Below are 128,044 nucleotides of genomic sequence, written 5' to 3' on the forward strand. Positions count from 1 at the left end.
AATGTGTATGGGTTCCAGTAACCACTTAACACCAGATGGACTGTGAGCTCGTCCACCCATCAAAGCAACAAAAACAAAAAATAAAGCCTGCTTGTAATTTCGGCATAATCATTACGTTCCTTATAATTTACGATTTAAAATTCAAATGAACATCAAAACGTTTACGATCCACCTCGAACGAAGCTTTTCAAAGGCATCTGGAAAAGAGGCTAAATACGATTGAGAAAAATGTGATTTTCCGTATACGTTTCCTTGCAATGCTACATTTGATTTCATCGGTCGCGGAACACGTATTCCCGCCATATATAGAGTGTTCGAGAACTATCCCCTCGATTGCTGATGCGAAAGTTCTAGCAAACGACAAACCTCGCGTGAACGGTAAACAATACTATTTTTAATTTGTACTGTTAGGCGGGTCAGAGTAACGCCATCTATCGTCGAATAGCAGAAACGAATATCAAAAGAACTAGTAAAACCGAGAACGTTCGACAAGTACAACGCCATCTATTGACTTGCCCAGAATCTTCTCGATAAATCTATGGATGTCGTATCGACTATAAAAGCGTTGCAGAGATGACACGGAGTTAGTAAACAGATCTACTCGAAACTAAACAGCGAAAGGATCACCTGAAGCCAAGCGGAAGAAGTGAATTACGAAGTGTAAAGTGTGTTCTATAAGTGTTTTAAGTGTTAAATATAGTTTTAATTTGTACTTCGGTGTAAGTTTTATTTATCCCTAGCCTCAGCGCGTAACAATACATAAAACTATAACTAGGTATAATCGACGTGGTCTATAAAATAAGACGCCCAGCTTACTCGTAGAAGTGATGCAATTGTGCCGGTAGCGGTCAAATTCGTCAGACAGGTAACAATTTTACTAAGGTTTAATTCATAGTCCAGTTAATTTGTGTGAGCACTGTAGATTCTGATTATTTTTACAATGAAGTCCTAATACGTTGTTGCTTAAAAGGAATAATAACGTAGACAATACAATTGAGATATCAACCTCATGCCTCTGCGACTCTGATTATCACTTAACACGAGATATGACGTGAAACCGTCCACTCGTCTTTTCCTTCTTCTTCCTAGCGTTTTTCCCAGTCAAGTACCTTACACATTATTCTACATGGTACATTTTCCTACTTAAGCTCCTCTGATTTGCCCGATCTTCGGCATCCTTCTGGATGAGGTTATTCTCCTCCATATCCGCCTCTACCACATTCAAACAGAGTTTCTTGGGTCTGCCGTAGAATCTTTGTCCTGGTAGGTAGAAGTTGAGGCATCTATTTCCGACTTAGTCTACCTTAAATGGCCGTACCATCGGAATTGACTTTCTACGTCACAAACCTCAACGCTGGTGTAGGAATGTAGTCGTAATGACTAAGTAAACAAAGCAGTGTTTTTATTAATATCACATTTTATTAACCTTCAATGTAATGCAACTGAAGATGTCAGATGTTGGTAGCATCTACTTGGGTTCGCGGATCCGGTGCGGTACTTCTGTTGTACTACCACTCCGACAATTGTCTTCGTTTTCAAGAACGATTCAAGCACACCCTGTATAATGTATAATATGTGAAGACGAGGAACAGCTTTATCCTTTCCTCGTCTGTTTATCAATCGATTTTCTATTATTTTAAAAGCTACTGATGTGCTTTGGGTTTTCAATAAGGAATTTTGTAAAGAAATTTGTAGGCAGCGGCTTGGCTCTGTCCCTGGTATTGCTGAAGTCCATGGGCGACGGTAACCACTCACCATCAGGTGGACCCAGGTATGCTCATCTCCCTAAAAGGGCAATAAAAAAAAATATAGAAAGACAGAAAACGCTAATGACAAAACAATATGATATTATACAAAACGAATCTAAGTTTATTTTCTGATTAATGGATTACTGTTGGCCCGGAGGCCTTTTCAGTTTGGATCTAAGTCTTGAGGTGTCAATAACTAAAGAATTAGTGAAATTAAATTAACTAGAGTGGTACCGTGTAATAAAAATAAAACCCGCAAAATTATAATTTTCGTAATTACTGGTAGCAAGCGTCTTCTGAGTTTGCACCGGTAGGTACCACCACCTTACCTATTTCTGCTGTGAAGCAGTAATGCGTTTCAGTTTGAAGAATGGGGCAGCTTCTGGCTTCAGCTGGGGGAGATCTTCCAACTCTTGTCTCAAGGTGGCATTTTCGTTATAGATTTCTATAGGCTCCGGTAATCACTTAAAACCAGGTGGGCCGAGAGCTCGTCCACCGATCTAACTAATAAATAAACAGTATCAATTGAGGTACGAATGATGACGTGTTAACATCGTGTACTTAAATCAAAATCAAACGAAAAAGTTATTTTGCCCGTATAGTCGTATCTGCGGCATGTCTGGGATAGGTAATATCATCCTAGCTATCTCTGCCGCGAAGCTATCATACTGAGAGTACAATTGAGAGCTTATGTTTCAAAATGCAAAACATTAAGATTATGATTTTTCTGCTCTGTGGAATCGCGTCGTACCAAAATAGCAGTCGTAATGTTTGTAAGAAGTAGTCGAAAAGCCATTATTATCACTATCCGAATGTGAAGGCAAGTCCACACGTCATTAATAAAAATCTCCTGCACAGACTCGAGACAGCTTCGGATGTAGATGAAAGAGCTTTTGTATGTCTTTAGAGAGAAGCTGAAAACAAAATATCGTCTCATTCTTTCGTTTCCAATTCAACGGTTTATCAGACCAGACAAACAAATATTTTTTTCTGTCCAATATTTAATCTCTCTTTTTCCAGCTATTTATCCCACATGGTAGTGGATCAGCTTTCCTCATTTTACTCCTCCGTTTCGCTCTGTCTTCGACATCCTCGTCAGTAATATTGCTTTCCCTTTAACCTTCAGCACTACATCAATATTTAATACAAGCGGCCCGCTCCGGCTCCGCCCGGGTCTTTAACAAAAATTGCAACGATAATTGACTTTGTTTTATTTTTTAAATAAAAGAACACTTATTGCGGCATAACTATAATAGTTAGACATGCTGTCGCGACACTTTTTGTAAATAATAATGTGTTCTACAAAGTCGTAGTACATTATTTTATTCTATCATCAATAGTTTTCGCAGAGCACGCGATGTAAAGAATATTTTAGGTAAGTTTTATACACTTTGGGTTAGATTATTGGAGTTTTAGTAAGGATACCTAATTTTTTCAAAAAAGATTATAGCCTGTCACTCGGGAATAGTGTAGCTTCCAAACAGTGAAAGAATTTTTCAAATCGGTTCAGTAGTTTCGAAGCTTCTTCAATACAAACAAACAAACAAATCTTTCCTCTTTATAATATTAAGTATAGATTTAATATTGATTATTAAATTCAATATTTAACACGTAGTGTAGTACATATAAGTCATGTAATTTGTAAGAATAAAGGAGTATTAAACCAACACTTGGACAAGACAGTTGTTTTCATTCGAAATAGAAACTCCCTTCATGCCGACCCAGCCTTGTTTGTATTGAGCAAAGCAGCGGGTCAAGTTTTGGCTTTAAAACTAATGCAGAAATACAATCAAAAAGAAAGTTACCGGCATATCTGCAAACATTCAACACTATTTCATTTAAGTTTTGCCACGTACCATCCGGCTTTGGAATGAAATATTTTCATCGACGTATCCTGAGCGCTATGACATGTCTTTCTTCAGACGAAGTTTGTGGGAGAGTACTTAGCTATAGGCAGTAGCTTGACTGGGTGCCTAGTATTGCAATATATATGAGCGGTAACCACGCATCATTAGCTCGTCTGCCCACGAGGGCAATGAGAAAAAGACGTCAGAGCAGATAGTAGTAGTTATTGCTATTTTAAGAACGATAATTAAATACCCTCTGTATTCGTACAGATGTAGACGCAATTTGCTGAGGAAACATCCCATATTAGTAATGTAACATTATTGAATAACGAACACATTGGAGTAACTTAACGCTAACTTAACAACTATATGGTAGTACTAAGAATGGCTAGATAGATCTAGTAATATAGATAATATATGTGAAAGCTTTATATATATATTTTTTTCAGTTGAATATTACATGTTTCTTTTTCAATTTAAAATGTATATAAGCTGAGACAAGACATAATTGTAGCTCTCAGATATCGACATATAAAATGGAATCTATAATAATTTTTTTATTGCCTCTGTAAGGAGACGAGCATACGACCCACTTGATCTTAAATGGTTATCGTCTTCATGGACGTCAGCAATGGGCATAGGCACAGCCGTGTCGCTGCCTTCCAATTTGAATCTGACGCAAACGAACCAATATTATTTTCATGCTAACTTTGATAGCTGCTGCTGACTTAGCGGTAGATTGAGCATCGTCAGCTTCAACTATCCTCTTTAAATCATCAATATTGCCTTTACTATGCGGGCTATTACGGAGCTCATTTTTTAAATCAAATTTTTCATGACAAGTCGTGCATTAGTTTGTAGGGTTCATTCCATAAGTGTCATTAATGTTGGGAGGTTTTTAATCGACATTACCACCGCAATGGAATTCGTATTTCATAATTACTCGTATTTTTCATCGTATCCGTAATGATGAATCTTTTTCATTCGCTTCATAAATATAGAAAAAATAAAACACGAATCAATACACAAAATATGATTGAATTTGAAAATATAGTACCATATTTTTAAAATATAATTCGTTTGAATTCAGAATTTATTGTCAGTCATAAATAAGTTACGTTTAAAATGGCCAGTATTGTAAAACCACAACTTTACATATTATTAATACAATTATTTCAAAAAAGTCATTAAAAATTAAAGAAAGCAAAATAGAAAAGGATTAAAGAAATTAGCTCCTCCAAATAGGACCTTCATGACTTATCAACGTAATATTTCGCCTCTCATTATTATTATACTTATTCAAATAGTAACAATTTAAACAAAAAAAAAAACAAAGGTTAAATAACATCTTGCACACAATATAAAACACATTTGACTTCTTCAATTCTTCAGACAGAAGCCCTATCTGTTTGTTACTACATCTGTGGTTAACTGAAAGCTATAAACTCTTAATGTATCCGGTAGCAAGCGAGGAGCCGCTCCAACGACCTGATAAAAATATATTAGAAACATTTACAGGAAAAAAATGTTAGTGTAAGCTAGTGTAGTACAATTCGGTAAATTAGGATTGATGTGACATTAATTTAATTAAGGTTCTTCATTTTTGGAGGATTTTTTTTTTCGCACTGTTATGGGAATTCTCTCTGAGGTCGTTTTAAAAAATGAAAATTCTTAGGATACAACTATTTATTGGATTTTGAACAATATGGATAATGACTCTCAGAGTAATCCCGGCAGCCGCACCCGTACTCTAACACAGTTCACTGACTACTGACCGTTCTCCGGTCTCCTATCAAGTCTCTACCTCGGACCGTCTAGTCAGCGGTTCGAGGGTGTCAGCAGTTTAGGGTTCGGTAGGGATATATAACAGCACGCAACATGAACCTCGTGGCCTAAAGGATAAGACGTCCGGTGCAATCGTGTTGAGCGATGCATCGGTGTTCGTCTCCCGCAGGCGGGTACCAATTTTTCTAATGAAATAGGTACTCAACAAACGTTCACGATTGACTTCCACGGTGAAGGACCCGTATAGGCCTAATACCACTTTAGCACCAGAAACTAATTTGGTTTTTTTTTATTGCTTATATGGGTGGAAGAGCTCACATCCCACCTGGTGTTAAGTGGTTACTGGGTCCCTTAGACACCTATAACGTAAATGCGCCACCCACCTTGAGATATAAGTTCTAAGGTCTCAGTATTGTTACAACGGCTGCCCCACCCTTCAAACCAAAACGCATTACGAGTGGATCCAAAAGGACATTTCTAGGGCAAATAAAGTCCAGTAGCGCCAGCCTTGTATTTAAAAATGAAACGCACGATTCTTTTAATTTTTATAACAACAAACAGAGCGTTGGTATCATACCCCAACGGTAAATGTAAGCTTTGTTCATATCGTAAGATCGGTTCGCGTGAAGCGGTCAATAGCAGGGCATATTTTCGTTAGTGGAGCTAACCTGGATAGTTATATCGAGTCCCTCGGGGCGACTGTGAACCCTGCTAACGTGATTATGATCTGTATTTGTGGTACAAATCATGAGAAAATATCGAAAACTCGTTTTGTGGGCTAACGTAAACGCGGTTCCGTATTGGGAGCTTTTTTTTGAAATAGAACGCCACTGATTAAATTGAATGAGTGAATCGAATTGAAGTCGTCGTGGCCTAAAGGATTAAACCGTCCGGTGCATTCGTATCTAGCGATGCAACGATGTTCGAATCTCGCAGGCGGGCACCAATTTTTCTAATGAAATACGTACTTAACAAATGATCACGATTGACTTCCACGGTGAAGGAATAACATCGTGTAATAAAAATCAAACCCGCAAAATTATAATTTGCGTAATTACTGGTGTAAGTTCTATTGGTCTTTGTCGTTTTCATCAATTTGGTGTAGCATTGGTACTGGTGTAACAACTACAGTACACTTAAACTATAAACGCGTCATCAATATCGATTTCTACTGCTCCGACATTCCTGCAGTTCAACATAAGCTATTACAATGCAGCATCGCAACCACAGGTCCAACGAAGTTGATTGACCATGCTTCCTAGTCATACATGTGTCAACATTACGTCATCACGGCACGCCATGAAACCAAGACCAAGGACGCATCATCAGTACTCACGGTCCTAAGCGACGGGCCCTGCTAATGATCCAGTCGTTGCATTCAAGGGATATTACCCATTGAAATCTTCGAGCAGTACTGACAAGCAAGCTAATTATGACCCCTAATCTCGGAGTAGCAGTAGTCCTTATAGAATAGAAGATATTAAAAAAAAATGCACTAAAGAGACATTGAAGATAAGTCTACACATGTACAAATTCTGACCAAACTTCGATCCTTCCATCCCAACCCCAATCGCTAGGTAGAAGATCTTCTCTTTATTGTCCCTTTAAGCTGGATATAATTTCTTATTCAATCAGTTGCTTGCCTAGCAGGTGTAATGGGCATTTCAGTTCATAGAAATAGTTAAAGAACTACCTTCTTTTTTTCTCTTCTTTTTCCCCACCTTATCCCACTAGGTGGGGTCGGCCCAGCGAGTTTTTCTATTGAATTCTCTTCTATCAGTCGTCATCTCAACACTTACTCCTCTTTCTCTCATATCGTCATTCACACACTCCAACCATGTCTTATTCGTTCGACCTCTTCCTCCTTAACCTTGCACTACCATTTCCATACATCTCCTAGTCACATGTTTCTTTTCTCTACGCATTACATGTCCATACCATGCTAATCGTAACATCTTCATTGACCAAGCGGATTGGACAAAATATTTGTTATGAGCTTTAAGTATTTAAATTGGACCACACGCTAATTCCACCAAAGACGTTAGAGCTATAAGTATACATCGATATAATTTAATAACGCGACTGCTATGAGGAGTCTGCCGTGAGCCGTTATATTGTGAGTTGATAATAAAAAAATATATATTTTCGCTTTTTATTTCGAAATAAAACTATGGAGTTCAATATTTATTGTTCTAAGCATCGCGTTCTTTTTTTTTTTCTAAACAAAGGACAGACTTAAAATAAGGTTTTAACGGAATCCTCTCGTCTGTTTTTTTTTAAAGCCTTTGTATTTTTCATGATTGTGATATCAGCTTGCGATATTTTAAAAAATATATTTTCATTAATGAAATTGAACTTTGTGTTTTGTATTCTGTGAAAACAAAAAAGAAAGTTATTTAATCATAGCAACTTTTTATCGAGGTATAGATATAGAAGACCTTAGAAGTTTTCCTTTTTGAAAGTAATATATTATTCGTTGAATTTTAATTGTGAACAGTAAAATCTCTAAATACCACACCATTCAGTCACTTGTAGTATATTGTATCGTGCATTCACGAAAGCAATAATCTCTTCATTCGCTTGTTCCGCTTCGCTTCAGGTGATTCCTTCGGTGTTTTGCTTCGAGTAGTTCCAATTACTGACTGACTCTGCGTTTTTTGTCTTCCTACCTAAGCTGGTAGCCTTGAGAGGCTATTCCAGCGTAACCTTAACTAGTAGGTGAGCTCACGGGGCTCAAACCTGACGACGTTGCTAACACGAACCCTAGCAAGAGCCGTGCTTCGCAGAATCTACCACCGGATCGGAAACGCGACCCACTGAGAAGATCCGGCGAGAAACTCAGTGGGCTGTGTCTGAGGGTTAATTTACTCGTCGAGCCCTTCGTCGCAAGCGACGGGTTCGACGAGAACGGTGACCGGTGCTTGAAGTACCTAAAAGCACCGTTAGTGGATCGGGAGGATCCGAGATGACGTGTTTTAGGCGACGTCGACTGCTTTCCATTCTTTCCGCAGGATCGGGAATGTAGTTACCGGCGGCCACGGTGAGAAGGTTCCCGTGTCGTGCCGCTTTATCGAAGTGGCGTATCGACGTCGACTGAAGATACTTACTGATGGACTGTAAGTCCAGGTCGTCATGGAGCTTCATGGACCTTCCTGACGAACCACAGGGCTCCGACGGCTATCCTGCAAAAACGGGATTGAATAATTTGGGGTTATTTTAAGTTTGTGCGGGCCGCGTGAGCGAACACTACACTTGCATAGGTCATGACGGGGCCGTATGCAAGTGACTTCTGCATATGAATGGCCCTTTTTATATCCATTTCAATACACCATCTCGCGCTATCGTCGCGCCAGTTTCGGAGAGCTACCGTGAACTATTTGTTACCGTAATAGCGTCCCACAATCATTCCTATTGGTCTATTAAGAATCTCTAATCTAATACACTAACCTATAGCCGTACATTAATTGAAGGTTATACATGTTTTACGTAATCACTTATTAACTAAATTAATTCTATTTGTTTCTTAAACTATTTAAGCCCGATTTCGTCCTGCACAGTCATTCATACCTTTGCATTATTTCTTTTAGAACCAAGCAACGTATAAATTCTGAACGTGCAATAAACATTTTAGATTTACGACACCTACGATGGTACGTTGGTGCTACGTTGCTACGTAACGCTACGTTCCGTAGACACGAGGCCTACGAATTTATAGTGACCGCACACGTAAAGCTTATATTTAGATATTGTAGGAAAATTAGAGTATGGAAATTATTATGGTTTTAATTTCGTGAATGGACATTACGCACACAACCTTTCAAAGTTCATTTAGGAAAGCACGTTAGCGATTTTTTTTTCTGGGTCGAGTATCGGAAATGACTTTGAAATAAGTGGAGGTCATTCATATAATTCACTATTAAAAAGCCAGTAACCATGCATTGCATAACATCTATCAAACTGAAATGCATTTTTTTTATGTATTAGGGAAACCGAACAAAAACAAATATACAATATTATATTGCTATGCGCTGGGGTTCGGGATAAATAAAATTCTACCGAAGTACAATTACACACACTTTAAAATTCTCAATTCGCTTCTTCCGCTTCGCTTCAGGCGATCCGTTTGCTGTTTCGCTTCGAGTAGTTCTGATTACTGACTGACTGCGTGCCATCTCGGCAACGCTTTTATAGCCGATACCACATCCCTAGAATTATCGAGAATATTCCACACATTTCGAGTATTGTGTTTCAACTATCTGACAATAGATGGCGTTGTACTTCTCGAGCATTCTAGGTGTTACTAGATCCTTCGATATTCGTTCGACTATTCGGCGATAGATGGCGTTACTCTTACCGGCGTAGCATTACTGTTTCAAGGTGAGTTATTGAGCTTGTCTATCCGTCATAAGATCAGTGCGGTATTATTATACTCATAATAATATTAACATGTCATAGTGTGTTTGCTAAAAGAGATTGCTTATACATGTTAATTTTAAGCTTGAATGTTTTGTGTGTATTGCTGTTGGTGTGTGGTGGAAAATAGATAAAGCAAAAACTAAACAAGTTTCCATCGTCAAACACATATTAGTAGAAAATGAACGGCAAAAAAAGGAATTATAAATTTAAGTTCACAGAAAAAAAAGAGAAGCAACACAATAGGCACATATGTACATCCACCTCTATTTCATATGTATGTGTATATTACAAAACTTAATACTAGGCTGCACTAAAAGTATCAGGAATGGAATATTTCCACTGTTCCTGTCATATTAAAATCTTTTTAATTGAAAACTCCTTGGTTTTAAAAATCGAATACCATTTATTTGGTGTGGGGCCAGTCCCTGGCCGTGGGGGTGGCGAAGCTGCTGCAACGGCCGCAACGCACCATCGCGGTCAGGGTCATCCGTGGTTATCGCACCATCTCCTTTGAGGCGGCGTGTGTACTGGCTGGGACGCCGCCTTGGGTTCTGGAAGCGGAGGCGCTCGCCGCTGACTATAGGTGGCGGGCTGAACTTCGTGCCCGGGGCGTGGCGCGTCCCAGCCCCAGTGTGGTCAGAGCACGGAGGGCCCAATCTCGGCGGTCCGTGCTGGAGTCATGGTCCAGACGGCTGGCTGATCCTTCGGCTGGTCGTAGGACCGTCGAGGCGATTCGCCCGGTCCTTGTGGATTGGGTGAATCGTGACAGAGGACGCCTCACTTTCCGGCTTACGCAGGTGCTCACTGGGCATGGTTGTTTCGGTGAGTTCCTGCACCGGATCACAGCCGAGCCGACGGTAGAGTGCCACCATTGTGGTTGCGACTTGGACACGGCAGAGCATACGCTCGTCGCCTGCCCCGCATGGGAGGGGTGGCGCCGTGTCCTCGTCGCAAAAATAGGAACCGACTTGTCGTTGCCGAGTGTTGTGGCATCGATGCTCGGCGACGACGAGTCGTGGAAGGCGATGCTCGACTTCTGCGAGTGCACCATCTCGCAGAAGGAGGCGGCGGGGCGCGTGAGAGACGCACAATCCCGCCGCCGTCGAGCGGGGGCCAGGGAGGCGGATCTCGCCCAAGCCCTGGCCCTCTAAGTGTTTCGGGTCCCCCTCACATGTCGGTCTGGGGACCGGCGAGGGGGGCCTAAGAAGACGACGTGCAAGCCGCTCTGCACGCGTTTTACGCAAGAGCATCCGGGTGATGGAAGGCCGGCTATCCTCGACCCACGCTGGTTCTGGCCCAGCGGGGTATTCCGTAGGGTAACCCACTCTAACCGGCGCCATCTAGGCGGGCTTCGGACAGTCTGCCGACCGAGAGGGCTGGTGGTCGTGGCGCCGACGACCGCCAGTCCGGCGTCCCGAGGGGGAGGGTGATGGGAGAGATGTGCTCCGCACTAAACGCTTCACTTTCCCCCCTTTGCCTTGTCATGAGTTCTGTCTCATGCGAGGTTTGGACGTTGGTTGTTGAGCGACAGGAGGTTTTAGTCAGTTCGACTCTGACATACCCCGCCCAGTATCCCCAGAAAAGGGCGGAAGTCCGGCGATTTCCTCCTGACCAAAAAAAAAAAAAAAAACCATTTATTTATTTAAAAAAAGATTCTCGGTCTTGTCACGAGGTTTTGTCAAACTTGTTTAGTCGTTGAGAAAATGGAATTGACTCGAGAAAAGCGATGATTTATTATGACTTTCAAAGTGGTTTAACACAAAAACAGTGTGTTGACCGGATGATTTCTGCATTTGGTGATGAAGCCCCATCCAAAACCACAATTTATCGCTGGTTTGCTGAGTTTCAACGTGGATGTGTCAAGCTCAGTGATGATCCCCGTCAAGGTCGTCCAAAAACTGCAGTCACCCAAGAAAACGTTGATGCTGTGCGTAAGCTGATTGAGGAAGATCGACATGTGACATACCGCGAAATTCAGGCAACTTTAGACATTGGCATGACTCAAATACAAATAATCTTGCATGAACAATTAGGTGTAAAAAAGTTGTTTTCCCGATGGATACCGCATTCGCTCTGTGAAGAGCAAAAAGCGGCTCTCGTTACATGGTGCGTCAGAACGTTCGAAAGATTCCACGCAGGATCCTCAAATGCTGTATACAACATTGTATCAGGTGACGAATCCTGGATATTAAAACACATCGGATCTAGCTCACTTAAAAAATTTACCTTTTTATAATTATACCAAATTAAAGCTAACAGGATGGTGCAACCCACCCGTGAAACACTTAAACTATACATATTATTCATTAAAAATAAGCGGTAAAATTTCGATTATTCCATCTAAGCAATAAAAAAAAAAAGATATGATTCCCATATAATGCTGTGTTCATAGCGCATAATGTTATTTCCTAATTAATGTTTTAACAAAAATCTTGTAATCGTGTTGTAGAAGTACTAGGCAGGCCGCTAGTAGAATATAAAAGAATTGAAAATGGCATTTTCAAGAAAATCTTGCATATTCACAAGTTCAAAACAATAACCTGTATAGTTTTGTGTTCCAGGATCCTAAAACTTTTAGTCTGTTTTATGTGGGGTCGTTAAAGGCTGTTTAAATATGTTTATCGCCATATACCCCTGTGTGTCCCTTTGAAAGGACCTAAGTTGTCGGGACGAAATTAATTTGTCATATCGCCCGAAGTCCCGCGGTCATGCCACGTCAGTTATTGTGGAAATATAACTTTTACGACTTATATTCCTTCAGGGACGAGTTTCGGTGCGAACAATCCGAGTTATCGCTCGTACAGTTTATTCGCTTACGATTGTTTGTGTTTACAAGTTTGTTAGTGTGTTTGACTTAAAATGATGTAGGGTTTTTGGAACGAAGTTCCTTATGGGACGATGCGGAGGGGTACCCTAACCGGGAAAAAACGTCCGTAACGTAAGATTTTTATTATTTATGTATAGTCTTAGTATGATGGCTATACAGTGTCTAATGTATAGTCTACGTGATGACGGTTATTATTATTTTAATAATTATAATAGAAAATTTAGAAATATTTTTTTATTTATTTAATATATTTTTTTGTTTTTTCCTATTTATGAGAATTATTGAGTATAATAAAATTTTGTTTGAAATAACAATTTTTAATTTCTCTGATATCAATTTAATTATTTTTATTTTTATCAATAAAAAAATCATAATAAAAAATGTATACCCGAATAATTATTTTCTTTATACCCCGAACAGAACTTAAAATGAAAATTTTTATAATAAGAAACTTCGTTCCTATCCGGTGTCCCACGACGCCACACATCTTTTCTTGTTGTTTTATTATTATTTGCTTCATAAGCCTTGTTTTCCTTATGTCTTACATTTTATTGTCGTTTCTAATGTTTTTCATCATTCATTTTCATTTCAAATCAGTTTATGCTCGAGCAAGCTTTTTGAAAGTCAATCTGCAGCAATCATTGTTCTTAGCAATTGTATCTGATGATACAATGAAGTCCCGTCTTGTCGCTTACGAGATTTTATTCTATATTTGTACAATAGTTTGTTTAGAGATGTTTGTTTTTGTATATTGATAAAATAACGAAGTAAAGTTGGTAAACATGAAGTAATGAAGCTGGAATTTTTCCCTCCTAATTTTTTTTAAGGGATTTTATGACCTGGTAACCAAGACCTTTAAGTCGTGTCTTATTTTAAGTTATATTCTTATTTTTATGAAAAATGATAATAAAATATGGAGTGAAATAAAATGAAGATGATTAATTTGAGATATTAATCAACTGGCATGAAATGAAATGGAATGATAAGAGATGATATGGGATGAAATATACTCTCAGTAAAATGGTGGTCATTTACTGAATTTTTTTTAGTGGACTTTTTGGAGGATCCCGAGTAGTTACGTCCAGCGACTTGGTTTCATTTTCCCACATTTGTGCACTTTCACAGATATTAAACAGTTAATAAACCACCATTACTAAATATTTAAACCTGAAGAAACACTGAATAGACAAAATAAAACAAATCACACGACTTCACTCCTCGCGTTCCCGCCAAAAAGTCTTTCCCTCCTAAAAATTTTACAAGAGAGAGATTATGTTAAAATTACAGAGTAGTTTGCTTAAATTTAATGACAGGTTGATTAGCTCATTATAGATTAAACACAACATACAGACACGGCAAAGACGTTATCAGCAATAAATACAATCATAAGCAATATTTTATAATCAAAATCATTATTAAATATTTTTCATTATAAACTGCTATAATTATTGTTCCGATAATTAGGTATATGATGGAAAGCAAAGGAAATGAAAATTAGAAATGTCTTTTAGGTTTCGGAGCGAACTTGAATAGAAAACTTGATCGATTCTTGAAATGCTGTTATTGTCAGTTTTAAAAACCATTAAAATTCATATTTTTTTATTATTGCTTAGATGGGTGGACGAGCTCACGTTAAGTGGTTCCTGAAGCCCATAGACATCTACAACGACTGTCCCACCCTTCAAACCGAAACGCATTACTGCTTCACGGCAGAAACAGGCAGGGTGGTGGTAACTACTCGTGCGTACTCACAAAAAGAGGGTGATAAACATAATTACATACATATATTTAAATATGTACATAGCAAAGAAAACCTGTTTATCACATAATGTTTGACCGGTGTAGGAATAGAAGCCACGACCCACGGCGTAACAGCCAGGGCAGCTAACAGCTGGACCGCCGATTACGTGCAAACTCTATTGAAATTTCGTATTAAAATAAATTCATAGTATTATTTGTGTCATGATAAACTATATAATCCAGGAAAATCGGGTAAATCTGTTGTAATAAATACGGCAGTGGGTTCACTGGCTCGTGATTTTACGTGCGTATCCGTAAATCGACTTGTATTTTATAGACCAAAGAGCAACGTAAGCAACTGTTTATCCCGGTAAAATTCAACGCGTCTCCTTTCTCCCTGGTTAGGCTATAATTGACTAGTCTATACTAATCTATACTAGTATATGAATCCACAGTGGTATTACGGATGTTCCATTATAACTACTGAACCATGCATCCGATTGATTAATGAATAGACTAATATTTATATGAGTGTTGGACTCCCTAATAATAATGACAATAAATAATAATGTTAATTTTAAATGCCCAGCGAAGCGGCCAAGTACGGCTAGTAAGCTAGTAAAAATATATTTAAGCTCACTAAGACTTTCAAAACAATAAACACATAAAACTTTTCCAATAGAAAGCGCAATCGAACATTTATTCCCAAGCACTTCACGTCTCTGAGCTTTTGAGCTTTTCACGGTCGGCTCGGAGTGCAATTAAAATATTTGTGCTCGCCCACTACAGCTCAATCGTTTGAATGCCCTTGAGCGACACAGGCTAATGAACTGTCAGTAATCAATGTCCGATTATTTTTTTCGTGTAAGCCAAGTGGTCTTTAGTGTTCCCACTTTCTACTGACTTCAGTTTTTTTTTTCCCTGCCTAAGCTGATAGCCATATAGCTGATAGAAATAGCCTTGAGAGGCTATTTCAGCGTAACTTTAACTAGTAGGTGAGCTCACGGGGCTCAAACCGGAGTGATGCTAACACTGTCCCTAGCAAGAGCAGTGCTTCGCAGAATCTACCACCGGATCGGAAACGCGACCCCCTGAGAAGATCCGGCGAGAAACTCAGTGGGCTGTGTCTGTGGGTTAATTCGCTCGTCGAGCCCTTCGTCGCAAACGACGGGTTCGACAAGGACGGTGACCGGTGCTTGTGGTACCTAAAAGCACCGTTAATGGATCGGGAGGATCCGTAATGACGTGTTTTGGGCGACATCAACTGTTTACCGTTCGGTCTACGGAATCGGGTTCACTTCTCGAGTATCAACTTCATGAATCAATACAACAAAAGTGTGAAGTGTTAACTGGGTTCACGATTTTTTATTTTATTATAGCAGATTTTATTGGTAATATGTCGTCCTGTGAGACCACATGCTAGGCAAAGACGACCGTTGTGCTATAGAACTGAGACTTATATCATGTTCTAAGGTAGGTGGCGGCATTTACGTTATAGATGTCTATGGGCTCCGGTGACCACTTAGCATTTGGTAGGCCGTGAGTTCGGTCACCCACCAAGCAATAAATAAAAAAGGTAATTGTTTGAATTGAGAAAAGCTGAGGTTATTAATCAAATGTTGTGTATATTAATATGATTATGTAATAAAAAAATAATAATTTAATAATGATATATAAATAGTTAGCAGTTACATATGCTCTCAGTACCGTTGCCTTATTTGTGAGAGAAAGAGAAGCGAGACAGACTGGCGCCGTAACGCGTTACGTAACGAAGCGTCTTACCCTCCCATAAGAAGTCATCACTTCAAAATCTTAAAAAAAACCGTTTACGATTTAAACTTACTGAACGATTCTGCGCTGTGCTCCTCTGTCTTAAGTTTTAACTACTGGATGAAAAGACAATCGAAAAGCAATCAAACTGGGCCGCCAGCACTAATGGCTTTCTTTGACGGAAACTGCTCTTATCCCAGAGGAAATCTTAAAGGACCGTGACTCCGAAATGTAGGCGTACACTCGTTTACAGACACCCTACTAAACATCTAAAAATAGATTCAATACATTTAGGGATTTTGGGGTAAGAGCCGATTCGTTGGATTAAAATTTTCTTATCGATTATATTTAAGTAGTACGACAGGGTACATACACCACGGGGAAAATATTAGACTGCATGGTATGATACCTTTGCCTTTCCAGTTGAAAAAAATAGAACTACTACTACTAAAAAATTTGACAACAAAAGAGTATGCATGCGTGTGTGTCAAATACATGGTAGTGTGTGTAATGTTTTCTTTATTGATTTAATGTATCTTTTATGCATTATTTTTAAAAAAAATATTAGCATTGTACACTGCTTCTCTATATTCTCTATAAGTGTGGGAAAATTTTATACTCCTCCGTCCAGGCAATTTTCGTAAAAAGGGGTACAAAGTTTTTGCTTCACGTATTAATATATAGATAAATTTAATGAGTAGGTTTATGAAGGTTTCATATTATGGTAGGTAGCGCGGCTTCGCTGTGCCTTTGGTATTGCTTACGTCCATAAGCAACGGTAACCATTCACCATCAGGTGGGTTGAACATTTGCTCATAAGAGCAAAAAAAGAGCAAACAAAAAAACAGCCCATCTCGTCTTAAGTTGTAAATAACTTCACAATGTGAAGGCATTTCACTTTAAATGAACTAACTCTTAATATAGTTTTTGACACCATCATCTCGTTTTTAGCATCGCACCGCCACCACCGGAGTAGAGTTCATCCATACTACCTGGGGTCGCTGCGTTCATCGACAGTGCGTTTCCAGAGATCATTTTTGCCACGTATCATTCGGCTATGGAATGAGCTCCCCTCTACGGTGTTTCCCGAGCGCTATGACATGTCCTTCTTCAAACGAGGCTTGTGGAGAGTATTAAGCGGTAGGCAGCGGCTTGGCTCTGCCCCTGGCATTGCTGACGTCAATGAGCGACGGTAACCACTTACCATCAGGTGGGCCGTATGCTCGTCTGCATGCTCGGGCAATAAGTAAAAAAAGACCGTGCGTGATTTGTTCCTTATTATTCTTATTTTTCGATCTAAATACATCCTAATATTTGGGAGTCAGAAGGACTGCGTCTCATGATTCATCTCAGTGCTGAAACTGCATTCAGTATCGATGGCGAAGTCGCAAGGATTTTAAAGTGAATTATCTAATTCAATTAAAAACAATTTTAAATTGAACATTATTAAAGTTACTTTTACGGTTTAATCAAACCTTTATCGTACCAAACGCTTCGTTGTGTTACAGTTTTCGTGGGCACCTTTAAATTTCGTGTCGTCCATTTTCTTTTATCTATAATATTTTTCCGAAAAAAAAAACGCTTCTGGCCACATAAACTGTAAAATGCAAATGTATATAACGCGCAGTTAACTTTAAAAAAATGGATTTAAAGTTAAAGTAATAAAATAAACTTGTAATATATTACATAATTAATAAAACAAACTCTTATATTGTTCATTCGTTTATTAAACGCAGTAAATATGTACATTGATTTTAAAATTAAACAGTACAGTTTTTAAATCTATGTAAGATCTAATGAGATTTAAAATAAACTTGTAATATATTATATAATTAATAAAATAAACTTTTATATTGTTCATTCGTTTATTTAACGCCATAAATATGTACACTAATTTTCAAATTATACAGTACAGTTTTTAAATCTATATAAGATCTAATGAGATTTAAAATAAAGTTGTAATATATTATATAATTAATAAAATAAACTCTTATATTATTGTTCATTCGTTTATTAAACGCCATAAATATGTGCATCGATTTTAAAATTAAACAGTACAGTTTTTAAATCTATGTAAGATCTAATGAGATTTAAAATAAACTTGTAATATATTATATAATTAATAAAATAAACTCTTATATTATTGTTCTATCGTTTATTAAACGCAATAAATATGTACACTAATTTTAAAATTAAACAGTACAGTTTTTAAATCTATGTAAGATCTAATGAGATTTTAAAATTTATTTCCCTATATAGTATTCACATTAAAGTCTACTTGGACTTCTAAAAAAATCTTAAAGATTAACATGTACATACTTAGCCTACGGTTACGCACAATGCGTGTTGCTATATATATAATATTAGAATAAAATTCATAGTACTAACTACGAGTATACTGAGACCTTAGAATTTATATCTCAATGTGGGTGGCGCATTTACGTTGTAGATGTCTATGGGCTCCATAACCACTTCACACCAGGTGGGCTGTGAACTCGTACACCCATCTAAGCAATAAAAAAAAATTGAAAACATTTAACAAATATGAAACCCAGAATAACACTTTATCACTGAGTAACAAAAAAATTAATATCCACACTTATTAGAATAAAAAGATTATAACTAAAATTTGATTAAAAATTACAACTTATTATCCTTTAGTGGAATTAGAGAATAAACACTTACAGCATAAACAGAGGTACATTACATAATATGTAGTTCAGACTCGAGCCTAAATTTTCAAGGTGGGAAGTAGCCATCACGTGAGATTTATGTGCTCTATCCATTACTACGAGAACAGATCGTCTAGCTAGCGTTTTTTCCTGCCTATGCGGATAGCCTTAAGAGGCTATTTCAGCTTCACCCTAACGTTTGTAGGTGAGCTCACGGGGCTCAAACCGGAGAGTTGCTAACACTGACCCTAGCAAGAGCAGTGCTTCGCAGAATCTACCACCGGATCAGAAACGCGACCACAAGAAGATCCGGCGAGAAACTCAGTGGGCTGTGTCTGTGGGTTAATTCGCTCGTCGAGTCCTTCGTCGCAAGCGACGGGTTCAACGAGGACGATGACCGGTGCTGATCAGGAGGATCCGTAATGACGTGCTTTGGGCGACGTCGACTGTAGCTAGCGCAATAAAAGCTCCTATACTAGCCTTCATTAGAGCATCGAGTTTATATTCTTCGGATAAGCGTTGAATACTTCATTCGATTCAGTATTCATGATGGCGTTCCAATGTCCGACTCGGGTTCGAAACATTCATTCATGCTTTTAGTTTCTCAGAAAACGGAATTTCACGAATGTACTCAACGGAGAATAAAGGCTTCCTCAAACAGAACGCGTATTTAGCGCGCGTCAGAACGCTAAGCTGACGGCGCGCTATGACGCCGAGTTTTTTTTTTTCCTACCTATGCTGATAGCCTTGAGAGGCTATTTCAGCTTCGCCCTAACGTTTGTAGGTGAGCTCACAGGCCTCAAACCTGACTACCATGCTAACACGAACCCTAGCAAGAGTCGTGCTTCGCAGAATCTACTACCGGCCGAGATGTGTTGTACTACTATGGTAATATACTGTCAAACAGAGCGCCAGCGCTATGAGTACGCAACGCTTTGTCGCGGCGTTAGGACGCTTTGACGTTAGGCATTGTAATGTTTTAAAAATTTCATTTTAGCGTCCGAGTGAATGTATATTAAAATAATGGATAATGCCCAAAAAATGGATAGAATTGGTTAGAAAATACTCATGCTTATACAATGCCACATCTGAATCACTCGACATCTTAATACTTTTAAATTTTCACACTGCCATCGAAAGGCACTATGATTTGGAGTTACGTTGCGTCAAGGAGCGTTGAGCTCATCTAGTCAATTTGTGTGACATGTAAAGAGCGCGACGTAAAAACGCAGCGCTAAGTACGCGTTCTGTTTGACGAAGCCTTAAAATGCCTTTACGTTCGACTTATGCATTTTACGATTTCAATGGCTCCGTGCAGTTTTCATTATATTGAAATGTGTTTTTAATTCGCCCTTCTGGTTTCCGAGGCAATCTTACTAATTATCTATACTAATATTATAAAGAGGAAAGATTTGTTTGTTTCGAATAGGCTCCGAAATTACTGGACCGATTTGAAAAATTCTTTTTCCATTAGAAGCCGACATTGTCCCTGATGAACATAGGCTACTTTTTTTAATTTTTTTTTATTTTATTTTTTTGTTTCATGTGTGTTTTAAGGTTTCCGAAGCGAAGCGAGGGCGGGTCGCTAGTTTACTAATAAAATGCGAAAGTTTGTAAGAATGTATGGATGTATGTTTGTTAATCTTTCACGCAAAAACTACTGAATGAATTTTGAAGGAACTTTACAATAATATTACACATTAGCATAGCACATAAGCTAAAATTTATAAAGATATAGTAAGAATTATCCAAAATATAATATAACGATACCCAAAATATGACGATAATATGTCAAGTAAGTGGTAGGACCTCTTGCGAGTCCGCACGGGTAGGTACCACCACCCTGCCTGTTTCTGCCGTGAAGCAGTAATGCGTTTCAGCTTGAAGGGTGAGGTAGCCGTTGTAACTTTACTGAGACCTAAGAACTCATATCTCAAGGTGGGTGGCGGCATTTACGTTGTAGATGTCTATGGGCTCCGGTAACCGCTTAACACCAGGTGGGCTGTGAGCTCGTCCACTCATCTATGCAATAAACATTAAAAAAATAATTGAAAAGAAATGTTACATTTTAAAAAATATGGTTCATTTAAGAATACTATATTTAAAACATTGTACTCACAATTAATTTTAACAAAAAATATTACTAACAATTGATATTATTAAGCGAAGATAGAGTTTTTTAGTAATTAAAACGGACTTCATTCAAGCCCTATTTGGGGCCATCCATAAAGTACGTCACACGTTAATGGGGAGGGGGGGTATCACCGAAGTGTGACATCGTGTGACAAGGGGCATGGGGGGGTCAATACTTTTGTGACGTCACATGTTAAAATTTAAAATACTAAAACGCAAAGTTTGTATGTGAATTAAAAATTTTAAAAATTTACAAACTTGATCTATATTTATTAATAATTTAGCATTCTCGCTATGCGATAATCTCTCATGCAACGTCATTTAACTTCTAGAGCGGCGTTGTAATGCAAGTGAGACACTCAAATTAGGATGTTCCTGACGTTCAAATTCAGAACGAAAATGAAGTGCCTGATTTACCAGTAATAGCTGATATAAAAGAGTGGATCCAAAGTCCATGGACACTCGATAATTAAGTTTTTTATCTTTAATTAATATAATTAATCGTTTATTATTTTCTAACTAGTCGTTTGTTTTTTCGGTTTTATGAAATGTTGGACTTTATGTTGATTTTATTAGATTATTATTTAATAAAAATAAGTAAAAAATGAAAATAGCTGTTTTCTCTCGATTATTTTTAAATACATACATAAATTTAAAAAATGTGTGACGTCACATCAGGAGGGGGGGGTTATAAAAATGTGACAACCTGTGACAAGGAGGGGGGGAGGGGTTCAAAAGTCCTAAAATTCGTGTGACGTACTTTATGGATGGCCCCTTTACATACATAATATAAAAAATAAATCAGGTAAACCATAATTCTTTTTATTGATTTACAATGAGATTTTTTTGAAGTATGTACTTACATACAAATTTTTAACACTAATTTAAGGAGCACATCTTGTAAATTTCTAACTTTATTGATTTTATATAACTAACACACATTATTATAATGTTATGAGTTCATTTTTTCTTTATCTTCAAATATTATCACTGAAAGCTTATTACAAATGGTTTTGAAGTAGTAATTGACTTTCTTTTGAAGAAAAATTATAACTTATGATCAAAACGCCTACAGTTTATTAATCTTTTATTTTTATTTATTTTGTACAAACAACTGTTCGAAGAAACACGACAATAAGGATACAGAGTACAAGGGCACTACTTATTGCATGTTGAAATCTCCTCCAGTAGGCCCGCAGAAGGAAAGATGAATTAGGAACACAAACCTTGCGGTAGGCAGCGGCTTGGCTCTGCCCCTGGCATTGCTGAAGTCCATGGGCAACGGTAACCACTCACCATCAGGTGGGCCGTATGCTCGTCTGCCTACAAGGGCAATAAAAAAAAAAGTCTCTTGTTTGTTATCAATATTTCTTTACCATGAAAACTATAATGTTTTGTGAATAATTTTATTTAATTGTCATCATCTGTTGTGACAAACAAAAATTAGAAATTTCTGTTACCTATGGAATTCTTATTATCTTCGGTCGAATAAAAAGTATGTAATGCGGTTATCTATTACGTAAATTATCACAAAAATATTCGAAGCTTAGTAAAAGGTAACTGACGCCAGATTTAAGTTTGCCTTTTTTTAAAACTATCCTGATTTTTGTATTCTTAGTTATTTTTTGTATTGATTTTCGCTAATAAAAATTACATTTTCATATTTTATAAAATTTTGACACTTAATAAATAGATCAACACAAGATTAACCTAAAAAATAATTTACATATTAAACTATGGCTTTAATATAATCCTATGAAAATACTATTTATATACACTACGCCTATTTTATTTATTAAACGCCTTTTGTCTCTTACGATCATGTTTGAGCATTATGGTTCATGAATGCAATAATAAATACAAAAAAAGCCAAATTCAAAAAAATTTAATGAGAATTTCATTGAGGTAAATCCGAAGTCCATCAAATATACATTGTTAAGGATGGTTAAAAAACAAAAATTGCTTACCTAGAAAAAAATTCTAAGCTTACAATATTCTTTTGTCATAGTTTAAGCACAACGTTAAAAAATTGGAAGGTACTAAATAATAAAAGGTAGGTAATAAATTTTAATAAATTTGAATTAAAAATGTGTAAGAAAAAAATATATTATTGTAAAAAAAGTGTGTAGTGCATGGTATAAGTAGTTATAAATATTTTATTATACAGATACGAGTAGAAGGATTATTGTGATAATATCCTGAAAAGCAACCCACGCTTTTTTTACAATAAAATCATTTTTTATTACACTATATTTAATTCAAATCTATTAAAATTTACTTTCTATTTTTTAGTTGGATTTTCTATAAAAGCGCATTTTGTTAGTTTTTTAAACTATTATTTATATTTCATTTTTTAGTTGAACTTCAATTTTTGCAATTCATTTATTTTTAATTTTTTTTAATATTGAATTGTCAACAGTCCTTATTAAGCATACCAAATTTCGAGTTAATCCGACGTTTTGAATGGGGTCAAAATCATGTTCAAAGATTCCGTTATAAACATACATACATACGTCTGAAGCTAATAAAAGCGTATTAAAAATAGGTTTACTACAACGAATTTACCAGATTTATTACATACACACATTAAAATTTTAAAGAGAAATCATAATCGTGAAACTCATTACATAATAGGAAATACATGATTGGTTCATTTTTGCGTAACAGCGTACACGGAGCAGTTCTTTTACTCTTATGATCCACTCGCAGCTAAGTGTTGTCGGGTTGTAGAACGAGAATCGAGTGGCACATGTAATATCGATTTTATTGCGAGTAATACGACCACGTTTCGCTAATTTTTTTTAATTTATTCTCTTATTGTCCGCTCGCAGCTAAGTGATGTCGGGTTGTAGAACGAGAATCGAGTGGCATATCGTCTTCTCGCATTAAAACTGTATAATCTCAAAACTTACTAATTTTACAGGAGAGTGTTTTAAAGGTTTAACATGTGATATTTTTAATATTAATCATTGCAACATTATTATTTATTTTTTTACCATTTAGATTATCTGTCGTTTAAAGTAAGATAAAATTATGTATTATTTTTGCTAATAGTAGTCAAAACATAGTTAAAAAAAAAAACTAAAACTAAACTACGCTCTTTTGACAGTATTTATGAGAAAAATACTGGTGTTACCAAATGATTCCGCATATTAACTCAATTTCAAATATTTTTGGAAATTGTACACCTTTAATGCGAAAAGACGATATGTAATATCGATTTTATTGCGAGTAATACGACCTCGTTTCGCTATTTTTTTAAAATTTATTCTCTTTTTTTCCGCTCGCAGCTAAGTGCTGTCGAGTTGTAAAACTAGAATCGAGTGGCATATGTAATATCGATTTTATTGCGAGTAATACGACCTCGTTTCTTTTCTTTTTTTTAAATTTATTCTCTTATTATCCGCTCGCAGCTAAGTGATGTCGGGTTGTAGAACGAGAATCGAGTGGCATATGTAATATCGATTTTATTGCGAGTAATACGACCTCGTTTCGCTATTTTTAGTCGACGACTTCTATTTTAGCAAACGGCCAAAGGCTCGGAATATCGATTGACTTACAACGAAATAAATGTAATTGAAAGAACTAGAAGCTTTTTGAATCATTCACATTCGATAATTATTGAGAGAGAGAGAGAGAGAGAGAGTGAGAGAGAGAGAGCGAGAGAGAGTGAGAGAGAGAGAGAGAGAGTGAGAGAGAGAGAGAGAGAGAGAGAGAGAGAGAGAGAGAGAGAGTGAGAGAGAGAGAGAGAGAGAGAGAGAGAGAGAGAGAGAGAGAGAGAGAGAGAGAGAGAGAGTGGGAGAGAGAGGGTGAGAGAGAGAGAGAGAGAGAGAGTGGGAGAGAGAGGGTGAGAGAGAGAGAGAGTATTATTTTATTGTACACCAAAAAAGAAATAAACAGTGCGATACATTAAATACAAAAAAGTACAATTAGCGGTCTTGTCGCTAAGAGCGATCTCTTCCAGACAACCATCAGCTGGACAAGAATAATTTGGAAACGAATTACGCGCGGTGCTCCAATCCAGCGAGACATATATATATATAATAATAATAACACTTTATTTAACACCATATGTACAGAGTGAGCAAATAAAACAAATAATAGTCGGTGACATAAATTGGCGGCCTTATCGCTGAAAGCGATCTCTTCCAGGCAACCTTGCAGGGAAAGGAATAAGTGAACTGGACGGTGCTATATCATAATAAACTTAGATAAAAATATATACTTATATACACATGTGAAAGATAAATACAATATAAGATAGACTTACATACGATTAAATACTAAAAATATGCAATACACACATACATACATATATATGTACAAACACACACATACACGCATACATACATATATCCGTAAATATACGTACAATTAATACACAATGTAATATAATAATAATTATTAAAATTAATTAATTTAATATTATACAATTTGATTATATATAAAGATAAATTCATTCGATTCACTGTTCTCGAAGTTTCGAACTACCCCATTACGAATGTAGGGACAGCCGCAATATTAACATAGTATTATTCTGAGGACAAATAGACATGCTTTAACAAAAACCGACTTCAAATAGAAAAAAAATGACATTCCAAAACAAATTAATATACAATAAAAACAATAATAATCGAAATCGGTTGGCATGATATTGAGTTATTGAGTTATTCATCTATTTGTCGCGCACGTACTTAATGCAAATTTAAGACTTATATGGTTTTCTCATGGATACTGGATTATCAGAACTGCACTAAATTGAAATAGGACCACACGGGAAGCGTTAGCTTTTTATTAAAAAAAGAATGATCAAAATCGATTCACCCAGTCAAAAGTTATGAGGTAACAAACATATAAAAAAAAAAAACAGTCGAATTGAGAACCTCATCCTTTTTTGAAGTCAGTTAAAAATCAAAACGAGCTGTTCGTTTCTTTACTACTAAATCCATAAAACATATCAGAGCTCCGGATTCGTAATATGAATAAGCAATTTACAATACATACAAAAACCTTTCTATGAGATATTATAACATCGCAAGCAGTCGCAGTGTTGTATTTACTGAACTGTGACGTCATTAAACATTGAACGAAACTTGCAGAGACATTGATCAAGCGGCCTCAGCAGTGATTTTGCTTCATTACAACTATTATTTTTATTTTTTTATTTTATTTTTTTATACTTATTGTACATAAAAGAAAATACAATAAAAACAGATTTAAAGAATGTCTAAATACTATGTACAAAGGCGCGCTTAACTCATTCATGAGTTTTCTTCCAGCAAACCATTAGCAGAGGGAAATGCGATGTATAAGAGGGGTAAAGTGTACAATATAAAAGGTATTAAAACAAACTAAGCCTTGGAAAAAAAAACCTAATATTAAATGAGAACTACTAAAACTAAATACATATATAAAATTTATTTAGCATGTTTTTATGTATTTTTTTTTTCCGCTTAGATGGGTGGACGAGCTCACAGCCCACCTGGTGTTAAGCGGTTACTGGAGCCCATAGACATCCACAATGTAAATGCGCCACCCACCTTGAGATACAAGTTTTAAGGTCTCAAGTATAGTAACGACGGCTGCCCCACCCTTCAAACCGAAACGCGTTACTGCTTCACGGTAGAAATAGGCAGGGTGGTGGTACCCGCCCGCGCGGACTCATAAGTGTTCCTACCACCAGTAAATTTACGAGCTCATGTTCCACCTATTTTAATTGCCATCAGAGTCCTTAGACACTGTAATGCAAATAAGAGGTCAGAGTCATTTTCTTGTAACGACTTGTAACCTATCCAGAGGCATATTTATAATTCAGCTTATAAAATAATTCTCCTACACGCTATCTCCTTAGCATTGAATTATGTCTTTCTTCGGGCGAGGTTTGAAAAGAGTCTAGCGCGAGAGGCTTAGATGCGTCTAAGCATAGCTATAAGTAGTCCTGATCAATCAACTTAATATAAGCCAGACATTCCGATCGAGAACTATACACTAACTTTATTGTCGGCTAATAAAAGTTGCGGCCATATAAATACTGGCCAAGATCATTCAATTCAACTATAGTTTTGTAGGATTGGTAAAAACGAAACATATGAAAGAGAGTGGAACGGAACGTTAAAGTGTGAGTGAGAGAAAACGATAAGAAAGGGATAGAGAATGACCGACAGAATGACAGAGAAAAGGAAGATGGCGAAAACGGTTAAAAAATTTACAAGACGTAATAAAAGTGTTAATTATTTTTTAAATTTTATTTATTGCTTAGATGGATGGACGAGCTCACAGCCAACCTGGTGTTAAGTGGATACTGGAGCCCATAGACATCTACAACGCAAATGCGCCACCCACCTTGAGATACAAGTTCTAAGGTCTCAAGTATAGTTACAACCGTTGCTCCACCCTTCAAACCGAAACGCATTACTGCTTCACGGCAGAAATAGGCAAGTTGGTGGTACCCACCCGTGCGGACTCACAAGAGGTTCTACCAGCAGTAATTACGCAAATTAAAATTTTGCGGGTTTGGTTTGCAATTTTATTATAACAGAAGATTTTGGAACAGTGGAAGTTTTATTTTATGCGGTGCGATCCCTATTCTACAGTTTGACTCATGTTTCTAGTTAGTGTATTATTTAAAGAGATATTTCCTCATAAAGTCGAGGCACGAGTGGGTCGAATGGGCCGATCTTGATATTCATTACACAAATTTGCTATTAAACTGAGTTTAGAAACATTTGAGTGTGCTCAATGAATGCATTCTTAGAGGTAGCGACAAAATAACTAAAGTGCTTTTTAAGAAAATATATTTTAAAATTACTTTTACGGTTTTCGGTCATTCTATTATTTCGAATACGTTACAGTTTTCATGGTCACCGATGACCACACCTCGTATATCCGTGACCACGAAAACATATCGTCGAGATTTTGCTATTGCCCTAACTTCCGTCTACTAATACGCTTTTATTAGCTTCAGACGTCTGTATGTATGTTTGTAACGGAGTCTTTGAACATGATTTTGACCCCTTCCAAACATCGGATTAACTCGAAATTTGGTAAACTTATTAAGGAGCGATGACAATTCAATATAAAAAAAATGAAAAAAAAAATTGAAAAAAATTGAAATTCAACTAAAAAATGAAAAATAAATAATATATTTAAAAGAACTAACAAAATACGCCTTTATAGAAAATCCAACTAAAAAATTGAAAATAAATTTTAATAAATTTGAATTAAAAATAGTGTAGTAAAAAAAATGATTTTATTGTAAAAAAGCGTGGGGTGCATGGTATAAGTAGTTATAAATATTTTATGCACAGACATGAGTAGAAGGGCTATTTCGATAATATCCTGAAAAGCTCCCCACGCTTTTTCACAATAAAATCATTTTTTCTGACACTATATTTTTATTCTAAAGATTATTTCTCGACTTACAAGTTTTATTTCGCATTGAACGAAATTGATTAATTGAATTAATATTTGGTTCCGCAGAGTAATGAAAAATTTAATCAGACATCTCGCTATCGGGATCCCATCCTTGAACAATCCCGTCAGAAGTGAACGAGAATTCTAAGAATTCTCATAATCGCTTTCAAAATTATTATTAAATTTGCAATATCATCGGCCTTAGCCGCTTCAATCAGCCATCAATGAATGAATACTCAATCGATTTATATTAAATTTTAATTAGAAACACTCCGATACTCCACTCCAAATGATGTGTATTTTCTTCAATTATCCCAAGTCGTTGAGTTCGTAATACTAAAAATTAATTTTATAGTTTAATCTTGCACTAGAGGTCTTGCAGTAGTCGAAATTCGACTATAATTAATTGAAATTGTAAGTTTGTACACTATTATGATTGTATTTTATACTTCTATAATCACAAATTTCGCCAAGACTACATAATATAAAAAATATTAACAAAGACAAACAATATTTAATCTTTTCTCAATTTGACCACAGACGTCAAGAACAAAAGTTTGACAATAAATAGTATGCATGCGTGTGTGCGTCAAATACATGGTATGTAGTGTGTGTAATGTTTTCTTTATTGATTTAATGTATCTTTTATGCATTATTTAAAAAAAATATTAGCATTGTGCACTTCTTCTCTATATTCTCTATAAGTGTGGGAAATTTCATACTCCTCCGTCCGCGCAATTTTCGTAAAAAGGGATACAAAGTTTTTGCTTCACGTATTAATATATAGATTCGTTATAGTCACTGTATATATTATTTCAGACATTTCGAATAATTTACAGTTAGTATTTATTAGTTAAAAAAAACTGTTCTAAAATTTTTAAACATCATCGGTTGTTATAGGTAATGATATGTCTCCGTACATGACGTACTGCGGAAGAGATTATTAATTAAACTCATTTAAACTGTCACTTTTGAAGATAAATAAATATTTTCTGGGTCAATTAATTTATTTATTGATTGCTTAGATGGATGGACGAACTCACGGTCCACTGGGTGTGTTACCGGAACCCATAGACATCTACAACATAAATGTCGCCATCCACATTGAGACATGAGTTGTAAGGTCTCACTTTTAACAGTATTATGCCTTCCCCGCCCTTCAAACCGAAACGTATTACTGCTTCACGGCAGAAATAGGGTGGTGGTTCCTACCCTCAATGTGGGTGGCGCATTTACGTCGTAGATGTCTATGGGCTCCAGTAACCACTTAACACGAGGTGGGGTGTGAGCTCGTCCACCAATCTAGCAATAAAAAAAATAGTTTCAAGTTTGTCGATACTTCCTTTGAAAAATTCGTTTTTCATATCGAAGGCAGCTGTAATAAAAGCCTTTTACTACGAAACCTCGATTTCTTGTGGGTAATTAATCGAATTTTCATTTGAGGCTTTATAAGCTACTGTATTGGTTTTTCTTTGAGCAATACGTACATAATGGGAGTTGTTTGTGACATTTTTTCAGATCAATTATTTAGAGCTTGGAGAAAATGATACGCTATCCATGGATTGACCCGCGTTAAATTTTTAATAATTAAAAGTCCCACATATTATCTTTGAAGAAAGTAGCTGGGCCAGGATGGTTACGTACAGCAAAGGACAGAAGCAAATGGAAATCCTTAGAGGAGGCCTTTGACGAAAGACAAGCTGTTAAGAGGAGAGATAACCCGAATGCCGGGATATGTTTTAGTATAAGTTAATTTTATAGTTTTCTTACCTCTACTGTTATCATTTTATGTTTAGTTAAATAAGTTAAACTCTAACAGCAATTAAGGCTTATTTATTATTATATTATCTTTTGATATAGGCGGGCGTGTCGTGGGTAGTCGTCTAAAGAGAAAGTAATTCCCGACCGAGTAACTAACCAAATCAAATCAAATCAAATCAAACAACAAAACTTCTTAGTAAATTATTATTATTTTTTTATTTTTTTATTTATTGCTTAGATGGGTGGACGAGCTCACAGCCCACCTGGTGTTAAGTGGTTACTGGAGCCCATAGACATCTACAACGTAAATGCGCCACCCACCTTGAGATAAGTTCTAAGGTCTCAGTATAGTTACAAGGGCTGCCCCACCTTTCAAACCGAAACGCATTACTGCTTCACCGCTGGAATAGGCAGGGCGGTGGTACCTACCCGCGCGGACTCACAAGAGGTCCTACCACCAGTAGTATTAAAAAATACTTTGTTTTTGGTGACCCACCCACCTGATGGTGAGTGTTACCATCGCCCAGGGACGTCAGCAATGCCGGGGGCAGAGCCAAGCGCCTGCCTAACGAATAAAAAGAAAATTTACTAGCAAAAAAAACCACTTACATGCATACATCTGACTTATATTTACAAAAGAAAGTGCGCTAATTATTCTTTATAATTTAAGACTAAACAAATTAAGTGCTAGTAGGCGTTTTATTACGCATATTGTTTTTTTGGAACGAAGTTCCTTATGGGACGATGCGGAGGGCTACCATAAGCGGGAAAAAACGTCCGTAACGTAAGATTTTTATTAGTAATGCACACCGTGTACGACTTAACTTTGTAATAACGTACAAAAAATAACATATTTTATTATATATTTTTTATAAATCATTGTGAATAAAATAAAGTTGATAGCTACTTTGTAAAGTAGTTTTTTTTTCAATATAAAAATTAAAATAAAAAATGTATAGCCGAATAATTATTTTCTTTATAACTCGAATAGAACTTAAAATTTGATATTTTTATAATAAGGAACTTCGTTCCTATCCGGTGTCCCAGGACACCACACATTTTTTTTTAATTACACACAATAAATCTTACTTAAATCGATTATACACAACGCCTACGGTAGACTAACTAGTAAATAACGTCTTTGGTAATAAACACAACCATGGTACTAAATATACACCAAATTAAGAATCATTGGTTCGAAGTTCCGCACTTGTTTTCGACGTGACAACGTCTTATAATTCGATGGAGCCGGCTGCACGCACGAAAAAACATGACTCATTGAGGCGTTCCATTTAAGGCTTGAAGTGTAAGCGAGAGCGCGCAACGAGCGACAAAGAGGCACAATCGGCCTCCGCGTTCGGCAGCGTTCGACATGTCTCTCTCCTACTTGAGTGAGCGATGCATCCGTGTGGACAGCTGCTATACAATAATACATTTACATGTCTTCGTCAACTATGAAGTTCAGTGAAAAGTGAATGTGGTGTCAATTGTCCATACAAAATATCCATAGTAATAATTAATATCCATAATAAACCATTCCATCTGTTAGCGATGCGTTGAATATCAATTTGGAGCTGTGATTTGGATCTATTTGGTGTATATTTGTTTGTGTGGTGGATTCGTCTCGTTATAAGAAGTTAACAAAACTTTCAGCTTAGTTTTTAAATTAACAAGATTTGTAAGAGGGAGTGCGTGGGGCTCAACGAGAGCTGAGGGGGCCTCGGACCGGTTACCTGAGGCAAACGAAGTCAGTGCTGTTACCAAAGCAACGAACGCCGCGCGCTTCCTAACCACTAAAGCTTTTGTCATCCGACGCCACTATAGAAAATAAATATTTTTCTCACAAAAAACCTCTGTTAGTGCATTCCACAAACCTACGAACCAACATAAATTACACCATCACTATTTTCTTATGACGTTGTCACGTTCAACTATCGCCAGTAAACCGACTTTACAGACAACCGATTTTTTTTTGTTTTACTTCACTATTTTGTTCACGTCGCAAAAACGATGTCGTCCGGTCGCGAGCACGAGGGCAGGTGGGCTCTCAGAACGTCTGCTGAAGTCGACTTGACGCAGTTGTTCATGTGGATGTCGGAGGACGCGTTCGAGTGGTGCTGGTCGCGACGCGGCCTGCGACAACAATAGCGACGGGCCACGTCACCGCATAGCGACCTGTTGGGCGGAGAGGAAAGCTTAACTTGTGTAATGGTACCTAAAGACACGTTCGTGAGTCGTATCGGCGACCCACGTCTTAACCTTAACTTGTGTAATGATACCTAAAGGCGAGGGCACGGGTCGGGCCTCAGGGAAATCTCCTCTGCCCGGGCTTGAACTTCCTGTCTAACGAGGCAGGGGTGATGATGATGGTTGTTGGCCATTTTCTTGAGGTGATGTGGTTGAAGATGTTATGAAGTAATGAGACGTTCAAATGAATGGTGATGAGTTTGGTTTTATGAGATTAGTGATGATGATGATCTCTATGGTTCCGATAATATAATGGTAGGTAAATGTGAGGCGCATGATATCTGCCCACAGCAATTATACTGACTGACTACCCAGACCGCTCTGACAAGACACGTCATTACGGATCCTCCCGATCCACTAACGGTGCTTTTAGGTATCTCAAGCACCGGTCATCGTTCTCGTCAAACCCGTCGCTTGCAACGAAGGACTAGTAAAATAACCCACAAACGCAGCCCACTGAGTTTCTCGCCGGATCTTCTTTGTGAGTCGCGTTTCCGATCCGGTGGTAGTAAAGTAAGGTAATTACTGGTGGTAGGACCTCTTGTGAGTCCGCACGGGTAGGTACCAACACCTTGCCTATTTCTGCCGTGAAGCAGTAATGCGTTTCGGTTTGAAGGGTGGGTCAGCCGTTGTAACTATACTTGAGACCTTAGAACTTATATCTCAAGGTGGGCGGCGCATTTGTAGATATCTATGAGCTTCAGTAACCACTTAACACCAGGTAGGCTGTGAGCTCGTCTATATACTATATGATATTATATTATAGCGTAGTCTGAAAGTGGCTTAATTAGGTACCTAAGAGTAAACTTGTCTAAAGCCTTCAAAGGTCCACATTGCTCAGCTTAATGGTTTAAACTATCAAAGTTGTGCTATTTATTGGAGGGTCCCGGGATAATGAAGGTTCGGCACCCCTAAATGTTTCTCATATCTGCCCGTGTGCATTGACGTCTGATGTAATTGAAGATTAAAGCGATATTTAATATATATAGTATATAACTATACATATTATAATATATCCCGTAAAGTTTCCATCTATCATCTAATAACTACATTAACCATACCAAAAAAAAAATAGTATCTCAGATTTTTGAAGCCGTCGTGGCCTAAAGGATAACACGCCCGGTGCATATGTAGCGATGTATCGGTGCTCGAATCCCGCAGGCGGGTACCAATTTTTCTAATAAAATACGTACTTGACAAATGTTCACGATTGACCTCCACGGTGTAGGAATAGCATCGCGTAATAAAAGTCAAACCCGCAGAATTATAATTTGCGTAATTACTGGTGGTAGGACGTCTTGTGAGTCCGCACGGGTAGGTACCACCACATCGCCTATTTCTGCCGTAATGCGTGTCGGTCTGAAGGCAATTGTCTATGGGCTCCGGTAACCACTTAAGATCAGGTGGGCCGTGAGCTCGTCCACACATCAAAACAATAAAAAAATAAAAATCTTTTTGTATTCGTATCAAAAAAAAATATGGAGATACTGGGTATAAAAAATCGTAATACCAATTTTAGTTTGGTATAACTTTATACCAGAAAAAAAAACGGGCATACCGTTGCACACGTGCTACAAATTCATCACTTATCCACGGAATCGATTTCATTCACAGAGTACTTTTCTACACACTCCAGGCGACAATATAATATAATAATCTAATAATACCTACTATTAGTTCGTAATTCCTATTTAAAGTAATCGTATAAAAACAATTATGATTGTATACCCGACGATTCTCAAAGTTTAATCTAGAATCACTTAGCAGTAATTTTATTTGAATTTCTAATTTCCTTTGATTAATTACGCTGAATTGTTCGTGACTCGAATTTTTCCCTTTTAGGGCACACGGTTGTTTCAAAATTAGACAGTTAATAACAGAGAATGGTTTTGATTTTCCTAGGAGGGTACGCATAATTTATGAAGTCGTCGTGGCCTAAAAGATAACACGTCCGGTGCATTCGTGTTGAAGCGATGCAGCGGTGTTCAAATCCCGCAGGCGGGTACCAATTTTTCTAATGAAATACGTACTCAATAAATGTTCACGATTGACTTCCACGGTGAAGGAATAACATCGTGTAATAATAGTGAAACCCGTAAAATTATAATTTGCGTAATTACTGGTGGTAGGACCTGTTGTGAGTCCGCGCGGGTAGGTACCACCGCTCTGCCTATTTCTGCCGTGAAGCAGTAATGCGTTTCGGTTCGAAGGGTGGGGCAGCCGTTGTAACTATACTGAGACCTTACAGCTTATATCTCAAGGTGGGTGGCGCATTTACGTTGTAGATATCTATGGGCTCCAGTAACCACTTAACACCAGGTGGGCTGTGAGCTAGTCCACACATCTAAGAAATAAAAAATTAAAAACTTTATTACGTTGTCGGGGGTATATATAACTCGATCACAGAGGAAGTTATAAACATCGCAATCACCCTTTGAGACACGAGGATGAAGTCTAGATAGTATTTTATGACGACTGTCCCGAACTTCGCGGTAGAAATAGGTAGTTGTGACGCTCATGAGGGCTCACAAGATGCCCCTCCAGAAAATGCCGGCTGGTGATGGCACCGTGATGGCATAATGTCCAGAGAAGGCTGTTGTCAATTCCCTGGCGAATATCTTAGTCGTTGACAACAAACACTGGAAGAGATGGGGTGGTGCTATCCTACGCCGACACCGCGCATACCAGTTAAAGTTTGTTGACGGTTATCTAATGATATTAGCCCATTGAGTTTCTCGCCGGATCTTCTCAGTGGGTCGCATTACCGAACCGGAGGTAGATTCTGCGAAACACCATTCTTGCTAAGGCCAGTGTTAGCAACACTCCCGGTTTGAGCCCCGTGAGCTCACCTACACGTCAAGGAGAAGCTGAAATAGCCTCTCAAGGCTATCAGAATAGGTAGGAATAAAAAATATGGTGGTTTTGATAATAAAATTAGACCTGTCTGATTCTAAGGTTTAATTTAAGAACAATCCAATGTAAGATCTTATCTAGAGATGAAGGCTATTTAAGAGACATTTTTGCAACTTTACAAGAGAACCATTTAAAGTTTAAGTTTTGAAAAAGAATTCATTACAAAAAATATCTTCAGCTATTTCAATGGAGTAAACCTAATTGAGGTTTAATTAAAAACATCGATCTGTCAATGCTAATACCAAATGAAATGCACCTTTAATTATAACAAATAAATAGCCTTTTCAATAGCCAAGCCAACAGCCTTTCACTCCTCAATATCAAGAGACCCTTAAGTTTGTATTACAAAGCAAATATCTCACCTGCAGCAAGAATCCAAGGTCTTTCGGAACGCCGCTCTGAAATCTCTATTGAAGTACGCATAGATGAGCGGGTTTAATGCGGAGTTGAAATACCCCACCCAGAAGACCGCAGCCACCACGGGCGGAGGCGATGGACAGTCATCGCCACAAAGAGCTGTTATAATATACCTGTACACGAGAAACATTTTCAAGTAGAATCCAGTAAGCAATGCAGTTGCTATTAATTTAACGTTTGAGTGGTTTTTGTTTTTATTGCTTATATGTGTGGACGAGCTCACAGCCCACCTGGTGTTAAGTGGTTACTGGAGCCCATAGACATCTGCAGTGTAAATGCGCCACCCACCTTGACATATAAGTTCTAAGGCCTCAGTATAGTTACAACGGCTGCCCCACCCTTCAAACCGAAACGCATTCTACTTCAGTGCAGAAATAGGCAGGATGGTGGTACCTACCCGTGCGGACTCACACGAGGTCCTACCACCAGTGAAAATAATAGCAGTTTAAATAAGATGCTTTTTTATGTTTTCTTTCAATAAAAACTCTTGACTAGCTCGAAGTTTTAGACGTGACTAACCATTTTATTCTTGTTCTTGCCCTAATTCTATATTATGTGGGGTTGGCACAACATATGCTCTATCAGGCTACGTAGGGTTTTACGACCGGCCTACCTGACGTCAAGGCTTCTTGGGTTATTATATACCTCTAGTAGTATATCAATTGCAACGTGCCATAGAGAGAGACATTTATGTTTCTTCTTTAGGTGTTTCCTTTCTCTTGATCCGGTTTTTCTTTAATGATTTTCTTTTTTATTATTATAATTTATACGAAAATTTAGATTTTCAAATATGTATTTTTTCCGTATCCAATTGTTGGTTGCCCAAAGGGCTATTCCTCCTACGAGCAGTTTAATATTATAAGTCTTGCTCACGGAAGGACTTGATAATTCTGACCCTAGCAAGAGCAATATTTCGCAGAATCTACCATCGGATCCGAATCGCGATCCACTCAGAAGATCCGATGAGAAACTCGTGGGTGATTTTCAAATACCAAATGATACAAATTAAAAAGAAATCTATTATTTATCTGTATTTTCATGAAACATGACCAAGTATCTGTCACCCATAATCTTCTAGATAGATAATACGTGACGACAAGCCATTTAGATAATTAGGTCACAAAAAGCGCTTCTTTTTAATACGCTTTTATTAGCTTCAGACGTATGTATGTTTGTAACGAAATCTTTGAACATGATTTTGACCCCCTTCAAAACGTCGGTTTAACTTGAGATTTGGTATAATTATTAAAGACCGATGACAATTGAACATTAAATATAAATCGAAAAAAAATATTGAAAAAATTGAAATTCAACAAAAAAATTAATAATAAATAATAGTTTAAAAAAACTAACCAAATACGTTTTTATAGAAAATCCAGCTAAAAGATAGAAAATAAATTTTAATATATTTGAAGTAAAAATAGTGTAGAAAGAGTGACTTTATCTTATATATATAAAAATGAATTGCTGTTCGTTAGTCTCGCTAAAACTCGAGAACGGCTGGACCGATTTGGCTAATTTTGGTCTTGAATTATTTGTGGAAGTCCAGGGAAGGTTTAAAAGGTAGATAAATATGAAAATGCTCGGAATTAAATAAAAATAACAATTTTGTTTTTCCTTTATTGTGTCCCCCGTCGGACGGATTCCTTTTGACTGTTTTAAGTTAATTGTATACAAAAGCTTAGGTCTTTTATTTATCGATTGAGGCACTGCGAAGTCTGCCGGGTCAGCTAGTTTTTAATAGAAATCTTCGTTTGCTGATTGACAAATGCGGAACCTATTTAATTATAGAACTACTGGTGGTAGGACCCCTTGTGAGTCCGCGCGGGTAGGTACCACCACCCTGCTTATTTCTACCGTGAAGCAGTAAGTAATGCGTTTCGGTTTGAAGGATGGGGCAGCCGTTGTAACTATACTTGATTCCTCAGAACTTATATCTCATGATGTGTGGCGCATTTACGTTGTAGATGTCTATGGGCTCCAGTAACCACTTAACACCAGGTGGGCTGTGAGCTCGTCCACACATCTAAGTCATAAAAAAAAACTAACTCACTCACCACAAGAAGAAAGGTAGCCAGCAGGCCAAAAACGCCGACATAATGATGCCCAAAGTTCTGGCCGCCTTTCGTTCCCTCTTCATTTTGCTACTCGCCATCGGCTGCATTTGGATACTGGTGCGTTCTCGCATCACCTCGCCCATGGAGATGCCGTTGATTTGCAAATGCTTATCTAGCAGCAACGCGGCCACCTTACTCCTGTTGGGAAATACACTTAGAAATAATTTTGAGAGAATTAGAACAATAATGAATGAATTAGCCTGATGGAAGACTAACTTGTTCACAATTTGTACTCAGTAATCTATTATCTATTGAGGGCAAATGTGGGACGCTGAAGGCTAAAAAGTCTACTGAGTAAGTCTCAATAAATGTCCACCATTTTACTGAGATTGTATTTCATCCCATATCATCTCATCTCGTTTCATTTAATTTCATGCCAACTGATTAAGCTTCCTTCGTTTTTTATTATTCATAAACTGTAAATAATTAAAACGACAAATTATAAAATTCTTATTACTTGACACCAGCTAATGGAGCCAAAAACTAAAGAAGAAGAAAGATGTTAATATTCGAGAAGTTCTGAGATACAGCGCGTATGTTACGGTGTACTATAATCTTAATCTCTATGTATAAAAATGAATTGCTGTTCGTTAGTCTCGCTAAAACTCGGGAAAGGCTGGACCGATTTGGCTAATTTTGGTCTTGAATTATTTATGGAAGTCCAGAGAAAGCTTAAAACGTAGATAAATGAATGAAAATGCTCGAAATTAAATAAAAATAACAATTTTGTTTTCCCTTTTTAAGTTTATTTTATACAAAAGTCTTTTATTTATCCGAAGTCTGCCGGGTCAGCTAGTTAAGAAATAAAAATATTTTATTACTGCTGAACTAAATAATACTGTCTCTAAAGTAAATCTTTCATATGACTCTTCAGAACATACTATGTTTATCTAAGAAAAAAGCAACGCTTTTAAAAATAAGAAATAAACAATACTGTTTCTAAATTAGATCTTTCATATGCCTCTTTAGAACATACTATGTTTTTAACTCCGGTGGTAGATTCTGGGAAGCACGACTCTTGCTAGGGTTCGTGTTAGCATCGTCGTCAGGTTCGAGCCCCGTGAGCTCACCTACTAGTTAAGGTTCTGCTGGAATAGCCTCTCTAGGCTACCAGTTTAGGTAGGAAAAAAAAAACCTATGTTTATCTAAGAAAATGAGCAACGCTTTTAAAAATTAAATTATAAAACTGTATTAAAGCTAAAATTGCGTATTGTGTAGTCAATTATGAAATCTAGTTTGCATTTGCAAAACAAAATATCTGCCTATCAAATAGGCCTATCAATATATCTAATATTTTTTACTGGTGGTAGGACCTCTTGTGAGTCCGCACGGGTAGGTACCACCGCCCTGCCTATTTCTGCCGTGAAGCAGTAATGCGTTTCGGTTTGAAGGGTGGGGCAGCCGTTGAACTTATATCTCAAGTCGGTGGCGCATTTAAGTTGTAGTTGTCAATGGGCTCCACAGTAACCACTTAACACCAGGTGGGCTGTGAGCTCGTCCATCCAACCAAGCAATAAAAAAAAAGTTTGTAAATTAGAAACAAAAAAAAAAATTGCAGTTCAAAATTCAAATGTCAATAACACATTAATTGTCTCTAACCACAAAAACTGTTATGTATTCGAAACATCAGGAATGATAATACGGAAATGTGAAACGCGAGATTGAACCACAATGTAGCTTTAATTATATCTACGCCTCATTAAAACCAAAAAAGCACTAGGTATATATCTAAGCCATAGAATTTTAAAGTAGGGACGTCTTTTTAATAGGTACACTGCCGGCCAAAGACTTAAGTCCGCACTGAAACAAAATAATTATCTATCAATTGTAATTCTAATGAAATACGTATTCAACAAATGTTCACGATTGACTTCCACGGTGAAGGAATAACATCGTGTAATAAAAATCAAACCCGCAAAATTATAATTTGTATAATTACTGGTGGTAGGACCTCTTGTGAGTCGCTTAGATGGGTGGACGAGCTCACAGCCCACCTGGTGTTAAGCGGTTACTGGAGCCCATAGACATCCACAACGTAAATGCGCCACCCACCTTGAGATACAAGTTCTAAGGTCTCAAGTATAGTTACAACGGCTGCCCCACCCTTCAAACCGAAACGCATTACTGCTTCACGGCAGAAATAGGCGAGGCGGTGGTACCCACCCGCGCGGACTCACAAGAGGTCCTACCACCAGTAATTACGCAAATTATAATTTTGCGGGTTTCTTTCTGTCATCGTTGTTTTACATAATGAAAGCAAATCCGACGTATATAGTGCATTAGTCAATGACTTCTTTAACAAAGGTATACATTTATATATATTAACTAGAGAACCGGCCTTGCTTCGCTTCGGAAACATTAAATTTTATTATTGATGATAGCTCAGTCCCGCGATGCTACCCGCGGTTATTGTCGTACCGCGGGTGACGCCGCGGGGCAAAGCTAGTCTAAAAAAAGTAACCTAAGGTACTCCTTATATCATCAGCTACCTATCAGTGATAGTCCCGTCAAAATCGGTCGAGCCGTTCCACAGATTAGCCGCAACAACAGATAGGCAGACATACAGACAGATAAAAATTGTAAAAAATGTTATTTTGGTGTATGTACCGTATAAATATTCATATAGACGCTTGAAAAGCAAACGTGACTAAGCGACAATGCGTGAACTTTACAGTAGACTAATTTAAAGTTGAAATACCTGAAAAAAATTATATTTTAACAAATCTATCTGTAGGATTAAAATGATTTTAATCTAATATATAATATTCTCGTGTCACAATGTTCGTTCCCATACTCCTCCGAAACCGCTTGACCGATTCTCATGAAATTTTTTAAGCATACTCAGTAAGCCTGAGAATCGGCTACTATCTATTTTTCATACCCCTAAGTAATTAGGGTTGTCCACCCCTAACCTTTTTTTTTTATTTGGACATTTTTTTTTGTTATATTGAGGTATTATGTGGTTGAATGAGGTTTTGTTATTTTTATTATATATTCCCTCATCGTTCACAGCACTACATACCTCTTTCACTCATTTACCACATCCTTACACACTTACAATAAATTAGTTTTTTTTTCTACACTAGAAATTCCCTAGAAATCTTATATATGGCAAAACAATGTTTGCCGGGTCAGCTAGTAGACCTATAAAAATATATATTTTTTGCGCATCGAATATGGTTATTGCCTATCATTTATGTACAAAGCAGTTATTGTCACTTAGTCACGTTTGCCTTTTAAGCGTCGATATGCATGTAGTAAAAAGCGCTTATTTCAATATTACAAACAGACACTCCAATTTTATTTACATGTATAGATTACATAAGTAAATAGAATTATGAAATAATATTTAAACAAAGGGCTCCGGTTTCGATTGCGGCTTTCCAAGAGATTGTCAAGTGGCTCTAAACAAAAGCCATGGACCTTTTCCCTTCGAGGCAAATAGCTGAGGTCGCTCAAGAGCCCTTGAAAGGGTATGTAACAAGCCCTAAAACCACCCGAAGGTTTTGGCATATTTTATATGAGATTTCATTTGTCATCTATCGCAACAAATACCTCAACTCATTTTCATTCAATCCAAAGAGCGTTTAAGCCAATTGTACCTTAATAATAAGGTTCGTGTTCTGTTTTGTATGAGACTAGCGACCCGCCCTCACTTCGCTTCGGAAACTGTAATTTACTATTGATTTCTCCACTATTTAATGGATGTTATTATACAAATAAACCTTCCTCTTCAATCACTCTATCTATTAAAAAAAACCGCATCAAAATCCGTTGCGTAGTTTTAAAGATTTAAGCATACATAGGGACAGACAGATATAGGGACAAAGAAAGCGACTTTGTTTTATACTATGTAGTGATTATAACCCTATAATCTCATTGATAACCCACCAATGTTGAGGATTCTCTCATAAAAAAAACCACATCTTATGTCAATTTTTTTGAAATCTAATTGTCGATGCTATATAACTTTTGCACGCATACCTTGTGAATATTACATTCTGCATTGCGACGGAATTTTTAAATAGCATCGGAAAAATAAATCTAAATAACTAGTACATGAGCCAACGAATCAGTATTTTGTATGTGTATAGTTTGAAGTTAAATTAAATACGCATTGCAATAAATAAAAAAACATGAAATTGCATTTGAATTTGGAACCTGTCATTTTTACATCAATCATGACTTTGTTTTATCATTTTAACGACCGATACTTGCAAATTGTTGTTGTGATATTAAAATTCTCCATTATTTTGGTCATATAGCAAAAAAGCCCTCTCGATAATCTGGAGAGACTCATAGTGATGGGTAAAGTGGATGGAAGAGGGTCCAGCAGTCGGAGTCAAAAAAGATGGAGAGACCAAGCGTCCGGGCATCTGGACAGGAGAGTGAACCACGCACTACACTTAGCCACTGACCGACATAAGCGGCTACAAATATACAAAAAATGGTCACAGGCGGGCGTATCGCGATGTTCAGTAATGAGCGATCGACTGAAGGAGGAGGCCAATGAGCATACGGCCCGCCTGATGTTGGGGCACAGTCAAGCCGCTGTCTACCGTTAAGTACTCTCCACAAGCCTCGTTTGAAGAAGGACATGTCATAGCGATCGGGAAGCAACGTCGAGGGGAGCTCATTCCAAAGTCGAATGGTACGTGGCAAAAGAGATCTCTGGAAACGGACTGTATAGCACTATCTTCTCCATTAAAGTAAGGATCTTTTTCTAATTCAACGCCTTTGCGTGCCTCACTTGTTAATAGCTTGTTTTCTATAACATGTATTTGGATTTTATCAAATCATATAAAATGGTTGGATATTGGGTGAATAAGTAAAATCGAAACGGCTTCTGAGGCGATACGCAATCATGGTCACAAAAAACTGAAGAGATTTTTTTTTTACTATTGAGTTGCTATTTCACAAGCCTTAACGTTCAACGCTTTGAATAAGCAGTTGGTAAGCAAAGCACAACTTGGACATTATCTGGTCTCATGCACTTGTTAGGTGTTAGCCATTCAAAAAGTGACTGCGTCATAATTTTGAGAAAAAGTTATCCGGACATCAGCCGGTTTGAAGGTTTTTTTTATTTTTATTGCTTAGATGGGTGGACGAGCTCACAGCCCACCTGGTGTTAAGTGGTTACTGGAGCCCATATACATCTCCAACGTAAACGCGCCACCCACCTTGAGATACAAGTTCTAAAGTCTCAATATAATAACAACGGCTGCCCAAACTTTCAAGCCGAAACGCATTACTGCTTCACGGCAGAAATAGGCAGGGCGGTGGTACCTATCCGCGCGGACTCACAAGTGGTCCTACCACCAGTAGTACTAAGTTCGAGATCGTGGCGAACTAAGTTTTACAAGTTCATTGATAAGTACCATATTTTGTACCGATAGGCAGCGGTTTTATTGCGCCCTGGCATGATAAAGTCCATGAGAAGTCCATGAGGTCACATTTCACCATCGTCTGTTTACAAAGGCAATAAAGAAAATGTCATCAACAAACATTTTTCTATAATTTGTAACAAAAGTCGGTATTATATAGCTACCCAAACACAAGAAGCCATACTTTAAATTCCACATTTCCACTTACTTAAATCAATTCAGTAGATATTACGGGTCTTCTTCGAATCGACAATCAATAAATGGACCAGAATTCAACCATGCCTACAAACTTCGGAAAGAAATCGAAAAGAAAATCAAATAAATCCCTTTCGGATTGTGTGACCTACCCGTGAGAAAAGATTAATCTGGGATTTTGCTCCTTTGATTTTGTCAATCTAGTAATTTTAAACGGCATTTTTTTCTAGTTTTGGGTTAGGTAGTTTTGTGAGTCCGCACGGGTAGGCACCATCACCGCGCTAATTTCTACCGTGAATCAGTAATGCCTTTCGGTTTGAGTGGTAAGGCAGCCGTTTTAATGTAAAAACTGAGACCTTAAAACTCACTAGCTAGCTGCACGCTAGTTGTAATCATAATAGTAATTAGTTTTTTTTTTTTATTGCTTAGATGGTTGGACGAGCTCACAGCCCACCTGATGTTAAGTGGTTACTGGAGCCCATAGACATCTACAACGTAGACGCGCCACCCACCTTGAGATACAAGTTCTACAGTCTCAGTATAGTTATAACGGCTGCCCCACCCTTCAAACCGAAACGTATTACTGCTTCACAGGAGAAATAAGCAGGGCGGTGGTACCTATCCGCGCGGACTCACAAGTGGTCCTACCACCAGTAATTACGCAAATTATAATTTTGCGGGTTTGATTTTTATTACACGATGTTATTCCTTCACCGTGGAAGTGAATCGTGAACATTTGTTGAGTACATATTTCATTAGAAAAATTGGTACCCGCCGGCGGGATTCGAACACCGGTGCATCGCTTCAACACGAATGCACCGGGAGGTCTTATCCTTTAGGCCACGACGACTTCAAAATTAGTTAGATAGTTAGATACTCTATACTAAAATTTTATATATGTAATACCTAAGCATAAAAAAAAATTGATGGCTTTTATTATTATTTTTCAAAAGTCGACAAATTATACTTTAGTTATCCGTGACCATGAAAAATGTATAAATATTTGAAAAGTCTTAAATGATACAGCTTAACTTATTAAAGCTTTATGAAATATAATGATATTGAATTGAGTAAACCTACGCCCAACGTAATTGTAACAATGCTGGTAATTTTTATTTGTCCAAATATAAAATTAGGACCTTCAAATAAGTTGAGGTAATGTAATCATCTGGTCATCAAACGCCAATTGTGGTTGGATAACAAAGGGGCGAACTTTCCCAACACCCCACCCCACCTCCTAACTTTTACAAACCTTAATACTATGTAAATTTTATACTTTTCTTTCGCTTGAAAGCCTAATGAAGTGGTAAAAATCGAGTTTGTTTTACGCGATTTTTGCGTTCTTTTTTTTTAATTCAATTAAATCGCAAAAGCAAATTTCAATCGACGTGTACTCAAAATTTAATGGGTTTATAAAACACATTCGAAGTTTGATAGATGCTGAAATACAGGTCGGATAAAAATAGATCTGTTAAACAGAGGATCGTATCGATATATTCTTTACTAGCGGCCCGCTCCGGCTCCGCTCGGGTCTTTAACAAAAAATTCAACGATATTTGACTTATTGCGCCATAACTGTAATAGTTAGACATATGCTGTCGCGACACTTTTTGTAAATAATAATTAATGTGTTCTACAAAGTCGTAGTACATTAATTTATTCTATCATCAATAGTTTTCGCAGGGTACGCGATGTAAAGAATATTTTAGGTAATTTTTTTACACCGTGGGTTACATTATTGGAGTTCTAGTAAGGATCCCTAATTTTTTTCTAAAAAAATTATAGCCTATGTCACTCGGGAATAGTGTAGCTTCCAAACAGCAAAAGAATTTTTCAAATCAGTTCATTAGTTTCGGAGCCTATTCAATACAAACAAACAAACAAATCTTTCCTCTTTATAATATTAGTATAGATATATTTACTTAATCAACCAGATAAATACGCCTCGTTCATGGCATATCAGTAAGTAGTACCGTTAGCGTTACCTAAATGAGTTCGACGAGTTCCGACGTCGGTCAAATAGTTTATTAACTTGACAAGAACTGCTTTGTGAATTGACATATCTTTCTTCTTCTTTTTGTCTCCACCTTATCCCACTTGGTGGGGTCGGCACAGCGATTTTTTCTATTCCATTCTCTTCTATCAGTCGTCATCTCAACACTCACTGCTCTCTCTCTCGTAACGTCATTCACACACTCCATCCATGCCTTTTTCGGTCGACCTCTTCCCCCTCAACCTTGCACTGCTATTTCCATACATCTCCTAGTCACATGCATCTATCTGGAACGTCCTTACGGATCCATCAGATCCAATAACCTTTGCACTAGACGCCTTCAGCTCTAACACTATGAGCAGGCTTAGGGACCCCGGTAACCGCACTCGTCAAACTCGACAAAGAGTTCGCCGTGCAACCTAACCCATGAATCAGCTCGCTGAGTTTCTCGCCGGATCTTTTCAGCGGGTCGCGATTCCGATCCGGTAGTAGATTCATTCGGGAAGCAGCTGCTCTTGAGCTGCCTTCGGAGGCGCTCGGGTAGCTGTTAGCAAATCCCACCCCTCCTGGCTGAGCCTTTGCTCGCCCACCTGTCCTGGTGAAACTGGAAAGGCCTCCGGGCCACCAGTAATCCTTCAACCATAAAAAAAAAGCATCTATCTGGATTGAAATATTCACATCTACCAAATGGATCCAAAAATTCAAAGTGACTTTAACTATCTAAAATAATACATCAACGATTTAGAGAAGTATTTAACTACAAATTTCGTTTGTAGCATGCCTCTGTCATAGAGCGCAAGATATTTGACTGATGCCTGAATTTAGCTAATGACGTTTTCATAGTAAGTGGTAGTCACAAAATCTCTATATTAACACGTGAAGGAAAAACTTTGTATCCCTTTTTACGAAAATTGCGCGGACGGAGGAGTATGAAATTTTCCACACTTATAGAGAATATAGAGAAGAAGTGCACAATGCTAATATTTTTTTTAAATAATGCATAAAAGATGCATTAAATCAATAAAGAAAACATTACACACACTACATACCATGTATTTGACGCACACACGCATGCATACTATTTATTGTCAAACTTTTGTTCTTGACGTCTGTGGTCAAATTGAGAATAGATTAAATACTCTTTGTCTTTATTAATATTTTTTTATAGTGTAGCCTTGGCGAAATTTTGTGATTATAGAAGTGTTTATATTATAGTCGAATTTCGACTACTGCGGGACCTCTAGTTTAATATAATTTGTGCGTGTTTCTTTAAAGATTAACTACTAAGCGTTTTCAGATAATATTAACAATTGTTTTCCAGTCAAAAAAATGCATTTAGATCGAATAACAATTTCATTTAATAATAATTTATTTAAATCAATTCTGTCGGTCAGCTCGAGTTAGTCGGCGTGAACGGCACAAGTTTGTGCTTAGGTTACCGAAAACCGAACTGGATTTGCATAAATTAAGATTTTAATATTCAATACAAATTCGGTTTCGCGAATTTTCGTTAAGATTAAAATAATTTCTAGAACTGCTGGCAAATATTAGAATACGAATGAAGTCGGTTTTTGTGTAACTATTTATTTATTTATTTATTACACTTGATGTAAAATTTACATTGGCGGACTTAATGCCTAAGGCATTCTCTGCCAGTCAACCAAAGGTAGTGCAGAGTGAATAGTGGTAGGTGCAATTAAATTTATATTAATTTACATATACATACACACAAAAAAAAGTATATACATACATATATACACAATCACATATACATACTGGTGGTAGGACCTCTTGTGAGTCCGCGCGGGTAGGCACCACCGCCCCGCCTATTTCTGCCGTGAATCAGAGATGCGTTTTGGTTTGAAGGGTGGGGCAGCCGTTGTAACTATACTGAGATCTTAGAACTTATATCTCAAGGTGGGTGGCGCATTTACGTTGTGGATGTCTATGGGCTCCAGTAACCACTTAACACCAGGTGGGCTGTGAGCTCGTCCACCCATCTAAGCAATAAAAAAAAAAAAAAAAACAGCAAATCATTGAAAACACATAAACGCGTAAAAGAAAATTAAGCTTTAATGAATTTTAACCTTGAATTACCAATTATTATTTTGTTACTCCGTTAAAGAGAAATGTTTTTACATTTTTAATACCTATATACATACTGTTTTGTTTAAAAAAATATTCAAGATCGTATATACGCGGTAACTGACTCTCTGATGCTTAGTTACTGGCGCCATTTTATTTCAATTCGATTCAGTCAAGATACGTGATGCGGTCGGAGTTTTTAACTCGAATCTTTGAGTTTCTCGCCGGACTTACTGATTTTCTCTTTACAGGTGGTAGGACCACTTGTGAGTCCGCACGGGTAGGTACCTTGCCTATTTCTGCCGTGAAGCAGTAACGCGTTTCGGCTTGAAGGGTGGGGCAGCCGTTGTAACTATACTGAGACCTTAGAACTTATGTCTCAAGGTAGGTGGCGCATTTACGTTGTAGATGTCTATGTGTCTTAACACCAGGTGGGCTGTGAGCTCGTCAATCAAAGCGCATGCGCTCTATACACCGATTCTAAAAATAGATATTTCATGATTTCCCTCAAAATTTGTTTTAATAAAATTCCAACCAATCATCGCTTTCGTGAGAATCCTCAATTTATCTAACGAAGTCCCGTAAATAAACATCAGCTTGAATATCGTCTAAAATGATCTTTGAAGCCTTAAGAGATTCATTCGAAAGTTACCGAGTTATCGAAGATTCGACTTGTTTTATTTAAGAACGGAACTGTTAAGGAGCTTGCAAAGGAAGCGACGTTTCGGGACAAGCTCCGTGTTTGTTATTACGAACAATGCGAGACTTAATTTTGAATTTGAAAACGCTGTATTAATTTTAATTAAAGATGCTATGATTGTGTTATATTAAAACATGCTTCAATCTGCAGTTAATAGAGGTATAACTAACTGGTCGGAACAACACAAAAGTTTGGTATTTTAATCTATCTATATATATAAAAGAAAGTCGTGTTAGTTACACTATTTATAACTCAAGAACGGCTGAACTGATTTGGCTGAAAATTGGTGGGTAGGTAGCTTAGAACCAGGAGAAGGACATGGGATACTTTTTATCACGTCCCCGTGAGACGTGACTTAAAACGTAGTATAAGAAAACGCAACTAATATGGAATAACAAAACGCAGTTGACAGATAAACGTAATGCAGTCTATGGTTAATTATAGTAGAATTTTGAAGTTGACTGGTTAATGTGTTTGTTTCAAGTTACTATTAGCTTATTGTGCCGAGATAGGTAATCATTAAGAAAGCCATGTCGCGACCAACACGATCACATCTTTTCCGACGAAGCCGTAATGCAAGGATTCGAAATATTGCGAGTGAAAGAACTAAAGAAGAACAAGAAATAAAATTATAATAATAATGATAACAACTAAAATACATGTCCAATAAAGAATCAATAAAATACTTGCTTTTTTATTTACATTAATTATCCAAATCAAAAATTTCCCTTGATAAAATCAAAAGTCTACGCATTTATTGCCTTTAGAGGCGGAACAAAGTTCGCCGGGTCAGCTAGTATATATATAAAAATGAATTGCTGTTCGTTAGTCTCGCTAAAACTCGAGAACGGCTGGACTGATTTAGCTGATTTTGGTCTTGAATTATTTGTGGAAGTCCAGAGAAGGTTTAAAAGGTAGGTGAATATGAAAATGCTCGGAATTAAATAAAAAAAACAATTTTGTTTTTCCCTTTGTTTGTCTTATGTTTATTTTATACGAAAGTTTAGGTCTTTTATTTATTGATTGAGGCACTACGAAGTTTGCCGGTTCAGCTAGTTTTAAAGAAAACATATTATTATTATAATACTAGCTGTACCCGTCCGCTTCGCGGGGCATTTAAATTTAAATTATTATTTTTCGCCTCCACAAAGATTCTCATTTTTAACGCCCCCGCAACTGGTGTAGGGAGTCCAACACTCATATAAATATTAGCCTATCCATTATGTAGGTCCATGTATTTTCTACATGAATACCAAGCTTAAAGTCAATCGGATGCATGGTTCAGTAGTTATAACGGAACATCCGTAAAAACCACTGTAGATTTATATATTAGTACTAGACTAGTGGTCCCGCAGTAGTCGAAATTCGAATATAATTAATTGGAATTGTAAGTTTGTACACTATTTTGATTGTATTTTATACTTCTATAATCACAAATTTCGCCAAGACTACACTATAAAAAATATTAACAAAGACAAACAATATTTAATCTATTCTCAATTTGACAACAGGCGTCAAGAACAAAAGTTTGACAATAAATAGTATGCATGCATGTGTGCGTCAAATACATGGTATGTAGTGTGTGTAATGTTTTCTTTATTGATTTAATGTATCTTTTATGCATTATTTTAAAAAAATGTTAGCATTGTGCACTTCTTCTCTATATTCTCTATAAGTGTGGAAAATTTCATGCTCCTCCGTCCGCGCAATATTTGTAAAAAGGGATACAAAGTTTTTGCTTTACGTATTAATATATAGATGAAGACCGAGTTTTTTTTTTGATAACGCCATCTTGTTGTGTCTTTTAAGCGGTTAGTTTGAAATAGTATTATTATTCGCCAATAGATGTCGGGAAGAGTTGATTATTGAAAACACGAATAAAACAACATTTTCTGAAAATAAATCGCAGCTAGATCGATTTATCGCCCCCGAAATCCCCTGTATTCGAGATTCAGATTATATACATATATATTAATATACAAGAATTGCTCGTTTAAAGGTATAAAATAGATTATAGTTCACGTTAATTTACACTGATGACGTCACTAATGACGTTTTTCATGTGCAAACGTCACATACGAATAGTAAATGCTGAATTAATTATTAACGAGAGCTGTGAATTATTCAAGACCAGTTAGTGCAGTTCTGATTTCAGAATTAACTATTAGGTACGGCTTAAATTATGAAGTATCTCCAATTGGGTCGGTTTATGCAGTGCCAGCGTGCCTGCCACATGTATATGTCACGATTGGCTACTAGTAGGCAATATTTTTTTATTCTATTATTATTGCTTAGATGGGTGGACGAGCTCAAAGCTCACCCACCTGGTGTTAGGCGGTTACTGGAGTTCATACATCTACAGCGTAAATGCCACCCACCTTGAGATATGAGTTCGAATCCCGCATCCATGCATCGTTTTTTGTCTTACAATTACTTAGATCATGGTCACGGATGTTTTCCACGAAGAATAAATAATAATACTGAGCCTGTGAGCCTGCAAGGGTAGGTACTACCATCCTGCTTATTTCTGCCGTAAAGCATTCCGGTATCAAGGGTGGTACAACCTTTTTACCATACAATTGAGACTTACAATCAAGAGTCGCGGTTGCATAAACAATGCTATTATAACTACGAGTGCCGGCATCAACTTAACACCGGATGCCTCCAAATATCATTTACTTGACTACGTAATAAAGAAATTTTAAAAAATATTACCTGTACAGCATTCTCTCCTGTCTATCGGCTTCCACATAAATCCTGTAATACATGAACAACATAATCACACCGGGAATCCAGAAACTTATACTGCTCGATATCACTGCGTACACTTTGTTGACTGTGAAACTGCACACTTTCGGGTAGCGTCTTCTGAAGTCCAAATGATCCTCGGTTGTGTACCAACCCATGAAGATCGGTAGAAACGAGACCAATGCCGGACTGCACCAAACTACAGCCAACATTATGCCGAGCTTGGCCGTGGTCATAATCAACGGGTAGTCCAATGGCTGGACGATTGCGTAGTATCGGTCGACACTGATGCAGCACAAATGAAGAATGCTCGCCGACGAGAAGTACACGTCTAACGAATTCCAAACGTCGCACATGAAATAGCCAAATAACCATTCCCCGTTCGTGATCTCCACGCTGAAGTTGAAGCACATCGCCCAAATAGCGACCAACATATCAGCCAAAGCCAGCGACACGACAAAATAGTTCGTTATGACCCGCAATTTTCTGTGTCTCATCACCGATACTATCACCAACAGATTGCCAAATATCGCTGCCAATATTATGAACAGCATTATCATGCATTTTAGTATAATTAAAAACACAATTAGGGGATCGTCTTCGAACTGATTCGAGTACACCAAGTCATTGGTCGTCAAATTCACTTCCAGCGTCCTGTTCACGTAAGTGTCCGTTAGATACATGGATGTGGATAGATCTTGCAGGTCCGCTGTGAAGTTGCCCAGTTCAAGGCTGAATACGACTTCCAGTTTCATTGTTCACATTTTGTTGGAACTTTAAGTGGTCTGTCGAAATTTTCGTCTCGAAATCTGTTTCGTTCTGTCGTCTGCCATTGCGCCGTGGATCTGTGAACAATTGATGAGATTTAGTTTTGGACAATAGACTTTTCGGGGCTTTCGGTTTTTGCGATTGAGTTTTGGGAGCTTTAAAGCCGTAAGATGGGTATGTATGAAAAGATTTTGGAACGGAACGTTAAGGTGTAAGTTCAAGAAAATGGTAAGAAAGGAAGAAAACAATACAAAGGAAAAAAAAAAGAAAAATGACGAGGACTGTTGAATGAGCGAGTGTGAAAAAGGTGTTAATTCTTTTTTTTTTTTTAGTAATAGGAAAGACTTGGGACGACAACAATAAAAGTTATAAGAATCGCGTGATTGATATCACATATCAATCACGCAAAAGCAATCCCGCCCGATCCACTAACGGTGCTTTTAGGTAATTCAAGCACCGGTCACCGTTCTCGTCGAACCCGTCGCTTGCGACGAAGGGCTCGACGAGTAAATTAACTCTCAGACACAGCCCACTGAGTTTCTCGCCGGATCTTCTCAGTGGGTCGCGTTTCCGATCCGGTGGTAGATTCTGCGAAGCACGACTCTTGCTAGGGTTCGTGTTAGCAACATCGTCAGGTTTGAGCCCCGTGAGCTCACCTACTAAAGTTAGGGCTACGCTGATATAGCCGCTAGGGCTATCAGCTTAGGTAGGAAAAAAAAAAAAAAAAAAAAAAAAAAAAGCAAAAGCATCGATATCTCAACTTTTAGATTATAAAGTTTATATCAAAATTCAAAAAGTCTGGGTATGTCTGTTTGTTTCTTTCGTAGCCACAATTTAATACACTGTTGCAACCCTGTCAAGATCGGCTGCTATTAGAAAAATATCGTTTTTATTATAACTGTCTATAGTATTTTGATTGACCTAAGTTAAAGGTATTAGGACAGCAACCCTCCTACCAGTGGTAGGGGATCTTCTGAGAACACACTGCTAGGTCCGACCACCCGGCTTATTTTAATTAAGCCGTAATGCCTTCCGGTTTGGAACAGCCCTTATAATTTACAGTTGAGACTAAACCTCACGTCTCAAGGTGCGTAACGCAATTCATGTCCGGTCTCCGGTAACTACGTAAGCACAGACGGGCCGTGGGCTCGTCCACTCGTATGTGTAATGAAAATAGATAATGAATTTTTCATTATTTTTTTATACTTCCTGTAAAATCTATCTATATATAACTAGCGACCCGCCCTCGCTTCGCTTCGGAAACATTAAAACACACATGAAACCAAAAAAAAAAAAAAAAGTAGCCTATGTTCATCAGGGACAATGTCGGCTTCTAATGGAAAAAGAAATCGGTCCAGTAGTTTCGGAGCCTATTCGAAACAAACAAACAAACAAATCTTTCCTCTTTATAATATTAGTATAGAAAATGAATTAGTGTTCGTTAGTCTCGCTAAAACTCGAGAACGGTTGGACCGATTTAGCTAATTTTGATCTTGAATTATTTGTGAAAGTCCAGAGAAGGTTTAAAAGGTAGATAAATATGAAAATGCTCGAAATTATATAAAAACAAACAATTATATAAAAACAAACAATTTCCTTTGTTGTGTCCCCCGTCGGACGGATTCCTTTTGTTTGTTTTAAGGTTATTTTATACAAAAGTTTAGTTATATTAGATTTTAGTATTTAGTTATACAAGTTATTTATCAATTGAGGCACTACGGAGTGTGCCGGGTCAGCTATATTCAATAAAACAAATCGAAATATCACTCTCGCATTTTACTGGTGGTAGGACCTCTTGTGAGTCCGCACGGGTAGGTACCACCGCCCCGCCTATTTCTGCCGTGAAGCAGTAATGCGTTTCAGTTTGAAGGGTGGGGCAGCCGTTGTAACTATACTGAGACCTTAGAACTTATATCTCAAGGTGTGTGGCGCATTTACATTGTAGATGTCTATGGGTTCCAGTAACCACTTAACACCGGGTGGGCTGTGAGCTCGTCCACACACCTAGGCAATAAAAAAAAATAAAAAAAAATCCTAAGCTAAGGATGTGAAGTCAGAACATTTTATCACGTCAAACGATCTAAGATATTGGAAACGAGATCCGAACGAATTCAACTGTGCGAAATTGAAAGATAAAACGTGTTTTTTGATTTACGAAGCGTTTTTTCCCTTTGTTTTGTTGTTTTTTTCTTTTTTTCTCTTCCCTCCAGAGTAAATTGAAAATTTGATTGCGATTAATAAATAATATCGCTACCTACTTTTTATCGTTCATTTTTAAACGTACGACTGTTTAAGTTTCCCATTTTTTCGAACCTCTCTATGGAGTTGGTTCATGGACATCAGTAGCGGTAGAACACAGCCAAACTGTTCAAGGTACTTGTCAAACCTCGTCTGAGGATAACTATGTTTAAGCGATTAAGAAACACCGTTGAAGAGATTTCATATTAGGGACAGCCATGGCAAAAATGTTCTTTTTTTTTCTACCGGTGCTGATAGTCTTGATATGTTATTTCAGCTATACCCTAGCGTGTAGGTAAGCTCTCGGAGCTAAAACCGGAAGTGTTGCTATCACTGGCCTTAGCAAGAGCCGTGTTCCGCACCGAATCGGAAACGCGACCCGCTGAGAAAATCCGGACAAGAAACTCAGTGCCCTGTGTCTTTGGGTTAATTTACTCGTCGAGCCCTTCGTCGCAAGCGACGGGTTCGACGAGAACGATGACCGGGCCCATACCACAATAACCTATAATAAATACAGTAAATTATAACAAGGTGTTTATTTCAAATAAATGAATAATTAAAAGCTAAATTGTGACATCAAAAAATTTCGACCTCGAAATCAAACCCTAAAACCAATTCATGCAAAATCCCTAAAGGGTTTTTTCGTAAACGAACGTGCCCGTTCTAACAACTCCCGGGTTGTGATTCCCGTGTAATGAGAAATACGAGCGTGCGACACGTGCATTGTTTTTTATGACAGCCTAATCTGAATGTTGTCGTTGATTCAAAACTTAATCTACACTAAATGAAATACGTACCTACTCAAAAAATTTTCACGATTGACTTCCACGGTGAAGGAATAACATCGTCTAATAAAAATGAAACCCGCAAAATTATAATTTGCGTAATCACTGGTGGTAGGACCACTTGTGAGTCCGCGCGGGTAGGTACCACCGCCCTGCCTATTTCTGCCGTGAAGCAGTAATGCGTTTCGGCTTGAAGAGTGGGGCAGCCGTTGTAACTATACTTGAGACCTTAGAACTTGTATCTCAAGGTGGGTGGCGCATTTACGTTGTGGATGTCTATGGGCTCCAGTAACCACTTAACACCAGGTGGGCTGTGAGCTCGTCCGCCCATCTAAGCAATAAAAAAAAAATGTTGTCGTTGAATTAAAACTTCATCTACACGTAGGTATGTGGCATCACCGGGAAGAAAACCCGTCTACATATCGAGGCGTGAAAGGTTGTTAAATTTAAGCGACATTACGCTTAATAAGCGACATTTAGCTTTTGTGATTAAAAGCGCGTTTTATTTGGTATTAGTATCAACAGTTTCAGAGGTTTTTAATTGAACTTCAATTAGATTAACTCCTTTTTTTATTTATTGCTTTGATGGATGGACGAGCTCACAGCCCATCTGGTGTTAAGTGATTACTAGAGCCCATACACAAACCCGCAAAATTATAATTTGCGTAATTACTGGTGGTAGGACCTCTTGAGAGACCGCGCGGGTAGGTACCCTGCCTATTTCTGCCGTGAAGCAGTAATGCGTTTCGGCTTGAAGAGTGGGGCAGCCGTTGTAACTACTTTATACTTGAGACCTTAAAACTTATAATTATCACAAGGTGGGTGGCGCATTTACGTTGTGGATGTCTATGGGCTCCAGTAACCACTTAACACCAGGTGTCCAGGTAACAGCTCACATCTCGTCCACCCACCTAAGCAATAAAAATAAAAAAAAAACATAAAAAACTTAAAGCGTTCTTGAAAGACTTTCGATCCCACAAAAACACCTTGTATGTTCTAATTTTTCTTTTCCAAAGAAAAGTAGCTTTTGTAGCAAAGCCGTAACAGTTTATTATTGATTTTATATAACGTGATATTTGACTTTTTAGTTCTAACATATCGGGCAATAGTTGGAAATTAATACGTGAAGCAAAAACTTTGTATCCCTTTTTACGAAAATTGCGCGGATGGAGGAGTATGAAATTTTCCACACTTATAGAGAATATAGAGAAGAAGTGCACAATGCTAATTTTTTTTTTAAATAATGCATAAAAGATACATTAAATTTATAAAGAAAACATTACACACACTACCATGTATTTGACGAACACACGCATGCATACTATTTATTGTCAAACTTTTGTTCTTGACGTCTGTTGTCAAATTGAGAATTGTATTATATTGTTTGTCTTTGTTAATATTTTTTATAGTGTAGACTTGACGAAATTTGTGATTATAGAAGAATAAAATACAATCATAATAGTGTATAAGCTTACAATTCCAATTAATTATAGTCGAATTTCGACTACTGCGGGACCTCTAGTAGTTGGAAATATCCAAAAAAATTAGCACGACAAAAAAAGACTGACCCAAAAAAAATTGAAAAACAAGACATTAAATCTAGAACTCTATTTATCCGGGTCAATAGTATTATCAACTTCATTCGAGACATTGCCCCGGGAAACGCTTCCGCCATTATTCTCCAGTTATACACAACTGTTCTTTCTTTTACAAGGAAAAGTTTGGTTTTATTCAGTGTAAGTATTGTATGGTGCGTGGGGCCATAAGGCGAGCGATTTTAAATACTAAATTATTTTCCCTGTGAATAAGCTCTTGTGAGCCTACGATAACATAATCTTATAAATATTATATGTAAAAAAAACTTTATCATTTAAAACCTTTAAAATTGTTTTAGTTTTAATCACTCACCTGTCTGCCATTCAGTGAAAAGAGTAGTTAAGTTTTATAGTTTATAATAATACTGTTTAAAATATTAATTTAAAAATAGATTAAGAGGCTATTAAATAATAGAAAAATCAATTTAGTATTTTATTGTTAATTCATTCTGGAGTATTCCATACCATTATATATATTATTATGTACATCACATTACTGTGATCAAATTGTCAATATTTTAGATTTGTTTTAATTCGCCACTGATCTATCCAGAGATTTCCATTCTACTTTCTAGAGATCCTCATTCATATATCATCTGGCGCGGGGATGAGCTCCCCTCCAAATTTTCCTCGATTTGATATGCTCCTCAATAAAGGCGCTACAAAAGCTGATTTCCTGAGGGATTATAGTCCGTATGCTTATCAATCTTAAAAGTTAACAAAAACGAATAATAATATGTTCCCACCTGTCCTGCGGCCGCGTCGGCTATCTCCACAATGAACAGTACAATGAGAGCAAAAAGTTTTAATGAACACAGAATAATACCGTACGAAAATAAAAATAAAGGCCGCATTTATTTTTACTGCCCGAACCGCTGATTCATTCCACCATTTTCGAAGGGTATTTCGTGATAGTTTTTTTTTTCAAAGGCCCACCTCACGATGTCTGCGAAAATGTATTATTATATCTGGCAGTAGATTTATGATGTCCTTGACTTTAGGATTTATTTCTTCGAAATTCTAGACTGTTCTGGACGATTCCAGGGAGGTCGTCGAACTCAAGCTTGACGATTTTATTTGAAGAAAACCTGATGTCTGGAAAGTTAAATCGGTTTTTTCGAGAATAGAGATTATCCTGGTTGATCTTAATTGATGCATGTAAATTTTATTAGCTGAGTTAAAAAAAAACTGTTTTTTAATTGGCTTATTAATTTGACTATCGTGATGTCGCACGTGTTAGATATTCTATTTAAAAAATATATATATTTGACTTCGTCTGGATGTAAATAGTCTTTTAAAAACTTAAAGAAATAACTTCTATAAAATAATTATCTGTAAGCTCAAACAAAAAAACTGATTAAGAAAATTATAATTTTATCGTAAAAATGCGTGAGGGGTGCCTTTGACATGACAATTATTGGTAAAAAAATATAACAGAATTTTTTTAAATTGAAAATTGAATTGAGAGAGAGAGAAAGAGAGAGAATATACTTATACACCAAAACAAAATTTACATTGAAAACAGTCGATAGTTATAGGCAATATAGAGTGCAATAGGCGATCTTATCTTGCCAAAACGGATACCTAGCAAATAAAATCGTATTAAAAAAATACAATCATGATCTGAAGTTATCTGTATTCGTGTTGAGATGCATCGCTCAATGACGAATGCAGTAAGAATCAGGTACTACTTTTTTTACATATAATACGCACTAGAAATATAAAAAACTTAAAATTGGAAGTCGTCGTGACCTAAAGCATAAAACGCCTGATTCATGCGTATCTAGCGATGCAACGGTGTTCGAATCCCGCAGGCGATGTTGTTACTAGGTAATCAACTTTAACTAGTAGTCGCCCGGTAGTCGAAATTCGACTATAATTAATTTAAATTATAAGTTTAAACATTATTAAGGGTCTGTCTTCAAAGACTAACATAGACTTCTATAATAACAAATTTCATTAAGGCTACACAATATTACTCTATCCTCAATCTGACCACAGACTTTAATGATAAACAAAAGAGTTTAGATGTATGCGTGTGTGTATCAAATACATGGTAGTATGAGTAATGTATTTTTTTCAATAAAAAGCAATATTTAATGTATTTTTTATATATAATTTAAAAAAAAATTGGCATTCTTTATATTTTTTATAAGTGAGGGAAATTTCATACTCTTCCATTCACGCAATTTTCGTAAAAAGGGTACAAAGTTTTTCTTCACGTATTAATATATAGATTACCATTAAATAATAGCATCGCTTGAAGAGAGTACACAGCGTGTTTTATTAATTAAAATAATAATATAATAATAATATAGCCTTTTATTCAGATCCATATTACAATTATATGACTAAATATAATATATAGAAAACTTAAATTTTATTTAAATTAATTAGATTAGATTAATTAAGATACCAACCTAAAAATCAAAGATCCGAGTTTCCGATAAAAAAAAAATCGTTAAGCAAACGATGTCTGGTAACAATCTTTGCAAGAGACAACTTCGGAAGCGTTGGGGCCTTAATGAGCCCCACCTTACAAAGTTTCTTTGGAGATCTTGTCGTTTCCAGACGTTTTCGCCTTCAGAAATCTGAGGTTAAATAGATTCGTTTTTTCTTTTCTTTGCTTATTTTTAGAAATTCGGGACACATTTTGTTGTTGGAAAGAAACTTTGCGAAGGGTTATTGTTTTGCGCTTCGGTGACCTCGAAATATACTGGGTGTTCGGGAGACCGCTTCCGAAAAAGAAAATATTGTACCTACAAAGTTGTAATTTTTTTTTATTGCCTTTGTAGGCAGACGAGCATACGGCCCAGCTGATGGTGAGTGGTTACCGTCGCCCATGGACTTCAGCAATGCCAGGTGCAGAGCCAAGCCGCTGCCTACCGCTTAATACTCTCCACAAGCCTCGTTTGAAGAAGGACATGTCATAGCGCTCGGGAAACATCGTGGAGGGGAGCTCATTCCATAGCCGGATGGTACGTGGCAAAAAAGATCTCTGGAAACGCACTGTGGATGACCGCAGTGGCTCCAGGTAGTATGGATGAACTCTACTCCGGTGGCGTTAAATTACTATACTATACTATAAGTTACTATAATTCTCATGTTGTATTTGTTATTTTAGCTGTTCTGCACACACACACACACACACATCACTTTTAATATTATTCTCATAATCCTCTCGCAGGTCTGCTGGAAGAGATTTCTTAAAGAAATAAGCAGCGCCTTTGTACATAGTTTTCCTATTACTCTGTACTACCATGTCTTCTTTTTTGTGTGTACATAAATAAATAAATAAAAACAAAAAAATTTGGTGAGCGGTGTAAAAAAAAATCCGCACTCGGTACACATTAATATCTCAAGGTGGGTGGCGCATTTACGTTGTAGATGTCTATGGGCTGCAGTAACCACTTAACACGAGGTGGACTGTGAGCTCGTCCACCCATCTAAGCAATTAAAAATTTAAAAAAATTTACGTTCAGATCGCTTTTTTTTGTAGTAAACTGGAATAAAGTGGAATAAAAAACTAATATCAATTTTTTTTGCTATGTCGGGTGGACGAGCTCACGGCCCACCCGGTGTTAAGTGGTCACCAGAGCCCATCTATATTAACCACGTCAATGCAGTCGGCCATCTTGAAACATGAGTTCTAACTCTCCGTTTTTACAGTAAAACGACTGGCAAGTGATGGTGGTATCCACCTGTGGGAGCTCAGAAGACGTCCTACCTACCATCGGTAATTACGCATATTATAATTTTTGCGGGTTTGATTTTTATTATACCATATTATTCCTTCACCGTGGAAGTCTATCGTGAACATTTGTCAAGTACGTATTTCATTAGAAAAATTTGGTACCTGCCTGCGGGATTCGAACACCGGCCCAGATACCAATGCACCGGGAGTCTTATCCTTTAGGCCATGACGACTTCTAAAATTAGTTCTTGAGTAAGTTCCAATAGCTGATTATGGCAAAACTAAATTCGTCAACACATGATAACAAACAAAAACATAGTTACTATGAGTAAGTTTTATTACAGAGACCGTGACTATTGAATGCTGATACTTTATGAGAACAAACAGAAAATATATTTTTACGATACGACAAAAAATAACGGACTACCAGTAAAAAAACGAAATTAAGACAGGTTGTTAAATAGCTGTGGGATTAGCGAAGTAACAAAATAACTTTACTCAATTATAATAATAGATGAAGCTAAAAAGCTTTGTGTTTGTACCTAAAGTATATACCTCAGCTGTGTTCGGCACAAGTCAGAAGTTTTAGCGATTTATAGTGGAAGACTAACAAAACTTTTTTTTCCTTACTGAAGGGTTGTAGCTATAGGGGATATTCCAACATCGCGCGGACCGGTAGATGAGCTCACGGGCACAACCTGAAAGAATTAGCAAGTTGCTAGGACAAGAGTAGTGCTTCGCTGAGTCTACTACCGGATCGGAATTGTGACCCACTGAGAAGATCCGGCGAGAAACTCAGTGGAACAGTTTCCCTTTGTTAGCCACCAGGGGCGCTGTTCCAACTCCATACAAATTTGGGTTTCCCCTCATTTGCCACTAAGGGCGTTGTTCCAAGTTCCAAGTTTCGGAACGAGAATCAAACAATTTAGTTTTGAAATTAAGATCACCGACCCAGCGATCAACCGAGCGATAAAGATGAAGAAGCCTTTATTAACAAGCTTAATTCATATTTAGGTACATACTATTAATGTAATTTTTCTAAACATTTGACATCGGCAAAGATTATTTTGCTTTTGCATAGGCCTCCCCTAAATCCTACCATAAGTCCCGGTCGTGGCATAGATATAACATATACTAGCTACTAGCTGACCCGGCAGACTTTGTAGTGCCTCAATCGATAAATAAAATACGCGTTTGTATAAAATAAACTTAAAACAAAAAAGGAATCCGTCAAACGGGGGACACATCAAAGGAAAAACAAAATTGTTATTTTTTTTCCGAGTATTTTCATATTTATCTACATTTTAAACCTTCGCTGGACTTCCACAAATAATTCAAGAGTAAAATTAGCCAAATTGGTCCAGCCGTTCTCGAGTTTTAGCGAGACTAACGAACAGCAATTCATTTTTATATATATAGATAAGCGATACAAAGTAATTAATCGAAAACGCCTCAGACTACAACTGGGACCACTCAAAATAATCCGAGCTAAATGGGCCGTACCATTTCGCAGGCTTACGAGTTCCACAACAACTATTCGGGCGTAGTGGCTGCGTACAACGCCCGTGCCGCATTTCGCGTATGACACGAACGTTTCGAAGGTAAAGTTTGCGTATTGTCAACAGGTAAGGGGGTAGGTACACCTGAAAAAGGCATTGTACGCTTTCTGTGACGATGATTTATAGCGGTTCAGCTTGTTTAGGCATATGCCTTTTTCCTTCTGTTTGTATATTTCGTAGATCTGTTGATGCTCGAATAATATTTGTTTTGCTTCGTTTGATCTAGCTTCGTTAAGTTCGTAATTTGTTATAATGATGACAAATTACACTAGATTGATGAAAGAGTTAGTTAGTATAGTATATACTTAGTCTGGACATAAATACTGTTACAATAAAAATAAAAATAAACTATTGCGAATAACATTTATTACTTTTACAGTGTGTTAATTTAATACTTAAATATAGAACAATTTAAAGTATAAAAAGCTTATTCAAAGTGGTCTCCATCGGCTGCAATACAGTCCTTTAAACGTTGAGGCCAGTTATCAATAGAAGCACGCACTCTTTCCATGGGAAAAATTTTCACTGCCAATCGTACGGATTGTTTTAGGCACTCCAAATTATCATGGCGTTTAGAGCAAGCCGTACTCGCTAAAACTGACCACAAATCATAATCCAGCGGATTAAGATTGGGACTGGACGACGGCCAGTCTTCAGCTCTGATGAAGTCCGAAACGTTCGTTTCCAACCAAGACTTCGTAGACCGAGCCTTGTGACCTGGCGCCGAGTCTTGCTGGAAGTACCATTCTTGATTATTGAACATGGTGTTGTTAAGGGGCTTCACTACCTTCACAAGAATGATATCTTGATACACTTGTGCCGATGTATTGATACCTTTTTCACAAAAGTATGGCTCAATCACTCCTTCGTGGCTAATACCCCACCAAACCATCACTGAAGTCGGATAGTGCCCACGTTGCACTCTGTCGTCTAATTGGGAAGCTTCCTTAGAGCTTTGGGTATAAATACGGTCATGTTGTTTGTTAAAATGTTGCTCAATTGTAAAAATTTTCTCATCCGTAAACAAAATTTTTCTATGACCCTTTGCGTACCGCTTCAGTAGTTGTTTCGATTTTACCACCCTATTCTCTTTTAAATTATCAGTTAAGAAATGACCAGTACGTCTCGTATAGGCTGCAAGTTCTAAGTCATCTTTTAAAATACGCGACATGGTTGTAGGTGCTATCTTCATCTCCCGAGATAAAACCTTTTGCTTTCGGACAGGATTTCTTCGAATTCTTTCCCTTACTGCTTTGACCACCTTTTTCGTACGAACACTACGTGGACGGCCAGATCTTTTTCTGTCACAAACAGAGGAGGTCTCATTGCACCTATTAATAGCCTGGTACACAAACATTTTACTAATACCAAGCGTATGGAGTTTTAAAATTTGCATTTGGGTCCATACCTACTTTGTGTAATGCAATCACAGCGATTCGGTTCTATTTATCATCCCACTCCATTTTAATATCGCAAAACATTGTATAATGTATTGGCGCCAAAATGAGAGAAAACTCAATGAGTAATCATATTATTATAAAAATGACAGATTCCAAATTCAAATGTAATATTTTGTTTATTTTTAATTGTAGCAGTATTTATGGCCAGACTAAGTATAGTTAGTACACCAACTGCAACAGAGGTCCATAGATACCACGATGTGATTGATTCATTAATATCATTAATTCCACAACTTCTTCTCATAGGGGCATTATAACTATATTCACTTTATGCCATTATTTATTTGGATTACCGATTCATATTAACTTGAAAATGATATAACTTATTTTTACCTCTGCGTTACCTGCTTGTCCGTTCCAACAGCAGAGTACTCTAAGGATTGAATTGCGGCTAATTTTGTGATGGTATTGGGATTTAAACTTACTGTTCCAAGAAGAGCCGTAAGCTTGCCTATTCATCATAAGATAGGCGAGGTATTATGACTCATAACGACCAAAGCTAAAACTGCCATATTTGAAAGGTGTTATATTGGTTTGCTTTTTATTATCATTATTAACCAATATCATTAAATAATTCTGATAATAAAGAACTATTATATATACTATCTGACCCGGCAGGCTTCGTAGTGCCTAAATCAAGAAATCAAAAGAAGTAAGCTTTTGTATAAAATAAATTGAAAACAAACAAAAGGAATCCGTCCGACGGGGGACACATGAAAGGAAAAATAAAATTGTTATTTTTATTAAGCTATTTCATTCCGAACATTTTCATATTTATCTACGCAAAGATATCACCAACCTGTTTCATATATTAAAGGTGAGGCAGCGCTTACTCTCTTACAATATATTTTATTGGTGGTAGAACGTCTTGTGAGTCCGCACGGGTAGGTACCACCACCCTGCCTATTTCTGCCGTGAAGCAGGAATGCGTTTCGGTTTGAAGGGCCTGGCAGCCGTTGTAACTATACTGAGACCTTAGAAGTCGTATCTCAAGGTGGGCGGCAGCATTTACGTTATAGATGTCTATGGTCTCCGGTAATCACTTAACACCAGGTGGGCAGTGAGCTTGCCCATCCATAAAAAAATAGATGTATAACCGAAGCCTCAAGGTGGGTACTTACGAGGGCGGCACTGAAAATTTCGGGAATTAACGAAGTGACACAACATTACTATTTAAAAATGTATTTATTGCTTTTCGAAGTATTCTCCGCGAAATTTGACACATTTTTCCATACGATGGAACCAATCATTGAAGCAACCATTCCATTCGGAAGTTGGGGTCTCCAAAATGGCCGTTTTGTAGGCGTCCACAGCTTCTTCAGGTGATGAAAATCTCTGTCCACGCAATTTATTCTTTATTTTAGGGAAAGTATAGAAATCGTTAGGGCTTAGGTCGGGGCTGTACGGCGGATGGTCTAATAATTCTATGTTTTCTTGCTCTAAAAACTCTTTTGTTCTGTGCGCGGTGTGAGAACTCGCATTGTCATGATGGTGGATGATGCTGCGGTTGCAGTTCTCTTTACGGAGTTCAGAAACGACCTGTGGCAAACAAATGCTAGCATACCATTCTGCATTAACCGTTCTCTATCCCTCAAGAGGAATAGTCGTAACATGGCCGGTTTTGGAGACAAACGTGGCCACCATTTTTTTTGCAACACTCCGTGAACGAACAATTTTTGTTGGCTTTAACTCATTTTCGAACACCCAAACTCGTGACTGGTTTTTTGTTTCGGGTTCGTACGCGTATATCCAGGATTCGTCACCTGATACAATGTTGTATACAGCATTTGAGGATTCTGCGTGGAATCTTTCGAGAGTTCTGACGCACCAAGTAACGCGAGCCGCTTTTTGCTCTTCACAGAGCGAATGCGGTATCCATCGGGAAAACAACTTTTTTACACCTAATTGTTCATGCAAGATTCTTTGTATTTGACTCATGCCAATGTCTAAAGTTGCCTGAATTTCGCGGTATGTCACATGTCGATCTTCCTCAATCAGCTTACGCACAGCATCAACGTTTTCTTGGGTGACTGCAGTTTTTGTATGACCTTGACGGGGATCATCACTGAGCTTGACACGTCCACGTTGAAACTCAGCAAACCAGCGATAAATTGTGGTTTTGGATGAAGCTTCATCACCAAATGCAGAAATCATCCGGTCAACACACTGTTTTTGTGTTAAACCACTTCGAAAGTCATAATAAATCATCGCTCTTGAATTTTCTCGAGTCAATACCATTTTCTCAACGACTAAACAAGTTTGACAAAACCTCATGACAAGACCGAGAATCTTTTTTTAAATAAATAAATGGTATTCGATTTTTAAAACCAAGGAGTTTTCAATTAAAAAGATTTTAATATGACAGGAACAGTGGAAATATTCCATTCCCGATACTTTTAGTGCAGCCTAGTATATTACTTATGGTGCATATCGGTTTCGGTAACCTCTTAACCGCCAACTGAGACGTGAGCTCGATCACCGGAAACTATTAGAATGGTTCATGTTCAATACCTCATCACTATTTCAACGTCAATTCAGTCCCTAAGTAAAGTTGGCTGGTTCGTTAATGGATACAAACGTCCTGTCGGTGGAAATTAAACAACATAATAGTTACGTACTCTAAACACATACATAGCTAATGAAGAGCATAATGCGTGCGTGAACAATTTTTTTTTTTTTTGTTTTTGCTTAGATGGGTGTACGAGCTCACAGCCCACCTGGTGTTAAGTGGTTACTGGAGCCCATATACATCTACAACGTAAATGCGCCACCCACCTTGAGATAAGTTCTAAGGTCTCCGTATAGTTACAACGGCTACCCCACCCTTCAAGCCGAAACGCATTACTGCTTCACGGCAGAAATAGGCGGGGTGGTGGTACCTACCCGTGCGGACTCACAAGAGGTGCTACCACCTGTATAGTGATCCCCCGATCACTAGTGATCCCCCAGTAGTCGAAATTCGACTATAATTAATTGAAATTATAAGTTTGTATAAACACGGTTAAGATTCTATTGTCAAAGACTATTTATTCTACTTCTTCACAAATTTCGCTAAATTTCTTTACACTTTAGACAAATATTAACAAAGACAAGCAATATTTAATCTATTCTCAATTTGACCACAGACTAAAAGCAATAAGAAAAGCTTGACAATGAACACATAGTATGCATATTGCATGCGTGTGTGTGTCAAATACATTGTAATGTGTGTAATGTTTTCTTTATTGATTAATGTACTATATACTCTTTTGTTTATTATTAAAGTCTGTGGTCAGATTGAGGATAGATTAATATTGTGTAGCCTTAACGAAATTTGTTATTATAGAAGTCTATGGTAGTAGTCTTTGACGACAGACGCTTAATAATGTTTAAAACTTATAATTTAAATTGATTATAGTCAAATTTCGGGTATCAGCATTCGTAGGGTTTTCCCTGCGTTGCTGCGTAGCGTTGAGAGGCTATTTCAGCTTCGCCCTAACTTGTAGTTGAGCTCACAAGGCTCAAACCGGAGTGTTGCTAACACTGGCCCTAGCAAGAGCAGTGAAGCTCAGTGGGCTGTGTCTGTGGGTTAATTCGCTCGCCGAGCCCTTCGTCGCAAGCGACGCGATGGGTTCGACGAGGACGGTGACCGGTGCTTGTGGTACCTAAAAGCACCGCTACTGGATCGGGAGGATCCGTAAAGACGTGTTTTGGGCGACGTCGACTGTTTACCATTCGGTCTACAGGATCGGGTATGACAGAGCGTATTAACTTTCTACGTTGAATATAAACTTGAATAGAACTCATTATTGATAGAACAATAGCATAACAAAAAAAAAGTTGCTAATAATAAATAGTAGTAAAATTTTATTTTAACAAAATATTCATTATATTGTTCATATTTAAATATTTTTCAATCGATAGGTCTCTCTCTCTCTCTCTCTCCCTCTCCCTCTCTCTTTCTCTCCCTCTTTCTATCTCTCTTTCAAATACATAAGTTTAAAACAATAATACGTACAGTCCAATTAATTACCGGTACGCTAATAATTATACGCATCGTTTGATACGGGCGATTCTGTGTCGATTCGTCAAGCGTTATGATCATCAACTCGATACGATATTTTCCGAGTAATAATTTAATGAACACAATATAATGATTCAAAATAAGTAATTAAATCAACGTTTTTTGAAGAGCCTTTTTTTGTTTTACATTTTCCCTTCGATATTAACACTAATTGGTCGTCGAATGATCAAAGTCACTGTATTATTACATTTTCTCGTTTCATTGTTTATTGATATATCGTAGAAAAATCGATTTACAAAAATTGCTTTAGCGTTTGTCAATAAATAAAATAGCTAGTCTTAAAAAAAAAATCGATTCACATACAGATAACGCTAAAATTCGTCAATAAGTATCAAATAAGATCTCTTGATACTGAGTTTGAAATGCTAAGGTTTGGCCTTGCCTTGTAGTTTATATATGAATAATGTAGTGTTTCAGTGAAATTAGTTCATGTATTGTTTGTTTTTAAGACTACGCTAATTTGAAATTTATTAATGTAAACAATGTCGGAAATGTACCAAATACAAAAAAAAAGTGTGTGTGTCCGCTCCGACGCACGACTGGAGTTTACTGGATATAAAAAATTAAACGAAACAATACGAGAAATAGTTCTATATTACGACAACACGATACACTACAGATTATTAACAAATTAACGAGACACAAAACAAACGACTAACAAATATATGAAAATACAATAATGAGAGAAACGCGCGATCAGTACGAGGCTTTGTGGCGGACTGCCGGCGCAGCAGCCCGGCGTCACCTGCGATAACGCGGCCGCGCGTTGGCTCCTGATTGGCGCGCGCACGCATCACGCAATCAGGAGCCAATCAGGCGCATAACGCATTTCGTGTGACATGCTAGTACGATTTTGGTCCCCATAATTTTCATACCCCGGGCCTATATATGTAAATCGATTCTAAAGGAGTAAACTCCAAAAAGAAAATAGAGGCTTGAGGCAGAAAAAATAATATACAAGAATAATGACTACTGATTAATAAATTCTAAGAACCACAACTGATGGAAGGCGGCATTCCAGTACTACCTGGTTACGCCTAAGCGGGATCTTTCATGTAGCGTCATCTAAGGTATGTTATTGCTGTGACTTTAAATAGTTCGCTGACGATAGGCTAAAGTTCATCGTCTATTGGTAACGAGATCTGCTGGTACTGTGAGGGTGGGATGGCCAAGACAAATCTGTGCCGCGCCTATTCCTCATTTGCCTAACTTGCATTCTATCTCGTCAGAGGTTGAGATGAAGGTCTATGAGCTACCCTAATCCGGTAACTAGAATGTACCTACCCTTCCCGCTACCTACACACGAAGGAAGGCAGGAAGAATTCAAAAAGCCACTTGTAAATTTTGTTTTATTGCCAGACGAGCATACAGCCCATCTGATGGTGAATGGTTACCGTCGCCCATGGACTTCAGCAATGCCAGGGTTAGAGCCAAGCCGCCGCCTACCGTTAGTTAGTTACTTCGGACTAAAGCAATTCGTCTCGCTTGCCCACGCCAAAAACAATTTCCCAAAACATACTCGATCCACTTAAACTAAAAAAAAACAACCTTGATTTTAATTGTGGGTTTACCCGCTCAATTTACCCGGCTACCTGGGCAAATTGAAACGAACCCACAACACAACCGTGTTTGCACAGCAGCGCGTGTATACCCGCGTAATTTTCTTTTTAAATTACACGGCTTAATGGCGTCGGAGTGTGTATTTACATAGAGAGCGTGAATTGTGAGTTTTTTTTTGGGAATTTTTTTGGATTAAGTACCGCCGCCCTCAACGAGATATAAGGTTAAAACTTCATTTGTATTCTACTATCATTTCATTTGTAAGCTATCCTAATAATCCTATCTGTAGCCTATTTTTTTATTTATTGCTTAGTTGGATGGACGAGCTCACAGCAACGAGACATCTGCAACGTAAATGCGCCACCCACCTTGAGATATAAGTTCTAAGGTCTCAAGTATAGTTACAACGGCTGCCCCACCCTTCAAACCGAAACTCATTACTGCTTCACGACAGAGATAGGCAGGGCGGTGGTACCTACCAGTGCGGACTCTCAAGAGGTCCTACCACCAAATGTCCGCGATATCAATATTCGACTTGAAGCAGAAGCAAGGAGTCGTCGTGGCCTAAAGGATAAGACATCCGGTACATTCGTGTTGAGCGATGCACCGGCGTTCGAATGCCGCAGGCGGGTACCATTTTTTCTAATGAAATACGTACTTAACAAATGTTCACGATTGACTTCCACGGTGAAGGAATAACATCGTGTAATAAAAATCAAACCCGCTAAATTATAATTTGCGTAATTACTGGTATTAGGACCTCTTGTGAATCCTCATGAGTAGGTACCACCACTCTGCCTATTTCTGCCCTGAAGTAGTAATGCGTTTCGGTTTGAATCTCAAGGTGGGTGGCGGCATCTATATTGTAGATGTCTATGGGCTTCGGTAACCACACGGTGGGCTGTAAGCTCGTCCATTCATATATGCAATGAATAAATAAAATATTGCTCATTACCTTTAACAATATAAAATTTAGAGTGAAACTTATCTGATGATATAAAATTAAATGGGCTAAGCATAATTTTTTTAATGTTTGTAGGTGTAATTTTTGTTAGTGGGTACATCCCTATTAAGAAGCTGTATGTAGCACGACACTAGTATAAAAAAGGATATAGAAGAGTAGCGTCATAACACTATGGTCTCTAAGAAAATGTATAAAACAGTAAAACCAGTAATGTCCAGTTAAATAAATAATATATATTAATAAAAGGTTTGTTTTCTCTCGTCTGAGCATCTCCACACCCTTCAGGTTATGGGCACAGGACCCGAGACTGCTCAGAACCAGAACCAGAGACTGTCCAGACAAAACCCGAGACTACCCAGAACCAGAACCAGACTGCCCAGAGTGAGAAAAGTGTAAAAGTGTTTAAAAGAATAAAAAACAAAAATGAATAACCAAGAAGAAAATGTAGAAAAACTTACGAACTCTGAAAATTTCCACATCTGGAAATTTGAGATAAATATACATGTTTCGGCATCGAATCTGTCGGAAGTGTTGAAAGAAACAAAACCAGAACAAAGAGAAAAACCAGAATTCCAAACTAAGGATGCTAAGGTAAAGAAGTTGATTTTAAACTCCATAGATAGAAAATTAAAAGGTCACATCATAAATTGCCAAAATGCACATGAAATGTACAATAAGCTATGTGCAATATTTGAAGGATCTGAAGAAAGAAACAAGTCTTCCTTATTACAAGATTTCTTTAACTTCAAATTTGAAAACCAGACAATGTCACAGTTGATCACAGATATAGAAAACTTGAGGATGAGATTAAATAATCTTAAACAAAATATTGATGATGACATGGTAATTTCTAAAATATTAACCTGCTTACCAAATCAATATAAATTCTTCATCACAGCATGGGAATCAACACCTGATGACAAAAAGACACTTACCAACTTAACTAACAGACTTTTATCAGAAGAAAACAGATTTATAGAAAGGAAAATTGAGTACAAACAGGTTGCTTTTAAGACGGAGAATAAAAACATAAAATGCTTTAAATGTAACAAAATAGGCCATTTAAAAAAGGATTGTAAGATGTGCATTTTCTGTAAAAGATATAACCATGAAGAGAAAGATTGTAAGTTAAAAAACAGTTGTTGTTCAATTTGTAAGAAAAATAATCATACAGAAGAAAATTGTTTCTTTAAGAAAAAAGGTGATAGTAAGAAAAACAAAAATGTTACTTTTTTGACACAAAACTCTGAACAGACTTCAATAAAATTCATAGTAGATTCTGGAAGCACAGTGCATATGACAAATGATTCTAGAATTTTAAGCAATTTTGAAGAAATGGATTCTACAGTTTATGCAGCCAATGATGAAAAAATGAAAGCACAAGGATCAGGTACTGTCCATGGAATGTCATGCGATTTACAAAATACTTTATTTATACCAGACCTAGCACAAAACCTTTTGTCTGTAAATTGTATTACCAACAATGATGGTTCTGTTGTGTTCACAAAGAATAAAGTGGAGATTTACAAAAATTCAAAATTAATTTTAACCGGCAAAAAAGAAAATGGCTTATACAGGGTGAATTTAGAAAAAGAACTGAAAAATGAAAATAAATCCTTACTTACACAAGTAAACGGAACAGCATTGGAATGGCATGCAAAACTGGGACACCCGGGTAAATCAGTACTAGAAACATTAACAAAAGTGGCAGACGGCATTAATATACAAGGTCCAAAAGTATTACAAGAACAGTGTAAAATATGTGCTGAAGCAAAACAATCAAGACTACCATTTAATACTATCAGAACTCGTGCTGAAAGGTACCTACAAATAATACACACAGACATATGTGGTCCCTTTGAAGAAAAAACTTATGATGGATACAGGTATGTTTTAACAGTAATGGACGACTTCAGTCATTTTACAAAAATCTATTTACTTAAAAACAAGAGCGATGCAAAAGAAGAAATTAAAAATTATATTGAAGAAACGGAGCGAGAGAAAAATAGTAAAGTATCGACTATAAGATGCGACAATGGAGGTGAATATACAAGTAACGATTTTAAAGCATTTTGTCAACAAAAAGGCATAAAATTAGACTACACAGTACCCTACTCACCACAATTAAATGGAAAAGCTGAACGCCTAAACCGGACATTATTAGAAAAAACAAGAGCATTACTCTTTGATTCTAAATTGAACAAAGAAATGTGGGGTGAAGCAATATATTGTGCTACTTATATTTTAAACAGACTACCAAGTGATGCCCTGAAAAACAAAACACCATATGAAATGTGGGTTGGAAAAAAGCCTAATATATCTAATATGCAAAAGTTTGGTTCTACTGTCTATGCAAAACAGTTACATCCAAATGTAAAGAAACTGGATCCTAGAAGCAAGAAACTAATAATGATTGGATACACTAATAATGGGTACAGACTGTGGAATGACAAGGAGAGAAAAATAGAGATATCAAGGGACATAGTGATAGTAAAAAGTGAAACTGAACAAAAGAAAGAAAACTATAAGAAAATAAATAATAATAAAAGTGAAAATGATGAAAAAGAGACAGACCAGGAAGAAGAGACAACAGAAAACCAGGAAGAGACTATAGACAACCAGAAAGAGACAACAGAAAACCAGGAACAGATTATAGAAAAGCAGGAAGAGACAACAGAAGATACCAGAACAGAAGAAAATAAAAATAATGAGACTTTTGAAGATGTAGTATCAGAAACTGAATCAGAAGACACAGAAAGAGAAAGAAACAGACATAATGAAGAAGACGGTTACCTAAGAAGAAGCAAGAGAATTAGACACATACCAATACATTTAAGAGACTACAGTTTACTTACTTACAGAGAGGCTGTAACATCTAAAGAGGGAGAAAACTGGGAGAAGGCCATAAATTCGGAGAAGGAATCCCTGGAAATCAATAATACCTGGGAAATAGTAGACAAGAAAGAGGCAAAAGATAGTAAAATACTTACAAACAAATGGGTATTCCGCGTGAAAGATAATGGGACTTATAAAGCTAGACTTGTTGTACGAGGATTTGAACAAAACAGTATTGACTACAATGAAATATACAGTCCAGTTGTCAGTCAGTCAACTTTAAAATCTTTATTTGCACTTGCTGCTTCTAAAGACTATAACATGATGACATTTGATGTTAAGACTGCATTTTTATATGGAGAGCTGGAAGAAAATGTGTATATGAATATACCGGATGGTTATGAAAAACAACCTGGGAAAGTTTGTCGATTAAAGAAATCCTTATATGGACTAAAACAAGCTCCTATTACATGGAACAAAAGATTTACAAAAGCAATGTTAAAACTTGGTTTAAAAGCTACCAAAACAGATCAGTGTGTATTTACAAATGAAGATAATACAATAATAATAGCAATCTATGTAGATGATGGACTTGCTTTGGCTAAAGAAAAGCAAACATTAAAAAACATTTTAAACTGCCTAGAAAAGGAATTTGAAATAAAAGTATACAATGATCCTACTACTTTTATTGGATTTGAAGTCAAGAAGACTGAGAAAGGTATAACACTGAAACAAGAAAGCTACATTGGAAACTTATTAAAGAAATTCAGTATGGAAGATTCTAAACCTGTTAAGACTCCCTGTAACACAGAAAATAAAACAGAAACGCAAAACACAGATTCTATAAATTTTCCATATAGAGAACTGATTGGAGGACTTCTATATGTATCTACAAGAACAAGGCCAGACATAAGTCAAGCTGTAAATGAAGCAAGCAGAAAAATAGAAAACCCTACAAAAGATGATGTGATAGCTGCAAAGAAAATACTAAAATATTTAAATGGAACAAGACAGAAAGGAATCATGTACAAGAAAGGAGGAGATATTTCAAAACTAAATGCATACTGTGATGCAGACTATGCCAATTGTATCAAGACAAGACGCAGTACAACCGGATTTGTGATAATGTTAGCAGAAGGACCTGTGTCTTGGTGTTCAAAACGACAACCAATCGTTGCATTATCATCAACTGAAGCAGAGTATATTGCAGCAGCTGATTGCTGTAAGGAATGCTTATATTTAATGTCATTTTTAAATGAGTTGATTGGTTCTGAAGTTGAAATTACATTAAATGTTGATAACCAAAGCGCTATTCAGCTGATCAAAACAGGTTCATTCAATAAAAGATCCAAACACATTGATGTGAGATACTATTTTATTCATGAAAATTATAAAAAGGGTAAAATTAATATTAAATATTGTCCTACTGATAAACAGACTGCAGACATATTTACAAAACCATTGTTAAATAATAAATTTAATTTTCACGCCCAAAATATTGTCAACTAAATAAGTTCATGATATATGTATATAACTTAAGAAACATCTACTTAAAATTTGTATAATTTAAAATTTGATAGCATAGAATAACAAGTATTATTTAAATTGTAAACAATTTTAATAATAGGAGAAGGTGTTAGTGGGTACATCCCTATTAAGAAGCTGTATGTAGCACGACACTAGTATAAAAAAGGATATAGAAGAGTAGCGTCATAACACTATGGTCTCTAAGAAAATGTATAAAACAGTAAAACCAGTAATGTCCAGTTAAATAAATAATATATATTAATAAAAGGTTTGTTTTCTCTCGTCTGAGCATCTCCACACCCTTCAATTTTAAGACCAGAAAAGGTTTCCCAGGTCAGCTCGTAGGGGCTGTGTAACTCTGTAAGAATATTTACTCACAATGCCGAAACGAATTGATGTGTGAAAACACGCATGGAAAACTTTTTATTCGTTCAACCCTTTTGTCGTTAGCTTTATTTTAATAACGATGTTTATAAATAGCTTCTGGATGAAACCATAGATTAAATGCAGTTTTTCTAGTATTTTCTTTATTGCTTTTGTAGGCAAAGGGCTATACCTTAGGGCCCACCGCATGGTGAGTGGTTACTATCGCCCATGGACAATACCATGGGCAGATCCAAGCCGCTGCCTACCGTTAAGTGCTTCTTCACAAGCCTCTTTTTGAAGAGGCTTTTTGGGCCCTACAAACATTTTTCTATCGTGAAAATGAATAAAAAACTGCTAGAGCCTGAACGCAGCGCCACCTATTGGATCTAGTTGTGAGCCTAAGCCATCCATGGATCCACTTAAATGCTCATAAAAGATATCGTCAAATTGATCCAGCCGTTTAGGAGAAGTCCAATGTCAAATGCACTTTCACAAGAATTAAACACCCAAATAAAGTTGAGGAACCTTATACGATAATACTATATCTAGTCTGTTTACCAGAAGTATTTTTTTTTCTTAGGTGGATGGACGAGCTCACAGCCCACCTGGTGTTAAGTGGTTACTGGAGCCCATAGACAACTACAACGTAAATGCGCCACCCACCTTCAGATATAAGTTCTAAGGTCTCAAGTATAGTTACAACGGCTGCCCCACCCTTCAAACCGAAACGTATTACTGCTTCACGGCAGAAATAGGCAGAGCGGTGGTACCTACCTGTGCGGACTCACAAGAGGTCCTACCTCCAGTAATTACGCTAATTATAATTTTGCAGGTTTGATTTTTATTACACTATGTATCTTGTATAAATTTTAGTATTATACCTAGTCAGGTCATAAATTCTGTCACATGTTTAATGTAAAATAATTGAAACAAGTTTATTCATTATGTAACCATTCATATACCAAAATGAACTTAACAAAACATAGATTCTTTTGACACTAAAGTTTATTCAAAATGACCTCCGTGTTTTTGAATACAGGCCTTCAATCTGCGCGGCCAGTCGTCTATCGCAGCACGAACGAGGTCCATGTCAATATCGGCGGCTGCCTTAATCAAGGATGTCTTTAGTGACTCCAAATTGGGATGAGGCTTTGAGCACGCCTTTTCCTTCAAGCGTTGCCATATCTTGTAATCTAACGGATTCAAATCTGGACTGGAGGAGGGCCAGTCTTCGTGCCGGTTGAACTCGATTTCACGCGCCGCCAGCCAGTCTTGTGTGCTCTTCGTTCTATGAGCTGGCGCCGAATCTTGTTGTGGAATACCCAGTGCCTGTTATTGAACATGGTATGAGAAACAGATTCCACAAGGTTCGTCAGGACTGTATTTTGATACACAACTGCATTCGTTTTTACACCTTTCTCACAAAAATGTACCTCTGTTAAGCCCCAATAAGAAACTCCCAACCATACCATGAGCGAGGATGGAAAATGACCTCGTTGGACACGCGGAATACGGTTGCTCGCTTCTTCACTACTGTGTGCGTACACCTTATCATTTTGTTTGTTGTAGCTCTCTTCTACGGTAAAAATTTTTTCATCCGAAAAAAGAATTTCCCGATATTTTTTTCCCGCGTACCGCTTCAACAAAGCGCGGCATCTCTTCAGTCTCAGGTCCATTAGACGAGCATTCAAACGATGTCCTGTTTTTCTTCGATATGCCCGAAGCCCTAAGTCTTCATTTAACACCCTCTTCACCGTGGTTCTGCTTAACCCCACCTGAAGGGCCAACAGTTTCTGCTTACGTTTGGGATTTCTTTGAATTCGCGCCTTCACAACTTTTATCACTGCTGGAGTCCTAACAGACCGAGGGCGACCACGTCTTGACCTTCATCTACACTAGAGTCTTCATTGTATCGTTTGATGGTACGATAAACGAATCTTTTGGTTATATTCAAATTTTTCAGTATGTTAAAAATTTGAATTGGCGCGTAACCGCAACGATGCAACGCAATAACTGCAACACGGTCTTCTTTAAGCGTCCACTCCATATTTAAAAATGAGTAAAATTCTAAAAATATACATTTTTATTTTCATGAACAATTCGAAATACGAATTCAATAAACTTTTTTGTGGCCAGCATTCTAAAAGAAAAGTTTTTACTGTGTGACAATACTTATGACCTGGCTAGTTATGTTCACTACAGATAGGACCGGTTTTCTGCCATTCTTTCCGATTACCGCCTATTTTATTACGTCTCTTCCTCACTATTGTCATTGTTCTATAAACCTAATAGGTTTCATACTTCAGTCATAGACCTCTTTGTTCCCACCAACAGTGTTGCCATATGGTAATCCAAAAATTGTCTAATTTGAACATGATAAATTTTATGTTATATGTAGTTATTTAACAACAAACCTTACACTACTAAACATATTTTATTGGTATCAATAATTCTCTTTACGAGGAAATTCTACCCCAGATCGCTCAATCAAAGGAACCGTTCGGATTAATATCCCAAATACCTTGCAAATACAGTAATTCAATATATCTTTTCCATCGAATATTTCCTGTCATCGGAATATTTGAACGGCGTTTGTGAACGAAGATAGATAAATTGATTGATAAATGAAAGTTAAGGTATGAGTGTAGGCAGTAATACAGTGTGGGTGTGGATAATGTCTGTATTATTTGTATGGGTCAAGTAAATCTTAATTGTACCTTCTAAATTAGTACATACCTATAACAAAAAAATCGTTCCGATGATACTACGTATATATTATGATACATAAAGAAACCATTTAAAGTATCTATATGTCGGAGAAGCTACAATTATTAACACCATCGTCAGACATCGTAGGGGTGAATAGGGTGATCGAGCTAGGAGAAATATTGAGTACACCAATCACGTTTGTTTTCTTAGAACAATTTAGAAATCTTCTCTTGACGTAAGCAAACGAAAACGAATGACAGTTCTTAGGACGGGGGCACCGCTCTTCAAGAAGGCTGGTTGGTAAGTGTGATGGCGTCTACGCGCCTCCATCGGCTAGGCTCTGTTGTAGCACGAAGTTAGCCGAGTTCCGACGATACCGCAATCGTGCTGCCATCTCTCAGGAATCATGCTGCGTTTCGTTTAGCTACCAAACTAAAGACCGTCTCCCATATATATCACTGGACCTATAGAGTGAGATTTTTTATTTATTAATTGGTTAATCGGGTCCACAAGCTTCCGGTCCGTCTGGCGTTAAATGGTTACCGGAGCCCGTAGTCATCACTGACCTACCTTGACAAATGAGTTGTAAATTTCAGTTTTATAGTACAAAGCTATCCCACACTTCAAACCGAAACGCATTACTGCTTCACGGCAGAAATAGGCGGGGCGGTGGTACCTACCCGCGCGGACTCACAAGAGGTCCTACCACCGGTAATTAGACAAATTATAATTTTGCGCGTTTGATTTTATTACACGATGTTATTCCTTCACTGTGGAAGTCGATCGCGAACATTTGTTAAGTACGTATTTCATTACAAAAATTGGTACTTGCCTGCGGGATTCGAACACCGGTGCATCGCTAGACACGAATGCACCCGACATCTTATCCTTTGAGCCATGACGACTTGCAACAGACAGAGATTCACAGCCCAAAAACGTGCAACTTTAAAAATAACAAACTATAAACAATGCTTCCTCTATTTATAGGCCACGATCAATACAACTATTGCCCGCAATCCTAGCTCGAACAGTGATGTCGCTCATTAAATTTTATTCGAAGCGGTCTGTACGACATTTTATTATGTCTAGTCAATATCTTGTATATATAATAGTCAATATTTTGTATGTTCCATGGGGAGTGCTGTGAGGAATTTTTCGAGATGATACCGTCATCTCGTTTTTACCATCGCACCACCCGCCACCGGAGTAGAGTGCATCTATACTACCTGGAGCCACTGCGGTCTTCCACAGTGCGTTTCTAGAGGTCTTTTTTGCCACGTACCATCCGGCTTTGGAATGAGCTCCCTTTCACGGTGTTTCCCGAGCGCTATGACATGTCCTTCTTCAAACGAGGCTTGTGGAGAGTATTAAGCGGTAGGCAGCGGCTTGGCTCTGCCCCTGGCATTACTGAAGTCCATGGGCGACGGTAACCACTCACCATCAGGTGGGCCGCATGCGCGTCTGTCGAGCAGGACAATAAAAAAAAAAAAAGTTCGCACACAGTACAACGTATAAAAGACTTTGCGATATAACTATTTACAAACAAAAAGGCTATTGTTAATAACGCCTTTAGATCTACCAGTGAATACGCGAAGAACAGTATACGGATTTTTAAATCGTGTTCGAATTCAGTTTGAAGTAGGTAACTTGGATTAACTGAGGGTCTATTAAGAGTTTGAAAGTGGAACGCCTATGAAGAGTGCGCTGGAATCTCGAGAATTGGACACATTCAAAAGACTATTCCCGTGTGCTTAGTGCGAGTTTTTTGACGTGACAACGTCTTATAATTCGATGGAGCCAGCTGCACGCACTAAAAAACATGACTCATGAGGCGTTCCATTTAAGGCTTGAAGTGCAAGCGAGAGCGCGCAACGAACGACAAAGAGGAACAATCGGCCTCCGCGTTCGGCAGCGTTCGACATATGTCTGTCTCTCTCCTACCTGAGTGAGCGATGCATCCGCGTGCACAGCTGCTATACAATAATACATTTACATTTCGTCAAGTATGAAGTATGAAAATTGAATGTGGTGTCAATTGTTTACAGCAACGATAATTGCGATAATTGAAAAACGGAACCATTCCATCAGTATTTTCTTATGACGTTGTCACGTTCAACTATCGTCAGTAAGCCGACTTTACAGACAACCGATTTTTTTTTAACTTCTCGATCGCGTAAAAGCTAACTCAAATTTGTATGGAGTTAGAACAACGCCCCTAGCGGCAAACAAAAGGTAGCTCTTTCAACTCCATACAAATTCACAACAGTTCGACGGAAAGCTAACCAACCCGTATATGAAACACAAAAAATACTCTACCTAAGCCTCCTTGAGAAAAATCACGTCACTTGGATATACGAGATAAATTAAATTGAAAACTTAATGAGAACCTATAAGCTTGAATATTCTAGAGAAAAAGAAAACATTTTTATTATATGTGTAGGTTGTGTCTCGAGTTGCCTTGCTTAACGTCCACAATGCGAACAGAAGCTAAACAACACCCACCACTAATAGGTATATTTTGCTTTTACTTCAAGTGCTTCCTAAAGCTCGAATAGCCATATATTTGGGAGTTAAATAATATTAAGACATTGTTTTGATTATTATTATTTTTTTTAAGGGATTTTATGACCTAGTAACTAAGACCTTAGTCAAGTCTTATTTTAATTCTAATTAAAACCTTTTTTAACATTTTTTTATATGAAAATATGAATGATATGGGATGAAATATAATCTCAGTAAAATCATGCTCATTTACTGAGACTTTTTCAGTGGACTTTTTGGAGAATCCCGAGAAGTTACGTTCATTTTTGAAGTTATACTTCTTTAGGCGCGTTATGAAAAATTGATGAGAGTGAAATTTTACGATGCGCGCGCACCGTGACACAAAATTAACAGAATGAAGTTGCCCACTAAGTCGCTCATTACAATACGACCGACGTAACTTGGCGAGTCTGAATATACTATACAGGTGAACTTTCCGAACCGTACCGAGAATTACCGAATTTAGACGATGTCAAGAAAATGGATGTCCAATATGCGTTTGAGGATGTTGTTTAATCGATTTTTTTTCAAATTGATTAAAATTTAAATAAAAAATGTGGTGTCGTGGGACACCAGGTAGAAACGAAGTTCCTTCGGCTAATGTAGAATCGACACAATTTGCAAAAAAAAAATCGTGCTCAATTTTATGTAGGTTTTCTTGATTTTTCTCTTAAATTTTGCTGATTAGTTTTTATTTAAGTGCAGGAAAGTATGTAAAAGTAAAAGAAAGAGGGAGAAAGAGAAAGGTATTATACACTACTCGCTTGTGTATGCGACTGTTGCGCCTGCGCACGTCTCATTTAACGGTTTTATTCCACGCACTTTTTTCCACGGATTTTTTCTTACGGTTTTACTATCACATTTTTTTCAGTTCGGTCGCGCAGCAAAATCCCTGTCCCCTCCAAGCCTGCCGTAAGGAACTTCGTTCCAAAAAAAGAAATAAATTTAATAAAAATAAAGTATAGCTTCTGACGCGCGTACATAAGTACACGCACCGTTTGTTATTGCTCAAAGTATGTGGTCAAATTGAGAATAGGTTAATATTGTTGGCTTTATTAATATATGTCTATACTGTAGTCTAGGATTTTCAAACTTATATTTGCAATGAATTATACTGCGGGACCACTAGTAATAAAAAATATCGAAAAAATATTTTTGTGTATTAGACATTGAAACTTTGAGAGCCCGTGCGGATAGGTTCCAACATCCTGTTTATGTAGTGAGGCTGTTATGTGACCCGGTTTCAAGGGTGCGAGAATGCTTAATACAATTGAATATTCTAACCCCAAGCGAGGTAAGCAGGTCATCTGACTGTATAGAACAGAAAACAATTGTAACTTAAATAACAGACCGCATTAAAAAGTTTGTTTGTCTATTCTCAGTCAGGATTTTGGAATAAAATAGGCGAAGTCGTCGTGGCCTAAAAGATAAGACGTCCGGTGCATTCGTATTGAGTGATGCACGGGGTGTTCGAATCCCAGGTGGGTACCAATTTTTCTAATGAAATACGTACTCAACAAATGTTCACGCAGGTTCGGTGAAACTAGCATAAACCCTCGAGGTCAGGAGTTTTGAAGTCGTCGTAGCCTAAAGGATAAGACGTCCGGTGCATTTGTATCTAGCGATGCAGCTGTGTTCGAATCCCGCAATTTTTCTAATGAAATACTTGACATTGAAACATTTTTCAAATACAGCTCAAGCTGATGGAAAGGTGTTAAAAATATTATCAAAGTACTGGCGACCCTCGCTTCGCTTCCGGAACTTTAATTTATTATTAACTAGCGGACCCGGCAGACTTCGTAGTGCCTTTTGTATAAAATAAACTTAAAACAAACAAAAGGAATCCCTCCGACGGGGGACACATCAAAGGAAAAACAAAATTGTTATTTTTATTTAATTCCGAGCATTTTCATATATTTATTCATCTTTTAAACCTTCTCTGGACTTCCACAAATAATTCAAGACCAAAATTAGCCAAATCGGTCCAGCCTTTCTCGAGTTTTAGCGAGACTAACGAACAGAAATTCATTTTTATATAGATAGATAGATAGATTATGAAAATAAGATGGCAGATTTTTTTTTACTTACATGACACTTATCGTTATATTTTAGGTAAATCAGAATATATCTTGATAAATAATAGCCTATGTGTTATCCTGATGTGTAAGCTATATTATTGTAAAGTTTCATTCAAATCTATTGAGTAGTTTTTGAGTGAAAGAGTAACAAATATACATCCATACATTCTTACAAACTTATAATATTAGTAGGAAGTAGGATAGAGTGACATGTGTATGCATTAGAATAAGGAAATCCTATAGATACTCTTAAAAGGTCCCATACAGGCCCATAACAGCTTCGTGGCAGAATTAAGATAAACAGTACAGTTAACCTGTGTGAGACCACAGATTCTCGTTGGTACCTCAATGCGAAACAACAAAACCCCAAGCTCCATTACAAGACAATCAAAACTGGCCTTTCTCGTTAATGCGACAAAGATGATTTTCGTTCTATTGCGAACTGGTTCATCTAGCTTTATCGCTCCGCTGCGGTAAATGAAAAATTAATGTTCCGTATTGATTAACTAATTTTTAGAATATTTTTTATTTAACGATGGTTGAACTTAATGAAGTATTTTGGTTCAATACCTTTTTTAAACTTTTGTGTTGTTTCAAAATCAAAACCGTTTTTTTTATTGCCGTTGTAGGCAGACGAGCATACGGCCCACCTGATGGTGAGTGGTTACCGTCGGAGCCAAGCCGCCGCCTACCATTAAGTACTCTCTACAAGCCTCGTTTGAAGAAGGACATGTCATAGCGCTCGGGAAATACTGTGGAGGGGAGCTCATTCCAAAGCCGGATGATACGTGCCAAAAAAGAACTCTGGATCTTCTCCTCCTATTCCAGTGGTGGGAGAATGCATCCCTTACATCCATTTCTATGCGATAAATTAATCTTTCATAACTACAGTTTTAATATTTAAAGATCAAGATAAGAAGCATCTATAATCGTTTCCTATCCCAAATATTCCCCTACACCTACATTCCTTTTTGCTTCGATTGGTGGAAGATCTCACGACCCAGCTGGTGTTAAGTGTTCTAAATCTCAGTTTTTAAAGTACAACGGCTGCCCCGTCCTTCAAACCGAAACGAATTACTGCTTCACGGCAGAAATGGGCAGGGTGGTGGTACTTACTCGTGCGGACTCACAAGACGTCCCACCAGTGAGCATTAGTGTTCAACATACATTATTTGCAATAGTCTGTCCACTAGATACCATGTAGGAAGCTAGCCGTATGTACCTATCAGAAGCAATCAAAATCAATGATTATATAATTGATGAAACATATCTAGAGTATAAAATATTTAATAACTTTTGATTTGATGAAAGAGCGCCTTCAGAAACCAAATTTAATATCTATTTACAATAGTTCCATGATAAAACTGACTATTACAACGCTATCATAAAACAAACATGAATTCTAAACGCTATTTGAGAATTCATAATTAATTTTACTATTGATCAAACATTCTTAAAAAGCACAAGCCTTGAAAATAAATTATTATTATTAAGCATATGTTTTACAAATCGTCTTTTTTATTGTTTTAATGGGTGGATGAAATCCCGGCTGACTTGGTGTTTTATGGTAATGAACAGGGCTTTGAAACTTCTATACTTTAAGACAAATATTTTTCTGTATGGAAACTAGCGACATCTTGTAGCGGATGCCCTTAAACTTGTATGTTGTTAAAGTTAACGCATTTACTTATTGTATAATTAAACACAGAAAATAAAAAAATATACAAGACTTTATTTATCAAACAAAGAAAAAATTATACAAGCCTTTATTTGTTATAGACAAATTGATTAAATTTTATCGATTTGTGGTTTCTGAAAATTTACAAAATTCTTTATTAGAAATAAAATATAAGATAGCTAATATGTTACTGCCATCTACAGGAGCAATTAGAAACTAATCGAAGCCATCTAGTGGCCGACGCCCGTAAACATGTTTGATGAGTGCTTGAGTTGCTTATCTATAACTAATTTATGTGTATTATCTATGTTCAACTTGTCCACTATACAAGACGGTCCCCCTTGCTTCTACACTCCACAATACAACTAAAAGTGACGGAAACTAATTTACGGACTACCTTTCTTTTTACACCCACGTCACGCATATCGATTACATAAATGCTACACCGGTGACTCCGATGCGATCTGCGTGCTTACTGCGAGTTTTTTAACGTTCTCGACAGCGTATAAGTTAACTCAAATTTGTATGGAGTTGGAACAACGCCACTAGCGGCAAACGTGGGCAAACGTTCCAACTCCATACAAAAGTGAGTTAACTTTTACGCTATCGAGAACGTTAAAAAACTCGCACTAATCAAACAGGAAAATAACTTACAAATTCATTTATTTACATAATTTTAATACGAACTCTAAAGATTGTGGGCCCGTTAAAGGATTACTCGGTGGTTTGAGATAAGCATCGAAAGCGTGTCATTTATATTATTCGACAAACATCACAGACATCTCCCAACATGAAATTAAAGGTACCTAGACACTTAAAGCAAACATACTCGAAGCGTTTTTAAAGATAACTAGCGGTACTCGCCCGTTTCGCTGGGCATTTAAAATTAACATTATAATTTATTGTCATTGTTATTATAGAGTCCAACACTCATATAAATCATTAAGTACATGTATTTTCTACATGGATACCAAGTTTCAAGTCAATTGAATGCATGGTTCAGTAGTTATAACGGAACATCCGTAAAAACCACTATAGATTTATATATTAGTATAGAAGTATAGATTATTACGTTTTTATTGAATTAGTAGCCAGACGAGCGGCCCAATTGGTGATTAGTGTTTACCGTCGCTAATCAAAATTAATAATGCTAGGAGCTGGCTAGCGCTACATTACATTATTTAAATAGGTTTAATTTTTTTCCCTACCTATTCCCTAGTAGGCTAAGAGGCAATTCCAGCTACGCCTTGACAGGTAAGTGAGCTCACGGGTTCAACCTGAGAGCATTTGCTAACACTAGCCCTAGCAAGAGCTGTGCGGAATCTACCACCGGATCGCGACCCAATGTGAAGATTCGGCGTGAAACTCAGTGGGCTGTGTGTTTAGCCTCGTGGGCCAGTGGTCGGCAAACCAGGGCCCTCGAGCCACAGCTCTTTGTCCTCGGCTAAGGCCCTTTCATGAAACGTAGTTCAAGCACGGAACATTACTTATTATCTTACTTAATAAGAGATGAGTAGACAATTTGAAACACAAGGCTATAAAAATATATATTAAAAATTGGCTCTTTGAATAAATTTCAATTGTGTGTTATCTTTAATTGGCTCTTTTGATTGACAAGGTGACCGACCACTGATCTGCCTGTTTCTTCGTTGACTTATCCTAAGCAACAGTACTAATTTCGATACGATTTTCACTAATACAAAGAGCTATAAACGAGGAAGGTTTGTGTACAGCATTAACTGAGACCTTAGAACTCATCTCTTGAGTTGGGCGGGTGGCTGATGTCCATGGGTTCAGGTAACCACTTAACACCAGGTAGACGTGAGATCGTGCTCTTATCCAACTAATTAAAGTAACTTTACGAGCCTAATTTCTTCAATTAAACCTAAAATTAATTTACACCTCAGTATTGTTGCAATTTGATCTCAAACTAATTTGTTTAAAGAAGTGATCAAATAACACGATTTATTGACTAGAGATTGGTGCACAAAACTACCAAAAACTCAATTCAAAGTGTACTTTAATAGAAAAAACAATAAATACATTACATAATTTTAATTTCATTGAATGAAAACATTTCGTAATTCTAAACAACGATTGTTTGCATTAGTGTGTTTTTTTTTAATTATTCACTACGACTGAATTTGACAGAATATGATTTCAAATACTCACCTCGAGATCCAAATGACACAAAAGAAAATCGTACACAAAAACAAAAACAACAACTCATAAACTCGTGAATTTGTTTTTTTAGATCGACGGTCGCAATTTACGGGCTGACAGACACATGCGTCTCTCACGACGGTCGGAAACAAACTGAAGAAGTGCTTGCTAAAATTCTGGGCGATGCAGCATTGGCTATTGGCCTATTGGACATTAGCTTATGCCTTCTAGCGCAAGTCCGATGCAGTGGATATCTTTTAGAAAAAACTCCGAAAATCATCTTGATATAAATAAACATTTGCACAACACTATTTAATGTATAGATTCGGCAACTTACTTCCGAACGAATTGGCAGTAATATTTAAAAATTAGATTCGCAATCTAGTGTGTTGTTATTATTCTATTCAATATACTACATTCTTACTATTTTTTATTATTATTTTTCTTTTACTCTGATAAACGTCTTTTATTTTATGCCGTGTATAAAGGTTTTTTTTTTTTTTTTTTATTGCTTAGATGGATGGACGAGCTCACAGCCCACCTGATGTTAAGTGGTTACTGGAGCCCATAGACATCTACAACGTAAATGCGCCACCCACCTAGAGATATAAGTTCTAAGGTCTCAGTATAGTTACAACGGCTACCCCACCCTTCGAACCGAAACGCATTACTGCTTCACGGCGGAAATAGGGGGGTGGTGGTACCTACCCGTGCGGACTCCCAAGAGGTCCTACCACCAGTGATTACGCAAATTATAATTTTGCGGGTATACATGATTATATACATATGAGAAGTTGTTTATAGATATATGTGTCAATTTTATATTTTAAATAAGATATAATAATGTGTACGATGTTGTATGTTATGTTTATATATTTAAGCCGTGTGTTTGTTTGTATATATATATTTATTTATTTTTGTTGCTTAGATGGGTGGACGATCTCACAGCCCACCTGGTGTTAAGTGGTTACTGGAGTCCATAGACATCTACGACGTAAATGCGCCACCCACCTTGAGATATAAGGTCTCAAGTATAGTTACAGCGACTGCCCCGCCCTTCAAACCGAAACGCATTACTGCTTCACGGCAGAAATAGGCAGGGTGGTAGTACCTACCCGCGCGGACTCACAAGAGGTCCTACCACCAATAATGTAAAGTATATTATATTATTATTATTTTTTCCCAAAAAGGAAAGCCCTTACCACAGGACTCTCTACACCACACTTGGTTGACTGGTATAGAGAATGACTCAGGTATTAAGTCCGCCATTGTATCTTTGTGCATAAAGTTGAAAAATAAATATATTTAAAAGTGACAAGTCAATATTGTATTATTATTTTTTTAAGTTTTAAGTTTCAAGCGCCATCTTACTTTACGGTACGGTACGGTACGGATCATATATTTCTGGAATGCGCTCTTAATGATGAATGGCCCACCACTATATTGTTTACTAACACTAACATCCCGTTCCCAGTTAATATGAATTATCTCGGTGTTATATTAGTTAATATAAACGGTAGGCAGCGGCTTGGCTCTGCCCCTGGCATTGCTGAAGTCCATGGACGACGGTAACCACTCACCATCAGGTGGGCCGTATGCTCGTCTGCCTACAAGGGCAATAAAAGAAAAAAAAAAGAAAAAAAATATCTTAACATTCCCTAATCCTAAAGCTGTAAATGCATTAGCTTATTTTATTTCTCGCAATAACATTAAACTATAAAAATATTTACAAATTCTTCTCCCGTTCTCATTCTTCGCATCTGCTATCATTTATCTATATCACTGATATTCTATCTACCTGACATTGGCAGAGTCATTCGTCAAAGAAGAGACTTGAGCCAGTAAATAATAAAAAATACAAAAAAGCGCGATCTGATCTTACGAGATAACAGTTTCTTCAGCTTTTAATCACAGGAGACTATTAATTTTAAATCACAATTTAGGCATTTACTTCGTAATCTATGAACTTAAAACTGCGCATCATCAGAGTAGCAACGACCACGCCACTCGTCCCAGCTAATTAAAACCAAAGCTCACAAAGCGTTAATTCCTCGAAACGCGAAAATTCATTCTCTCATTTTTTATCACATGTAAACACGTGCCGTAAATAAATTAATATCAGAGATGTTTTTTTTTAAATTTCGTTGATGATTTTTTTTATTGCTTGTATGGGTAAACGAGCTCACATAACACCTGGTGTTAAGTGGTGACTGGAGCCCATAGACATCTACAACGTAAATGCGCCACCCACCTTGAGATATAAGTTCTAAGGTCTCAGTAAAGTTACACCCTTCAAACCGAAACGCATTACTGCTTCACTGCATAAATAGGCAGGGCGCTGGTACCACCAGGAATTACGCAAATTAAAATCCAAAATTGTATTTGTTATTTTTGGTTCATTGTGTTTTTATTTTCTTCTACCTGATCGCCGGTAGCCTAAAGGGCTATTCCAGCAACGCTGTAACTGGTAGGTGAGCTCGCGGGCTCTATCTGAAAGAATTGCTAACACTTACCCTAGCGAGAACAGTGCTTCGCTGAATCTACCACTGAATCGGAATCGCGACCCACTGAGAAGATCCGACAAGAAACTCAGTGGCTTGTGTTTATAGGTTAGCTTGCACGTCGAAATTTCTTCATAATCGAGTTCGCCGAGAATGGTGAACGATGCTTGAAGAGCCTAAATTAACCAAAAGTGGATTTGCGGAATCCGGCAAGGCATGTTTTAGGCGTTTTAGTTTTGTGCTGCCTCAAATTCAATGCAATTGGGGTATTCCAGTATAATAGGCACTATTCACATTGTCTATGGGCTTTGCTGGCGATTCTAAGCGACCCCCGAACCCGTCTACAAGAATCAACAATAACAGTTATAAAAATTAAAACAAAACTCTATCAGTATTTGAATATTACGGTAATACAAGTATTTGAATAGTACGGTGCATGGTATCAGTAGTTATAAATATTTAATGAACAGATATGAGTAGAAGGTTTATTTTGATAATATCCTGAAAAGCACCCCACGCTTTTTTACAATAAAATAATTTTTCTTACACAATTTTTAATTCAAATTTATTAAAATTTATTTTCTATTTTTTAGTTGATTTTTCTATAAAAGCGTATTTTGTTAGTTTTTTAAAACATTTTTTTTCCATTTTTTAGTTGAATTTAAATTTTTTTTTTATATTTTTTTCAATTTTTATTTTTTTTGAATTGTCATCGGTCCTTAATAAGTATACCAAATTTCGAGTTAATCCGACGTTTTGAAGGGGGTCAAAATCATGTTCAAAGATTCCGTTACATACTAACATACATATTTACGTCTGAATCCAATAAAAGCGTATTAAAATGTCAAATATTAATAAACTTGTTGTGAATTACATTGAAGAATATGATACTTTTTGATATTTTCTGAGCGATTTATATCGCACCTACGTAGTGTCTGACAATTTAGTCGGTCTATAAAAAGGCTTCACTAAGAACAGACTAAAGAAAATAAATTGGGGCGGCCATGACTCTCCACACGTCCGCGCTGCGGCGACATCGCTCGCAGGGCTGACTGTTTGTAAACAGTTATAAAATAAAAAGCCTTTTATTTCCTGCTAAAATACAAAGTAAATAGGTATACATATAATAATTTTAATTTTCTTCACTTATGTTTGGCAGGAACCCATTAAACATGGTGAAGGCCTCCTCCAAGTCCTTCCATTTGGTTCTATTTTGAGCTACCTGTATCCATCGAGGGCCAGCGATAGCTTTTATATCATCCTCCCATTTTGATATCGGGCGACCCTTTTTTCTTTTCCCTTGTGGCCCTTCCCATGCAGTTATTCTTGCAGTCCATCTCTGGTCCTTAAGTCTGGCTACATGACCAGCCCACTTCCACTTTAAGTTTCTGGCATATTCAAGAGCATCTATAGATTTTGTTTTTTCTCTGATTTTTGTGTGTCTGATTTTTTGAATCTTTCTTATATTCAGCAGACTTCGCTCCATTCCTCGTTGGCAGCTTACTATTAGATTATTGGCCTTTGATGTAAACTTCCAAGTTTGGCAGCCATAAGTCAAGCATGGTAGAATGCAGGAATTTAGAACCTTGGTTTTTAAGTATATTGGCAACGTACTTTTAAATACTTCACGTAAATTCCAGTACTTGTTCCAGGTGTGTTGGATTCTTCTTCCAATCTCCATCTCATTGTTTTTTCTTTCAAAGCTGATCTGTTTTCCTAAGTAAATATAGTGGTCTGTGTATTTCAATAGTTCGTTTCCGACTGTTATTTTCTTTCTAGCACTATTTGTCATTACCATAGTTTTTGTTGCATTCATTTCTAAGCCTACTTTAATGCTGGCTCTGTGGAGAGACTCAACCATGTATTGAAGTTCTGAACTTGATTCTGCCAGCACTACTAAGTCGTCTGCAAAGCGGAGATGAGTCAAATATTTACCTTCAATATTTAAGCCGAGGTTTTTCCAATCTAGCTGTCTAAATATTGATTCAAGTATGGCAATGAAAATTTTTGGAGACATGGGGTCTCCCTGTCTTACACCTCTTTTGATAGAAAATCTTGGGCCTATAGATTCTAGTTTTATTCTACTTGTATTAGTTTTATAAATGTTTTTAATTATCTGTATATATTTATCATTCACCCCTTGGTTTTTTAACGACTTCCATACACTATCATGTGACACAGTGTCAAAAGCCTTTTGGTAGTCTATGTATGCAATGTATAGTGTTCTCTGTTTTTCTTGGTATTTTTCTATCAAGAGTTCTAAGGTGTGAATGTGGTCCACTGTAGAAAAACCTTTTCTGAATCCTGCTTGTTCAATTGGTTGATTTTTCTCTAGCGAATCACTGATTCTGTTGTTTATAATTGACGAAAAGAGTTTATAGAAACAAGACAGTAAACTAATAGGCCTGTAATTTGTTATGTCCTTTGGATCTCCTTTTTTATAGATTAAAATTATATTTGATTCTGTCCATTGGATGGGGATCTCAGCATTTTCTAATATCTGGTTAAACAATTTTGCCACAGGTGGCGCTAATATTCTGTCAGCTGCCTTTAAAGCTTCGTTTGAAATGCCATCTGGGCCTGGGCTTTTGTCGGTTTTCAGGTTTTTTATTGCTGCAATAAGTTCAGATTCCGTGATTGGTTGCACCTTTTCGTTGTTTGATATATTACTGCTTGGTGTTATGTCTACATATGTGGATGTTTTTTTACTGTATAATGATTTATAAAATTCAGTGGCCATATTAATGATATCATTGCGGTTTGTTATTATAGATTGTTTTCCTGATGATTTAAGTCCTTCGATCCAAGTTTTATTTTGTGCTAGCTCTTTATAAGCCTTTTTTGTGCTGCCTGAAACTTGTAAGTGCTTAGTTATGGTATCCTGTCTGTATTTTGCATAATCTTGCCTGATATACTTGCTAATGAGTTTGTATAAAGCTGATATTTCGTTTCTTATACTTCTGGTTTTGTTTTTAGTCTTCTGTAATTCTTTTCTTCTAGTCATGAGTTTTTCTGTGCGTAGCGATATTTTTTTGTGTCTGTACGAATTGTGTTCCTTGTGCGTTTCTTCTAGGCTTCTCGAGATGGCATTAGTTATTTTGTTGTATTGAGTCTGTATATTATCAGTATCTTTCAAGTTCTGGTCATCGGCACGTAGCAGGTGGAGTTGGAGATTTAATCTGAATCTGAGTATTTCGCTTTCGTATTTTAGACTCGCACACTGGTTGGTCTTGTATCTAGTCCTGGATATTTTTATTTTTTCAAGAGATATGGTTGCTCTCACTGGCCTGTGGTCTGATGGGTAGTTGATATTTAGAACTTCCACATTATGAAACTTCTGCGGTATGTTAGATAGAATGTAATCGATCTCATTTTTATATGCGCCACCTGGTGAGCGCCATGTCCATCTGCGGTTTGGTTTCTTATGATAGTATGTGTTCATTATTGCTGTCTTAGTTTCTAGAGCGAAATCTATCAATTTTTGGCCTCTGTCATTTCTTATACCAAGACCAAATGGTTTTGCAATCAAGAATTCTTCGTGTCTTGGTTTACCTATCTTAGCATTGAAGTCGCCCATTATGATATAGTCTTTATGCGCTAACTCCCTAGCCCTTCTGACTGTCTCATAAAAATAAGAAATATCTTCTTCATTTGCTGCTTCTGTGGGTGCGTAGACTTGAATGATTGATAGTTTTTGCCCATGGAATTGTAAGTTTAATATAGCGACTCGTTCTGATAAGCCCGTGAAGTTCTCTATGTTTACTTTAAGATTTTTTCTCACCAAAAAGCCCACGCCGAACTGTCCAGGTGTCTGGCCCATGTAGTAAAGAATAAAATCCTCATATTCCTCTATTTTTTCCCCAAGACGTCTCACTTCTGCCATTCCAATAATGTCTGATTTTATTGATTTTAGTGATTCTGTTAATTCTATTAGTTTTTCATAAGAAGATAGTGTTTTCACGTTGAAAGTTATTATATAAAGTTTTTGTTCATTATCTTTATTTGTTTTACTTATAAGCTGTCTGTTAATGTTTACACTTGGAGGGTTGTAGTCGTAATCTTCCTCGGTGACCAGCCGTTTTGGAAGATGTTTAGTTTGATTGTTCTTAAGTACTAAATTTGAATTTGAATTGGAGGAGGGTGGCAATTGCTATGTTGATTTTCCTGGATTATGATTACTAGCCGTTATGGTGTTTTTATTCACCAAGAAGTTCAGCATGCCTGGTTTAACAACTCCCTCGGAGATGCTGTTGGATCTTATCACGGGGGTACCAGGTTTTTGAATCTTGTTCTTCTTGTTTATTTGTGAGGTCTCGTTTACTTTTGAAGTTGTGCCGCTGTTTGGTGAGGTGGGTAATTTTCTTTTCGTATTGGTTTTGGGCAGGATGATCAATTTATCATACTTCAATAACGCTGTATTTCCCTTCTCTCTTTCTATACGTAGCTGCTCTTGTAAGCCCTTCCTCTTTTCTAGCACGTACTTCGGGTAATCTTCTTTCATGTAGAAATAGGTATCTTTTAGTGTATTTCTTCGTTTCCAGCTTTTAATTTTAGTACCTAGTGTTGTGAAGGTCACTACTATAGGGCGTGGTCGTTCCTCTTTCTTTCCCAGTCTCCTGACTTCTTGTATGTCGCAGTGCTTTAGCTGAATATTAAGATATTGGCTTATCCAATTAATAATAGTATTTTCTAGATTTTCATACGATTTTTCTGACTCTTCGATGCCAAAAAATACTATATTTCTTTTTCTTGCCTCTTTTTCTAGAAAATAGATTCTCTTTTCTTGGTTTTCCGTTATTTTTTTCAAGTTTTCATACTTTTTTTCCCATACTAGGAATTTTTCTTCGAGCATTTTGTTTACATTTTTTGATACTTTATCCGTAACATTAATTCCAGTTGCTCGGATTTCTTGTCTCTGCTCGTCCAGGTCTTTCTTTATTTCTTTGAGCGCAATCAAAATTTCTTCCATGATTCGTTGGTAGTCGTGCTTTAGTTATTTTATTATTGGCCCTCTAGCGATCCGTGTTTGTACTATTTGTAATTGTAAATGATATTGCCTGCGAGTCGATCTTTTCGTAACGTTCTGGCAAAGCGCGGTAGGTGGTGTATTAGTGCAACTTTATTATTGTAGATGGTGCTATTATAAAAGTATCTTGCTTTGAGTTAATAAACTTGGTAGGTAGGTAAGCAATTTGCAATTTTTGGGTTTAATATATGTAATCAAAATGTTATTAATTCCACTATTACTGATTATACTCATCTTTTTCCGCACATATATAGTCCAGCTTTAAGTTATACATTATTCACAGGATTCCGAAAATGATCAAAGTTTGTAAAAGTTGTTTGCACTATGTTTGTTTCACAATTTAGTTTACTGAAACGTTGATTTCACAGTCTTTTTATTTCACAAATTCGCTAGATATTTTTGACACATTGTCCACTAGTTTAGGTTTATTATTAGTCACTTTTATAAGCTTCTTTAATATTATTTAGCGGAGCCGATGTTTACCGTGGCACTAGCGCCTACCCTCATTCCCTCATTTCATTGAAATCGTAAACAGTTAAATACAATTAAAAATACTTTTACGGCTTAATCTCTCATTTTTAAATGTGACTTTACTAACTCCGAAGTTTTACAGTTTTCATGGTAACGGACAAGTCGAGGATAATTTGATGTTCGACTTCTTTGTAAACAGTTGCATACGATTAAAATTACCTTTACGGCTTAATCTGACATTTCTGAATGTCATTATATACTTTTTCAGAGGTTTTGAATTTACAGTTTTTATGGTAATGGACAAGTCGAGGATAATTTAATGACAAACGCGTGATTAAATCGAAAAAAGTGTTTTTCATTGTTTCTATAATTAACGAAAGCCAAAGGAGATACTACCGTACCTAGTTGTATAATTAGCTGACACTTTATTTCGGCTTTGTTAAGAATATTAATAATGGTCATACATTTATCGTAGAAATAATTTAAGTAGGCCTATCAAATTCAGAGATGTGCCTCTCAGGGAAATAATATTAAGTTTGGCTGTTGAGAATATTGATATTTTGAGGAGACTGAGTGAGAATCTTCCATCGAGCGAGTGATTTCTAACCTTCGATCAATAATAGTAATATAACCCTATAACTTAGATTTTAAGTATCATTTTAGAATAAATATTTTTGTACTGATGACTTTTTATTTTCAAGCGACATTTTAAATTTATTCCATAATATTCTTTTCTGACGAAAGGACCTAAATACATATATTTTGCAATGGTAATTAAACTTTATGTTTAAGTATTAAGGTTTATAATAAACTGAAGTCGTTAACATTATTAAACTTTTTTCTAAGAAATGAAGATGTTTTCGTGTCTGCAAACGTGGCCACTGGAGCGTCTTATTTTTGTTCCTGATCCTTAATCTAGTACTATTATTGATCGAAGTTTCTAGCTTAAATTCTATACCTTAAGACACCATTGTTCAATGCAATACGATCTCTCTCTCCCTCTTCCCCCTCTCTTTCTCACTCTGTCTCTCTCACCCATGAAATTGAAATGCTTACAACTTCTTCCTTACTTCTCAACTCTACAGCTTACCAATGATATTAAGTTTAAACATTAATAAAAACTTTAAATTATAATTATCGTTATAGTACTTTAGTTATCTATGCGACAGTTTATAAGGATAAACATTCTACAAAATACTTAACGAAAAAAAAAACACTAATGCAAAACAATAACCGTAACATTTTTTATACGCTTTTATTAGCTTCAGACGTTATGTATGTTTGTAACGGAATCTTTGAACATGATTTTGACCCCCTTCAAAACGTCGGATTAACTCCAAATTTGGTATACTTATTTTAAATAATACGCATTAATGCCACAAGCCAATTAGCGTAACACTAATTACTATTGTTACAATATCGACCGGAAGAAACCGGAATTGTCGTAACTTAAAAAACCCAACTTTACACCAGAGCCATATACATATATGTATGTATACCTATATTACAGTAAATGAGTCGTCTATTATCAAAGGTGGCAATCTGTGCATTTGGACAACATTTTTTTATTGATATGTCAATTCAGATTGATTTGAATATAATCGTCTCCTTCAAAGAATACGGTTCAAAACCTGCATTAAATAAAGGTTAATAGTTAACCTGTTATTTATCTAAGATGTTGTTCCGAAGAGTTTTGTGACTGCCAATGGAATACAAAGTCAATAAATTGTTTTTCTGATTTACCAATAATTGTCCAAAAGTCAGATTGCCGGCTTTGATAATAGTCGACTCAAATGCCCGTCAATATTCACGTGACGTTTTCAATCGCATCCAGTCTCCTAAGCGACCTAAAAAGTGATCTATTCCATCAGTTATTCGACCGTAGTACATATTCAAACACACAATTTCAAATAATACTTTCTAAGTACCGGCATCAATCAGACATGCGTCAATAAGCAAATGTGAAGAAATTGTTTTCCGTTCTCATCGTAATGGATTATTCATGTTCAGAGATTAAGAGATGCGTATTTTACGTACTCTTCGTTCAAATCCTGTAAAAGAAATACGCAGTTACTGATGGGCGTAAAATACCTGCGGACGGGGCAGAGTTGCTAGGGCAGAGAGCTTGAGTCGCTAGATCTCCTTTGGAGGCGCTCGAGCAGCTATTAATAAATTCCATCACCTCCTGGTTCAGCCTTAGCTCCAACCACCTAGCCACCTGTCCTGGTGAAACTGGAAAAGCCTCCGGACCACCAGTATTAGTTCATTCACCTGCCTTGTAACTTAAGGTCGTGGCCTCTTCCTCCTCCTTGCGTCTATTATCCTCAATGCCGAGGGTCGTGGCATCCCCTAATAACTTTCTTCTGGATTATCCTGCGACACTCCTGCCTGTCCTTGGCTGTGTGGATAGCTACGTGGACTGAAGTGTTGAGAGGGGAGCGTATCTGGTCCCACCAGCGCATAAGACTTCTGCTTCTGGGCCTTCTGCCGCATACCTTGCCTGTTACCAGCAACTTCTATAAATTGTCACCTCTCTCTAGCGACGTGTCTAAAGACGGTGGCGTCCACATTATAATACAGTGAGCTTGTATCGGTAGCTATTACAATAGAAGATATTTGACAAACACCTGAATCGCGCTAACGACACATCCGAGGCAAGTTTGCATATATGCAAATTCCGAACAACAAAATGTTTTTTTTTTGTTGCTTAGATGGGTTTTTTTTTCCACAGGAGAAAATCGCCGGATCCCGGCCCGGTATGTGGGAGTTGAACCTCACTTAAAACTCCTGCCGCTCACAGCCGGCGCCCTACCCCGGACCGGGTGGGAACCCAGTCGGAGCTATTGAGACGGCGGGACAGGGTTTACGCAGAGCATATTACATCCATCCCGCCGTCCCCCAGACGCCGGACCGGCGGCCGCCAGCGACACGACCGCCGGTTCCCTCGGTCGACGGGCCAAGAGCCCGCATTGATGGCGCCGCGCTACACCTTCCCCCGGAGCGGTCGGGGGAACGCTTAGGCTCACCACGCCACCCCACGCCTAGGCTCCTTCCCGCACAAAACGGGTGGAGCCCGAAGCTCTTAGGGGGCCGGGTTACGGACGAGACCCCGGTCCCGACCCCCTGCTCGGCGGCGGCGGATTTCTGCGTAGTGAGGAGAGCTTTGCCTCACTCGCCCCGCCGCCTCCTTCTGCGAGATGGTGCACTCGCAGAAGTCGAGCATAGCCTTCCAGGACTCGTCACCGCCAAGCATCGACGCCACGACGCCAGGCAGCGACAAGTCCGGTCCTATCTTTGCGACCAGGACACGGCGCTGCACCTCCCAAGCGGGGCAGACAGCGAGCGTATGCTCCGCCGTGTCCAGGTCGTATCCACAATGATGGCACCTCGTCGTCGGCTCAGCTCCTATCCGGTGCAGATTCTTTCCGAAGCACCCGTGCCCAGTCAGCACCTGCACCAGACGGAAGGTGAGGCGTCCTCGGCCACGATTCACCCAGTCATCAAAGACTGGGTAAACCGCCTCGACGGTCCGTAGACCACGATTCGAGCACGGACCGCCGAGAATGGGCCTTCCGCGCCCGCAGCTCACTTTTGGAGGGACGCACCACGCCCAGAGCACGAAGCTCGCTGCGCCACCGATAGTCGGCAGCGAGCGACTCCGCCTCCAGCTCCCATGGCGGCGTCCCCGCCAAAACACACGCCGCCTCGAAGGAGACGGTGCGATATCCACGGATGACCCTGATAGCAACGGTGCGCTGCGGCCGGCGCAGGAACCGAGCCATAGCGGCCCGGCTGCGTGGCTCAGCCCATACAGGCGCACCGTACAGGGCCATCGATCGCACCACCCCGGCGTAGAGGCGGCGCACAACCTGATCCGGCCCCCCGATATTCGGGAGCAGTCGGCTCAAAGAACCGACTGTCCTCATCAATCGGGGGACCAGCTCCGCAAAGTGAGCACGAAAAGCCCACCGGCTGTCCAACACGAGGCCGAGGTACCTCAACTGCACCCCGACCCCTATTCGGACGCCTCCAACCACGTGCTTAGATGGGTGGACGAGCTTAAAGCCCACCTGGTGTTAGATAAGTGGTTACTGGAGCCCAAAGACGTCTACGACATAAATGCGCCACCCACCTTGAGATATCAGTTCTAAGGTCTCAGTATAGTTACAACTGACCTTCAAACCGAAACGCATTGGTGGTGGTACCGACCCGTGCGGACTCACAAGAGGTCCTACCACCAGTATGTGGACCATCGTTCTACCGAGCAATTTCATAACTCTAAAAATTCTTAGTTTTGAAATTTTATACGAGAGAAAAAAGAGAGAAAAGAAGAAGAAGAAGAAAGAAAGAAGAGAGAGAAAAGTATTTATACCCATGACTCCTTCCAGAACAGTCAACAATAACAATTCAATCGACAAGAAAGGTATGGTACATATTATCGAAACTGTAACAGCCCTGGATTGTGGAGTCCGGATGCGGGTCAAGGGTCCACTTAAGCTCAGTGGTGATACTACACAGCTTGCAGCCCACTACTCGCTGCTTCTCTTTAAACTTGCACAGCGGAATTGTAGTCTAAACATTGAGACGGTCTTTGTTTATGTACAATACGATAACTTGTAAGTGTGTTGTATAGTGAGTGTAGTAAGAATTAAATTAAGTATTTACATGGTATTTACAAATGAATTTTTCGACGACATTGACAGACTAGTTGGTTTTTTTAAGGGATTTTATGACCTGGTAACTAAGACCTTTAGGTCAAGTCTTATTTTAATTTATATTCTTATTTTTATAAAAAACTAGCCGTACTCGCCCGCTTCGCTGGGCATTTAAAATTAACATTATTATTGATTGTCATTATTATTAGGAAGTCCAACACTCACATAAATATTATCTACTATCCATTAAGTACATTTATTTTCTATATGGATACCAAGTTTCAAGTCAATCGGACGCATGGTTCAGTAGTTATAACGGAACATCCGTGAAAACCACTGTAGATTTATATACTACTTATAAATTATAATATGAAGTGAAATGAAATGAAATGAGACTTTTTATTGAACTGTTTTGGAGGATCCCGAGAAGTTACGTTCAGCGGCTTAGTTTTATTTTCTCACATTTGTGCACTTTCACAGATACTAAACAGCCAATAAATCACCGTTATTACACATTTAAACCTGAAGGAACACGAAAACTGGGGAATTAAATAATTTGCATAGCCAGTACTCTCTCGGCGTTTTGCTGGCACTGTTGACAGTTTTAGACGTGACGTCTACAATCTTGCTCAATGAGCTTTTTCAGTTATATAATAGCGTATTTGGTAGTAATTGTGTATTAATGCTAAATTGTCATGCAATGTTATATATAGTTTTTTTTTCTCTCTAGTATTAAACAATGAACCGCTTTTTATACCAATGCATGCAGTCGATACCTGTAATTGTGTTAGCATTTAGTGTGAGATCAATGTATATATTACCTGTATTAAATGTGTACCTGTAAATAAGATTAAAATAAAATATATATTTTTATACTAAAACCATAACAGACTTGCTTTTTATTATTTATGGCAGGCAAAAAGTGTTTATTTTTTCTTTCAGATATTATCTATAAATTCCGAATTTGAATATTTCCGAATTTGATCATCAATCTTCTTACAAATAATAATATGATCAAATGATACAATTCGATTTTTATACTACAAATCTTTTTTAATTTTTCTCGGCTATCCACATTATAAACGCGTTCGCGTAATCAATAAGAAATAGTTAAATAATTGCAATTCTAATTGTACAACATAACATGGATAAATTCAAACAAATCCCTGTGTAGGTATCTCGTATCCTTAAGTTGAACTAAGTTCTGATTCTAACTCCGAAACGTCATCTTACTAGTTTAACTTAATTAATTATTTCACTTACAAACTTTGTTCTTATGCTTTCACTGTGTGCGGAGTGTGGCGGTGACATCTTTAATGCACGCCGTATATCTCAAAATTTGAGAACACGAAGTCGATCTCTGAAATTACGAATTTGTAATTAAGGAGGCAATTTTTTGATGTAAAATTTGTAAATCAATACAAAGTTTACGAGTACTGAGTTCGTTATAAAAAAATTTTTTAAATTTGACAATTGGTGCCACTGTTGCGTTTCCTGATTTCTCATTGGTTCGTGCGGTATCACGTCACCGCTGGCCAATCATAGCCATCAATGTATGACGCGACGTTGATTCGTTAACAATTTGTCTATTAAAAATAAAATGTAGTTTAAAAAAACTAAAAAAATACGCTTTTATAGAAAATCCAACTAAAAAATAGAAAATAAATTTTAATAAATTTTAATTAAAAATAGTGTAAGAAAAAATGATTTTCTTGTAAAAAAAGCGTGGGGTGCATGGTATCAGTACCTAATTATAAATATTTTATGAACGGATATGAGTAGAAGGGTTATTTTGATAATATCCTGAAAAGAACCACATGCTTTTTAATTCAAATGTATTAAAAAAAAAAATTTTTTTTGTTGGATTTTCTATAAAAGCGAATTTTTTTTTTGTTTTTTTAAACTATTATTAATTTTTCATTTTTTAATTGAATTTTAATTTTTACGATTTTTTTTTAAATATTACATTGTCATCGGTCCTTAATAAGTATGCCAAATTTCGAGTTAATCCGACGTTTTGAAGGGGGTCAAAATCATGTTCAAAGAAGCTAATAAAAGCGTATTAAACTCAGAAAGGATAGAATTGACATTTAGTTCTCTTAATGCGATTTAAAGCTCCAATGGCCTTAATACTATTTTATGATTTAAATCAAGGAGAAGCTTGAGACGTTGCAGGAATAAATGTAGTCCGTAAATGATGGGAGATCTTTTTATTGCTCTGGGTGAACTCACGACCCACCTGCTGCAAAGTGAATTTCACCCACGTTCAAACACGATTAGAGTAATAAAATTTACATACGAAGGCAATAAAAGCAACAAACAAATAACACACAGGCGTCTTCAGACCACTCTGCGAACTGGAATGCACGACTGGTTAGTTTGGTTAAGTTTAATTGTCTATTGTTACCGTTTTCGGAGACAATTTTGATTCGTTTTCAATTACATATTATTTCATTGTTTACTGATAATAATTATAAATTAACATATAAATTTACTTATTACTAAGTACTGTATAGTTATAGGTATGTAATATTAACAATGATTTGGTTCGCTTTATTCAGAAAGCGTACATAATATGTGAGAATTATTTGTTGAGAACAAAATAAAACTCATAGTTTTTTTATGAAGTTTGTCTCCTCACGGATCCCAAAAATTTTTTTTAGAAAGCCTATTTAGTTTGAGCGACATTTAGCTTAGTACACGACATTTGTATTTGTAATTAAAGGTCCGATGTATTTGGTATGGTAGTATCAACAATTCGATGTTTTTAATTGAACTTCAATTAAATTTACCCTACTCAAATAGTTAAAGAAGTTTTTTGTTATGATATTTGATTTTTTTCCAAATTTTAAACTTTAAATGGCTCTCCTGTAAAGTTGCAAAAATGTCGCTTATATAGACTTTCGCCCCCTCAATATTTCGATGCCTCCAATGAAAAAAATTATAAAAATTATATTATTTCTAACTCAAAATTTTGAAATTTTCGTTTTTCACGCAATTCGCTTCACTATTTTAAAAGTATTACAAATTCATTATTAATGGGGTTCGAAGCAAAAGTAAATCAGCTAGTTACACAAGAAAAAACCATCAATATATCTGCAATAATAAACATTTTATCAACTTTTTTTGTTTAAACTCTCCTCCTGTAAACCTACGAATTTGTAGTTAGAGTAATGTTCATTGGAGGCATCGAATTTTATAACATGAAGTATAATCTATAATATATCGTTCAATCCATAGAGCATTTTTTTTTCTTTCTTTTGTATTGTGCCCCTTCCTGTCAATGTCAAATCTGACATGTAGCTTCGAAGCCTAATAATAGTCGCCAGAAGAACTGCAAGATTGACTACAACTAAAACCTTCAACAAAAATGATGTACAATGTGTTTGAAACACACTAAATTAGCTAAAGCGTTAGTCACCTTATAAATACATATACCACGGCAAACCTTTAGATATATACCTACATTAAAACGTATTGCTATTTTGAGCTTCATGATCTGTTTTACGTGCGAAATAGGAATAGCAAGGAATAGCAATAGAATAGGAAGTCGTCGTGGCCTAAAGGATAAGACGTCCGGTGCGTTCGTATCTAGCGATGCACCGTGTTTAAATCCCGCAGGCGGGTACCAATTTTTCTAATGAAATACGTAGTCAGCAAATGTTCAGGATTGACTTCCACGGTGAAGGAATAACATCGTGTAATAAAAATCAAACCCGCTAAATTATAATTTGCTTAATTACTGGTGGTAGGATCTCTTGTGAGTCCGCGCGGGTAGGTACCACCGCCCTGCCTATTTCTGCCTTGAAGCAGTAATGCGTTTCGATTTGAAGGGTGGGGCAGCCGTTGTAACTATACTTGAGACCTTAGAACTTATATCTCAAGGTGGGTGGCGCATTTACGTTGTACCACCAGGATGTGGATTGTGAGCTCGTTCGCCCATCTAAGCAATAAAAAAAAAAAATATGTAGCAGACATTGGAATAGCTTAAGAGCCATATCACTTTATGATATTTGTATTAATCATTATATTAGGATAATCCAATCAATAACTGACTCGGTGATGCATTATTAAGCGCCCCTGATTTTTGCACCGGGGGTCTTAATTTCGATTCCCGCATCGGGCAAACACTTGTGTGATGAACAGGTCTTTTTGCTCTTTGCCTGGACGCTTATTATCTATATATGTATATATTTAAACGTTGATAAGTACGTATGCCAGTCTCTGGCATCCACACCACAGGGAATCCTGAATTGGGGGCGAATGACCGTGCGTAATTTGTTCCCAGCTATTATTATTATAGTATGTAACTATACCTACTTGAGACCTTAGAACTTATATCTCAAGGTGGGTAGCGCATTTAAGTCGTAGATGTCTATCTACGCAATTAAAAAAAATTGTAAATGAAACTCTGCACTTTTGACATGACAACGTCTTATAATTCGATGGAGCCGGCTGCACGCACGAAAAAACATGACTCATGCGGCGTTACCTCGCTCTGAGGCGTATTTTCTTATGACATTGTCACGTTCAACTATCGTCAGTAAACTAACTTTACAGACAACCGATTTCTTTTTTGTTCTACGTAAGATAGCTTTATAGCTTTTGTAGCCTTGAGAGGCTATTTCAGCGTAATCTTAACTAGTAGGTGAGCTCACGGGGCTCAAACCTGAGGACGTTGCTAACACGAACCCTAGCAAGAGCCGTGCTTCGCAGAATCTACTACCGCATCGGAATCGCGATCCACTGAGAAGATCCGGCGAGAAACTCAGTGGACTGTGACTGAGGGTTAATTTACTCGTCGAGCCATTCGTCGCAAGCAACGGGTTCGACGAGAACGATGACCGGTGCTTGAGGTACCTAAAAGCACCGTTAGTGGATCGGGAGGATCGGAAATGACGTGTGCTCTTTTGTTTCAGTATAGGACTGTGTTCGTGTTCTCCGCCTGTCTGCTACGGTGATATTGCAATAAAACCGAGAAAGCGCACACCGCTAGACTGTTTGGGCTATTCGCGAAAATGCTGTGGCTGTATCCCTCTCAAGGCAGCCGTATTACTGATCTCTTTTCTTTCTTTCGTATGTATTCTTTCTAATCTTTTTTTTATCGCCTAGTTGTGTGGATGAGCTCACAGACCACCTGGTGTTAAGTGGTTACCCATAGACATCTACAACGTTAATGCGCCACCCACCTTGAGATATAAGTTCTAAGGTCTCAGTATAGTTACAACGGCTGCCCTACCTTTCAAACCGAAACGCATTACTGCTTCACGGCAGAAATAGGCAGGACGGTGGTACCTAACCGTGCGAACTCAAGAAGTCCTACCACCAGTAATTACGCAATTTATAATTTTGCGAGTTTGATTTTTATTACACGATGTTATTCCTTCACCGGTGCATCACTCGACACGAACGCACCGGACGTCTTATCCTTTAGGCCACGACGACTTCATCTTGATCATCTAAAGCCTTACTATGTTAGGTGCGATAATGTTTAAAAAGAAAGGTAGTCATATATTTGAGTCTGGCAACTCTTCTATCTCCCTCCTAACAAAAACAGTGACGTTTGCCTACGTTTGCCGCTAGGGGTGCTGTTCCAACTGCATACAAATTTGAGTTAACTTTTACGCTGTCGAGAACGTTAAAAAATTCGCACTAAGCACACAAATAACCGAAGGCTCAGACTGAGACATTCGAATCGTGGACGTGACCGCGTGAACATCAATTTCTGAATACGAATTTTTCACTGGTGGTAGGACCTCTTGGGAGTCTGCACGGGTAGGTACCACCACCCCGCCTATTTCCGCCGTGAAGCAGTAATGCGTTTCGGTACGAAGGGTGGGGTAGCCGTTGTAACTATACTGAGACCTTAGAACTTATATCTCAAGGTGGGTGGCGCATTTACGTTGTAGATGTCTACGGGCTCCAGTAACCACTTAACACCAGGTGGGCTGTGACCTCGTCTATCAATCTAAGCAATAAAAAAAATAAAAACGGATCGCTTGATGTGTCAAAGTTGGTGACGTCATTCACGTGTGATATCTATTTCCTCCATTAGCTGCCCAACATTAATCAATGCTTCCTCGTTAACGGCCTCAAAATTAATGCGATTTTTCGTTTAAGTTCTGGGCAGCATTCGAACTGGTCACGATTGATAGGTTCACTACGAAAATGTTCTTGAATCACGAGCAGGTCTTGAGATACTTCAAGATGATCTACATTTTTGGGACAGTCTGCTTGATGATCGCCACTGGAATGCTTGTTTTGGGCACGCTCGTGGTACGTTTTTATATATTTTTAACGTTATATTAATGATTCTTATGTGATTTTATGTAGGTATCTGGAACCGCTGCGTTCATCGACAGTGCGTTTCCAGAGATCTTTTTTGCCACGTACCATCCGGCTATGGAATGAGCTCCCCTCCATGGTGTTTTCCAAGCGCTATGACATGTCCTTCTTCAAACGAGGCTTGCGGAGAGTACTAAATAGTAGGCAGCGGCTTGGTTCTGCCCCTGGCATTGCTGACGTCCACGAGCAACGGTGACCACTTACCATCAGGTGGGCCGTATGCTCGTCTGCCTACAAAGGCAATAATAAAAACATGAATATCCACCAAATTAATATTGAAAGAAGTTCACGCGGTGCTCTTGGGTTTCACACCGCTAATTCTCCTTGCTCACCGTGACACTTTCGCTAGAGAACTCAATTCCAATGTATAAAGGCTGGTTTTCAAACCAGAACGAATAACTAGCGACTGATGAACGATGATAGATATAGGCAAGACGATGGAACCAAGCCTTACAGATTTGTGGGCGTTCTGTGATCTAACCTTGCAGACAGAACGCCACAAGTCGTATAAAAAGCGATGTGAATGACTATATAAACACTTTACCTTAGATGACTCGTAAATATACTATATGTGCCTAACGAAATTGTAATATTTATGCTCAACTGCGCTAACGCTAACTATATTTGCAATATTAAGTTAGTATTTCATAATATTCAAAAGTTGCGTTTATGTTAAAACGTCTAAGAATTCTAGTGACCCCTTTGGCTATTAGCGACATTTCGTTGTTTTCGTTGATCAGACCAATTGGAAAAGCAAAAGAAACCCAGCCCATACAGCCATCTCTTTTATAGTCGAAGTCATGCCGGTTATACAAAAAAATAAATAAAACTTAACTAATGAATGATTAATAATCGTGATTATAAAATGAAATCGAATTCAATCAGATAAGATGTATTGATAATTCTCAGTTGGTAAAAGTTCTGTCGAGTTTTTTAGAAGAGCCCCAGAAGCTACGTCGACTGATTTTGTTTCAAGTCTCCTGACCTTTCGCGTTCACTTATTTATAATTCACCTAATAAATTACTAAAATAATTCACAGAGTTTCACAACTCGCGTTCCGGCTAAAAAGCCCGCAACCCGCGTCTGCACTAAAAAAAATCTAATAACTCGGCGAATCTTCGTGGTGACGAGCTGTTTCTCTTTTCAGGATACCTACAATTTGGTGAACTTCTACGTGTGGTATGCCTTTCTGTATCTGTCCGTTTATTTTGTGATGGCAATGTTCAGTGTCGGTGTGAACGTGATAACGACTGGCACTATTTCGAAGAGACAATCCGTGTGCACACTCTTCACCGTGGTATGGAGTTGCTGTGAGTAACAAGATTAAAGGACAGAAGGTAGAGAGTCATCTCGAGCTTGGCTGTACTGATGAATTCATTGGTCATACTTAGAAAAATCACGGAGACATTTTTTTTTATTGCTGGTTTTAAGCGGTTACTGGAGCCCATAGACATGTACGACGTAAATGCGCCACCCACCTTGAGATATCAGTTCTAAGGTCTCAGTATAGTTACAACGGCTGCCCCGCCCTTCAAACCGGAACGCATTACTGCTTGACGGTAGAAATAGGCAGGCTGGTAGTACATACCCGCCCGGATTCACAAGAGATCCACCAGTAATAACGAAAATTAAAATTTTACGGGTTCGATTTTTATTATACGATGCTATTCCTTCACCGTGGAAGTCAATCGTGAACATTTGTTGAGTACGTATTTCAATAGAAAAATTGGTACCCGCCTGGTTATACGTTTACTTTTAATATTTTTACATAACCTAATAGAACCAGACGGTGGGGCCGGAATCCGTAAACATGGGGTCCAATAATTCCGCCACCCTTGAGATAGATGATTAAAGAGTTAACGCTCTGAGGAATTGTTAGAGATTCTGTATCGTCTTTTTATTTTAACACCGTCTGTGTCTAAAGCAAAGTTCATCCATTTTATCTGAAAGTGCAACGCACCTACCGGCTTTGCTTGAACTACCCTCCACGGTGTTTCCCGGGCGCTACGACATGTCCTTCTTCAAACGAGATTTGAGGGGTTTTGGCTTGATCATACCCCTGGCTTTTATTATTTTCTTTATACTCTATTCCCATTACGAAATCCCATGAGACAGATGTTATTATTATGTTATTGTATGTGTGAATCAATGGTATAATGATTTAGATTGATTGTGTATTATTTACATGATGATTTACGACCATAAACAAATAAATGATAGTTTTAAAAAAAAACAGGCTTTTATAGAAAATCCAACTAAAAAATAGAAAATAAATTTTAATAAATTTGAATTAAAAATAGTGTAGGAAAAAAAATTATTTTATTGTAAAAAAAGCGTGAGGTGCATGGTATCAGTAGTACTTCGATAATATCCTGAAAAGCACCCCACGCTTTTTTATAATAAAATCATTATTTCTTACACTATTCTTAATTCAAATATATTAAAATTTATTTTCTATTTTTTAGTTGGACTTTCTATAAAGGCGTATTTTTTTAGTTTTTTTAAACTATTATTTATTTTTCGTTACGTTCTAAGAAGTGTCAAAAGAGACTCGTAATTGAAATAGAGAACATTGTCTAGTCACTATCAGCTAGATAATATACTCGTCTGCTTCCAAAATCTATCAATAAAAAAAGCATTCAACTTTCATTGGGGGTAATTAAGATGTTCTCCTGTACCACAAGTACCAGAAACAAACATGACAAGAAGCCAGAACCTAACAAGCTACATGTAAAACTTTATCATATTAACTTAATTTTTTCTTTCAGTTTTTCTTTATTTTCTGATGGTTGTCAACAGTTTTAGATACACAATATGGTAATTAAATTCAGATATTACAATAAATAATTTAAATTTTAATTTCGTATTTAGATATTGTAGTAATCAAAATATTAATAATTAATACGTGAAGCTAAAACTTTGTACCCCTTTTTACGAAAATTGCGCGGACGGAGGAGTATGAAATTTTCCACACTTAAAGAGAATATAGAGAAGAAGTGCACAATGCTAATATTTTTTTAAATAATGCATAAAAGATACATTAAATCAATAAAGAAAACATTACATACACTATATACCATGTATTTGACGCACACACGCATGCTTAATATTTATTGTCACACTTTTGTTCTTGACGTCTGTGGTCAAATTGAGAATAGATTAAATATTGTTTGTCTTTATTAATATTTTTTATAGTTTAGCCTTGGCGAAATTTGTGATTATAGAAGTATAAAATACAATCATAATAGTGTACAAACTTACAATTCCAATTAATTATAGTCGAATATTTTGACTACTGCGGGACCTCTAGTGTTTCTAAGAACCTATGACATTCTTCTCTATTGATGTGAATAGAAATAGCTCACTGCTTATTGAACTAACGGAACTCATAGACGTGAATTTCCAGCGCCCACTTTTTGACACAAGGATAAAATCTGTTTGCCATCATATTTTTCTCCATTGGCGTATGAAAGAAAATAATTTAAGCCGCTAAATCTGTTTGGTCTTCAGATTAAATTGTACAAAAGGTATAAGAAAAAAAAGGGAACGTATAAATCTTTTTACAGAACACCACAGCACTTGTAGAAAGTACCGCGTTAAGCTTCTTTGTCGGATATTGCCGAAGAATACTTGAATACTTCTATTGAGTTTATGCCTTTGTAAGCGATATCAAACAAAATCGTTTACGATATCGTATTACCATATATGAGTCGACTATTATCAAAGCCTGCAATCTGACTTTTGGATAATTATTGGTAAATTAGAAAAACGAATTATTGACTTTGTATTCCATTGGCAGTCACAAAACTCTTCGGAACGACATCTTAGATAAATAACAGGTTAACTATTAACCTTTATTTAATGCAGGTTTTGAACCGTATTTTTTGAAGGAGACGATTATATTCAAATCAATCTGTATTGACATATCAATAACATTTTTTTGTCCAAATGCACAGATTGCCACCTTTGATAATAGACGACTCATATATCGTATCGTATGCTGATAATCGTATTGCTGAAGTCAAATTTAATAATTCATTGGATTGCGATTTCCGGATTTTATTCACTACTAATTCTTAGGGAGGTTTGAATTATTAATAACGCGCTAGTTGAATTTCGAATATTGTCAAATTTAACGAAACCTACCAGCGTTTTCGCGGAGTCGCCATCTTGAGAAGAATGCAATTCAAATAATGGCTTTGGAGTCTACCTTAACAGGATGTCTGCCGCGTAGGTCACCGGTGACCTAATCTCTGGAAAATCTGTGATTATAGAAGTATAATAAATAGTCTTTGACAACAGAACCCTAATAATGATCAAACTTATAATTTCAATTCATTTTATAGTCGAATTTCAACTATGGGGCGACCACTAGTCGACATAATTACTTCAGTACGCCGCGTAGGGCACCGGTGACCTACACGGCAGTCAACGTGTTAAGCTGTTGTGGTTCTTTTTTGCCAAATATACGAAGCTAACAGCCCACTCCGGTTTCAAGTTACCATAGCTCATATGTATCAACGTAAGTCCACTTCATGCGGTTGTGACACAGTTTTTCTATACTTCAAATATGAACCCCCTACGGTTCCGCATATGTTCATATCCGATCCTGTGGACCGAATGGTAAACAGTCGACGTCGCCCTAAACACGTCATTACGGATCCTCCCGATCCATTAACGGTGCTTTTAGGTACCTCAAACACCGGTCGCCGTCCGCTTGCGACGAAGGGTTCGGCGAGTTAGTTAACCCATAGACACAGCCCACTGAGTTTCTCGCCGGATCTTCTCAGTGGGTCGCGTTTCCGATTAGGTGGTGGATTCTGCGAAGCACTGCTTTTGCTAGGGCCAGTGTTAGCAACACTTCCGGTTTGAGCCCCGTGAGCTCACCTATACCTATGTCAAGGCGAAGGAATTTCCTATAGGTAGGAAAAAAAACGCATATGCAAGATTTATTCTATATAAATAAATAAGATTGAAGAAATAAGATTGAAGTTTCGAAATGTATGTATAAAGTAGAGTTTTATGCTCTAAAGTGGGGAAAGGTAAAGGTTGAAAACTCTCGGAAATCAGCGCGTATTTATTCTTCGAGCTTCAGTTTTATCGTAGCGGTAATGAACCTATGAATATTGTTTTTATATTTTTATTTAAAGTCTACTGAAAACAACTATTTTATCTGTCTACAGAACTGATCTGTAGAACAGAGAGAACCTTTTTAAAAAAACCATCAATGATTTTTTAACTACAAATATGTTAAAATCGTACAAAGTGCTAAACTAATTTTTACAGAAATAAACATACAACTTATAAACAGATGAAAAACAAAAGAACACAATAGATATTAAGAACAAAGCAATGGTTATATTATTTATTTATTTATCAATTTATTTTTTTATTCATTCTCGTTACTCGATGTAGGAGCTCATTCAAGATTCATGGTCATTGAAGTAGTCGTCTTGGCCTAAGTATAAGACTGTGTATTCATAAGCAATATTAAAATTCAAAAGGTACCTTGCTAAGGCAAACCAAAACGCATTACTGCTTCACGGCTGAAATAGGCAGGGTGGTGGTACCTACCCGTGCGGACTCACAAGAGGTGCCTACCACCAGCAATTGCGCAAATTATAAGTTTGCGGGTTTGATTTTTATTATACGATGTTATTCCTTCACCGTGGAAATCAATTGCTGCAGTGCAATTGAACATTTGCAAATCTTTAGACAATGATTATCCGGTTTGCTTTAGTTTAGCTCAAACATTTACGCTATAAGTCTTAATCAACGCTACCATGAAACCCGGTCGGTAAGTCAACATTGAATGAAAGAGCATTCGTTAATCCTTCCGCTTCGTGACCTAAGAGTGGCCTTTAGAACAAAGTGAGTAGAGGTATCTATATATTAATACGTGAAGCAAAAACTTTGTATCCCTTTTTACGAAAATTGCGCGGACGGAGGGGTATGAAATTTTCACACTTATAGAGAATATAGAGAAGAAGTGCACAATGCTAATATTATTTTAAAATAATGCATAAAAGATACATTAAATCAACAAAGAAAACATTACACACACTACATACCATGTATTTGACGCACACATGCATGCATACTATTTATTGTCAAACTTTTGTTCTTGACGTCTGTGGTCAAATTGAGAATAGATTAAATATTGTTTGTCTTTGTTAATATTTTTTATAGTGTAGTCTTGGCGAAATTTGTGATCATAGAAGTATAAAATACAATCATAATGGGTGTACAAACTTACAATTCCAATTAATTATAGTCGAATTTCGACTACTGCAGGACCTCTGGTACACTTGAAATATATGACATCGACATCGCTTGATTTTTATTAAAATGAGAACTTGTGATTTCGACATCTTTCGACTTTTTCTTTAAGGCTACGTGAAGGATAAAGTCTGTCTGAGTTTCTCGCCGCATCTTCTCAGTGGGTCGCGCTTCCGATCTGGTGGTAGATACTGCAAAGCACTGCTCTTGCTAGGGTTGGTGTTAGCAACGTCGTCAGGTTTGAGCCCCGCGAGCTCACCTACTAATCCAGCGAATCTAGAATAACCTCTCGAGGCTACTACTAGAATAGATAGGGAAAAAAACGACCTAATAAGTATGTATTTTGCAAGTTTAAAAATATAAATATTACAGAGCAGACGTTATTTATTAGTCTCGTTCGCGGTTTGGCTACAACGCACCTGGTCTCGAGTGGTTTTGCGTTCAATTCTTTACAGCGTACAGCGGTAATGAGTTTAGCAAGTTGGCTTTTTAGGTGAGTGGATGCTTTAAGAGAAAAACGACGGCTGGCGGTGAAGGCGAATATTATACGGGACGTAACTTCATTCTTAGGCGAAAAACAATTTTTTTTTTTTGCTATTGCTAAAGTTGGTTGTCGAATCCACAGCTCACCATTTGTTAGCCCGGAGCCCATAAACATCTACAAAGTAAATGCTGCCACCCACCTTGAGACATGAGTTCTAAGGTCTATGTATAGTACAACGGCTGCCTTACCCTTCAAACCGAAACGCATTACTGCTTCAAGGCAGAAATAGGTTGGTGGTACCTAACCGTGCGAACTCGCAAGACGTCCTACAACCAGTAATTTCAAGTTTAACTTAAAATAATATCTTCGGAACATAATCTAACTACTATCTCTTAGCGCCTAGCTTCGTTTTCTCCGTTTTCTTATATAATGTTATTATATACTACGAAAACATTATGTGTTTATGAAATAGTGTGGTTGACTTATTTATTTCTGAGTGCAAATTTCTCGCTAATATGTTTTTTTTTCCTACCTATGCTTGAGCATAGCCTTGAGAGACTATTTTAGCTTCACCCTAACGCTTGTAGGTGAGCTCACGGGGCTCAACCGGAGAGTTGCTAACACTGACCCTAGCAAGAGCAGTGCTTCGCACAATCTACCACCGGATTGGAAACGCGACCCACTGAGAAGATCCGGCGAGAAACTCAGTGGGCTGTGTCTATGGGTTAGTTCGCTCGTCGAGCCCTTCGTCGCGAGCAACGGGTTCGATGAGGACGGTGACCGGTGCTTGTGGTGCTTAAAAGCACCGTTAATGGATCAGGGGGATCCGTAATGACGTGCTTTGGGCGACGTCGACGGTTTACCATTCGGTCTACTGGGTCGGGTATGTAGTTTCCAGCGGCTACGATGAGAGGGTTCTCATGTCGTGCCGCCTTCTCAAAATGGCGCACGCTACTAAGAGGGTAAATAACAAACTATAGATATATGTAATAATAAGTAACAATCAATATTAAGTTATAATCAACTGGGTAAGGTTTTCAATGCTACTAAGCTGTGGATGCTCGGAACATATCACCAGTGGATCTGGGACCGTATTGTACTCATCGCTATAACCATAAAGAGGTTTTACGTAATATTTATGGTGTGATTTCGTCATGCTATCTCTGATCGTGGTCATACTTTAACGACACTGTAAAAGTTTCTAATTAAAGTAAATTAAATTTCCAAGTGCCGTTAAATGCTTTAAGAACCGCTTCGTTTGACAATGGAGTTATTAAAAAGTGATGATTTTTTTTTCATCCGAAGCTAACTTAGTGGATTAAAAAGTTGAGTGCACATAAAATGGATGTGTTTGTCTATTCCTAAGTAATTCTTAGGTGATTTTATTCGATTTTTTTTTTACTGGTGTTAGGACCTCTTGTGAGTCCGCACGGGTAGGTACCACCACCCTGCCTATTTCTGCCGTGAAGCAGTTAATGCGTTTCGGTTTGTAGGGCGGGGCAGCCGTTGTCACTATACTACTACACTATACCACTATGGTGGGCTGTGACCTCGTCCACCCATCTAAGCAATAAAATAAAAACTTAATCTTTTTTTTTTGTTATTGCTTAGATGGGTGGACGAGCTCACAGCCCACCTGGTGTTAAGTGGTTACTGGAGCCCATAGACATCTACGACGTAAATGCCGCCACCCACCTTGAGATATAAGTTCTAAGGTCTCAAGTATAGTTACAACGGCTGCCCCGCCCTTCAAACCGAAACGCATTACTGCTTCACGGCAGAAATAGGTAAGGTGTGGTACCCACCCGCGCGGACTCATAAGAGGTCCTACCACCAGTAAAAACAAAAAAAAAAGTCTAAGCAATAAAAAAAAAGATTAAGTTAAAATTTTAGTTCACGAAGGCTGACGAGCTCACAGCCCCCACACCAGTAGGTCGTCGTTACTCATGGCTATGACAATGTCAGAGGCAAAGCTGAGCTGCCACCCACTGTACACTCTCTTTAAGCCTCGTTTGAAAAAGCACAAACCTCTGAAGAAGGTAACAACACACTACAAAACTAAGCACCAATAAAATTGCATTTTTCGGTAAAAACGTTATATTTTAGCATTACCGATCTTAGAATATAAGATATTTGACGGATGCCTGAATCGCGCTAAGAATATTTTCGAGGTAACTTCATATAATATAATCTATACTAATATATAAATCTACAGTGGTTTTTACGGATGTTCCGTTATAATTACTGAACCATGCATCCGATTGACTTGAAACTTGGTATCCGTGTAGAATATACATGTACTTAATGGATAGGCTAATATTAATATGAGTGTTGGACTTCCTACACCAGTTGCGGGGGCGTTAATGTTGAGAATCTTTGTGGGGTTGAGAAATAATAATGTTAATTTTAAATGTTCAGCGAAGCGGACGGATACAGCTAGTCTATACTAATATTATAAAGAGGAAAGATTTGTTTGTTTGTTTTGAATAGACTCCGAAACTACTGAACCGATTTGAAAAATTCTTCACTGTTTGTAAGCTACACTATTCCCGAGTGACATAGGCTATAATCTTTTTTGAAAAAATCAGGGACCCTTATTAAAACTCTAATAATGTAACCCAAGGTGTAAACAGTTTTAACACAGTTTTTATAAGACAGAAAATTTTGCGACGTTTATGCGGCAAAATCACAAACGCTATGAACTGTCAATGTCAATTGACAAGCGCCTCAGAGGGTAGAAGAGGACGCACGCTGGTGAAAAAACGAGACAGGTATATATAAAGCATAGACAATCTGGTAAGTTTTCACCATAAACTATAGAATAAGGGCATTTTCACATCAGCTTTATTCACATCAACGCTGTGTGTTTTAAGAAACCACATAATAATGTACTACAGCTTTGTAGAACACATTATTATTTACAATAAGTGTCCGACAGCGTATGTCTAGCATCGCGGGAATCAGCTATCAATAAAAAAACAAAATGTGTGCAATTCACACGTGGTAGAAGTGAAACCTTCCAAAATTAAAATACAATTATCCTAAACGTCTTAAGTACATATATGTAAAAGTTTGTCATTAGTAAATAATTGTAAGGTAGCGCCCTCTGTGAATTGATATTTTAATTTCACGTATAATCCTAAATTAAAATTCACTACAAGAGCTTTCACACACACGTTAGTATTAAAAAATCTCACAGATGGCGCTGTATTAAATAGTATGTATATTTCTGTCTCATTCTTTGCTGGTGTCTCTTACCTGTCGTTTTTTCCGTTGCATCCGGTTTGAAATCACAACGATTCTAAAGAAGTTTTCACTTCAATAAAATTTAATGTTTCCGAAGCGAAGCGAGGGCGGGTCGCTAGTTATATATAAATTCGGAACAATAACATTCGAACCGTCGGTTTACTGAGCAATTTTAATGGAAGACCTTCGCTTTGTTGTCCTTCAAAGTTTGTTGTTATTCGCCTAACAAAGATATCAGATCTTATATCAGATTCCCGTAATACACACCCTGTATATTTGATGAATAAAGAGTTTCTCTACAGTTATATATAGAAGTAATTCTGACACCCTGTATGTATGATTAATGAAGAGCCACTTTATAGCTGTATATAGAAGGAATTCTGAACTAGAAATTTAATTTATGTGCAAATAGCAAGTTTGGCTGTTAATAACTAAAGTTCGGAGCGCGGAAATATTTTGTGCTTCACTTTGTATCTTTGGAGACGGATTACATGGAGTGCAAAAGGCATTTGGATATGGTATTCTTCCGCCACTCATCCTTACAGAGGAGAAATGACATTTGTCTTGGAGTTTAATTAGAAAATAATAAAAGGCATTGGAATTTAGATGAGAATAACGAAGCTGCCATTAATACTGTCAATAATCAGATTTTCAGACTTACTTCAGTGGCTAAAGGAGCTTATAAGCATCTTAATGTGAACGTCGACGCCCATCGTGTGACTTGAGGTCCATACCTCAATTAACTACGCAATTCTTATGTTCTACAGATTTGTTTTTTATTTTATTTCCTATTCGTACACTCTTGACAGAGTGGTCGTGGTCATGCATCAGTCGGATACGACCTGCTCATGACTCTCGTGGGAAATTAGTGCAGTGGTTTCCCGTTGCCTTCTGCACCAGCATTTTAGGGGGTATTTGATCCCCAAGGTTTCTGACGCCTCTTCCGTACAGGTTGTCCTGACGGGTGTGTATGGTTATACCGCCATTGCTTGGTCGCCATTGCCCCGTTCGTTCTCTAGCAGGGAGCACCACGGCAACCTGTTGGTCGCCGCCGCCATCCGGCGCGTGCAGGTGGGGTTGACAATAGGGCCGGTGAAGGTAGCATTCCGATCTCCCCTTACTCCCCTTTATTTTATAGATATTTAATTTTCAACCAAGGTGTATGAAATTTAGACAGGAAAAATAGGATGAGAATTTTACGTATGTTGGGAATGTAGACACGTGTTATAATTAACAGTCGAAATGTCTTAAGATCCGTCGTCAAGAGACGGGTGCCAATGAACAAAGTTTCATCTTACTTTTTACCACTATAAATGTGCGAACTGCTCTAGAGATTCGTTGAGGGCTTCGGGATAATAAAAACACTACAAGTCATTTTTATTCTATACAAGCGGCCCGCTCCGGCTCCGCTCGGGTCTTTAACAAAAATTTCAATCAAATTTTTCGTTGTTTTATTTTTTTAAATAAAAGAACACTTATTGCAGCATAACTATAATAGTTAGACGTATGCTGTCGCAACCCTTTTGTAAATAATAATGTGTTCTACAAAGTCGTAATGCATTATTTTATTCTATCATCAATAGTTTTCGCAGGGCACGCGATGTAAAGAATATTTTAGGTAATTTTTTTACACCTTGGGTTACATTATTGGAGTTTTAGTAAGGATCCCTAATTTTTTTCAAAAAAGATTATAGCCTATGTCACTCGGGAATAGTGTAGCTTCCAAACAGTGAAAGAATTTTTCAAATCAGTTCAGTAGTTTCGGAGCCTATTCAATACAAACAAACAAACAAATCTTTCCCCTTTATAATATTAGTATAGATATCTTCGATCAATAGTAGTATTATTGATCGAAGATAGATATAGATGAAACACCACAATTATCACTGGGTCAATTAATTAGTACACAGGATTGGTTTTATAATTCTGAATCGTATCAACCGCATAAAAATTACATCCAAGTTCCATATCTGTCAATGTGTCAGTCTATATGACTTGAGTGCGTGTGTGGTTTGCTCATAGACTAAATAGTTATAGTGGTGGTAATGTCGCAACACTGCTTCAGGCAGAATGGTGGTGTCAAGCGTCCGGGGTCATCGCCCCACCACTTTATCACTCTACAACCAGTGATTCCGAAAATTTACAAATTTAACGCATTCAATTAATACATTTACCACTAAAGTTGTGTGTTATGCTTTTTTTTTGGCCTTGTAGACAGACGTATATACGGCCCACTTTAAGATGAGTGATTATCTCACGGACGCTCATGGACTTCAGCAATGCCAGGAGCAGAACAAAGCCGCTACCTACCGTTAAGTACTCGCAATAAGCCTCGTTTGAAGAAGGACATGTCATAGCACCCGGGAAATACCGTAGAGGGGAGCTCATGCCAAAGCCGGATTGTACGTGGCAAAAAATATCTCTGGAAGCGCACTATGGATGAACGCAGTGGCTCCAGGTTGTATGGATGAACTCTACTCCGGTGGCGGACGGTGCGATGGTATTGCACCAGACAAACGAGTACCTGCAGCTTTTTGTCTGGAGGCTTTAGAGTTCACAATGATGCAGCACTGGACCGGACTGCATATTGAGCACTCCGGATGCAAACCGAAATTTACGCTAGTGACCACAGATTATTTATGCACGTGTGTATTTATAATAATTTTAATAGCATTTCAATGATTCTATGTACTCATATAGAACTGGTTTCTGAAATAAATGATTACAATTTAATTTTTTATTTAACAATTAATTTTAACACCGGTTTATTTTTTTTGTAATCAATATGATTACACCTGGCGTTTTATTTTTAAGAGCGTGACGACTAAAAATTGAAAACTCAATAAAATACCACATCCAATAGAATGCATTAACAAAAGTTAGAGTGCACATCGATACGGCAGTTTCCAGGCGCGTAGAGTTTTAATATGTGGCTCGGCGTCGTCGGGTGACGTATGGCGGTCACCTGTTGACGTATGGCGTGTGTTGCCCCCACATTACAACAGGTACGTATTCTACATACAGCTCTATCAAGAAAGTACCGAAAAAGAATCAATAATACACAGAATATTATCTAATAATCCAAATTTATTTTATCACCTCAAAGTGCATACATATATGTAATCTTATTTACAACAACGAAATTTATTGGTGGTAGGACCTCTTGAGAGTCCGCACGGGTAGGTACCACCGCCCTGCCTATTTCTGCCGTGAAGCAGTAATGCGTTTCGGTTTGAAGGGTGGGGCAGCCGTTGTAACTATACTTGAGACCTTAGAACTTATATCTCAAAGTGGGTGGTGCATTTACGTTGTAGATGTCTATGGGCTCCAGTAACAACTCAACACCATGTGAGCTCGTCCATACATGTAAAGCATTAAAAAATATATAAAAAAAAATGAGCTAACTTTTACGCTATCGAGGACGTTAAAAAACTCGCACTAAGCATACTGGTGGGGTGATTTAAAAATGAGGTTCGAATCCCAATCCAGCCCTGCTAAAGCACTTGGTTATATTAAGGGTAAACATGTTTCGGAATTTTATACAAGCTCACTTCAAGCTCGTAATGCTTTTATGTGCGAAAGCGCTTAACGCTTTAAAGCACATTTACGTAAATTGTGACGAAACGTTGAGGTTGACTACGCATATACTTGTATGCAAGTAGAAAATTACGTGCTTAGCTTAATGCATGACCTATATTTTGAAGCGAGAGGCCGCGATTTCGGGATCGGATAAATGCTAATAGGTTTCGTGTATACACCTCGTATTGGATAGCAATTCTAACTATCTATATATTAATACGTGAAGCAAAAACTTTGTATACCTTTTTACGAAAATTGCGCGGACGGAGGAGTATGAAATTTTCCACACTTATTGAGAATATAGAGAAGAAGTGCACAATGCTAATATTTTTTTTAAATAATGCATAAAAGATACATTAAATCAGTAAAGAAAACATTACACACACTACATACCATGTATTTGATGCACACACGCATGCATACTATTTACTGTCAAACTTTTGTTCTTGACGTCTGTGGTCAAATTGAGAATAGATTAAAATATATTGTTTTTCTTAGATAGTATTTTTTAAAGTGTGGTCTTGGCGAAATTTGTGATTATAGAAGTATAAAATACAATCATAATAGTGTACAAACTTACAAATTACGATTCCAATTAATTATAGTTGAATTTCGACTACTGCGGGACCTCTAGTACTAGCTAATTAGGCTAATTTCCTATAATTTTATAAAGCAAACCTTCCCTATTATATTGGTTTGAAATCAAGTAGACTTTCATTTACTCGTGGTCTCGTTACGTATACGGTAGGCAGCGGTTTGGCGCTGCCCCTGGAATTGCTGAAGTCCATGGGCGACGGTAACCACTCACCATCAGGTGGGCCGTATGCTCGTCTGCCTACCAGGGCAATAAAAAAAAAAGTATATCATATTTCGTAAAAGGGATCATATAAAAATACTATTAAAATCAAACCCAGCCCAACCAATAAATAATAGTTTAAAAAAACTAACATAATACGCTTTTATAGAAAATTCAACTAAAAAAATAGAAAATAAATTTTAATAAATTTGAATTTTTAATTCACAGTTTTTTTAAACTATTATTTATTGTTCATTTTTTAATTGAATTTCAATTTTTTCAATATATTTTTTTCAATTAGTTTTTTTAATACTGAATTGTCATCGGTCCTTGATAAATCTACAAAGTTTGAATGAAATCTGGCCGTTTAAAGTGGGTCAAAATCGCGTCTAAAGGAGTCAGTTACAAACATACAAACATACATACAAGTGAAGCTAATATAAAGCGTGTAAAAAGGGTCCACCTGTAAACAACAAATTTTATTGTTCGAAGACTAACCGACATAGCGCCAGTGTAGGAAATGGAAATTATAATAAGGATATATCAGTACAGAGAGTAAAGTGTTCTGAATTGAAGGTGTGGTAGTTTATGGCGTTGTTTTTAAAGTATTTCCACTTGCTACTATAGCGCCACCGTAATTTGCTCCCTTTCAGCTCAGACACTTTTATTACATTGAGATGGTGCTATTTTTACTCTCCATACTGTTGAAACTCCATACCATACTGTAGAAATTCGACCTCAAACTTAAATCGCGTTAAACATGAGTCGTAATATTAGAAAATCATATTTTATTTGTTATTGCTTAGATGGGTGGACGAGATCACAGCCCACCTGGTGTTAAGTGGTTACTGGAGCCCTTAGACATCTACAACGTAAATGCGCCTCCCACCTTGAGATATAAGTATAAATTTTGCGCTTACAGAAACCTCTTTTCTAAGTGCACAAGAAACTTTGATTTATAACCTAAATCGCTCCATAAGTAAATATTAACAAGCGCCTCTATATAAATGAACATATTCAACTCGTTTCGGCCCTAATCCCGAAAACCGCAGTGAAGTTATTCAGCTTCCGAATACGTTTTATTCGTATGCTAAACACCGGGCACGAATGCGAAGTCGGTGGCTCTTAAAATTTCGGCATGTGGTGAGTTTACGAGAGTTTTTTTTTTTTTATTATTATCCAAGAACGTGTTTGTTCGCGTTAAGGGGTCTGTTTTCGACGGAAAAAAACCGATTAATTAAATTAATAAGTGTATGTTGTAACGTAAGTAAGTAAGCCATGAAGGAGGAGTGAGTGCATACGGCAGAGATGCGAATTCCGACGGTATATCCAACCGCGTTATTAAACTTCTACCCGTCCAACTCATCGTGATGTTGGCATCTATTTTCAATGCCGCTATGGCGAACTGTATCTTTCCCGCGGTGTGGAAAGAAGCGGACGTTATCGGCATACATAAACCCGGTAAACCAAAAAATCATCCGACGAGCTACCGCCCGATTAGCCTCCTCATGTCTCTAGGCAAACTGTATGAGCGTCTGCTCTACAAACGCCTCAGAGACTTTGTCTCATCCAAGGGCATTCTCATCGATGAACAATTCGGATTCCGTACAAATCACTCATGCGTTCAACAGGTGCACCGCCTCACGGAGCACATTCTTGTGGGGCTTAATCGACCAAAACCGTTATACACGGGAGCTCTCTTCTTCGACGTCGCAAAAGCGTTCGACAAAGTCTGGCACAACGGTTTGATTTTCAAACTATTCAACATGGGTGTGCCGGATAGTCTCGTGCTCATCATACGGGACTTCTTGTCGAACCGCTCTTTTCGATATCGAGTCGAGGGAACCCGCTCCTCCCCACGACCTCTCACAGCTGGAGTCCCGCAAGGCTCTGTTCTCTCACCCCTCCTATTTAGCTTATTCGTTAACGATATTCCCCGGTCGCCGCCGACCCATTTAGCTTTATTCGCCGACGACACGACTGTTTACTATTCCAGTAGAAACAAGTCCCTAATCGCGAAGAAGCTTCAGAGCGCAGCCCTAGCCCTAGGACAGTGGTTTCGAAAATGGCGCATAGACATCAACCCAACGAAAAGTACTGCGGTGCTATTTCAGAGGGGAAGCTCCACACGGATTTCCTCCCGTATTAGGAGGAGGAATCTCACACCCCCGATTACTCTCTTTAGTCAATCCATACCCTGGGCCAGGAAGGTCAAGTACCTGGGCGTTACCCTGGATGCATCGATGACATTCCGCCCGCATATAAAATCAGTCCGTGACCGTGCCGCGTTTATTCTCGGTAGACTCTACCCCATGATCTGTAAGCGGAGTAAAATGTCCCTTCGGAACAAGGTGACACTTTACAAAACTTGCATAAGGCCCGTCATGACTTACGCGAGTGTGGTGTTCGCTCACGCGGCCCGTACACACATAGACACCCTTCAATCTCTACAATCCCGCTTTTGCAGGTTAGCCGTCGGAGCTCCGTGGTTCGTGAGGAACGTTGACCTACACGACGACCTGGGCCTCGAATCTATACAGAAATACATGAAGTCAGCGTCGGAACGGTACTTCGATAAGGCTATGCGTCATGATAATCGCCTTATCGTAGCCGCCGCTGACTACTCCCCGAATCCTGATCATGCAGGAGCCAGTCACCGTCGACGCCCTAGACACGTCCTTACGGATCCATCAGATCCAATAACCTTTGCACTAGACGCCTTCAGCTCTAGGAGCAGGCTTAGGGACCTCGGTAACCGTACTCGTCGAACTCGACAAAGAGTTCGCCGTGCAACCTAACCCATGAATCAGCTCGCTGAGTTTCTCGCCGGATCTTCTCAGCGGGTCGCGATTCCGATCCGGTAGTAGATTCATTCGCGAAGCAGCTACTATTGAGTTGTTAGGTCTCCTTCGGAGGCGCTCGGGTAGCTGTTAGCAAATCCCACCCCTCCTGGCTGAGCCTTTGCTCGCCCACCTGTCCTGGTGAAACTGGAAAGGCCTCCGGGCCACCAGTAATCCTTCAATCATAAAAAAAAAAAAAAAAAAAAAAAAAAGATGCGAATGTTGAGATGGATGTGTGGAGTAACAAGAATGGACAAGATAAAGAATGCCTATATCAGTGGAATTGTGAGTGTGAAAGTAGCCCCGGTAATCAAAAAATTAAAGAGCGGACGGTTAGCGTGGTATGGACATGTGATGCGTAGAGAGAAGATGCATGTGACTAGGAGATGTATGGAAATGGTAGTGTAAGGTAGAGGGGGAAGAGGTTGACCGAAGAACACATGGATGGAGTGTGTGAATGACGATATGAGAGAGAGAGAGGAGTGAGTGTTGAGATGACGGCTGATAGAAGAGAATGGAAGAGGAAAATTAGCTGTGCCGACCCCACCTAGTGGGATAAGGTGCAGAAAAAGAAGAAGAAATGTATGTTATAGTTTATCAGGGATGCCTCAATACACGGGCTGTCATGTGGTAGTTGATTCGCGACCTTGTGCACAGAATTGAAATGTGGGTTTTGAACTTCAGTGTGCTTAGTGCGAGTTTGTTAACGTTCTCGATAACGTAAAAGTTAACCCAATTTTGTATGCAGTTTGAGCAGCGCCCCTAGCGGCAAACGTAGGCAAACGATCCCATTCCATACAAATATGAGTTAACTTTTACGCTATCGAGAACGTTAAAAAACTCGCACTAAGCACACAGGTGTCGTCGAAATACGTGGATTTTAATGTTAACTCTTTATTACTTGAATCATACAGACGCTCAAATCACTTAAAGGATCAGGGATTACAAGAATAATTAGTGATTTAGAACCGATGGGTTTTTGAATTTTGAATGATAACCACGTGCGACCGCTGTCAACAAGGGAATAAAATGCACAGATAATATATTAGTTAAATGACTTTACGATCGCCCGCCATACCAAACGCAACGACATCCGATGTTACCCGTTCTTATTTAAAATTAACATTTAGTCGAGCAAATAAAAGGAAATCGTTATCGAAATCACAGAATTATTTATCGACGATTGTAAAAATAGTAAATTAAGTTATTCTAAATTTAATTGATTTTGTTGGTTTTCTTTGGTTTTTGCAAGTCATAGAGATAATTAAATCTACTTTTAGATCTCAGTCACCGCAGAACTGGCCACAAAGCCTGTAAAGTATTCGAAAATTTGGATATGATATAATAACAATAAAAGCGTTAGATTAAACCGTTAACAATGTTTTAACTATTAATAATTTTAGTTATATTTTTTTCTGAATTACCATTTGATATGAATTTCATTATTATTGGAACGAAGTTCCTTATCGCGCGTTGTGAAAGGGGGCTAGACGGAAAAAATTCTTACGAAAAGTTGTCACGACACTTTTTAGATCCGTCATTCTGACCAATCAACGTGTAGGCGCTTATCGCGTGACATTGCTCGTATCCTATTGGTCCGCGTAATGAGTACAGTTTCTCGAGATAGCGTTTCAACAATAGTAATTTAGTTCATAGTATTGTCTTTTTCTTCTTCGTAATGCCGTAATTTATTATTATATCTTAAAAAAAAAATTACAATTCCTTCACTAATTAATCGAAAGGAACTTCGTTCCATCCGGGTGTCCCTTGACACCTCTGAAGTTTTTTTTTTGTCTTATTTGATAGCGGCAGCCTTTCAAACCGCAAAACTCGACTGGTTCGCGGCCGAAATAGGCATCTCGCCTATTGATACCCCTAAAAACTCACTTTAACGCGAATTAAATTCGTACGAGCATCGAATACGGATGTTGTTAATGCGTTTTCCTCGGGCCATCGCTTCGTATGCAGATACGAACTGACAGAAGCGCTCAAGTGACGCCCAAAAATTCGACTACTCGCTATATTTTAGAAGCATGTTTCTTTAATTTAACTTTTATTGCTATGGATAAACGGTCTATTTCGGTCATCTGGTATATAGTAGTAGTATATGTTGATAGCCTTGAAAGGCTATTTCAGCTTCACTCTAAAACGTAGGTGAGCTCACGGGGCTCAAACAGGAAGTGTTGCTAACAATGGACCTAGCAAGAGCAGTGCTTCGCAGAATTTACCACCGGGTCGGAAACGCGACCCACTGAGAAGATCTGGCGACAAACTCAGTGGGCTGTGTCTATGGCTTAATTCGCTCGTCGAGCCTTTCCTCGCAAGCGACAGGTTCGACGAGGACGGTGACCGGTGCTTGTGGTACCTAAAGGCACCGTTAGTGGATTAGGAGGATCCGTAATGATGTGTTTTGGGTGACGTCGACTATTTACCATTCGGTCTACTGGATCAGGTATGTAATTCCCAGCGGCCACGACAAGAGGGTTTTCATGTCGTGCCGCCTTCTCAAAGTGGCGCAATGATGCCGTCTGTAGATACTTACTGACTGAGTCAAGCTCCAAATCATCATGGAAATCCACGTGCTCCGGCTATCCTGCAAAAACGGGATTGTATAACTTGAACGCCTGTAGGCAGTATGAATGTTGCCACCAATCTAAAGCCATGGCAGGAACCAATAGGATCGTACCGGTTTATGTAGGAAAACAGAAATGAAAATTACCATTTTTTAACTGAAGACGACTAGTTAAGGCTTAAGAATTTCTAAATATACCGACGCCACTTAGTAGTATTTAAACCGTACGCGCTTCTTCCAAATTATAATTTGCGTAATCACTGGTGGTAGGACCTCTTGGGAGTCCGCACGGGTAGGTACCACCACTCCGCCTATTTACGCCGTGAAGCAGTAATGCGTTTCGGTTCGAAGGGTGGGGTAGCCGTTGTAACTATACTGAGACCTCAGAACTTATATCTCAAGGTAGGTGGCGCGTTTACGTTGTAGATGTCTATGGGCTCCAGTAACCACTTAACATCAGGTGGGCTGTGAGCTCGTCCATCCATCTAAGCAATAAAAATAAAAAAACTAAATTGAAGCAAAAATTAGAACTTCTATGCCTTTTACGAATTTTTACAGGACATTGAAACGAATTAAGAAAATGGCCGCTAAAATAACTAACTATTCACTATAACAAATCCACATCTCATCTAAATAGAAATGCTGTCCATACAAAATCAATTTACGCAGTAATTGATGGATCGTTAACTAAAATTGTAATCGGATTAATAAATGACAATTACCTGTCTAATGCTATTTACATTAGCGAGAGAATCCCCTTTATAATTACACAGAACATTCAGGCGAACATCGGGGGAGCATTCCGGTATGATCGAATTACGAACAAACATATTTAGTTCGGAGGTTTTCAAGGTTTGTAAGCCCTCTAGGGGCGTTTCAGACATCGCCGTAGAGCACGATCGTGAATGAGAACTGTTTGTTGTATGTATTTTCTTTAGTACCTAATACTAAGATTTTAAGCTCAATGAAAAGGTAAATCAATGCTAAACAGAGAAAAACTTACAACATTTTGCACGCGAGCGAATGAGAAAAAACTAAAGATATGTAACGCCCGTCGAGACGTTATAGTGAAGTCTAAAATATATATTATCATGTTATTCGTGATAAATATTTTCAAATTTTATTTATTTATTAATTTCCGTAAATAATATTGAATACTCCTCTTGAATACTCCTGATATACTGCTTCACATACTGATTCTTGTCTCGAGTTTGACGGTGGCATTAAATTGGCATACGTTCAATGAACTCGTTGGTCAAACGCCTTTGTTAATAGTACCTACGTTATGTTGTAGCGTTATCTTCGTCTATCAGCACATCAGCAATAAGTATTGTAACAAAAGTTTCAGAAACGCTGTCTTCACTAACGTTAAAAGACGATTCATCATCCTAGTTTAAAAATTTAATTTAATAAAGTAAACTTTTTAGAATTAGAGAGTATTAAGCGGAAGGCAGTGGCTTAGCTCTGCCCCTGGCATTGCTGAAGTCCATGGGCGACGGTAACCACTCACCATCAGGTGGCAATAAAAAAAATCTAACTTTAATGTCTTTACTATAATGGTCGCGAGAAGTAATGATCTTGCTATTCTCTTTCTTCCTGATGTTAAATGGGTCTCGAATTCCGTCGAACACATCACAATCTGAATATCAACTCCCTCCTTGAGTGGGAACCTCTTTTGAATTGTCTGCGAGTCCACTTGCGGAACAGGAAAGTTATTCTTCCCTCTTGGTGGCATGACGCCTTTGGGGGCCGGTGGCCGAAGGAGGAAGATCGTCCAGCTCCAACCCCTGTGAGGAGACAGTCTCCTCCTGGCATTGGTCACGGGGCGACCTGAGGTGGTCAAGGCTGCACCGTACGCTACCGTCACTCTAGCTCGCTGGTACCAGGAGGATGGAACGACGTGGCGACGGCTGCGATCTGCGGTGCTGTCATCGCCGGACGTACTGTGGAATATCAACCAGGGTGGTGATGTATCACGCTCTGACCTAGCAGACTTATTCTGACCCAGCGGGGTAACCCGAAACACCAGCGGCACCATCCGGCCTCACACATTGCCGTACAGGGAGACCGGCGTCGTTGGTCGTCGAACGTCCTCGCGGTGGTACCCTGACCAGAGTCTGGTGTGTTGACCGCGGGAGCCCACCTACTCTGATCGGGTTTTAGTCTAACCCTAGGCGGAGATCGGACATCGGGTGAGAGAGTGCACTGGGAGTCGTTTGGTGAATAAGGCCCTTAAAACATCCTCGGGACCGCGATCATCTCCCAAAGTCTGCGAACCGTCAAAACTCACAAACCCCGCGCGCCTCTTGGTCGCAGAAACCACATGTACGAGATTCGGCCCCCTGCTCAAAAAAATAAAAGGAATTGAGTTGTATGTCGTGATCAATTAGAAAACTAAATATCAAGAACATTATTTTATAGGATTCTTGCATTATGCCCACAATGAGTAGTCACAAGTCTGATAATTTTACCGGCTGCTCCGACGTATATAAATGGACAGAGACAAGTACATTTCCTAGGTACAGGTACCTTTTTCTATTATGTTCGTTCACTGATCTTATTTTTTATTTAGTAGATATACACTCGGGTGCAATGAAATCGCACATTTGTACATTTTTTGAAAAATATTATTTACTTCTTTTTATTTAAAAAAATACATATATTTTTTAACATAAGGTTAAAGGATAGTTCAATACCTATTCAATGATACCACATAAGACATGATAAGTTTACCTGCCTGCTGAAACAAAACGACAACAGCAAACTCCAAAAATTGCTCCCTCAACTCACTGCAGTTTGCAAGACCAACTGCAGGTATAAAAAGGCATGTTTTGTGTAAAACGTCATCAGTTGCAAGAACGGAGCCCGGACCTTAATCCGATTGAACACTTGTGGGACGAATTAAAAAGAAAAATTAGATGTCGAAATAGTGCTCCAGCTAATCTCCAGGATCTACAAAATGCGCTCAAAGAGGAATGGGACGCCATGCCACAAGACTTTATCAGAAACTTGATAGAGTCGATGGGGAATCGGTGTGAAGCTGTAATTCAGGCAAGAGGGGGCAATACTTGTTACTAATAAATGATTTTTCAGTATTTTTTGTGTTTTTTTTTTATTAATCCCCCAATTTTAAACGGTTTAGTTGAGTAATCATTTTGTAATAAAGATTAAATTGTTGTTGTATTTTATTTTCCTCAAGAAAGTAACCTTATCTCCACTTATATGGTATCATTGAATAGGTATTGAACTAACCTTTAACCCTATGTTAAAAAATATATGTATTTTTTTAAATTAAAAGAAGTAAATAATATTTTTCAAAAAATGTACAGATGAATGAATAAAAAACGTATTGAGAAACGATTAGTTTATATTTTGTGCATTCACAAAAATCACTACATAGTATAAAACAAAGTCGCTTTCTCTGTCCCTATATCAGTATATGTATGCGTAAATCTTTAAAACTACGCAACGGATTTTGATGCGGTATTTTTTAATAAATAGAGTGATTAAAGAGGAAGGTTTATATGTATAATAACATCCATTAAATAGTGGAGAAATCAATAATAAATTACAGTTTCCGAAGCGAAGCGAAGGCGGGTCGCCAGTTAACTATAAATCAAAAGAGAAAATTTTATGTACTAAGTGAATGTAAGCTTTGGTGTTAGCGATTATTGTTTGACCTTAAGTCTTAGAGAACCTTGGAGTCGAAGTCCCAAGGGTGCTGAATTAACCCCCTGCGTCGCAGTATAAATATA

General features: G+C 37.7%; 3 protein-coding genes across 4 annotated transcripts; 1 reads left to right on the top strand and 2 right to left on the bottom strand.

The window, feature by feature from the left end:
• Window positions 1-27,521: 27,521 nt before the first annotated feature.
• LOC101746929 (octopamine receptor beta-1R) lies at window positions 27,522-86,163 on the bottom strand. The gene is made up of 5 exons (XM_004922076.5): window positions 85,504-86,163; window positions 50,879-51,756; window positions 37,747-37,944; window positions 35,635-35,802; window positions 27,522-32,287 (listed from the first exon to the last, which is right to left on the bottom strand). The coding sequence occupies exons 2-5, from the start codon at window positions 51,664-51,666 to the stop codon at window positions 32,107-32,109; spliced, it is 1,335 nt and encodes a 444-aa protein (XP_004922133.2). The 5' UTR covers window positions 51,667-51,756; window positions 85,504-86,163; the 3' UTR covers window positions 27,522-32,106.
• A 5,982-nt stretch (window positions 86,164-92,145) lies between these two features.
• LOC119630626 (uncharacterized) lies at window positions 92,146-92,964 on the bottom strand. The gene has a single exon (XM_038020553.1). It carries the CDS (start codon window positions 92,962-92,964, stop codon window positions 92,146-92,148), a length of 819 nt encoding a protein of 272 aa, XP_037876481.1.
• Window positions 92,965-101,419: 8,455 nt separating this feature from the next.
• Window positions 101,420-107,352, top strand: LOC101740481 (uncharacterized). 2 transcript variants are annotated; one of them, XM_021348451.3, is made up of 5 exons: window positions 101,420-101,559; window positions 103,067-103,223; window positions 104,268-104,423; window positions 105,641-105,830; window positions 107,262-107,352. In XM_021348451.3, the coding sequence occupies exons 1-4, from the start codon at window positions 101,528-101,530 to the stop codon at window positions 105,809-105,811; spliced, it is 516 nt and encodes a 171-aa protein (XP_021204126.2). In that variant the 5' UTR covers window positions 101,420-101,527; the 3' UTR covers window positions 105,812-105,830; window positions 107,262-107,352. The 2 variants fall into 2 exon arrangements, with proteins under 2 accessions (XP_021204126.2, XP_004922094.2); XM_004922037.4 differs by having other exon boundaries at window positions 105,641-105,803.
• Window positions 107,353-128,044: the final 20,692 nt, after the last annotated feature.

Source organism: Bombyx mori, chromosome 26 (genome assembly GCF_030269925.1).
Source record: "Bombyx mori chromosome 26, ASM3026992v2".
Lineage (NCBI taxonomy): Eukaryota > Metazoa > Arthropoda > Insecta > Lepidoptera > Bombycidae > Bombyx > Bombyx mori.

Coding starts and splice junctions, on each gene's coding strand:
- LOC101746929 (XM_004922076.5), bottom strand. CDS start 51,666: ATGAAACTGGAAGTCGTATTCAGCCTTGAACTGGGCAACTTCACAGCG. Junction 35,803..37,746: donor TGGCTACCTTTCTTCTTGTG/GTGAGTGAGTTA, acceptor TCTCGTGTACAG/GTATATTATAACAGCTCTTT. Junction 32,288..35,634: donor ACCTTGGATTCTTGCTGCAG/GTGAGATATTTG, acceptor TCCGCCCAACAG/GTCGCTATGCGGTGACGTGG.
- LOC119630626 (XM_038020553.1), bottom strand. CDS start 92,964: ATGGAAGAAATTTTGATTGCGCTCAAAGAAATAAAGAAAGACCTGGAC.
- LOC101740481 (XM_004922037.4), top strand. CDS start 101,528: ATGTGTTTGAAACACACTAAATTAGCTAAAGC. Junction 101,560..103,066: donor CACACTAAATTAGCTAAAGC/GTTAGTCACCTT, acceptor CTTTTGTTTCAG/TATAGGACTGTGTTCGTGTT. Junction 103,224..104,267: donor TGATCTCTTTTCTTTCTTTC/GTATGTATTCTT, acceptor TTTTCGTTTAAG/TTCTGGGCAGCATTCGAACT.